Raw genomic sequence first — 121,896 nt, forward strand, 5'->3', positions numbered from 1 at the left:
TGAAAATCAGTTATGTGTTCTAGAAAAGATAATATCGGTTATAGGGACACAAGTGAAAGTTTGCCATCACCCCCAGCCCCCCACGAAGCCTTCCTTCCTTGCCAAGACTGGCTCCAGGAGAGCTGAGACGAGAGCCATAAAATGACTTTAATGCCAGCATCTCCATCTTTATAGAGGCCCACTTGGCTTGCACCCTTTCAGTTAAGAGCCTGGGAAGAAAGAATTGCATCAGTCTTGGCTAATGGCCCAAATTAAGCTATGAAACCCGTTAATCAAACCTTCATTTTGGACATGTTACAATACTGTAAATAAAATATCCAAAGGAAAATAAAACCCTTTCTCTTTGAGACTGGAAGGACCTTTGGTCCCTGGAGTCATATTCCTGAGTCACAGTTTCTCTAAGAATCAGGACGAGCAGGGACAAATCTCCTTCCCTGGAGAGACCAGGGCCTCTGCTTTCTCACCTCAGCACCAAGATGCTGCCTGGAAAGATAGGGGCTGCTTTTCCCAGAAAGACAGGAATCCCAAGGTCTGGGGAGACCTTTCCTTAGTTCTATTTGGAATCAGAGGGAGGCCTGGGAAAAAGTCTTCACGTAGATTCTCTGTCTTCCATACACTTGTCTAACCTGTTTCCTCTAGGATCTCCCCAGGACCAGGAATATTAACAGTTTCTATTTGGTAAATGAATATTTGTGAGATTTCCTGTCTCAGCTTGTCAAAAGTCTGCTCAGTAACCAAAGTTTAAAAGTTTTAAACTGAAAAACAGTAACTGACTGCTCCCAGATCCAAAGATCTCCAACAAATTAATATTGGAAAAAGAACAACAGAAAAATGTGCTGAGAATATGAAAGTGAAAGATAAATGGCTAATAAACAAGAGAAGAGGTACTCAATCTCAGTAACAGCTAGAGAAATGCCTGTTAAAACATCAGTATGATATGATTTTCAAAAATAAAACGATTGATAATATTCAGGGTTGGAAGGAGTATGGGGGAAAGGTCACGCTTGTGTTTTATTGGCAAGAGTATAAAATAGTGGAATATTTTAAGAACGCAATTTAGCAACACCTAACAGCAGGAGGAGTAGGGGACGACAGAGGATGAGATGGCTGGATGGCATCACCGACTCGATGGACATGAGTTTGGGTAAACTCCGGGAGTTGGTGATGGACAGGGAGGCCTGGCGTGCTGCGATTCATGGGGTCGCAAAGAGTCGGACACGACTGAGCGACTGAACTGAACTGAGCAGCAGCAGCAATATTTTAAGAGGCTTCCTGAGTGGCTTTAGTGGTAAAGAACTCACCTGCCAATTCAGGAGACATAAGAGATGCGGGTTCAATCCCTGGGTTGGGAAGATCTCCTGGAGAAGGGGATGGCAACCCGCTCCAGTATTCTTGCCTGGAGAATCCCAAGGACAGAGGAGTCTGGGGGACTATGGTCCAAAGAGGTGGCAAAGAGTCAGACACGACTAAAATGACTTAGCACAGCACAGCGACATTTTAATCAGAAATCTACTCTATGGAAAGACACATATACAATAGACAAGCACGCTAATATGTGAATAGGCTGTTCATTGCAGCATTGTTTGAAATAGCAGAAAGTTGAGAACAATCGATAGAGGAAATGGTTAAATGTATTATGTAACATCAATAATATGGAACACCAACTAATCATAAGGTATAGTTTTGTGTTGTTCAGTCACTCAGTCGTGTCCAACTCTTTGTGACCCCATGGACTATAGGATATCCAAGGAGTCGAGGGGGTAAAAGGCAAAAAAGAGTGTAATCCCATTTAATTAAAACTATATATAAAATTAATGTATTAAACCATGTGCATGCTTGCCGAGGTCCGGCCCCGGCAGGACCAGGAATACCCAAGGGATGAGTGGCGTCGGCGAGGAAGCAGACAGACAGACAGACACACACAGAAGGTTGCGTAGAAGAGGTAGCTCTTTTTATTTTTAGGACAGCTCAGTTTTTATGGAATGAACGTTACCTCCCCCTTAAGTCACCACATATTACATCAGATATTGGTTTCATGCTTCTGTCAATATTTTTCTTTCCCATGTTTTTCCCCTATGCGTTCATCTGGAACTTTTCTGATTACAGAGTTTTTTCTTAAATGTCCCATACATAGTCTTCTTGCCTCAATGGCCTAACATTTTCATTCTAACAAAACAATGTCCTACAAATCTCAGGTATAGTGTAAATTCTTTGGACAATAAAACAATACATGGGAAGGGTCACAGTAACACGTTTGACATTTCTGAGAATAGTACCATGAGAAAACCCTGATATTTTTCTTTACCTGAAACCACAAAATCTCAATTTACAATGATTAACTATTAAACAGCAAAAACACCTCTAAAGCAGCAAAACACCTCTATTAATAGTGAGATAATGGCAGTGAAGCTGGTTAATATAAATCTTCTATTGAAATCCTATGTACCCCATTTTCTAATTCTACAAAAATACCCATAATCTCATGTTGTTTGAAGAAAGGGAAACAATGAACAAATGGGAAATAGCAATAATGAAAACCTCTCAACCAAGGAGCAAGTAAACTGAAGCAGTACATCTATTTCTATATCTAAATGCCTCTACTCTTTTCTATTCTAGAACATTATAATCTTTTAAGCAAGCAGCCAAGCTATACCTGTGGCCTTTTCTTTTCTGACTTGATGTTTATGATCGTGTCCTGAGCCAGAGCAATCATGAGCATTTCCAAAAAGGCTTGGACTTTTCCAGGGAGGCCTTATTACTATATGTTATATTTCCAAAAATTAATAGAAAGCCCAACAACAGTAAGACAGAAGGAAGAAAGGGACATACCGGGCCCCCGGGACAACCTCGAGGGGAAGAGCTGCCTTGCAGATTCTTTTCTCTTCCCGTGACATTGCCCCCAGGACAACCTCGAGGGGAAGAGCTGCCTTGCAGATTCCTTTCTCGTCCTGTGACCTTGTCCCCGGGACAACCTCGAGGGGAAGAGCTGCCTTGCAGATTCCTTTCTTGACCCGGCGGCTCCGGAGGGTACATATTGGGCCCCCGGGGCAGCCCCGTGTGAGGAAGAGCTGCCTTGCAGGTTCCTCTCTTGTCCCGTGACCTTGCCACGGTTTGGGCGCACCCCGGCGGCTCCCGACACACGCTAAGTCACTTCAGTCATGTCCGACTCTTTGCAACCCTATGGACCGTAGCCCGCCAGGCTCCTCTGTCCATGGGATTCTCTGGGCAAGAATACTGGAGTGGGTTGCCATGCCCTGCTCCAGGGCATCTTCTCGACCCAGGGATTGAACCCACATCTCTTACATCTACCTGCATTGGCAGGAGGGTTCTTTACCACTAGCACCATCTGGGAAGCTTGTTAAACCATGCAGTTTTAATTAATTAATTGCTTTAATTAATTTAATTTATACTAATTAGTTTAAATTATATATGTTTAACTTATATCTATGTATATCTATATGTTCATAGAAAAGGGTTTGTAGACATAAAGTGAAAGTGAAAGTCACTCAGTTGCACCGGACTCTGCACCCTGGAATTCTCCAGGACAGAATACTGGAGTGAGCAGCCATTCCCCTCTCCAGGGGATCTTCCCAACCCAGGAATTGAAGTGGGGTCTCCTCGTTGCAGGCAGATTCTTTACCAACTGAGCTATCAGGAAAGCCCGTTGCAGAGATAAATCTTCCTTTATTATATAAGGCATACCAAATGTAACTTAGTAATGGTTTTCTCTGAAGAATTGAAATATAGGGAGCAATTTTAATTTTTTGTTATATATCAATTATGTATTTTTATCTTAATTTTTAAATTAAAAAATTTCTTGTGGCCACGTGGTGATCTTAGTTTCTCAACCAGGGACTGAACCTGCAACCTTGGCAGTGAAAGCTCAGAGTGCTAACTGTTGCGCCACCAGGGAATTCTGCAATTATGTGTTTTTAAAATTTTAATAGAAGGCTTCAAGTAAATGCAGAATTTGAAAATTGAAATAATGAAAGACTACAATAACACCATTTCCTATTAGAAGAACAACATTTTAAAAGGTTAAAATCCAGTATTGATGAGACATGAGGAAAAGGGCACACTTATTTAGGACTGGTGAGAGTACCAGTTGGTGCCTTATTAACAAAATACAGTCTGTCAATACCTATCAAAATTTAAACCATGCATACCATTTTACATAGGAATTCCACTTCTAGGACGAGGTTCAGAGACACACCTGGACAAGTAGGCAAGACATAGGTAATAATGATAATAACAACAGTTATCACTTATTAAATGCTTAATAAGTCCTTGGTGCTGTTTTAAGGGCTTAAAGACAAAAAGGCATGAACCCAAGCCTCATATACAAGCATACCTGTGCCAGGTACTTCTCTAAGTTCTTTACATCCTCTGTTTGTTTGATCCTCACACTAGCACTGTGAAGTGAGTTCTCTTGTGGCCATTTGACAAATACGAGGGTTACACATACAAAAGGGAAATAACTTGGCAAAGTCATATAGGTACGGAGCCGCAGAGGCCAGGATTTGAACCCAGGGAGTTGACTTTAGAGTCTGTGCCTCTAAACCCTTCACCATAATGTGGTAAATCATGTAATCTTCACAACAACTCCTTGGAATAGGTTGCTTCGATATTTTATTGTTTGGGTCTGGCCAACACATACATCCCTTTTAAACTTAACCTAGGCCCTCTGCATTGGAAGCACAGCATCTTAACCACTGGACTGCCAGGAAAGTCCCCTCTTTTTTTAAGTTTGGTGGGAGACAGAACCCACCAACCACTACAGGAACCAAAAGACCAGACCCTCGCTGTCTTAGGTCCCCTTGTAGCCAGGAGCAAGCATGTGAGTTGGCCCTGGGTAGCCAGACTGTGCCACAAAGAAATCATTCCAACGGGGAGTGGGCTTTGGGATGTGCGGCCAGGCAACTTTTCTGGGCGGACAACAAGGCTATAGAAGCCCCCAGGGTCCCATGACGCTGTGGTGCCGGGGCTGTGCCTGAAATCTGAGGGGCAGAAGTAGCGCTCGGAGAACGGAGTCTTGGGCCAGGAGACTCTGTGGCTGCTCCTGGCTGCAGTTCAAGCATGTTGGCTGCTGGGGCCTCATGACTCAGGAGATCCAGTGGTGCTTGATAAACGGGGGTGATCCTTGAGGCTGTGACAAGTGACTCTCAGAGGAAGAGTCCCCAGGGTGGCCCAAAAGGGTGCTGAGGCCCAGCCCACTTCAGCAAGTAACTGTACGTCTCTTGGTAAATAGCTTTTGGATCCCAACAGAACCAAAGCATGGGGTTTTGTGACCCTAGCCCCGTCATGAACTGAGGATTACCTAATCCGTCTAGTTGGCCCAGAGTCTCACAGGCCCCGCTGCTCCTCATCCTCAAATAGAGCTGGGTGGAGCCTTAAATTACCCTGAAGGCAGAAAGAAGCTTCAAAATGCCCTGATGTGTCCTCTAGTTTGCCCTGTCTCACCAAATAGCCTCTCTTCCTGCAGTCCACTCCAGTGGCTTCAGGACAAGTTAGGCATGAAAAATAATGGGAGAAAAATATAAACAACATTTCAGCTTGGATTGCTGCTGGCTGGCTCTCCACCATATACCATCACCAGCTTATTATTAAGAGGCTGACAGTAAGAATTCTAAATAGATAAACAACAAGGCCCCACTATATAGCACAGGGAACTATATTCAATACCTTGTAATAATATATAATGGAAAAAAGAATCTGAAAAAAGAATCAGTTATATATATATAAAACTGAATCACTTTACTGTATACTGTATACATATATACTTTATATGATTTACTGTATACTGTATACTTTACTGTATACTGTATATATAGTGTATATACAGTATACACTATACTGTATACTGAATCACTTTATTGTAACACAACATTGTAAATTAACTGTAGTCCAATTTTAAAAAATGCTTAAACAAACCCATGGTTTAAGAAAAAAGATTAGCAGCAAGAATTCTAGAACCAGATTGCCTGTATTTGAATTCTGGTTCTACCAGTTCCTAGCTATATCAATTTAGGCAAATGTCTTAATCCCTCTGTACTTCTGTTTGCTCATCTCTAAAAGAGAGACAATAAAAATACCTACCCTCAAAAGTTGCTTTGACAATTAAATAACAATATATGTAAAGCTCTTTGAATAGTATTTACATGCCCTAAGTATTCCTGATATTACTGCAGTAATAAAGCCCTCCTGAGAAAAAGTTCTAGAGCTCCGTTGTACAACAATGTGAATATACTTAACACTACTGAACTGTAGATTTAAAGATGATTAAGACGGTACATTTAATCATATAGGTTTTTCCACAATTAAAAAATGTTTTAACACTTAGAAAACAAAAGTTTTGAGATACTGTAATTTTACTCAAGTAATCAAATACATTTTTTTTTGCAACAGATTAAAAAAAAAAAGAAAACATAAGTTTTTAATATGGAATCTTATAATTAAGATATTTACTTTCAACTCTAGAGAATCAATGGTCCTTTTCTTAAATTGTAGATAATTAATAAGTGTCTCTTGAGAAAGAATAATAAAGCCCTTCTGAGAGATGATCCTGAATGTTAATGGAGAAAGAAAATCCTGCAATGGGTAAAATTTCAAGTAGAATGCATCATTGGCTCCATTGGGAGAAGAAGACCCAGGGGATCTCTAGTGATTCATGTGCAAGGCCAGTGCTTTGGCTGGGTGGACAAACTTGGCTGGAGCAAAAACCAAAGGTTTGGGAAGAAGTCTTGTGAATAGAACTCACAGGAGGACCCCAGAACACAAGAATATTTGTGTCCAGTACATCAACTCCCCATCATAAGGCTGACTCCCTTAGAGGCTGCTCCTGTGATTAGATGGGTGAGGTGAACCTGACTTATCGTTGTCATTCTGTCCCTCCCTTCCCCCCAGACATTCCATGAACAAAGTGGCTGTGGTGCCAAGGACACAACTGTATGTGGCCTTCACCGGATGGACCACCCCTTACCAAGTCAGACCTAGTGGGGGCTACTACCTGGCCCACAAATGCTAGAAACCCAGCCCACCCACATGATGAAGTATGTTTATGTTAGCTCTCTTCCAACATGGAAGGGGCAGAAATTTGTTCTCTCTAGAAGGCAGTTACATATCTTTTTTCCCACTGTTGATTTCAGGATTATTTTATCTTTTAAAAACATTTATTTTTAATTGGAGGATAATTGATATACAATGTTGTGTTGGTTTCTGCCATATATCAACATGAATCAGCCATAGGTATGCATATGTCCCCTCCCTCTTGAACCTACCTCCCACCCCCCACCCCATCCTACCCCTCTAGGGTGTCACAGAGCACCAGACTGAGCTCCCTGGGCTATATAGCAACTTCTCATTAGCGATCTATTTTTACCCATGATAATGTACATGTTTCATTGCTACTCTCTCAATTTGTCCCACCATTTCCTAAAAGGCAATAACACATTTTTAGCCTTGGATTTCTTTTCCCCGTTCCCTTACATCTGCCATCCCCACCACTTGTGGACATTCTGGATGCCTCATATACATGGTTCCCCACAAACACGGCTTCTGACCAGGATCTCACTGTTTGGCGAAAGTGTTAACAGTGTCTGGCACGTGAAGCTCTCTGCAAGTATCAGTGTAACCGGAGGTGGGGTCCAGCTGCTCACCCCTCAGAAGCCAATAAAGAAGGAAGTTGGTGGAAGGTTTGCTCTATTTTGGATGCTGACAACTGGGGACAGGCAGAGGAGGGTGACCAGAGCAGACTACTGTCCGAAGGCTGACTCCCCTTGACTGACAATCAGTGGGCAAGAGCTTTTATAGATGGAGGGAGGGGGCTACATGCAGAGACAGCATAGTCCTCTTGAAATTGGTCATGTGGTGGTCTGATCAGCATCATCCTGATTGTTACAAGCACAGTTAGTATTCAGTTCCAGGGTTAGTTTTTATTCCCATTTCCTTGAGGCCAGTTCTCAGAATTGTCGTGTTGTACGTCATGGCTACAGTCTGGTCATCGTGTAAGTTAACTTCTTCCACCTGGTAGGAGGTTTGGTATCTATAAGACAGCTCACAAGATATGGCTCAGAAACTTATCTGTAACCCTTGAGGAGGGACTAAAGGCTTTTGACTTTGCTTCCTGACTGAACTATATTGCTTTGTCCTGTTTGACTGTTTTTTTTTTTGTTTGTTTGTTTCTGTATTTTCTCACTCCTCTGATTAAACTTGTTCTCTGGCTGAAGTTTTCCACAGACAACATGCAGGCAGAGGATGTGGTGGGGAAGGACCATATGGTCCTGCTGTGTTTCATTAGCTCATCTAATCGTCACAGCAACCATATTAAACTACATACTATTATTATTTTAATTTTACAGATAAGGAAACTGAGTTACAGAGGAGGGTGTTTTAATATAACTTGATTTATGTATTTATATTTGGCTGTGTTGGGTCTTTGTTGCTGTGCTGGCTCTCTCTAGTTGCAGGGAGCAGGGGCTATTCGATAGCTGTGGTGTGCGGGCTTCTCATTACGATGGTTTATCTTGTTGTGGAGCAGGGGCTCTAGGGCGCATAGGTCAATAGTTGTGGCGCATGGGCTTAGTTGCTTGTGTTACGTGGGCTCTTCCTGGACCAGTGATCGAATCCGTGTCACCTGCACTGACAGGCGGACTCTCTACCACTGAGTCACCAGGGGAGCCCACAGAGAAGTTTTGTAAATGGCTCAAAGTCACAGTCGGTAAGCAAGTGGGGAGCCCTATATCTGAATCCAGACAGTTTGGTTCCAGAGTCCACACTCTTAACTATTGCAGGAAGACCCATGGGAGTCATGGATCTTATGATGTACCCCATCCCTCAAGCAGTTGGCATTACCCAGACTTAGTTATGGCAAAACCTTCTGAGGATGGAGTGCTGACCACAAAGGGGAGTACGGTGTATGCTCTGAACTGGCAGCCATTCTATGACACCATGTCTCTCTCAGCCAGCACACATGGTGGCCCCAAGAAGACAGAGAGAGAGCAGGGAGCAGGGCCTCTCACTCCTCCACCTAATAGCCCATTCACAACTCTTTGTGATGGGCTCTCATGAGTCACAAGAACCCATGACTCCGGGCTCTTCTGGTTTAGAGGTTAGATATTCCAAGGAGGGGCTTCCCAGGTGGCAAGAGTGATAAAGAACCTTCTGCCAGTGCAGGAGACATAAGAGACGCAGTTTCGATCCCTGGGTCTGAAAGATCCCTGGAGGAGGGCATGGCAACCCACTCCAGTACTCTTGCCTGGAGAATCCCATGGACAGAGGAGCCTAGTGGGCTACCGTCCATAGGGTTGCAAAGAGTCGGGCATGACTGAACAACTGGACTCGGAAGCACACACACATCCCAAAGGGATATGCTCCCACAAAGAGGAGACACCAGTAGTCCCCTTCCACTGGAATCGGAGGCAGACACCTGGCCGTTTGAGGTTTTTTACGCCATTGAGTGAACAGGTAGAAAAGGGGGATAAGATATTAGCTGGGATGACTGATTCTGATGATTTAAAGCAAATAAGGTTACTGTTATACAATGGGATGAGAGGAAGGTATGTGCAACCCAGGGGCACCCAGGGATATATCAGACCACCATGTCCAGTGGTTAAAGTTAACAGAAGACTAAAGCAGCAGAAGCAAGAAAATAGAGTTCAGATCCTCCAGGAGTGAAGGCTTAGGTCACTCCATAAGAAAAGAACCCAACCATCTTAAGTCCTGACTGTATAACAGTGGTTTAGAGACTGAGCTCTGGTACCAGACTACCTGTATTTATATATTTTTATTTTTAAAACATTTTTTAAAATTATCAAAGTATGATAACACATTCACAGGAGACTTGGAAAATACAGAACAAGGTTCCACTATGTATTACAATTTTTTAAAGTAGATAAATTAAGATTTTTAGTTGGAGTCTCAATATCAAGCTCTCAAAAATCTATAGAATGAATATACAGAGAAGTAGAAGGATGTAGTAGATCCAAAAAGCATTGTAAACCAATTAAACATAATTAAGATTTATACAATTGTCACACAACATTAGGTTACAAATTCTATTCAAGTTCCCATATGCTATAAACAGGAGACACTAGAACATATCCTGGGACATAAAACAAGGTGTAAACATTTCATGGCCTAAACAGACTACTTGGATTTAAATCTGAGTGCTAACACATGCTAGTTGTGTACCTGTGTCTACTTCAGCTTCCACGTCTGTAAAATGGGGATAATGACAGTTCATATATCAAAGGATTATTTTGAGAATTGAGTAATACTTATAAAACACTTGGGACAGGGCCTGGCATGTAGTAAACCCTCCATAAATGTTAGCTATGATTAAGGCAAAGGAATGAGAAGCGACAGAGGAAAGTCATAAATACTAGCAACAGCCTCGGGATCAGTTGCGAAAATGAGAGCAGTTTACACTAAAACTTGTACAGGAATGTTTATACCTGTTTTACTTGTAAGAGCCAAAACTAGTCAGAAACAACCCAGATGTTCTGCAGTGTATGATCAAACAAACTGTGGTACATCCACACCATGGTAGATTACAGCAGTCAGAAGAAGCGAACTATTGCACAATGAAAGAAAACATCAACAAAAGGAAAACGGAGGCTACTGAATGGGAGAAAATACACGCAAATCATCTATCTGATAAGAGGCTAATGTCAAAAATTTATAAAGACCTCATACAAGATTTATAAAGAGCTCACACAACTTAACAGCAGAAAAACAATCTAATTAATAAATGGGCCGAGAATCTGAAGAGACATTTTCCCAAAGAGGACATACAGATGGCCAAAAGGCACATGAAAAGGTACTCAGCATCACTGCTCATCAGGGAAATGCAAATCAAAAGCACAATGAGATAACATTTCACACCTGTTAGAATGGTTATTCTCAAAAAACAGCAAATAACAAGCGTTGGTGAGGATATGGAGAAAAGGAAACCCTGATGCACTGTTAATAGGAATAAATAAATAATAAATAAATTGGTGCAGCCACCATGGAAACCAATATGGAGGTTCCTCAAAAAATGAAAAATAGAACTGCCATACAATTCCGCAACTACAATTCTGGGCACTTAGTCAAAAAAGCGAAAATACTAACATGAAAAGATATGAGTACCCCCATAGCATAGCAGCATTATTCACACTAACCAAGATGTAGAAGCAACCTTAGCGCCCCTCTATGGATGAATGGATAAAGAAAATATTACACACACCACACACACACACATACACATGGATATTTTTTAGCCATAAAAAGAAGGAAATCTTGCCATTCGCAAATTTGAAAAATCATGGGTGGACCTTGAGGGCAATACGATAACTGAAATAAGTCAGAAAGAAAAAGACAAATACTGTATAATCTCACTGATATGTGGAATCTTAAAAACAAACCAAACGAAGTCATAGATATAGAGAGCATGCCAGAGGCAAGGATTGGAGAGGCTGGGGGAAGGGGGGAAGGGGATCAAAAGATACAAACTTCTAGTTATAAGATAAATAAGTCATGGGGATGTAATGTATAGTGTGGTGACTATAGCTAATAATACTGATTGTATATTTAAAAGTTACTAAGGGTGTAGATCTTAAAAGTTCTCATCACAAGAAAGAAAAAATTTGTAACTATAGTGATGGATGTTAATTGTGGTGATCATTTACAATGAACACAAATATCAAATTATTATGTTGTGTACCTCAAACAAATATAATGTTGTATGTCAATTACATCTCAGTTTTTAAAAAATGAACTATTGTTATATGCAACAACCTGGTTGAATCTCCAGAAAATCATGCTAAAAAAGCCAATCACAAAAGGTTACAAGCTATATAATTCAATCTCCATAACATTCTTGAGATGATAACAGTATACAAATGGGGAACAGATTAGAGATTATATGGAGTTAAGGTGTGCATGGGACCTTTTGAAGGAGCTGGCCATTATCTTCATTACCTCCACCATAGTTTGGCCTCAGATCAAATAACAGGGAGGGAACACAGCCCCTCCCTTCAACTGAAAATTGGATTAAAGATTTACTGAGCATAGCCCCACCCATCAGAACAAGACCCAGTTTCCCCCTCAGTCAGTCTCTCCCATCAGGAAGCTTCCATAAGCCTCTTATCCTTCTCCATCAGAGGGCAGACAGACTGAAAACCACAGTCACAGAAAACTAACCAATCTGATCACATGGACCACAGCCTTGTCTTAACTCAATGAAACTATAAGCCATGCCATGTAGGGCCACCCAAGACAGACGGGTTTTGGTGGAGAGTTCTGACAAAACGTGGTCCACTGGAGAAGGGAATGGCAAACCACTTTGGTATTCTTGCCTTGAGAACCCCAAGAACTGTATGAAAAGGCAAAAATACAGGACACTGAAAGATGAACTCCCCAGGTCGGTAGGTGCCATATATGCTACTGGAGGTCAGGGGAGAAATAACTCCAGAAGGAATGAAAACACAGAGCCAAAGCAAAAACAGCACCCAGTTGTGGACATGAATGGGGATGGAAGTAAAGTCCAATGCTGTAAAGAGCAATATTGCATAGGAACCTGGAATGTTAGGTCCATGAATCAAGGCAAATTGGAAGTGTTCAAACATGACATGGCAAGAGTGAACATTGACATTTTAGGAATCAGCAAACTAAACTGGACTGGAAAGGGTGAATTTAACTCAGATGACCATTATATCTACTACTGCGGGCAAGAATCCCTTAGAAAAAATGGAGTAACCCTCATAGTCAATGAAAGAGTCCAAAATGCAGTACTTGGATTCAGTCTAAAAAATGACAGAATGATCTTTGTCCGTTTCCAAGGCAAACCATTCAATATCGCAGTAATCCAAGTCTATGCCCCGACTAGTAATGCTGAAGAAGCTGAAGTTGAACGGTTCTATGAAGACCTACAAGACCTTCTATAATTAACACCCAAAAAAGATGTCCTTTTCATTATAGAGGACTGGAATGCAAAAGTAGGAAGTCAAGAAATACCTGGAATAACAGGCAAATTTGGTCTTGGAGTACAAAATGAAGCAGGGCAAAGGTTAATAGAGTTTTGCCAAGAGAACACACTGGTCATAGCAAACACCCTCTTCCAACAACACAAGAGAAGACTCTACACATGGACATCACCAGATGGTCAATACTGAAATCAGATTGATTATATTCTTTGCAGCCAAAGATGGAGAAGCTCTATACAGTCAGCAAAAACAAGACAGGGAGCTGACTGTGGCTCAGATCATGAACTCCTTATTGCCAAATTCAATACTTAAATTGAAGAAAGTAGGGAAAACCACTAGACCATTCAGGTATGACCTAAATCAAATCCCTTACAATTATACAGTGGAAGTGAGAAATAGATTCAAGGGATTAGATCTGATAGAGTGCCTGAAGAACTATGGATGGAAGTTTGTATCACTGTACAGGAGGCAGTGATCAAGACCATCCCCAAGAAAAAGAAATGCAAAAAAGCAAAATCGTTATCTGAGGACGCCTTACAAAAATAGTTGAGGAAAGAAGAGAAGTGAAAGGCAAAGGAGAAAAGGAAAGATGTACCCATTTGAATGAAGAGTTCCAAAGAATAGCTAGGAGAGATAAGAAAGCCTTCTTCAGTGATCAATGCAAAGCAATAGAGGAAAATAATAGAATGGGAAAGACTAGAGATCTCTTCAAGAAAATTAGAGATACCAAGAGAACATTTAACATGCAAAGATGGGCACGATAAAGGACAGGAATGGTATGGACCTAACAGAAGCAGAAGATATTAAGAAGAGGTGGCAGGAATACACAGAAGAATTATACAAAAAAGATCTTCATGACCCAGACAATCACGATGTGATCACTCACCTAGAGCCAGACATCCTGGAATGCAAAGTCAAGTGGGCCTTAAGAAGCATCACTACGAACAAAGCTAGTGGAGGTGATGGAATTCCAGTTGAGCTATTTCAAATCCTGAAAGATGATGCTGTGAAAGTACTGCACTCAATATGCCAGCAAATTTGGAAAACTCAGCAGTGGCCACAGGACTGGAAAGGGTCAGTTTTCATCCCAATCTCAAAGAAAGGCAATCCCAAAGAATGCTCAAACTACTGCACAATTGCACTCATCGCACACGCTAGTAAAGTAATGCTCAAAATTCTTCAAGCAAGGCTTCAACAGTACGTGAACTGCAAACTTCCAGATGTTCAAGCTGGTTTTAGAAAAAGCAGAGGAACCAGAGGTCAAATTGCCAACATCCATTGGATCATCAAAAAAGCAAGAGAGTTCCAGAAAAACATCTACTTCTGCTTTATCGACTATGCCAAAGCCTTTGACTGTGTGCATTACAGTGAACTGTGGAAAGTTCTTCAAGAGATGGGAATTCCAGACCACCTGACATGCCTCCTGAGAAATCTGTATGCAGGTCAAGAAGCAACAGTTAGAACTGGACATGGAACCACAGATTGGTTCCAAATCGGGAATGGAGTATGTTAAGGCTGTATATTGTCACCCTGATTATTTAGCTTATATGCAGACTACATCATGAGAAATGCTGGGATGGATGAAACACGAGCTGAAATCAGGATTGCCAGGAGAAATATCAATAACCTCAGATATGCAGATGACATCACACTTATGGCAGAAAGCAAAAAACTAAAGAGCCTGTTGATGAAAGTGAAAAAGGAGAGTGAAAAAGTTGTCTTAAAACTCAACATTCAGAAAACTAAGATCATGGCATCTGGTCCCATCACTTCATGGCAAATAGATGGGGAAACAGTGGAAACAGTGACAGACTTTATTTTTGGGGGCTCCAGAATCACTGCAGATGGTGACTGCAGCCATGAAATTAAAAGACACTTGCTCCTTGGAAGAAAAGTTATGACCAACCTAGACAACATATTAAAAAGCAGAAACATTACTTTGCCAACAAACGTCCATCTAGTTAAAGCTATGGGTTTTCCAGTAGTCATGTATGGATGTGAGAGTTGGACTATAAAGAAAGCTGAGTGCTGAAGAATTGATGCTTTTGAACTGTGGTGTTGGAGAAGACTCTTGAGAGCCCCTTGGACTGCAAGGAGGTCCAACCAGTCCATCCTAAAGGAAATCAGTCCTGAATATTTATTGGAAGGACTGATGTTGAAGCTGAAACTCCAATACCTTGGCCACCTGATCCGAAAGAGCTGACTCATTTGAAAAGACCCTGATGCTGGGAAAGATTGAAGGTGGGAGGAGAAGGGGATGACAGAGGATGAGATGGTTAGATAGTATCACCGACTTAATGGACATGAGCTTGAGTAAACTCCAGGAGTGGTGATGGACAGGAAAGCCTGGTGTGCTGCAGTCCATGGGTTCTCAAAGAGTTGGACAGGACTGAGTGACTAAACTGTACTGCACTGAAGGTGTGGATGGGGGTGAGAGGAAAGTGGGTGTGGCTATAAATAGGTAACAGAAGGTGATAAAAATGCTTTGTATCTTGATTGTATCAGTGTCAATTTCCTGGTTGTGACAGTGTACTATAGCTTTGCAAGGTGTTACCCTTGCAGAAACTGGGATACACAGTATCTTTTTTTTTTTTCATTATTTTTTTTAATTGGAGGATAATTGCTTTACAATATTGTGTTGGTTTCTGCCATTATTATGTATTATTTCTTATACAGCATGTGAGTCTATAGTTATCTCAAAATAAGTTTAATTAAAAATTGGAACAGCAGTTTTTATTCATATTTCCCTCCTTTGTTTTGTGTATGTGTGTTTTTAATTTGTATAATTTGCCAATTTTGTGGTGTAAATACTACTGATTTCAAGCTACCAAGGTGCCATCACTAAATGTGAAATTGGGAAGAGATGTGCACAATCACTCCCAGGGGTGCTAGTGGTAAAGAACCCGCCTGCCAATTCAGGAGACATAAGAGATACAGGTTAGATCCTTGGGTTGGGAAGATCCCCTGGAGGAGGGCACGGCAACCCACTCCAGTACTCTTGCCTGGAGAATCCCATGGCCAGAGGAGCCTGGCTGGCTGCAGTCCCAAGGGTCGCACAGAGTTGGGCACCCCTGAAGCAACGGAGCGCACACGCATGTGCACAATCAGGTTTCACAAGCCAGGGCAGGCCAGCCAAACCTTTTTACCCTGTTAGTTTGGCAAAAGTTAGAAAGGTTGATAATGCACTGTGTGGAGAGGTGTTGGGTCTTCCCAGGTGGCTCAGGGCTGGAGAATCCACCTGCCCACGCAGGAGACATGGGTTCAGTCTCTGGGTGGGGAGGATCCCCTGGAAGAGGAAGTGTAACCCAGTCTAGTATTCTTGCCTGGATAATCCCAAGGACAAAGGAGTTGGGCGGGCTACAGCTCATGAGGTCGCAGAGTCAGACACAAGGAGTGACTGAGCACACAGGCATGGAGGGGTATTAGAGGAGAATACTGATACATTATTAATGGAAATTTCTATTAATAGAAATACCTGCCCAGGTGCATAAAGATACAAAAATAGCCATCTATTGTAGAACTATTTGTAATAGTAAAAACAGTAGACATTTCATCAAGGAGGATGGTGAAACAATTCATGATTGGAAACTTTCCTGATGGTCCAGTAGTTAAGACTCTGTTCTTCCATGCAGGGGGTGCAGGTTCGACCCCTGGTCTGGAAACTAAGATCCCACATGCAGAGGACAAAAAACCCTAAAAACAATTCATGATTGTACATCTGAAACTAATGTAACATTGAAAATCAACTATACTTCAATAAAAATAAATTTAAAAAAAGAAAAAATAACATTTTATGATAGATCTATGTTGTGGAATACTATGAAGTAATCACAACAAAGTATTATAAGTAAGCCATACATGCTGGCATGGAAGGAGAGTCAAGATATCTGAATGTGAAAACAAGCTGTCATACTGTCTGTACAACATGATTTTTTTTTTAAATAAATAACTTTGCATGTGGACAAAAGTAGTCTGGAAAGACACAACAAAATGCAAGTGAAGGTTATTTCTGGAAAAGAGTGAAATTGAGTATTTTTACTTTATTTGTTTATGTATTTTTATCTTAATTTTTAAGATAACAAATAAGTATTGTTATACTTTCTAAAACTAATTTTTAGCCCAAGCAGGCCTGAACAGGACACATTTCGTAAAGTTCATAGAGGACTGTCTCAAGGGACCCTGAAACAGAAGGTGACTCAGAAAAGAAGGACATTCACTGAAAAAAATTCCAGTAATTAATTTAATCCTATAAATTATCTTAATGAGAATGAAAATAGTAAGGCACTGGAAGCAACTAATGTAGCTGCAGAGACAAGTTCTCTGAAATAGGATTTTTGAAGGGCTTGTTCCAAAAGAGGAGGGCTGAAGTTTTCCCCTTTGCTCTCCAATATCTTTGCTTCCTTTTAGATGACTTTATAACACCAGCTTTATTGAGATATAATTCACATATCATAAAATTTACCTACTTAAGGTATACAGTTCAGTGGTTCTTTCTTTTTTCTTTTTTTTTTTTAATGATCGTTTCAGTGGTTTTTAAGTATACTCACAGGTGATGCAATCATCAACACAATTGAATTTTAGAATATTTTCATAATCTCAAAAAGGAAATAGTATCTGTTAGTAGCTACTTTCCATTCTCCAGACCCAGTTCTAGGCAGCCACTAAACCATAGATCTGTCTTTTCTGGACATTTTGTATAAGTAGAACCATATAATATGTGGCTTTCTTTTTTTTTTTATATGTGGCTTTCTATGTCTGATTTATTTCACTTCGTGATGATTTCACGGTCCACCCACCTATGTTGTAGTAGGTATCAATACTTCATTACATTTCACAGCCAAATAGTATTCCATTGTACGGCTATACATATTTTGTTTATCTATTCATCAGTTGATCGACATATGGGTTCTTTCTACTTTTTGGTGATTATGAATAATGCTACCGTGAACATTTGTGTGCCAGTTTCCTCTGGACATAGATTTTCATTCTCTTGAGTATCTCACTTAGGAGTGGTGAGAGCCTTTTTCTGTCTGATTGAGGAGGGGGATTTCTGTCTCTATCATGTTGGGGGCTTTTCTCAAATATCTAGTTATACCTGGTGATCCTGTTTACATTTAAATCAGATTATTTCAGCATGTCCATCTCAGTCCAGCCTTTCAAGGTAGCCATTGCCTCCAAATTCCAAGATTCTTTGGATATTTTTGCTTTGCCATCTTTTTCTCTTTTTTTACTTTTTATTTGGCTGCACTGGGTCTTAGTTTCCACATGTGGGATCTAGTTCCCTGACCAGGAATGGAACCTGGGCTCCCTGCATTAACAGCAGAATCTTAACCACTGAACCACTAGGGAAATTCCTGCTTTACCATCTTAAAGCCCAAAGTCTCTGGTATACCTTAAAAATTAACTACAGAAGCAATAATTATATACCTTCTTTTTTAAAAAAAAGTATAATAAAGTTAACCCTGTAGACAGGAATGGCTACCCACTCCAGTATTCTTGCCTGGAGAATTCCATGGACAGAGGAGCCTGGTGGGCTACAGTCCACGAGGTCTCAAAGAGTCAGACACGACTGACTAACACACACAGACAGAATAAAGCTAAAGTTCCATTATGACCCCTTCCAACCCTCTTTCCCTTTCCAGAGACCAAGTTACTCCTCTCACTCCAGCAAAGCATGCTTTCTGCTTTAATTCTGTATCGGATTGGCAGATTTTTTTGATCTTTTACCTTGGGTATATTTTTAAGAGATTCCTTGAATTTTTCCCCCGTTGTCATTATAAATAAGATTATATAACAATCTTTTTCAACTGCCATCATGAATCCATTCTGTGGGTGTATACACATAATACATGCCTTAATGTGTTTCATGTGTTTAACACAAAACCTTTAACATCATTCATATCATTCTGTGGTTTGTTTTGCCCTTTTCACTCCTCAATGTGTTATATGTTAGGTTCTCTCTTTTTAGCCACCTTGTAGCATTCATTTGTAACAATACTTTGCATTTAATTTATTCATTTCCTCTTTGATGGGCATTTAGACTATTATCAATTTTTTGCTATTACAAATAATACTCCAATGAACATCCTTGAACCTGTTTCCTTGTGCCTATGTGTGATTGTCTATAGGTCATAGAGTCATTCAGCAGGTATATTTTTCAATTTTATTAGATGCTATCAAGTTGTTTTCATAGGGCCTGCTTCAACATACACTCCCATTAGCAATCCATAAAAGGACCTTTCTCCATACCTTCTCCAACAGTTGATATTGCCAAATAATTCATTTCTTATAATCTAATTGGTGAAAAAGTAGTATTTCTATGTTTTAATTTGCATTTTAAGTGAGGGTCTTTTATATTTTATCATTTGGATTTCCTTTCTATACATTGTTATTTATATTATTTGCTCATTTTCTTAGGATTGATTATGTTTTTCCTACTGATATGTAAGTAAGTGTTCAGAATTCTAGTTCTTTATATGATATATTTATTCCCTGTCACCTATATTTTACTTTGTAATATTATCTTGGATCATAATAATTTTTAAAAATTTGGTATCAAATTTATCAGTCATCTGCTTTACAGTTTGAATCATGTTTTAGGAATTTATTTACTATCATAAAATATTAGTTCTCCCAAATTTCATGTACATATTTAACATAATTTCAGTTAGGATCCCAATATGATTTGGTGTTTTTATAGTTGGATAAAATTATCCTAAGGAAAGAATAAATAAGGAATTGCCTGTCAGCCCAGCGGTTAGAACTTGGTGCTTTCCCTGCCACGGCCCTGGGTTCAGTCCCTGGTCAGGGAACTAATGTCCTGCAAGCTGTGCAGCATGGCCAGAAAAAAGAAAGAATAAATACACTAAGTAGGAAGACAGTGTGTTAATATTCATAATATGTCAAAAGCTCTTAAAAATTAATCCAATATAAGAATGAACAAACAATTTGAATAAACAAAGCAGAGAGGAGAAAATTTTCTGCCAAGAAATAATGAAAAGATGCTTAAATTCACTGTTAGTCCAGAAATTCAATGTAAAATAATATGACCTTCCACCTGTCAGACAGGTAAAAAATGAAAACGAGCTATGGCAGCTAGTGCTGGGAAGAATGTGGAGAAAAAAGTGTGTCCAACTCTTTGGGACCCTATGGACTTTAGCCTGCCAGGCTTCTCAGTCCATGGGATTTTCCAGGGAAGAATACTGGAGTGGGTTGCCATTTCCTTCTCCAGAGGATCTTCCTGACTCAGGGATCAAACTCAAATCTCTTGCATCTCCTGCACTGGAGATGTGGATTCTTTACCACTGCATCACCTGGGAAAGAATACTTTCATCTTTAACTTTTGACAAAAGGTAACAAACTCAGGGCTTCCCTGGTGACTCAGACGGTAAAGAATCTGCAATGTGGGAGACCCAAGTTCTATCCCTGGGCCAGGAAGATCTCCTGGAGAAGGGCACGGCAACCCATTCCAGTATTCTTGCCTGGAGAATTCCATGGACAGAGGAGCCTGGTGGGCCACAATCAATGGGGTCACAAAGAGCTGGATACGACTGAGTGACTAACGTGTTAACAAACTCAGATTTATATACTGAAAAAATCTTTTTGTTTATAAATATTTTCTTACAGGCCTCTCATTACACCATTTTGTCTGGATTTACGTTTTATTTTCTTTCATTTTCTTTAGTTCTCATAGTAAGTCTATTCCTCAATATTGGTTATGCTCTTCTGAATGGAATTCTATATTTCATTACATTTTCATAGCATGCCCATTTAGTCTCTTTGATTTTCTATATAGGCATTCATTTGCCTCTCCACATTTTTTTCTTTCTTAATTCCTATGCCTCATTTCTTTTTCTTTCTGTTTCTTTCCTCCCTCCCTTCCTCCTTTTGTTTTATTTATGAGGCTAGAATTGCTAGTCTATCAGATGCACTGATAAGGTCTTTATCATGTTCTTTACTTTAATGAGACTATGGGACTACCTCTAAAGTTTTGTTGCTCAGACGGTAAAGCGTCTGCCTACAATGCGGGAGACCCGGGTTTCATCCCTGGGTGGGGAAGATCCTCTGGGGAAGGAAATGGCAACCCATTCCAGTACCCTTGCCTGGAAAATCCCATGGGAGGAGCCTGGTAGGCTACAATCCATGGGGTCGCAAAGAGTCGGACACGACTGAGTGACTTTACATTACTTTACTGTTTATTGTTGTTGTTTAGTTGCTAAGTAGACTCTGTAACCCCATGAACTATAGCCCTCCACCCTCCTTGTACAATTTTTTTTTTTTGACATGCAATTTTCATTTTTGGCAGTGCTGGATCTTTGTTGCTGGGAGGGCTTTTTTTCTTTAGTTGTGTTGAGTCGGGGCTATTCTCTCTAGTTGTGGTGCTCCGGTTTCTCATTGTGGTGGCTCCTCTTGTTGCAGAACATGAGCTCTAGGGAGCTCAGGCTTCAGTAGTTGTGGCTCCTGGACTCTAGAGCACAGGCTCAATAGTTACGGCACATAGGCTTAGTTACTCCACAGCATGTGGGATCTTCCTGGACCAGGGATCAAACCCGTGTCTCCTGCATTGGCAGGTGGATTCTTTACCACTGAGCCACCAGGGAAGCCCCTCCTTTGGTGAATATCCTTTATGAGGCCAGAGAAATTTCCCTCTATTCCTATTTTGTTAAAAGATTTGTATATTCTTTTCATGGACGTCTGTTTTAAATGTCATAAAATTCTCTTTCTGCTTCTTTTGATATATTCTTTTTCAATCTGGTGAACTACATTGATAAATTTCCTAGTGGTGAATTAACCCTGAAGTCCTGAGATAAGCTCTGCTCGGTCATGTGTAGTGTGTTAGTTGCTCGGTTGTATCTGACTCTTTGTGACCCCATGAACTGTAGCCCACCAGGCTCCTCTGTCCATGGAATTCTTCAGGCAAGAATATTGGCATGGGTAGCCATTCCCTTTTCCAGGGGATCTTCCCAAACCAGGGATTGAATCTGCGTCTCCTGCATTGCAGGCAGATTCTCTACTGTCTGAGCCACCAGGAAAGCCCATAATGTATTATTTAATATACTGCTGGATTCAATTTGTATTATGTTACTGTTTTTAAAAACACATTTAATAAGCCTAAATTTTTCTTATACTCTGCTATCTCAAACAGTGGCCTTTACCTAAAGGTATACAATTTGACTCTAATCTTCCCCGACCATTCACTCAACAGTGTAGTGACAATGACTCTCAAGCATGATTTTGGCAGGAAGCATGTTAGAACTATCTTCCAATTTCTGTTTGTTTGACTTAGCAGAGATGAGGGGGAAATGTGAATACCCATAAACAGAAGGGCTTACTTCCCTGGGAGGGTTGTATAGGTTGGGCATGAAATTTCCCCTACTTCTGCTAGAACTTGGCACCATGCAGTTCAATAAATACTTAAAAGTGTGATGAGAAGACAACTATTTTGAGTTGCTGCATAGGCATTTTACAGTGTGACAACCCCATCGTACCAGAGTCTGAACATTTATATAAAGACTTGAGCTTACAAGTCTTATGCCAAGTTCCTGTTTTGCTTTTCCAGAGAAATGTTTTATTTTTGGTTTTTTCTTTTAAATTGATTTTTCTTGGAGTATAGTTGATTTACAATGTTGTGTTCCTGCTGTGCAGCAAAGTGAATCAGTTCAGTTCAGTTCAGTTTAGTTGCTCAGTCTCATGTCCGACTCTGCGACCCCACAGACCACAGCACGCCAGGCCTCCCTGTCCATCACCAACTCCCGGAGCTTGCTCATACTCCTGTCCAGTGAGTCAGTGATGCCATCCAACCATCTCATCCCCTGTCATCCCCTTCTCCTCCTGCCTTCAATCTTGTCTAGCATCAGAGTCTTTTCCAATGAGTGGGCTCTTTGCATCAGGTGGCCAAAGTATTGGAGTTTCAGCTTCAGCATCAGTCCTTCCAATGAATATTCAGGACTCATCTCCTTTAGGATGGACAGGTTGGATCTCCTTGCAGTCCAAGGGACTCTCAAGAGTCTTCTCCAACACCACAGTTCAAAAGCATCAATCCTTCAGCACTCAGCTTTCTTTATAGTTCAACTCTCACACCCATGCATGACCACTGGAAAAACCATAGCTTTGACATATACATGTATCCACTCTTTTTAAGATACATATACCCACTTTTTTCAAGATTCTGTTCCCATATAGGTTTTTACAGAATACTGAGGAGAGTTCCCTGCACTATACATGGGCTTCCCAGGTGGCGCTACTGGTAAAGAATCTGCCTGCCAGTGCAGGAGATGAAAGAGATGTGGGTTTGATCTGTGGGGGGATGCTCTGGAGAAGGAAATGGCAACCCATTCCAGTATTCTTGCCTTGAAAATTCCATGGGTAGAAGAGCCTGGCTTATTATTTATCTATTTTACATATAGGAAAAGGGGTACGTCAAGGCTGAATATTGTCACCCTGCTTATTTAACTTATATGCAGAGTACATCATGAGAAACGCTGGGCTAGAAGAAGCACAAGCTGGAATCAAGATTGCCAGGAGAAATATCAATAACCTCAGATATGCAGATGACACTACCCTTATGGCAGAGAGTGAAGAGGAATTAAAGAGCCTCTTGATGAAAGTGAAAGAGGAGAGTGAAAAAGTTGGGTTAAAACTCAACATTCAGAAAACTAAGATCATGGCATCCGGTCCCGTCACTTCATGGCAAATAGATGGGGAAACAGTGGAAACAGTGACAGACTTTATTTTGGGGGGCTTCAAAATCACTGCAGATGGTGATTGCAGCCATGAAATTAAAAGACGCTTACTCCTTGGAGGTAAAGTTATGAACAACCTAGATAGCATATTGAAAAGCAGAGACATTACTTTGCCAACTAAAGTCCGTCTAGTCAAGACTATGGTTTTTCCAGTGGTCATGTATGGATGTGAGAGTTGGACTGTGAAGAAAGCTGAGCACCAAAGAATTGATGCTTTTGAACTGTGGTGTTGGAGAAGACTCTTGAGAGTCCCTTGGACTACAAGGAGATCCAACCAGTCCATCCTTAAGGAGATCAGTCCTGAGTGTTCATTGGAAGGACTGACGCTGAAGCTGAAACTCCAATACTTTGGCCAACTGATGCGAAGAGTTGACTCATTGGAAAAGACCCTGATGCTGGGAGGGATTGGGGGCAGGAGGAGAAGGGGATGACAGAGGATGAGATGGCTTGATGGCATCGCGAACTCGATGGACATGAGTTTGAGTAGACTCTGGGAGTTGGTGATGGACAGGGAGGCCTGGTGTGCTGAGATTCATGGGGTTGCAAAGAGTTGGACACGACTAGCGACTGAACTGAACTGAATGTGTATAAGTCAATCCCAGTCTCTTGATTCACCATCCCCTTAGCCCCTTGGTAACCATGTTTGTTTTCTACATCTGAGACTCTAGTTCTGTTTTGTAAATAGGATCATTTGTATCATTTTTTAAGATTCCATATATAAGTAATATCACATGATATTTGGCTTTCTGTGTCTTGATTTATTTCACTCAGTTGACAATCTTTAAGACCATCCGTGTAGCTGCAAATGGCATTATTTTCTTCTTTTTATGGCTGAGTAATATTCCCTTGTATATATGTACTACATCTTTATCCATTCATCTGTTGATGGACATTTAGTTTGCTTCTATGTCCTGGCTATTGTACACAGTGCTGCAATGAATACTGAGGTACATGTATCTTTTCAAATTATGGTTTCCTCTGGATATATGCCCAGTAGTAGGATTGCTGGATCATGTGGCAGCTCTATTTTTAGTTTTTAAAGGAACCTCCATACTGATCTCCATAGTAGTTATACCAATTTACATTGCCACCAACAACATAGAAGGATTCCCTTTTCTTCACACCCTCTCCAGCATTTATTGTTTGCAGATTTTTTGATGATAGCTATTCTGACAGGTGCGAGGTCATACTTCATTACAGTTTTGATTTACATTTCTCTGATAATTAGTGATGTTGAGCACTTTTCAAAGTGCCTCTTGGCCATTTGTATGTCTTCTTTGGAGAAATGTCTATTTAGAGATTCACCCCATTTTTTGATTGGGTTGCTTTCTGGATATTGAGCTGAAAGCTGTTTGTATATTTTGGAAATTAATCCCCTGTGGGTCACTTCATTTGCAGTTATCTTCTCCCATTCTGGGGGGTTGTCTTTCATTTTGTTTATGGTTTCTTTTACTGTGCAAAAGCTTTTATGTTTAATTAGTTCCCATTTTTTTTTTGTTGTTTTTATTTTCATTACTCTAGGAGGTGGGGATCTTTTAAAATAACCACTGAGTGTTGAGTTCCAGAAAACTTGGTGACCTCTACCCCAAGCTTGCTACGTTGCTATTTCTTGCTCGTTTGTAACATGGGACGGAGAACTGGCCTTCCCCTGGTTCATTGTGCATGCTCCTGTTCCCCCCCACTCACACTCTTGTTTCTGGGATCTGTAAGGAATAAATCTTGTGACTCCCTTTGTATAAATGGACTGCGATTGTGCCTTCAATCAAAACGACCCCAGGGTTTCACTTCCCCAAAGTGTGAGCACGGATGCTGAAGGAGCTATCTGCCAACCAAAGTGGGTGGCTGGTGCCTCCTGATTCAGCAAGTCACTGCACAATCTTAATTTAACACACTAGGTACCGGCCCCCAGACACAAAGAAGAATGGACGAAATAGAACAGGATGTACAAATAGCTGGCTTTTCTACTGCGCATTCCAGGGGATGAGCTTTCATAGCACAAGGGGTCCTCTGAATGAGATGGGAGAGCATCTGTTGTGAACATCTTCTTGCTCTTTTTAACGTTAGGACTCAAATATTGTGAATCTGTGAGTATGAATAAAAAACACTTTAATAAGAGGGATAATATAATCATGTCTATTTCAAACTGGTCATTGCTACTCTCAAAAGTGTATGTACCAGGGACTTCCCTGGCAGTCCAGTGTTAAGGACTTCACCTACCAATGCAGGGTATGCGGGTTTGACCCCTGGTCGAGGAGGTAAGATCCCTCAAGACTAACCAAAAAACTAAAACATAAAGCAGAAGCAATATTGTAACATATGCAATAAAGACTTTGTGGTCCACATCAGAAAAATCTTAAAAAAAGCTTGTGTACCTTTATTTTCTATCAGTCACTTTATTAAATTCTTATAAATTTTTAATTTTTAATTGACTAGGATTTCTAGAAGTATAGTCATATATGAAAAGCTAAATAATTTTATCTCTTCTTTTCAAATATTTATGCCACTCTTTCTACTTTACTGCCTCATTCCTTCAGCTGTAAGCTCTACAAAGGCAAGATATTTTTTCATTGCTCTATAGACTATTGTACCTAAAACAGTTCATAGCAAACACTCAATAAACATGTGCCAAATGAATAAACAAATCAGATAAAATCTTCAAAATAATGTTAAATATTTATGCTAATAGTGGCCCTCCCTGTCTAGTTCTTGGAGAAGGCAATGGCACCCCACTCCAGTACTCTTGCCTGGAGAATCCCCTGGATGGAGGAGCCTGGTGGGCTGCGGTTCATGGGGTCACAAAGAGTCAGACACGACTAAAGTGACTTAGCAGCAGCAGCAGCTGTCTAGTTCTTAATTTGAATACTTTAGCAGTTAATAAGTTTGTTGTTAGTTTTTGGCAAATGGACACTGTTACACTTAGATTTCTATTTCTATACCTATTTTGCATAGAGTTTTATTAGGAATGGTTGTTGATTTTCACACACTGCTTCTTTGGGGGTACCTATTGATACAATCTTATGGGTTTGCTCCCTTAAGTTATTGATATAGTAAATTATGTTGATAAAATTAGTAAAAAGTATTAAAGTCCATGGTCTATATAAGGAAAAAGATAAAATCTTAAAGATCAGGAAATGATTATGGAAAGGTAAACCATATTTCTAGAAGGAAAAATTCAATATAAACATGTCAATCCTCGATGGCTGTGTGGGTCGCCATGGGGACGGGGCTGTTCCCAGGGGAGGCTGTGATGGGTTGACAGGTGCGTGACAGTGGGAGCTGCTCTCGGCACAGGCATGTACGGCAGAGGCAAGAGTAACAGCAGCGCCGTCCTGTCCGACAGTCAGGCCCGGGAGAAGTTAGCACTCTACGTATATGAGTATGTGCTCCAAGTAGGAGCCCAGAAATCAGCCCAAACATTTTTATCAGAGATAAGATGGGAAAAGAACATCACCTTGGGGGAGCCACCAGGATTCTTACATTCTTGGTGGTGTGTGTGTTTTGGGATCTCTACTGTGCAGCTCCAGAAAGATGGGAAACACGTGAACATTCAAGTGAAGCAAAAGCCTTCCATGACTACAGGGCTGCAGCAGCTCCCAGGCCAGCGCTAGGAAACATTCCCCCGGGAGATGGCATGCCCAGTAGGCCCTGTACCACCAGAGTTCTTTCAGCCTTTTATGTCACCTCGGTACCCTGGAGGTCCAAGGCTACCATTGAGGATACCTAACCAGGCACTTGGAGGTGTCCCAGGAAGTCAGCCATTAGTTCCCAGTGGAACGGACCCAACTCGACAACAAGGTCATCCAAATATGGGTAGGCCATGCAGAGAATGACTCCTCCGAAAGGAATGGTGCCCTTAGGACCACAGAACTATGGAGGTGCAATAAGACACCCACTGAATGCTTTAGGTGGCCCCAGAATGCCTGAAATGAACATGGGCCCAGGTGGTGGTAGACCTTGGCCAAACCCAACAAATGCCAATTCAATACCATACTCCTCAGCATCTCCTGGGAATTATGTAGGTCTTCCTGGAGGTGGAGGGCCACCAGAAACACCTATCATGCCTAGTCCAGCAGATTCAACCAACTCTGGAGACAACATGTATACTTTAATGAATGCAGTACCTCCAGGACCTAACAGGCCTAATTTTCCAATGGGCCCTGGGTCAGATGGTCCTATGTGTGGATTAGGAGGAATGGAGTCACATCACATGAATGGCTCTTTAGGCTCAGGAGATATGGACAGTATTTCCAAGAATTCTCCCAATAATATGAGCCTGAGTAATCAGCTGGGCATGCCAAGGGATGATGGTGAAATGGGGGGACATTTCTTAAATCCTTTTCAGAGTGAGAGTTACTCCCCTAGCATGACAATGAGTGTGTGATCCATTACCAAGTCTCCTCATGGAAACCACAGTGAGTCAGCCCTGCACAGAACTACTACAGAAGAAAATTATTCATCACAGTGTACAGTTAAACAAAGGAATCTCAGTCACACCAAACCAACCTTTTTATTTCCTGCTCTCTCCCCTATTTTGTGAAGAAAGCGGGTCCAAACGTGATTCGAATAACTGTACGGAGCGGAACATTAGAAGTGCCCTCAACTGAACTTCAAATGATTATCTGTGTATGTATGATTACCTCAGGGAAAGAGAATGTATTGTATGTGTGTATGCTATATGGACACATGCATATACATACATTGACCCACAGGACATTGTAAAATACTATCACATGACATCTTGAGTAGAAATGAGTAGGAACTTCTATTCCGTCCTTTTTTTTTCATGTTTACATTTTAATTATTAAAAGTTGCTCCTGCCCCTCCCTGAACTATTTTGTGCTGTGTATATCACTGCTTTATATAAGTTATTTTTTAAGGTGAACTCAGATGTTATGGTTTTGTAAATGTCTGCAATGATGGATAGGAATAAAATCACTTATTTGAGAGCTTTCACTTAAAAAAAAAAAAAAAAAGAAATGTCAATCCTCAAATGAGTAAGTATTTTCCATTGAGAAGCTCCATGGGGGGTTGTGGTCAGAATGGCAGAGTAGGAAGACCCTGAGCTTACCTCCTCCCACCAGCATATCAAAATTGCAGTATTTACAGAGTGACTATCCATGAAAATGACCCCAGGAGTAGAAAGAAAAGATCATTTACAGTTAAAAATATAAGGAAGGGACTGTAATGAGACAAGTAGAAGAGGTGGAGATAGGATATAGTAGAGGCCCATGCACACAGGTGGGCAACCCACAAATAGGAGCATAATTATAATTGCAGAGGTTTTCCCCAAGAAACAAGAGATACAGCCCTCACACCAGACTCCCCAAGCCAGAGGGTCCTGCATTAGGAAGATAAGCCCCCAGAACATTTTGAAGTCCAGCAGCACTTGCTTTTGGGAGAGTCAGAGGGCTGTAGGAAAGAGATTTCCCCCCTCTTAACAAAATATTTATTTATTTCTTTGGCTGTGTTGGGTCTTAGCTGCAACACACAGGATGTTCCCTGCATCGTGTGGGATTTTTACGGCAGTGCGAGAACGTTCTAGCTGTGGCACAGGGTTATGGCACAGGGCTCCAGAGTGCATGGGCTCAGTAGTTGGGTGCACAGGCTTAGTTACACTGCAACATGTGGGATCTTAGTTCCCCAACCAGGGATTGAACTTGCGTCTCCTGCATTGCAAGGCAGACTCTTAAACATTGGACTACTAGGGAAGTCCTGAGATTCCACTCTTAAAAGGCACATATAAAATCCCATGTGCTCTGAGATCTAGGGCAGAAGCAGGGATTTGAGAGGGTCAGACTCACTTGCTGATCTCAGAGAGCTTCCCGAAGAGGCAGGAGGCAACTAAAACTCACCCTGGGGGACATAGATGCTGGCAGCAGCTGTTTTGGGGGTGCATCCACCATGAAGACATTGGTGTCGGCAAGAATTCCTTTTGAATCCTCCCTCTAGCTTGTTAGTGCCAGCCCTGCCCACCAGCCAGTTGGCACCAGTCCTGGGATTCCCATGCCAAGCAGCTAGTCAAGTAGGGACAAAGCCCCACCTACCATCAGGCTGGTTTTCCTAAGACTGCCTGAGACCTAGTCCCACATACCAGAGGGCCCAGGACCCAAACCTGCCCACTAGTGCACCAGCACTAGCCTTGGGACCTCAATCCCCCACAGCCAGCCATTAGACCCAGCCCTGCCCACCAGTAGGCTGGCACCAGCCCTAGGACCTGGCCTCACCCACTAATAAGCCATAACCAGCTTCAGGTTACCCCAGACCCTACAGCCAGTCATGTCAGGAGTTGGCCCTTCCCACCAGCAGGCCAACAGCAGCCCCTGGACCTTCCTCGAGGCAACAGTTCTGCCAATCAGCAGGCTGACACTAGCTCTGGGACCTCTGACCCCATAGCCAGTCACTCCAGAACCTGGTTCCATTCACCTGTGGACTGGCACCAGGACTTGGGTTCCCCTGGACATGTAGCCAGTTGCAGCCAGGATCAGGCCCAAACCATCAGTGGTTGGCAACCTCCATACAAGGCAGGGCCTAGAAACCAACCAGACCAGGGACCAGCCATGTCTAATAGCACACCCACAGTCAACCAGACACAACAGAAGGACCCATGCAGCACACAGAGGGCACCCCTAGAGCATACACCTCTGGTGATCAAGGGGAGAGCACTGCAGGGCCCCATTTCCTACATAAGGCTACTTCTCTATGGTTGGAAAACACAAACAACCTACCACAGAGAAATAAAATCAGCAAGTTAGGCAAAATGAGGCAAAATGGAAGATGTTTCAAACAAAGGAACAAGATGAAAAGCCAGAAGAACAAAGTGGAGACAAGCAATCTACCCAACAAAGAGCTTAAGGTAATGTTCATAATAATCCTCAAAGAACTCAGAAGAATGGATAAACAGAGTGAGAAGTTATGTTTTTAACAGAGTTAAAAAATATAAAGAAGCAGAGATGAAGAATACAATAAATGAAACAAAAGATTACACCAAAAGGAATCAACAGTAGATTAAATGATACAGAGGAACGGATCAGCAAAATGGAAGAATAAAGCAGTGGAAATAACTCAAGCTGAACGGAAAAAAAAAGAAAAAAGAATTTTAAAAAATGAGGGCAGGAGACTTCCTTGGTGGCCAAGTAGTTAAGAATCCACATTCCAATGCAAGGGACATGGTTCCATTCCCTGGTTGGGGAACTAAGATCTCACATGCTGCCAGGCAACTAAGCCTGGATGTTGCAACTCCTGAGCCCATGTGCTCTGAAGCTCATGGACACAACTAGGGGGAAACCTCCATGCTTCAGTGAAGAGTCCACATGCTGAAGCTAAGACCTGACATGGCCAAAGTAAATCCTAAAAAATGAGGACAGTTTAAGAGACCTCTGGGAAAACATAAAACATATAAATATTCATATTACAGGGGTCTAAGAAGAAGAGAGAGACAGAGAGAGAAAGGTACAGATAAACATATCTGAAGACCTAACAGCTGAAAACTTCCCTAACTTGGGAAAAGAAACAGACATCCAGGTCCAGGAGGAAAGTTCCAAACAAGATCAACCCAAAGAGAATCACACCAAGATAAAATAGCCAAACTTTAGAGAAGGAATATTAAGAACAGCAAACGAAAAGCAACAAGCTATATACAAAGACTCCCATAAGACTATCAGCTGACTTCTATGCAGGCCAGAAGGGAGGGGCATGATATAATTAAAGTGATGAAAGGGAAAAACCTACACCCAGGAATACAGGAATACACCCAACAAAGCTTTCATTCAGATTTGAAGGACAGATTGAGTTTTACAGATAAGCAAAAGCTAAAAGAGTTCAGCACTATGAAACTAGCTTTACAAAATTGTTAAAGGGTAGTTACAAGATTCAAAATTAATATACAGAAATCTGCTGCATTTCCATACACCAACATGAACTATCAGAAAGTGAAATTAAGAGTACAACCTCATTCACAATCACATCAAAAAGAATAAAATACCTGGGAATAAATCTAACTAAGGAAGTAAAGCTGTATTTTGTCACCGTGCTTATTTAACTTATATGCAGAGTATATCATGCAAAATGCCAGGCTGGAAGACTCACAAGCTGGAATCAAGATTTCCAGGAGAAATATCAACAACCTCAGATATGCAGATGATGCCACTCTAATGGCAGAAAGCGAAGAAGAACTAAAGAGCCTCTTGAAGAAAGTGAAAGAGGAGAGCGAAAACGTTGGCTTGAAACTCTACATTCAAAAACTAAGATCATGGCATCTGGTCCTATCACCTCATGGCAAATAGCTGGGGAAACAATGGAAACAGTGAAAGACTTTATTTTCTTGGGCTCCAAAATCACTGTGAATGGTGACTGCACCCATGAAATTAAAAGATGCTTGCTCCTTGAAGAAAAGCTATGACAAACCTAGACAGTATATTAAAAAGCAGAGACATCCCTGTGTGGACAAAGGTCCATCTAGTCAAAGCTATGGTTTTTCTACTAGTCATGTATGGATGTGAGAATAGGACCATAAAGAAGGCTGAGTGAGGAAGAATTGATGCTTTGAACTGTGGTGTTGGAGAAGGCTCTTGAGAGTCCCCTGGACAGCAAGGAGATCAAACCAGTCAATCCTAAAGGAAATCAACTCTGAATATCCATTGGAAGGACTGAGGCTGAAGCTGAATCTCCAATGCTTTGGCCACCTGAAGTGAAGAACCGATTCACTGGAAAACACAGATGCTGGGAAAGACTGAAGCCAGGAGGAAAAGGGGACAGCAGAGGATGAGATGGCTGGATGGCGTCATTGACTCAATGAACATGAGTTTGAGCAAGCTCTGGGAGATGGTGAAGGACAGGCAAGCCTGCTGCAGTCCATAGGGTCACAGAGTTGGACATGACTGAGTGACTAAACAGCAACAATAATTTTTTGGGAATTCCCTAGTGGTCCAGTGGTTAAGACTCCATGCTTTCAGTGCTGAGGGCCTGGGTTCAACCCCTTGTTGGGGAACTAAGATCCCACAAGCTATGTGATGCAGCCAAAAGAAAAAAAAATATATATATATATCAACACTTTTCATCAGCATAATTGAAACTAAAATAACAAAGACATTTTTATTATCAGATTGGCAAAAAGTGAAACAGTGATAATACCCAATGGTTTTGAGGGTGTGGGGAAATTGGGACAGATTCTAATTACACAATCATACACTATTTATGAGAGTCAAAGTTTGATACAATCTGTCCTAGTTGGCTTGGCTGTTATAACAAAATACCACAGACTGGGTGGCTTAAATGATAGAAATTTATCTGCTTACAGTTTTGGTGGCTGGAAGTACAAGGCCACGGTGCCAGCAAGGTTGATTTTTGGTGACATCTGTGTTCCTGGATTACAGATGGCTGCCTTCTTGCTGTGCCCTTACATGGCCTTTGTGCAAGCGGAGAGAGAGAAACCTCTGGTGTCTCTCTCTCTTCTTATGCAGACACCAGTCCTACAGGATTAGGGCCCTATCCTTATGACCTCGTTTAACCTTAATTATCTCTGTGCCTTGTCTCCAAGATAGGGTTCAGACCTTCAATATGTGAATCAGGGTGGCTGTGAGGAGAAGCAAAATTCAGGTCATAACACAGTAACACAGTCTTTTTTGGGGGGACTGCTCCACCAAGCATGCATGTGGAATCTTAGTTCCCCAACCGGGGATCGAACCCATGCCCCCTGAGGTAGAAGCCTGGAGTCTTAACCACTGGACCACCAGGGATGTTCTAGAGAATCGCAGATATATATATATGTGTGTGTGTGTGTATACATATTTTTTAATAATTTTATTTATTTCTGGCTGTGCTGAGTCTTCACTGCTGCTCAGGCTTTTCTCCAGTTGCGGCGAGCGGAAGCTACTCTCTAGCTGCGGTCCTTGGGCTTCTCACTGTGGTGGCTTCTCTTATCACAGAGTACGGGCTGTAGGGCGTACAGGCTTCAGCAGCTGCAGCTCCTGGGCTCTAGAGCACAAGTTCAAGAGTTGTGGTGCACAGATTTAGTTGTTTCACAGCACGTGGGATCTTCTCAGACCAGGGATTGAACCCGTGTCTCCTACAGTGGCAGGTGGGTTCTTTACCACTGAGTCATCATGGAAGCCCCATTTTAAATAATTTTTAATATGTCTAAGTTTCTAAAGATTTATTTAAAAAAAATTTTGGCCATGCCACACAGCATGCGGGATCTTAGTTTTCCCACTAGGGATCAAACGTGCATCCCCTGCAATGGAAGCATGGAGTCTTAGCCACTGGACCCCCAGAGAAGTTCCCATAACATGGTATTTTTGAAAAGCATCTGTCAACATCTATTAAAATTAAAAATATGCTTATTCATCATAGCCAACAGGTAGAAATAACCCAAATGCCATCAGTAGATGAATGAGTAAGTAAAATGTGGTATATAGCTTCTGTAAGATGTTAGTTGGTGATGGACAGGGAGGCCTGACGTGCTGCAGTTCATGGGGTTGCAAAGAGTCGGACACGACTGAGCGACTGAACTGAACTGAACTGAAGATCTTACACAAAAACCCAAATGAACGTTTTGGCCAACCCAATACATACAACAGGATATTATTTTTCCTTGAAAAAGAATGAAATTCTGACAAAAAGAATAAACCCTGAAGATACTATACTAAACAAAATAAGTCAGACAGAAAATTACAAATATTGTGTGGTGCCACTTACTATGAAGTATCTAGAGTAGGTAAACTCATAGAGATTCAAAGTGGAACAGGGCTTACCAGGGACTGGGGTAAGAGGGAAGGGGTAGATATTATTTAATGGGTATACAGTTTCTGTTTGGGATGAAGAAAAAATTCTAGAAATGAACAATGATGCTAGGTGTACAATATTGTGAAGATACTTAATGCCATTGAACTGTACACTTAAAATGGCTTGAATAATAAATTTGATGTTATGTGTACAATAAAAAACTCAAAACAATTTTAAACATATGCACCAATTTATACAATGGAACACCACACAGTAAAACAAACAAACAAAAACAATCATACCATTATATACAACAACACGGATGAATCTCAAAGACAAAGTGTTGAGTGGAAGAAGCCAAACATAAAAGAGTGCATACTGCATTATTCTGTTTATCTGAAGTTCAAGAGCAGACAGAATTTCTATGTTAATAGAAGTCAGAATAATGGTTTTCTTTGCTGAGGAGGATTATTGATGAGGAAGGAGGAAGGAACATAATAAGAGTTTTCTGGGGGAAAGATTTATATCTAGATCTGAATGGCAGTCACATGGATATATACACACACAAATGTTATTTGAGCTGTGCATCTAGAATTTCTACACTATAGATAAACCCATAAAGATGTAAAAAAAACCCACGTCTCTTTGATTTAGAAACCAAAATTTTGGAAATCTAGCCTACCGAAACAAAAGCATCACTATGTAATAATAAAAGTTTGTACATCATAAAAACAAATCACAAGATTCTGGGACAATGATGATTACACAGTTTTTGAATCTCACTGAATTCTCTCATAAAAATAGAACAACTAGGCAGCAAAGCCAAAATCCCATTAACAATGACAAACTGACGGGACCGCAGCCCGACGACATCCAAAAACAAGTGGGTGGGGACAAACCACTAAAAGTTAAAAAGACCAGTGTGGTGTCAGCACTTGTGTGGGAGAGACACTGGGGCCTCTGATACACCTGAGAATACCAGACCCCCAAAGAGCCAGCAGACATTCACGGGAAAGCAGAACAGGGTAATTTGAAAACAGCAGTTCAAGCAGAGCAGGGCTTTGCCCAGTGATGAAGGTGAAGAATGCAAGGAGTCCGTGGTAAGGTCTGAGGGGGGCTGGAGTAGCCTCAGTCCCAGGAGCTCTCTGACTGAGCAGGAAGGCTCCTTCTGGGACAGGGCTCCACACTGAGAAGAAAATGATGCAAGCAGAATAAAAATCAATTAAAACAGGACGACAGAGCTGGATGAAGAGAAGGAAGGTCTAAGCAAAAGTGAAGAGAAAGCTAGGAAATCTCAGAGAACAGGTCATGTTTTTTGAAACATTACCCAAAAACAACAGCAGAGGGAGCTCTGTGATGTTAGAAAAGCTATCCTGAACCATGCCTCTTAAAGTTCAGGAAAAGGAATATTTCCAAAAGAAAAGAGAAACAAGAAAGGATAGAGGGCAATTTCCACACAAAGTTATTATAAAAATAAAGAGAATAAGAAGCAGAATAACATCCTTACTGTCAATGAAAGTACATCAGGCAGACATGTCCACAAGCAGAACAAACTATAATACGCTATTTCAAAATGAGCTGAAAGATATTGTGAAAATAATGTAGGAAATGAAAGAACAATAGAAATCAGAATTTGAAAAATGCAGCTATTAGGTGACTAAACATAGGAATGAACTGAAAATAAAAGAAAAAATCTTTTCAGAAATGAAGACTAAATTAGAAGGAATATAAGACTAAGTATATTAAAAAAAGACTAAATGTATATAATAAGTAGTATCTTAAGAGAAATAGAAGGTAAAAATTTTTAATTAAAATAAATGAAGAGATACAGGGAATACATACTAAAAGCCAAAAATTGAGAAAAAGACAACTACATATTGAACTAACATACCACATATATAAGATTATTGATTCAGAATAACCACTGTTGTCATGTTCTGGTAAAATTACTGAGATTTAAGGAAAAAAGTATTTCATTATCCAAGCTATCTACATAAGGGGGGAAATTATATTGTCATTAGACTGTTTGACAGGAACAATTTATGTCAGAAGAATTCCCTGGTGGCCCAGTAGTAAAGAATATGACTGCCAATGCAGGAGATTCAGGTCAATCCCTGGGTTAGGAAAGTCCCTTAGAGAAGGAAATGGCTACCTACTCCAGTATTCTTGCCTGGAAAGTCCATGGACAGAGGAGTCCATGGGGTTGCAAAAAGACTTATCAACTAAACAATGACAACTGAGATGCACTCAAGGGGGAAAAATGTGGGCTAAGGGTTTTATATCCAGCAAAACTGACTTGGAAGTTTGAAGGGCACACACAATTGTTACCAGTGATAACTAAGACAATGTATATTCCATCAGCCCTCCCTGAAGGATCTAGAAAAAAGTTTTACAAACAAAATGATTACAGCAACGTCAACAGAAGGACTGGTGGTAAGACATATATATGTGTGTATATATATGACTTATAGAACCAGGAATCAATATATGTTTATTTTCTTTTCCCAAAACCCTTCCTTTCGTGAACAATTCAGTCCAAAGCCATTAGGCGGGACCAAGCAGTGTAGGCAACCGTGTGAAGCAGAGAATGGTGCGGGGCCACAGTGGCGCAGCGTGAGATGTGAGGAAGACATCTCGGCAGGGAGGTGGCAGTGATGGGGAACTGACACAGGCTGTTGGAGCCACAGGATAGAGGCTGTGCACTTGGAGAGATGGCCCAGTATGGTACCCTGAATGGGGCCCAGAGAAAATCTTCATGAATGGTCCAGTAGGCTGCTGGAGCCAGAGCAGAATGAGGAGGGCAATGGTGAAGGGATGCAGATGTTGACAGTGATGGAAGATTGGTTATGCATAAAATTTACATACAGATAGAGGATAATTGGAGCTAGAGTTCTCATTTTCAGAAAAGGAAATTACAAATATGGAAAGGGAGGAGGTTAGAATATGCTGAGCAGTGCTGGATTGAAATTGGAGATACTGGTATAAACCTGTATAGATAGCTTTCAGTGCAGTTCAGTTCAGTTCAGTTGCTCAGTTGTGTCCGACTCTTTGTGACTCCATGGACTGCAGTAGGCCACGCTTCCCTGTCCATCACCAACTCTCGGAGCCTATTCAAACTCATGTCCATCAAGTTGGTAATGCCATCCAATCATCTCATCCTCTGTCGTCCCCTTCTTCTCCCACCTTCAATCTTTCCCAGCATCAGGGTCTTTTCAAATGAGTCAGTTCTTCGCATCAAGTGGCCAAAGTATTGGAGTTTCAGCTTCAGCATCAGTCCTTCCAATAAACATTCAGAACTGATTTTCTTTAGGATGGACTTGTTGGATCTCCTTGCAGTCCAAGGGACTCTCAAGAGTCTTCTCCAACACCACAGTTCAAAAGCATCAATTCTTCAGCGCTCAGCTTTCTTTATAGTCCAACTCTCTTTCATACATGACTATTGGAAAAAACCATAGCTTTGACTAGATGGACCTTTGTTGGCAAAGTAATGTCTCTGCTTTTTAATATGCTGTCTAGGTTAGTCATAATTTTCTTCCAAGGAGCAAGTATCTTTTAATTTCATGGCTGCAGACACCATCTGTAGTGATTCTGGAACCCCGCAAAATAAAGTCTGTCACTGTTTCCACTGTTTCCCCATCTATTTGCCATGAAGTGATGGGACCAGATGCCATGATCTTAGTTTTCTGAATGTTGAGCTTTAAGCCAACTTTTCCACTCTCCTCTTTCACTTTCTTCAAGAGGCTCTTTAGTTCTTCTTCACTTTCTGCCATAAATGTGGTGTCATCTGCATATCTGAGGTTATCAATATTTCTCCTGGCAATCCTGATTCCAGCTTGTGCTTCATCCAGCCCGGCATTTTGCATGATGTACTCTGCATGTAAGTTAAATAATCAGGGTGACAATATACAGCCCTGATGTACTCCTTTCCTGATTTGGAACCAGTCTGTTGTTCCATGTCCTGTTCTAACTGTTGCTTCTTGACCTGCATACAGATTTCTCAGGAGGCAAGTCAGGTGGTCTGGTATTCCCATCTATTGAAGAATTTTCTACACTTTGCTGTGATCCACATAGTCAAAGGCTGTGCATACTCAATAAAGCAGTAGAGGTTTTTCTGGAACTCTCTTGCTTTTTTGATGATCCAACGGATATTGGCAATTTGATCTCTGGTTTCTCTGCCTTTTCTAAATCCAGCTTGAACATCTGGATGTTCACGGTTCACGTACTGTTAAAGCCTGGTTTGGAGAATTTTGAGCATTACTTTGCTATCGTGTGAGATGAGCGCAATTGTGCAGTAGTCTGAACATTCTTTGGCATTGCCTTTCTTTGGGATTGGAATGAAAACTGACCCTTTTCCAGTCCTGTGGCCACTGCTGAGTTTTCCAAATTTGCTGGCATAGTGAGTGCAGCACTTTCACAGCATCATCTTTCAGGATTTGAAATAGCTCAACGGGAATTCCATCACATCCACTAGCTTTGTTCATAGTGATGCTTCCTAAGGCCCACTTGACTTTGCATTCCTGTATGTCTGGTTCTAGGTGAGTGATTACACTATCGTGGTTAACTGGGTCATGAAGATCTTTTTTGTATAGTTCTTCTGTGTATTGTTGCCACTTCTTCTTAATATCTTCTGCTTCTGTTAGGTCCAAACCATTTCTGTTTTTTATTGTGTCCATCTTTGCGTGAAATGTTCCCTTGGTATCTCTAATTTTCTTGAAGTTTATATATAGTTTTCAGTATATATATTGGTAGATAGATAGGTAAAAAATAAATATGATGTAAATGTATGTGCACAGCTCTGTCCATTAAGTAGTCTTGGGGACAGCAAAATCTCAGTAATGAACTCACTACAAACCAAATTTGGTCTCTAAATACCAAGGTCAAGAATTTCAGTGGTGGTTCAGTGGTTAGAACTCTGTGCTCTCACTGCTGAGGGCCCAGGTTCTATTCCTCGTAGGGGAACTAAGATCCCACAAACTGTGTAGCCAACAAACAAACAAACCTGTCCCAAAACAAACAAACAAACAAAAGAGAAATAAATATCAGTCTCCACTAAAAGGAATCAAGGTCCTTTGGAAAAATGACTGAACCAGGGCTGGTGCAGAGAAAGTATGAGCCTGGAATATCTTGTTTTGCCAAAAAGTAAGGATGTGATCAAATAATGATGTGTGTGTTGGTTGCTCAGTCATGTCCGACTCTTTGTGACCCCATGGACAGTAGCCTGCCAGGCTCCTCTGTCCATGGAAATCTCCAGACAAAAATATTGGAGTGGATAGCCCTTTCTTTCTCCAAGGCATCTTCCCGACTAAGGGATCGAACCCAGTCTCCCACATTGAGGCAGATTGTTTACCATCTGAGCCTCCAGGGAAGTCCAAATAATGATAGGATATGTTAAAGGATCCAGAAGCCAGTATTTTTAAATTAAAAGGCTCTTGTTGGCCAAATCTGGAATAATTTGAGCACCAGAATGAATGTTTAAATCTATGAGTTCATAAAAATATATTAAAAAAGCTAACTGGTCACATTTAGATAATGATAGGGGCAAATCATTTTAAAAGTCATTAAAGAGAAAGAATAAAGCATTCATCTGACCTTTCTTAGATAAGTTTAACACTGACTAACCAAAAAGTAGATGAGAAATGTCTCTTTATAGAAACATTCAAGCTAATGAATGAAAACAAAGTTATAGAATTAGAATATCATTATTGTGCAACACCAAATGAATTAACTGAAAAGGAGCAATTGATAATATCACAATAAAGAGAGACAACTAGACACAATGGGCTTCCTGATTAAAAAACACACCACCACTTACAGTCTTGCCAAAGGCATCAAATATGAATGTAAAGAGACATCTGGATTGAGCTGTCCATGTGCAAGAACTGAAGAGGACTGAAGAACATGTCAAAATACTCTATTAGCATGCAATCAGTGAAAACCAGGCTGTGGGCAGAAAGTAGGGTACACAGCTCAAACATTCTGTGGTCTTCAGCAGATACACTGTCATGAAAAGAAAGGGCTAGAGGAGGAAGTATGTAGATTAAGAAACTCAAAACACATCTAAGTCAAATAAACAGGAAATCCAAAGTATAGTGTCCAGGGAAGCACACTTGGATGATAAAAGTATAAAGAAATCCAAGGGGATAATTATCACAAAATTCAAGAGAATGGCTATTTTCAGGAGAGGGAGACAACTGCGATCAGAACCGGGCCAGCTGGAGAAGTTCCATTTCTTGATTTAGATGGTAGTTTTAAGGGTGCTGGCCTTAAAATAATTCATTAAGTCATATACTTATTTATGTGTGTTTTATTTTTCAGTTTTACAAAGGTAGAAAAAACAACACATCATGGCCTTCTGATTACAGATGTGGTAGGCTGATAACGGGTTTCCCAAGATATATCCACAGCCTAATCTCTGGAACCTGTGAATATTTCCTTTTCTGCAAAATAAGGAAAAAGAGCTTTTATGTGGAAAAAGGGATTTTCCCTGCAGATGTGTTTAAACTAAGGATCTTTAAATGAAGAAACTATAATGGATTATCTGGGTGGGTCCTACATGTAATCACAAGTGTCCTTATAAGAGAAGAGCAGAGGGGGGTCTGATAGAGGAGGTTCCTGAGCAGCAGAAGTAAGAGGAAGATGGAGAGAGATTAGAGTGACAGGACAAGGAACACCAAGTAAGCAATGCCAGCAGCCACCAGAGGCAAGGAACGAATGCTCCTCCAGATCCTCCAGAGGGAGGGTTGCTGTGATGTTGCTTGGCTTTCAGACTCTGGCCTCTAGAACTGCGAGAGAAAAAAATCTGTTGTTCTAAGCCACTAAGGCTGGCTAAAGCATCCACAGAAAACCTATACATCAAGTAAGTTGTAGGGCATGGCTGGTCAGTATTCCTCCTACAATAAGAAGCTAGAAAGGTTATAAAAACCATATTTTTTTTTTTTTAAAGGAAACAAGGACATGCCAAAGGAATGAAGACTAAACCAAGTTAAATTGCAATAAGAAGAGAATCTTTCTGAAGTGAGCTGAGCACAGGCTAGAGCTAAGGCCTAACTTAAGTAGAATGTCTCTGCTTGCGGAAGAGAAATCACTGAAGATTTTGATGGTCATGCAACATTGGAGTGACAAGTGAAAACTTAAGGGGCCTCAGATGATGGCTAGTTTTATATATGAAAAACGTGCTGAACAATGTTCATGAGACTGGAGAGTTGGGCTAAAAGCTAAAAGGCACAGTGAATCTCCCATGTGTGTGTGCTTATTCACTTAGTCGTGTCCAACTCTTTGTGACCCTGTGGACTGTAGCCCACCAGGCTCCTCTGTCCATGGCGATTCTCCAGCCAAGAATACTGGAGTGGGTTGCCATGCCCTCCTGCGGATCTTCCAAACCCAGGGATCGAACCCAGGCCTCCCACATTGCAGGTGGATTCTTTACCATCTGAGCCAGCAGCAAAGCCCAAGAATAGGAGTGGATAGTCTATCCCTTCTCCAGGGGACCTTCCCAACCCAGGAATCGAATCAAGGTCTCCTGCATTGTAGGCGGATTCCTTACCAGCTGAACTACAGGGAAGCCCAAATCTCCCATAGTCTGGCATTACTGATTAGGAAATGAAGACTTTCTGAGGCAGGGAAAGAAGAGCCTCAACTGCTCAACTGGCCTCCTCAAGGTACTTGCCAGATTTTGAGACTCCCTGGAACAGGAGCCTGGAGAGCTAGCTCAATCTACTTCAGTATTTCAGAGCTAAGGACACCAATACCTGCCCAGCTTTCAGTTAAAATTGTAAGGAACATGCCTGAAGAATATGGGTGAATTGGGCTGAAACAGCAACCCAACCTTTATATAGCCTAATCCTTGACAGGACGGACTGCTCAATCCCTCATCTTATCTGCCTAATGGGAAAAAGGGAGAATCCTTTCTGGTGGAAGGGAACATGATATGGAGCCTTTGTAGTTATTCACAGTTTCTGGAAAACAGCAAAAAAGCATGGGACTTGTAATGAGAGAAGAAATATGACCAAAATGAAAAGAAAAAAAAGAGATAATAGAAAGAGACTCATAGATGACCCAGATACCAGTTAGTATGCATGCGTGGTGCTCAGCTGCTAAGTCACGTCTGACTCTTAGCAACCCCATGGACTGTAGCCTGCCATGATTTCAAAAAGGGTTCCAAGCCCATTCAGTGAGAAAAAGAGTCTTTCCAACAAACAATATTGAGAAAACTGGTTATCTGCATTTGTAATAATGAAGTTAGACCCTTATCTTACACCATGGACAAAATTTAACTCAAAATGGATAAGATATCAAAACATAAGGGCTCTAAGTATTAAGCTGCTAGAAGAAAACACAGTGGAAATGCTTTTTAACAGTGCATTTGGTAATGATTCCTTGGATATGATATCACAAGTATGGATATGCTATCAAAAGTATGGGCAAGAAAAAAAGATAAACAGGACTACACCAAAATCTGAAACTTCTGTGCATCAATGGACACTGTAGAAAAACAATCTGTTTCTGCTTTTGTGGAACTTTTGGTTTAGCATGGCAGCCAGTCTTTAGATGAGTGTAACACAAGCTGTGAGAAAGATATTGCAGAACTGAATTATAGAGGATATAAAATTGCAAAAATCCCTAGGGCATACCCACAGGGAAGTGCAGCCATGAATAAACTGGACACATTTTCTTTTTCATCTTTCTGTTATAGCCCGCAGGGCCTGGCCCTGAACAGGTCAAGAAATGCTCCTTAACTCTTTTGTAGTTGAAGTTTCAAATTCCACTTCTCCTAAAATATGGAGCATTAGCACTTTCACTGTGGGAGTGTAAAATCTTAATGAGGTGGTGGTGATGGTGATGATTAATTTCAATTTAGTCTAGTGTTATTTCTTTTCTGAGCATTTCAAGACATTCCCTATAACCAGGGATATCCTGACATGTTACAGAACCAGTCTGATGACTACTGTTTTAAAAGCTTGAACACTGGTGAGAGCTAAATACTAATTAAACTTAAAGCCAACCACAGAAAACTGGGCAAACTTAAAAATGACTTTCCAGGTAATACCAGACCTGATTTAAAAAGAGAAGAAACTTCTTAAACTTGCCGTGTTTCAGTTTAACTTACGACTTCTTGTTTTCATCTTAGCACAAAAGACAAGCTAGTCACCTTCTGAATGCTGCATCATCAAACATTAGTGGTTTGCTTTCCCTGTTATCCTACTCTCAGGCTGGATGAATCTAGATTCTTTCACTTTTCTTCTTTTAGACCCTGTAGAATTTTATTACCTGCTTGATCTCTGGAACTGGTACTGGCCCTACCAGAGCCTTAATCTAGGGATCCAAAATGGAGTGAGACCAGAAACCAGCAAGCCACCTCAGGCCACTTACAAACAAGGATATAGTCAGTTAATTGATGGCTAATTGCTTTAAAGTTCATGTGATGAGGGCTCTCCTAGCTATGAAAGTCAAGGATTTTAGCAGTTTTGGAGGAATCCCATTAAGCCTTTTGTTATCACCTGCTATGTGTCCAAGTACGCCTCTGAGAGGCCCAAGAATCACCTGGAATATGGGGGTTGGGAGAAGATGGCTATTAATTAGAAGAAAAAAATAGACTATCTGGTTTTCAAGTCCAAAAATTGACACAAAGAGCATCATTTGGGTGCCTCTAACGCAAGATCTTGACCCTTCCCTTTACAGGGTTTCAAGACCTAATGAAATAACTTCATTTCAATTAGGCTAAAATTTCGTGCATTGCTTTGGTTCAAATTAACTCAGGGAATTTAAAAAACAAAACTGATCTGGTTTCCTGCTGAGTAAAACATTTTGAATCTAGTTGTGTAGGGAGGAGTGGCGAAGGACTAGTTTGCGGGTTATTTGATTCCAGACACTGCTTCCAGGCACTGCGGCAGAATCACAGAGATGGGAACGCCTGGAGTTTAGTTACACTCCCACAGTCGATGGAATTTTTCTTCTGTTTAAGAGGTAGGCAAGAGCATCTGCCAATCAGAAAACGTTCAGAGATTTGTCCAAGGTCCTAGAGAGTGAGTGATCCATCTGAGATAGCACATATCCCAGGGTACTCGCAACTGTTTGATTCCTTTTTAAATTCTGAGTTTGAAAACTCAGACCTACCATTACTTGCTCTGTGATCGGGTTAATCACTACACAAGTCTCGGTTTCTTATCTGTAAAGTGGGTCGAATAAGCCACATGAAGCTGCTTTGAGAAATACAAATTTAAGAGACCCTGAGTTCACTGTTAGTTTCGTATGGGGTTTCCTTTTCCAATCTAAAAGGAGAGGTGCTTCCTCGCGCAGTGTCAGCGTCTTGAAGTGCCCCACCCCCGCTCCATACCCATCTCCCACCCCACCCACCCCTTCCTTGAATTCGTGTGTCTGAACACAGTTCTAGTCCAGACTCTACCGCGTAGTGACACGAGGTCAGGCAATTCCAATTCTCAGGGTCTCTCTCGGTCGCTGCCCGGGACAAGGGTACGGTCGACCCCGACCTTATCAATATGGCTGCTGGAAGTAGCTTGCAGGAAGAAGAAAGGTGCGGCACTGAAGGATCACTTCCGCTTCCGTTGGTGCAAAAGCTTTCACTTCTCGTGCTACCGTGACTAAGATGGAAGCACTGCTGGAGTCGCGGTCCGGACTTTGGGCCGGTGGTCCGGTCCCCGGGCAGTTTTACCGCATTCCGCCCACTCCCGGTTCCTCTGCGGACCCGGCGTCCGCGCACTACGGGGGTCCGATTATGCGCACCCAGTAAGCTCTCGGCGCCTTAGCCTGCGCAGGGGGAGGGACGGTGGGGCCTGGTGCTGCCGGCCGGTTCTGGGAGCCGGGGAGGTCGAGGAGAGGACCCCGGTGCGCGCTACCGCGGGGGAGCTCGGGGAGGAGAGTCTCGGAGAATGAAAGGAGCCGTGGAAAGTCAGAAACGGAATCCACGGCTCGGGAAGCGGGCTCGTGCTTTCCGCCGCGCCGCCCCTCGCCAGACCTCCCTCTCTCTTTAGGAACCCCATGGTGACCGGGACCTCTGTCCTGGGTCTCAAGTTTGAGGGCGGAGTGGTGATCGCAGCAGACATGCTGGGCTCCTACGGCTCCTTGGCTCGTTTCCGCAACATCTCTCGTATTATGCGAGTCAACAACAGCACCATGCTGGGTGCTTCCGGAGACTATGCCGATTTCCAGTATTTGAAGCAAGTTCTCGGGCAAATGGTGTAAGTCATCTAGAGAATAGTAGTTGTCAAGTGGGGAGGGGAACCCACTGTTTTTTAATCCCTTCAGAAATTTCTGCGGGTAGAGGGCAGGGAGACTTGCTGGGGGTGGAAGATGTGAGAACTTCTGCAAATAGTTTATTTCAGTGGGTTTAAATAGGGAAGATTGTGATAACGTCTTTTGCGGGTGGATGGAAATCCTGACTTCTGTTCTCTCCCTGTTCTCATAACCGATTCTTCTAAGGATCGATGAAGAGCTGTTGGGAGATGGACACAGCTATAGTCCTAAAGCTATTCATTCATGGCTGACCAGGGCCATGTATAGTCGACGCTCCAAGATGAACCCCCTGTGGAACACCATGGTCATTGGAGGTTATGCTGATGGAGAGAGGTTAATTTTAAAGCAAATAATTTCCTTGAGCACCCAACCTCTAGTGCCTTTGTAGTGTCTGTCTCTTCCCCCTGAGTGAATTCCACTTCTGCCTCAGCCCCTATAGTCCCATTCTTCAGCTAAGATACAGAAACCTAAGATGACCTATTGTGTCTTTTTAGCTTCCTGGGTTATGTGGACATGCTTGGTGTAGCCTATGAAGCCCCTTCGCTGGCCACTGGTTACGGTGCATACCTGGCTCAGGTAAGTAGTCAGTTGAGGGGTAGAAGACAGAAGGTAAGGGGATTAGTGGCTGTCTGCTTATTTTACCTTTAAATTCTGACATGAGAAACAGACTATGATCCCTGCTGCTGGGTTTATTTTTGGTCCAGAGGCTATAATGACAAGGTGGGGTATGTCCTGGAGTGAGTCAGTATATGTATGCAAAGTGAGGACACCCATGAATTTCCCCTTCAAGTGGGTCTTAACACAAGTTAAGCAGAATTCATTCCGCTGAGGCAGTAGGTGGAATGTCAGCTTTTCACTCATTTATGACTTATTTTACATCTTGGATTTGCAACAGATCATCAGGTATTCAGCCCATGGTATCGCCTATGTTTTTTCCCCCGATCTCCCTAGCCTCTGCTGCGAGAAGTTCTGGAGAAGCAGCCAGTGCTGAGCCAGACGGAGGCCCGAGAACTAGTGGAACGCTGCATGCGAGTGCTGTACTATCGAGATGCCCGTTCTTATAACCGGGTGAGAAGTATGAATAGTAAATGGGGATCTAATTGGCAGGTTATGCGATTCCTGAGTCTCTATACTTTGAAGAACAGGCCGTTTGTGTCTCCTATTTTTCACATTTCAGAAAAACCCTCCACTTGACCTTTGACCAGGCCCGAGACTTCTTTGATGACAGGATTGGTATTTTCATTGAGAGCTCTGCTTTTTTTTTCAGTTTCAAATCGCCACTGTAACTGAAAAAGGTGTTGAAATAGAGGGACCCCTGTCTGCGGAGACCAACTGGGATATTGCCCACATGATCAGGTGACTGAAATTAAAATTACAGTGGAATAATAGTTGGGAGATCCCTGGTTGTAGTAAGGTTGGTTTTTCTGGAGGTCTCAACCAAAAATTCTCTGGGTGGCAAGGGTTTGGGTTGAAGATAGAGCTACTTTTGGGAATTGATTTCTCACTATGACTTCACGATTTTATCATCTTTTTTATAGTGGCTTTGAATGAAATACAGATGCATTATCCAGAACTGAAGTTGTACCCTTCTTCTAACTTTGAACTTGGCTGGTTCAAAGGTACTATTCTTTTGTAAAATAAATAAATCCTTTGAAGTGCTGGCTCAGTGATTGTACTGTTTGACTAAGTCACACTAAGAATGAAACTGCTCAGTACTGCTATATGCCATCTCCCTGCATGGTCAGAGAACTCTGGTTCTTGTAGCACACATAGACTGTTCTGCATAATACAGATCCACTACTGTCTTCATTTGGGTCTGTATTGAAGGCTGCTTTCTGTATAAGTCAGACTTGATCTTTGTGTGATAATACAATTAGCTTTTGTGTTTAACACTTTTCTTCAACATTCTCACCCATGCCCTAGACTAAAATACAGACTTTCTGGTTAATGTTGACTGCATATGCAATTTTAGTTAAAACGTCATTTCAAAGATGGAAATGTAACATCTAGTAGAGCTGTAGATTACTCCCAAACCAGAAGTAATAGCCTTAATCCTGCACCCATCCAACATCCTCACCCTTCATGGGGAAACCTAATTTTGACATATAACCTAAATGTTTATTTCCAAATCTCCTACTGATTTCTAGCACTTTAAGAAGACCTCTTAGAAGTATTGTGTGTTCACTAAGAAGTCCTGTAGTTGTGAGTCAAATCAGTTGGGAGTTATCAGCCAGTTCTTTTGCCAGGATGGTGTTAAAAAAACTCAAATTTTAAAAAACACCCTGGGTAATACTGATGGTGTATCTTTTCTAAACCTCTTTTTGAGAAACTAGTCTAGGCAGGAAACCCCAAAACTATTACAGGCATACCTTGTTTTTTATGCTTTGCAGATACTGCAGTGTGTTTTACAAACTGAAGGTCTCTGGCTACTCTGCTCGTAAGTTTTGGTGTCATTTTTCCAACAGCATTTGCTTACTTTGTGTTATATTTGGTGATTCTTGCAGTATTTCAAACTCTCATTATTTGTTATGGTGATCAGTCATCTATTAATGTTACTACTGCAAGAAAGATACAACCTGCTGAAGACTCACCTGGTGATAAGCATTATTTGGCAGTATTTTTTAAGGTATCTTAATTTTTTCAGACATAGCGCTATTGCATATTTAATATAGTATAAACATATGCACAGGAAAACACAAAAAATTTGTGACTCGCTTTGTTGTGATAGTTGGTTTATTGTGGTGGTCTGGATCCGAGCCTGCAGTATCTCCAAGGTATGCCTGAAATTCAGTGAGGTGAGAGCTGAGGGAGAAATCAAAACCCTTTCACTTGTGTCACCCATGATTACAGTTAGAGAAATTTAAGCAAAAGAAAACCATCAGCTTTCAATCTGAATTTCACACACTCAGTCTCAACACAAAGTAGTCAATAATAAATACTTGTTTATTGATTAAACTGAATTATAAAAAACAAAACAAAAAAAAACTTCCTTCTACTACTAAGCCATGCAGGCAGAATCCACAAAAGTAATAACTTCCTGGCCAAAACCCAGCCGATCCACTGTTGGTATTATGGCCTTAGAAAAATCACCCATCAGGAAAGTCATACAGTGTGCAGAGGCCAGGAACCCAGCTCTGCTAAGTCTGGGGCTGCTGCAGAGACTACCAAAGAGAAAGATTAGTCACTGTACATAAGAGTTGACCATAGTTCTTGAACTTTCTGAAAGGCAAAGTTTTGACTCAAAAGTCCATATTCTGTCAAAATGGCAATCAGGCAAAAAGCTGGGGAAGAGAAGCCCAGGTGGTTCCTCCATTCAGTTTTCATATGCCATGGGTTCACAAAGCTGGCCAAGCTGTTTACGGAAGGGAACACTCCAGTTCACTATATTATAGTGTGCTGGGAGTTAAAAAACACAAAAAGAAAAACATGAGGAGAAACAGGTGGTATACCACCAGGCCCATCACATTTTGAGCACCTCCCAGTCTGTGAAAGCCTGTTCAAATAGGGTCACCTAGGAAAAAAACCACATTGCTTATAAATCCATTTCCCCTCATTTTATTAAATGTTCCACTTATGTACACTTTAAAGATGAACCATTTACAAGCCTACACGGGTTGCCTCCTTGGCTCACAGAAGGGGAACGCTGCAGAAAGCCTCAGGATGGACGGAAGGACAGTACAGCTGTGGGAAAGGCAGACCTGGATTTTTTTGCTCCTTCTGTGTCACAGTACATTTCAGTCTATAGCCATGAGTACATACGATTAAAAAAAATTCCCTCATGCAAATCGTAGAAAAAAATTTCTTTCCTTGAAGCTGGCAGTGAAAAATAAAGATTCATGTCTTTTTCTTTGTGCACACCCTTACGTGTTTCTTCTTCAGGTCAGATTCTTCTCTAAGCATTAAGAGAAATAGGGGAAAGCCACAGGGTAAGCAGGATTTCAACAAGTGGTCTTTTTAAAGTTCAATACAACTTCTTGCAGTTAGCTGCTGGCTGGAGGACATGTGATCCCTTGAACAAATATGCTGTCCACTTAATAGGAAGTTCGACAAAGCAGGGACTGCCCCGTGGATGGCAGGATGAAGACCCGTACACTGGAAATGGCTTCCACCCTAAGGTTCTGTGTGATCACCTCAGTACCTCTTGCTTGCTAATAACCCATGTATGATCCTTTGTCCAGAGGGATGGTGTAAGAATGGGGAAGGGGGCCAAGGATCACGAGTGCAAAGAGTATTGGTTTTGCTGTGTTTTTGTTGGAGGGAGGGTGGTGAGGAAAAAAAAATCTACTCGTCATTCTGGATGATTAAAGGTGGTTTCATGCATTTTTAAAGCCACAATTTTATATCTAGAGTTGCTGTGGAAACCAACATCTCTGGAGAGGGAAGGAAAGAAAGGAGAAGGAAGAGAGAGTTCAGTGGGATTCTTTTTCCATTTTCATTTTTATATAAAAGTGTTAAGACCACAATGAAAAAACTTTTTTATCCATATATATATATAATAAACCAGTTTGTGAGCTACAATGTTTGTCTTTCCCATCTTCAGAAATGTTCTCACATTGACAATGGTTGGATAGCATCATGCCCAAAGACATTGGCCACACAGTAAAACAAACAAAACCCAGATGTACTATGATACAGTTGAGGTAAAAGGGGAAACAAAAAATTTAACATTCGCCCACAAAGGATTTTTTTTTCTTTTTCTTGATTTTTGTCAGAAAAATACCAAACACAGTGATTTAAATTTAAAAAAAAGTCACAAAAACCTGTTTTTAGCAGAAGTGAATGACCAACAGGCCAGCTCATCGGCTCAGACGTGATCGCTATAGGTTTTCCTAATAATCCACAAATCCACAGGGATGTATATAAGTCAACATCAGGGGGGGAGTGGTGGCATAAAATTAAAAAATATAAACCAAATACCCCCACTTGGTATACCCCTTTATCCTCTACCCTCCCTCACGCTTTCCCACCCCTACTCCACACCCCTTTATGACCCCAACACTCAAATCTCCATCAGATCTAGGTCAGCTTCTTCAAAGCCATAGAAAGACTCGGTCTCGCTTTCACCCTCAAAGAGCTGGTGAAGGCTTTCAGGCTCAATTGTCTCTTCAGGAGATGACCTGGGTCGAGGAGTGGAAGCTGAGGGTTCCTCGGACTGTTCCCCGCTCAGCTTTAGCTGCTCCTCTAGGGAGGCAATTAGCTCCTCCTGCATGTCAGCGTTTCGTGTGGGTGAGTTCATGTTGCCATCAGGGCCAGGTAGAACGCTAGCCACCAGGAAGGACCGCTGAACTAGCTCTGGACAGTCCCCAATAACACCAAGCACCTCAGCCAGCCAGTCCAGAACTAGCTGAAGCAGGACATCAGAATCACACGCAGTATCTGCCATTTCCCGAGCCTGCTCCTTCCACTTTTTGTGCAGGAAGTTCTTGACAGTCCGCTTGATGCAAACATCTAATGGCTGGATTTTGGAGCTGCAGCCTGCGGGGACAACCGCAGGCAAAGTGCTAGAGGCGCTAAGCATGGCCAGCACCTCTTCTGATAAGTGAGTGCGGTGACAGTCCATCACCAGCATGCCTTTGCTGCGCTGGCAAGCCGTGTGTTTCTGCCACACGCGGGTTGACCACAGCTCCATGATCTCATCGTCACTGTAGCCACTCTCCTTCGCCTCTAGCAAGATAGAGTCTGGTACGTTAGCAGGCTGATCCATCTGTCCTCGGTAGAAAACCAGGGTGGGGAGGACAGTGCCATCTGCCAGAATGGCCAGTACCACGTCACACCAAGGCTCCCCTGTGCCCACTGTCTGCAGGGCATTTTCCTTTCGGTCTTCACTGCTCAGTACCTCCGTATCAAGGAACAAGGAGATCTCATCAATAGCCACAATCATAGACAAGGACAAGTCCTGGTTGTGAATTTGCCGCTGTACAAATTCAATGAAGAGTCCTGCATTCTCCGCCACGTCCTTAGGTAGAGTGTGGGCCACAGCTCGCCGTGCGTGGGGAGTCAGGTGGTGACGCAGCATGAAACGCACAGCCCACTCGTATGAGATCTTAAATCCCCCCTCCAAGGAGCGTCCTATTTTGGTGGCTTTCTGGAACAAGGTCTCCTCATTTACAGGTAGCTGTTGCTCCCGCTGGGTCAGCACCCACTCGGCCAGCTTCTCTTCCGCCTCGAAGCTCAGATACTTGCCCTCCAGACTCTCCGCCTGAGAGGCCTGGAATCGCCGGAGCCAACGCCGTATGCGTCGCTGGGGGTTTCGGAAGTGTTCAGCTGCCTGCTCCGTGTCGCAGCATAGGGCAAACAGGACCACTCGAAGCTTCTTCACAGAAAGCTGCTCCTTCTTGCCAACCCCACTGCTACTACCACCCCCTGATGCTGGCTCAGGCTCCTGGGTGGCTGGGCTCCCTTCATCCTGGTCATCAACATTCAGACATTCGGCCTCCTCCGCAGCCAAGGGTGGAAGGGCTAAAGTCTGGAGATGCGTGGGGGTTGGTGGTGGCGTTGCAGTTGAGGCCGGTGACGGGAGTGCCTGGGCCATGGGGGCTGGCAGCTCCTCAGGCTCAGCTGGGGTGACTCCAGCAGACTTCACAGTGGCAGCTTTGTTAGAGGAGAAGGAAGGAGGGTACAAGTTTTTCAAATTCCGGTCGTGAGCTCGGTCACGAGTCTGGCCATGCCTAAACGGTTAGCAAAGAGGAAGAAAAAGCTCAGTTAAATGAGGAAAACAAAATAATAATATTAGTAGTAGTAATAAAGAACAAACATACTATAAAACAGAAATTAAACCATCAAATGAGTTTCTGTTACCTTGAGTGAGATATCCAAGTGAGTCCTATGGGAAATAACACAATAAAAAAATGTCAGCTTGGTGAAGAAACAAACCCTCCTGAGACAGTTCTTGAGATTTTAACCAAAAAATGTACTACTTTCCCAGTCTTATATAAATCTCAGGTTAGAGTGCTTCCAACTTGGTGAAGTATGTCTCAACAGTGAATGAGTTAGGCCAGGAGGAGATGCACCTGACTCACTATGACCTGTATCCTTAGTCCCACCTCCAACTCCCATCTCTCTTACTCACCCCGTGGCAGGATGCTACTGGATCTATGAGAAGGGTTGAATACCAAATGCTTAGCCATGGCATCTCCCACAGAGGTAACAAAGGTACATGAAGTGCAGGCCAGCTTGCTTCCACTGAGAAAGAGAGTCAAGAGTATGTCAGACAAATGCAGCAATAACTCTACTCAGAGTTAAGCTTCAAGGCTTAATAAAGAAAAAGAGTGTTCCTCCTTTCTCCTCTCAAATTAATGCATATGTCTATCCCCCAAAGTAATATAAGGGATTTAATGTATTAAATTAACAGACCATCAGTAAGTTTGTCATTACCTCACAGAATTTTTAAACAAAGCCAAATACTTGGGGCTCTTCCGTGGAACATGATTGCTGAGAAAGACAAAGAGAAAGTTGTATGAGTTACATGGTTCTGCTCGCTTAACTAGAAATCACCAGCCATTGACAAGGCCTGAACAAAAGAAATGCCTCTTCAATCAATCCTAACCTCAACCCAAGCCTATCACATTAATATTTCCTATTAATATGCAAATAGATCCTGGAGGTGGGAGGAATCTATTAAAAGGCATATTCTGCTTGGGGGTGGAGGGGTGGTGACCAGGGTCAGAGACCATATTTCTAAGAAGCGCCCTGGCCGTTGGACCACATTTTGAGTAGCAAGGTTGTACAAAACCAGATTACAGACCAATGAAAGCCAAATAAAGCCGGGTCTGGCCTCTGACTCTGCTAGCAAAGGTGCACAAACAGCTCTAAAAGCTGAAGGGGGAATCACCAGAGGCAGGGGAGGGGATGAAATGAGTTCTGAAGACCTGAAATCCCAGAGAGAAACCTGGCCTAACCCTGACTCACTTGATCATGTGGTTGGCGTAGGCGCGGGAGCAGCAGGTGCTGTAGCGACACAGCGAGCAGTGAACGTAGGTGGGGAAGTGGTTGGGGAAGTCGGGGATCTCAAAGCTGCACTCCAGACACGTCTGCCGGCCCATGACACTCCTGTAGAGGAACAAACAAAATCTTATTACTGCCTCAGGGGCCCACAGACTGTACAGATTCAGGCAACAGACTCTGCTTAAAGGCTACCAGATGACACTGGCTCTCGGGAACAGCTGTGCCCACCCGCCCCCAGCCTCCAGCAGAAGGCACTGACATTTTCCTAACAGCTCTCTTCTGGACGTTGCGCTGGACAGGGGGGTAAAGGAAGACGGGCAGAGGGTCCGCTGAGGAGGCCAGTGGCGCTGCTTCCTGCAAGCTGCCAGGAGGTCCATCACTGGAGGGTACAGGAGCAGTTCGCGGCTGCCCCCGGGAAGCCCGGATTGTCACCTGGGAGTCAAGGGAAGGAATAATTAGACACTACCTGGGAAAGAACCTCAGAACACTGAAAAGCTCTATTCCTCCCCTTCTTGGATCCGTGAAGGGAATGTTGACAAACCCTTTACCTTGGTGCCTGGTTTCAAGCCTTCCAGCTGCTTGGGTTTACGGAAGGTTTTATGGTGCTGCAGCTTGTGTTCAATTTTGTCCTTGGCAAAGAGAAACTGCAGCCGGCATTTGTTGCAGTGATAAACATTCCTCTTCTGAAGGGGAAAAAAAGAGACAGAATCCTTTAAAGGTTCCCAATGAATTTTCTTCCTGAGGAGAAGGTAGATCAGTGCCAATCACAGCATTCTTTCCATCTTTCTGGGGATAATTTAACAGAGTTAAAAAGAAATAGACAAGGTAACACTAAACCTAATTTTTCAATCTTTATCTATAACTTTATATATTTTGCAATACAGTTACAAGCCTTATAAGGTGGTGAGAATCATCACGGCCCACGCTCCCAGAGAAAGATGGGCTGAAAGCCAGGTTAACTAGGTCCTTGGAGCATCACCCACTGACCTGCTTTAACAGCTTGGCTGAGTGGCTTAAGCTTTACTTGCCCACTACTTTTTTTTTAGTTTAGTTATCGTTTTTATTTGAATTACTGTCAATGTTCATTTCATCCTTGATAAACTATAAGTTTGAGATTGTCTTATTACTTTATCTTTACAGTGTGGATGGACATTGCTACTACTGGATATTCTTATTTTTTTAAAAATACAATAAAATGTACATGGTTTAAAAAAAAAATCATACTTTTCTTTTGTACTCCTTCATGTGGTAAGTTTACCTTCAACTCCACTCCTCAGTCCCCTTCCACAGAAACAACTTGTTACCAGCTTCCTGGGTATTCTTTCACAGACAGTCTGTGCATATAACCATATAGCAAACTCAAATGTCTCCATTCACCACCCCTGTTTTCCTTTCTCTTTTTTAACAAAAAACAATAGCACTTTCCTACACAGTGCTGTTTTTCCCCTCTTAACACATCAACACATACAGATATGCCTCCCTGAAAGGCCATTTTGAGGATTCAGTCTGCCCAGTATTGAAACAAGACACATGTCTATGATTCCTTCCTAGGATAGCAAAGGCTCTGTAACCTCAGCTACAGGCGACAGTTCCTACACTAGTACATGGAAATACATCAGTGGTGGATTACAGCAGTCTGTGTGTGAACCTAAGAAGTTGCTTACAAGCGAGAAGCCAGGGCACGTGTGCACACACGTGGATACTACCCACCGGCGCACCCATCTTGTTCTCTATTTTGTTCCCTCTCTATGTACTCTCCCCTCTAGTGGCTGCTTTCCTGCAGCATTTTAAAACAAACGCTTACATGTTCCATCTTCAAAACAAAACACAGCAGCAGCAACAACAAATTCTCCCTTGCTACCTCCTTCCCTCCATCTGCCACCCCTCGTCCTACCCTTCCTAAATTTCTTTAAGTAAGCTGTCTCCATTTCCTTACCTCTCATTCATTTGTCCCACTGAAATTTGGCTTCTACCCTGCTGACCAACAAAATGGCTAAATTAAAGGCCAGCCTCTCACGTTTCCATCTTGCTGATACCTTCTTGCAACACTTGACCATACACTTTCTTTCAAAATGCTTTTGTCCCCGCCTCTTCCTCGACATCGCGACTCTTTGGATTTTCATTCCAGGACTATGGCCCTGGCTTTGTGGAGAGAAAACTCAATGGTCCTTCACCTTATTCTTAATTTGGGGGTTTGGGAGTGGGGGTGAAGCTTACCACTTACAAGTATAAATCTACTGGATTTATATAATGATGATTTCTAAGCATCTTTCACAATTCAGGCCTCAGACCTGTATATCCAACTATCTATTTAGTACTCAATTACACTTGATGTCCATAGATATTGCCGACTCAGAACATCCATCCAAACTTAGAATCCTCCCCTCAAAAGTTACTTTCTCCAGTGTTCTTATCTCAATATAGTCTCCCCATTCATCCAATTACCCAAGACAGAATCCTGGGCACTATTCTTAACTACTCCCTCACTACCTTCACCTAATCCATCTCTAAATTACAGATAGCACTTATCTTCGCAGTATCTTGCAACTCTAATCCTCTTTGTCTTCATTTCAAAAGCCAATAGCCACTATCATCTCTCAGGTAAACTACTGAAAAAGCCTTTGGCTTGTCTCCCTAACTCTTGGAGCAGTCAGTGTAACCATAACTAAAAGCCAATGTGAACACATCACTCCAGGATTTAAAAATCTCTTCAATGGCATCCCAACATCAATTTCTTTTTTAATTAACAGAAGTCTGTATTTTATGTTGATTTGCTTAGTATTTACATACACTCTTTTCTTGATTCTAGGTTCCCATCCAGGATACCACTTGATATTTTACTGGTCACGTCTCTAAGTTCCTCTTGGCAGTTTTCCTCAGACTTCTCCCAACAACTTCTTATAATAAAAGTTGAAGCTCCTTTTTTTAAACTATTTTATTTTTTGGTCAGTTAAAGCCACAGGTTTGTTTATTGGTTGTGCCATGAGGCATGGGGGATCTTAGTTTTCTGACCAAGAATGGAACCCAGGCCCCCTGCATTTGGGAGTGCCGTCTTAAACACTGAAGCACCAGGGAAGTTCTGCAGACTCCTTTTTATGGCTCTAGATTCTCCAAGATCTGTTCTCTAACCTCCAACCTCCCCCATACTCTACACACTCCAACCACACTGAACTTTTTTTTTTTTTTCCAGTGGGTTTTGTCATACATTGATATGAATCAGCCATGGATTTACATGTATTCCCAATCCCGATCCCCCCTCCCACACTGAACTTTTAATTCCTTGAGCCTCCCTGTACCTCTGAGCATGCTGTCCTTCTAGTCCACTTCACCTGGCTCATCCTTACTCATCCTTCGGGTCTTGAACATCCCTTTTCTTGGAAGACTTGCAAGGTTCCCAGAGTAGATTATGTTCATTTTTATATTCTGTATTTCCCCTAACACAACATTGTTCCTGCTTTATTGTACTGTTTAACTGTCCTGTTTAACCACTACATCTCTAGCATCTAGCCCAGTGCCTGGTACATATTACTGAAATTCAATACATTTTTCAAACTCATACATATAATCTTCTCTACCAAAATTATTTGCCTCGCTCAGTCCTGGCCCCAGCAACCATAATTAAACAGGGCAATTGCCTGGTGTCTGGTACCTGGTGCCTCATGTAATGCTGTTGGAACGCACTGCCATTCTTGAAGACCTTCAAGCAATAAGGGCAGAGCAGGTGCCGAGTATCCTCATGGATCATCCGAAAGTGGACATCTACCTCAGAGTAGAGTGAGGAGCGGTACTGACACACCTGAATCACATAAGGAAAATAAGCTAAAAGTGAAGTGAACAACTGAGGCCTTAGAAAAGGGGAAGCAACAAAAATGTTAACATAGAAAAAAATATTTTCATAAATGTACAGAAATCAAGTTATTTTTCTGATTTTATAATGCAGGGTTATGTCTGTGATCATTAATTCAGCCGTGAAATATAGTAAAAATGGGAAGGACAGGAAAGTCTTTAAAGTTCAAATTCTGGCTGAAGGAGTAGTTTTTTCCCTATCTCCACAGGGAACATTCAGGAGACAGACACTTCCTCACTTTAAGTATTTAATTTATTTATTTGGCTGCACTGGGTCTAGAACTGCATGTGGGATCTAGCTCCCTGACCAGGAATCAAACCCAGGCCCCCTGCACTAGGAGTGCAGAATCCTAGCCACTGGGCCAACAGGGAAGTCCCAGACACTCCCTTACTACAGGTATTGTGTTCCAAGACTGGGTTCCTCAGCTGGGTACATGCAAATATCCTTTATGTTTTTCTCCTGCATGAAGAACCCTGAAAACAGAACCTGGGTTCAGTATTTCTTTTGTATTTCCTCAGTGTTCCTTAAACTGAGTATGTGCAATAGGTAATGGGCAATGTTCATTAGTGGATTCTTCACATTCAGCCTGAGAGCAAAAGACTAAATAAAGCTTCCTAAGGAAAAGGCAATACCTGGCAAACATAAGGCATCTCTCCAGGCTTATGAGTATCCTTCATATGCTGGAGAAACAGTGGCTCACTCTCAAATGCCCACTCACAGATCTTGCACTTGGCTGTAAGAAGAAAAATAATCGATAAATACACCTGAAAATAAGACCAAAATCCTGCTGATTCATAATCTTTATTTTCTGACTCCTATATCTTCATTTTCAATAGTATCAGTAACTTATGAGGTCTCTTTCTTTTCTTTAAAATGGTTCTCAACAGTTGTGTTGGTGATAAAAAGTATCCTTCTGTCTCTAGCTCAGACGTCTTCACCAAAGCTCCACTGTAGATTTTGAACTCTCTACAAGACATTTAAACATGAATAGTCCACATCTACTATAACTTAATTCAGCTTCCTCCTGCTTCTCATCATTTTTCTTCTCAATTCCCCACCTCCTCCTGGGCTCAAAACTTAGGCATTATCCGACTCCAAACTTCTGTGTTCTATCACCATTATTTCAAAATGCATCGAGGAACTGTCACTTCTGCATTCTCACAGGTACAAACCTGGGAGAAGCCCAGCTGCTAATCAGCTGGCTTCCAATACCTCCTATCTCCCCAATAAACAGTATCTATTTTTTATATACCATCGTCAAGTAAATGCTCTTAAAATACTGTGTTACTTCATTCCTCTGCTCAAGGAGAGACAACGATTATCTCCTATGAATAATTCAACAGTTACTGAACATGTACTAAATGAGGACAAATAACAGATATGTCCTTAAAAGACATACAACATGAACAGAATTTCTCGCCTTCTTATGAGTTATTGCTAACAAACTGAGATAATTAAACTGTAAAATTAGCCATTTTACCAAACTTCTATATAAGGCTGCAATTCTAAATTTTTGGCAAATATTTTAATTGCTACATATTGTGAATTATACAGGCAAAATACAGTTATTTGTATTTTTCTTAACATTACTGAAATTCTTTTCAAGTTTTTACAAACACATAAATTGTAAATTTGAAGCTTTAAGTGCTTATTTACTGTCTAACCCCTGCCCCCCACTCCCAAATGAGTGAAGCTGAAATAAAACAAATGAACAAAAACCAGAGGTTTTAAATCTGGGGTCCAAAAAAAAAAAAAAAAAAATTTGGGGTCCAAGGAAGAGATCTCAGGGAACCCAGGTATCCCCTGAAACTATCTGCAATGAGTGAAATGTTTATTTTTCTGGGAAGTTTTGTGTTGATTCTCAAAGGTATCTGAAACCCATTTAGAACCACTTCCCAGAGGTACATTAGGTATGAGAACAAAATAAATAAAAAATTCTGCCTCGAATGAGGAAAAGTTGATAACATAAGCTGAACCTTGAAAGAATAGTGATTTGCCAGACAGAGAAGACAAGAGAAGAACTTGAGCAAAGGCATGGAACTGCATGACATGTTTGGGAAACTGTAACTACTGGAATGACAATCTTTTCTCCTGTTTTCTTGCCCTTTACCTCTCAATTCAATTCTCTCAGCTTCTTTTTTTCTTTTCTAGAACACTTTAAAGCATCGGTATTTCCCAGCCTTCTGTCCAAGCCTTTTCCTAGTCTGTGTTTTCCCTGGGCAACCTCACTCACCCTTAAAGGCTTTTCCTATATCAGCTCTATTGTTACAGCTGTCTCATAATACCGATAGTAACATTTATTAAACAATTTCTAATGCATAAGCAACATCCTAAGATTTATATGTATTATCTCATACAAAGCAAATCAGTGAGAAAGGAACCAAAGCCATCAGTGGATTTAAGGAATCTCTAATAACCCTTCATACCTGTTCTAAGGGGGAAGGAGTTGATTTGAGAAAGATTCAAGAGGAAGAATGACTGATTTCCCAAAGTGGCCATCCTAACACTGTCCCTCCCAGCACTATCACGCTCACCTCCTGAACACCTACCACAGTCTCTTGCTTTGAGAAAATAGGTGTGAAATACTGTAGATTCTGCTTCCTGCTTTCCAAACTTGGAAGGACAGATCCTTTTTGCCTTTCTAAGGTTCATCCAATCTCATCATTCCATGTGTGTGTGTGTGTATATATATATATATATACCATGACTTTACGAAACAAGGGGTTCTCCCTTTCCCAAGTCTTTCTTCACAAAGGATCCTCCTGACTCGTGAACACAAGTAAGCATCCATCCCTCAACCTTGCCTCTTCCTTAGTTTACTGCCCTTAAACAAGTTTAAACACAATAACCCATTGATGTTTTGGAGATAATTCAGGAAACTTGAAAATGAAGATAGATGATATTAAAGATTTATGATTAATTCTGTTATATCTTGATAAAGATACTATGGCTATGTATTTTATTTTATTTCTTTCAGGCTGGAAATGAAGTTTACTAAAGTGTTAACTGTATCACCTGGACTGATCAAGTTTATACTTGTTTAAACCTGTAGTTATCACAAAGTGTGATTTCCATTAGAACCCGTAGCTTGAACACAGATCTGGTTGCTCAGGGCATGGAACCCCAGAAGACCACTCAACTCTGTCGCACTTGGCCTCGGTTTGTGGCAGAAGTCCCATTCTCCCTGGGTGTCTCCCATGCACCTGCTCCGTGGCTTGTGCACGAGTGATTTTACATATGCAGAGCCGTCTAAGTGTTTCAGAGTACAGTAGTTATGCATTTGCTCATGTGAATAACCAAGTGTGTCTCTTCCCATCACCCTTCAGAACCCACATTCTTCAGGGACCCATCCTAAGTGTTCCCTGAGATTCCTGATTGCGGTCCATGTAGAGTCACGCGATCTGCAGTGGGTGTTAACTCTTCAGTAAACGTCAGCTCTCTGACCTCCTGGCCCCATGTTAAGAGGTGCAGATGGAAAAAGGCCATCTTTTCTGATGAGGACAGGAATGCCTATGTATTTTAAATGTCCTTACTTTTCAGAGATATATAATGAAGTATTTAGGAGTGAAACATCATTATATCTATAATTTAGTTTAAAAACACTTCAGGAAAAAAAAAAAACTTCAGGAAATAAAAGAAAAAAAATTTTCAAAACTAAAAAGAAAACAATGGATCTCAAGATATTAACACGAAAAAATAAGCTACTTTCATGAAGGATCTGCCACAGATGCAAAAAAAAGGTAGTTATAAAAGAATCCAAGAGTAAAATTGATACATACGAAAGCACAGAAAAGGCATTTATGCCTTTACCTGTTTGGATTAACAATGTCTCAGGTTTTTCATCGTAAGATACTCAAAAAATTAAAAGTAAAGGATAAAACAGTGGTAAACGAAGAAGAGACTGATGAGGTTCTGCGTCGTCCACTTTGTTTTTTCCCATTAGGGAGAACTTATCTTATTAAGTATAGTACAGTATGTAAGTGGAATAACACACTCCACCAGATTCTGTATAAAAGCAGATGTTTTCACTGGGAGATTCAGATGAGTAATTTGGACTTCCTATCACTGACAGTGAAGAACGTGGGACCTAACTTAGACCAAGCTGCTACTCTGCTACATGTGGTGTTATGATGGTTGATCCCAATATCAACTCCACCCACAAATTGTTACTCCAAAGTTCCACTGCCTACTATGGTAACCACCAGTATACACATGGCTAGAGAACACATGAAATGGGATGAGCTCAAATTGAGACTATTTGCTCTGGTATACACACTAGATTAAAAAAAAAAAGAATTTAAAATTTTTCATTAATTTAAAAACTTTGATTATATGCTGAGATTATCTTGGCTATTTTGAATTAAAATAACTATTAATTTCACCTTAAAATATTTTTATTTCAAATGACTACTAAAAAAATTAAAATTACATACATAGCTCATTACATTTTCTGTTGATCAGCACTCATCTATCTGAGCCACTCATGACAATCCTACTTCCCTTGACAATATGACCACAGCCAAAGAGATATAAAGGGAAAACAATTCTGCTTTACAAGGTACAGACTTAGGAAAGACACAGGAAGACATGGCCTCTTTTTTATCTGCACAATCTTACATCTGAACGATTCCTAAGATTAACACAGCCTTCCTGCTAGAAAGCCAGAGACAAGAAAACTGTTGAAAAGTAAAGACTTAAGTTCTGGGCTTGAAGCTTACTCCACCTTGAGTTTTCTCAGTTAAAGGATCTAATAATGATAGATGTCCTTAATGTTTAATCCATTTTTAGTCAAGATTTTTAATCTGCAGCAAAGGCATCTATATTATGCATATTTTTCTGTCTCAACATGTTTGCTCATGCTGTTCCCCATCACATAAAATCTTTTCTTACTATTTTCCATCCACCTAAATCCTTCTTGTATTTAAGACCAACTTTATCCATTACCTATTCTCTGAAATCCAGCCACAAGGATTTTTTCCCTACTTTGAACTACCTATCATTCATATCATCCAATGTCTATATTTATAGTAAATACATAGTCTTGTTCTCAGATTTTCCTAGTTAAGCAATTTTTGTCTCTTCAACAAAACTAGAAATCCCTTATATGATAAAGGAAATATTTCTAGAAGACTGGATTCAAATCCTCACGTCACCTTATTAGAAGTGTACGCTCTTCAGTAAATGACTAAATATTTCTGGGGTTGTATTCAGCCTGTTTCTCATCTTTAAGATGTAGCTAACACTCCAAACTCATCTTATATTTCATGAAAGCACTGTCTTAATGGTAAAGTACTTTATAATATTATCTTTTATCCTACATAAAAACTACAACATTACTAACTAAAGTGGAGACCCAAATATAGATGCTTGCTCCTTCTATAAGACAATCTAGGTAACAAATCCTTAAAATATACCTCTCTACAGTGGTCCAAGGCCCCTAATAATTTGGAATCAAGCACTGAACTCAACTTAAGCTTGAACAGAATAGAAGCCGGGCTTGTAAGAAAACAGAGTAAGTGAAGTACTCATTATAAACATTTAAAAAAACCTGACACTGTTACCCACATATGAATAAAGGGCTCCCCACTAGTGCCATTCACTGACTGAAGAACAAAGTCCACCTCTAGAGTCCATGAACTCCCAGACTTACTGGTTGACTCATAGGGACTGTGAACGTTTTCCAGGTGGCACTGGAGCTGGAAGGGGGTGGAAAACTGACGGTAACAGTGTTGGCAGATAGTGTGACCGTCCACCTCACCGTTCTGCTGATCGAGTTCTACGTGATGTTTCATATGGTTCATAAATCTGTAGCAAGCACAAAGAAAAAGTACAGACAACATAAAAAATCAGAAGCCTTGGAGAAATATAACAGCGGAATCACACAACAGACTTTACATGTGTCCCCCCACCCCCCACCTTCCCACCCAACTTCCTCTTTTTTGGGAGAGTCCTTTTCTCAGCCCAGAAACTAAGAGAGTTCCCGAAACTTTTCTGAGAAAGGAGATGCACTGGTCTCACTCTACCCAAAGTTATCTTTTATTTATTACCACAGTATTTCCTGGAATATTAGTTATTGATTTGATAATCCTGAGCAAGAGAGGATATAATTAGGGCCATTCTCCAAACAGAAAAACTTAAAACATGTAAGAAGCTTTCAGCCTTCACTTGTCCAAGGTAAGTTCCAAGGCTCTTCAACACTCACCGAATGTTGTTTTTTAGCCTTTTGGTACAATGTGGGCATCGGAAAGATGTGGCGACCTTAGGGAAGTTTGTGAGCTGGGCTACTGTGCCACCATCCCGTCCATAGTAGAAGTCATCTACTAGCATAATGAGCTTGGTCTGGACGGTATCACCCACATTCTCATTTGGCTCTGGTACTTTGGTAGGTGGTGACAGAGCAGGAATAGGTGTAGAAGAGGGAGTGGAAGCAACAGGAGCTGTTTTCTCAGGGGATGGGGGCTTTGCTGCTGATGGGACACTGGGTTCTGAATCCAGAGACTTTCCTTTCTTCTGGTATTCAACCATTTCTGGGCAACAGTACTATAAAGAAAGAAGACATCTGATCATCCCGGTTCTCTTGGGGGGCTGGGATGCATGTACTCCTCAGGTCCACTAACATTCCTTGGTAACAGTTTGGTTCTAGGTATTCTCACCTAGTTTCTATCCTGCAGTTTTCTACAATGTCCAGGTTTCACTCTCTTTCATGTGTCTGTGTGTGTGTACTTATAGATATATGCCACTCCAAACACCATACTTTGTACTTCTTCCTGTTTTAGATCCTTGAACCACTTGCTAGTATAAGCTAGTTCTGGGGTCCCTGGTAGGAAGAAGTCCCAACCTTTGCATCTGGACAAATACCAAAAAATGAAAGGCCTGAGTAGGAAATTGCTTAATAGCTCCTGATTCATCCAATGACACAATAAAAAGAAAATGAACTGAGGCCAAAAAGTTCTGATTATCTAACAAATCTGTCCTGTGCAGTTCAAAATCTACCAACTAAGGAATTAAGGTCACATATGTTCTGATCTATTTGAGGGACTTTAAATGTTTCCCATTACATTTTTGAGTTCATTCTAAAACAGGCCAAGAGCATAACCCTTTAAAAAGCTTCCAAGTCGTTTCCGAGTCCTTGCCTTACACTCCCCCAAGACTACAGGAAGTAGACAGGGAGTGGTGGCCATTTACACTGGATCCCTACCACAGGTGATATCACTTACACACATGTGACCTCTCAAAGCTTCAGTAACACGGAAGTGAGCATTACACTGTGGACATATCTTCCGTCCACCATCCTGGAGGTCAAACACTGGGATGGGCGAGGTCACTGGAAGAAGTGAGAACATGGTAAGATTAGTAAGATAATGCTAGAAAAAGACTACCGGCCTCTTGGAAAAAAAGGTTATTAAACACTTCATGAAGGGTATAACTAAGGTTGGTAAGCAAGCATGAGAAATCACTATGAGGCACATTCGTTTTACCATTCTTCTAACTTTAGGCCAGGGGTTAGCAAATCACAACTCGTAGACCAAATCCAGCCAGCTGCCAGTTTCTGTTTGGCTAATGAATGGCTTTTATTGGGTCGGCCAAAGAGTTCGTACAAGTTTTTCCGTAAGTTGTTGGGGAAAACCGAACGAACTTCTAGGCCAACCCAATGTATTTTCTGCAGTTGTTCTGATTATAAATCATGGTAAAATATACTTCACATAAAATTTCCTCTTTACCATTTTAAAATGTTTGGTTCAGTGGTTAAGAACATTCACATTTTCATGCAATGTCCAACACCCTTTTCACCCCTCAAAACTAAAACTCTATACCCATTATAATTCCCCATTGTCCATTCCTCCTACAACTCTAGCAACCACCACTCTACTTTCTGTCTCTGTGAGTCTGACTACTCCACATACCTCAGGTAACTGGACTCACACAGTATTTGTCCTCTTGTGACTGGCTTATTTTACTTAGCATAATGTCCTGAAGGTTCATCCATATTACAGCATATATCAGAATTTCTTTCCTTTTTAAGGCTGAACAATATACCACTTAAGTATTGATGCTTTTGAACTGTGGTGTTGGAGAAGACTCTTCAGAGTCCCTTGGACTGCAAGGAGATCCAACCAGTCCATCCTAAAGGAAATCAGTCCCGAATATTCATTGGAAGGACTGATGCTGAAGCTAAAGCTCTAATACTTTGGCCACCTGATGCAAAGAACTGACTCATTGGAAAAGACCCTGATGCTGGGAAAGACTGCAGGAGGGAGAAAGGGACAAGAGAGGATGAGATGGTTGGATGGCATCACCGACTCGCTGGACAGGAGTTTGAGCAAACTTCAGGAGTCAGTGATGGACAGGGAAGCCTGGTGTGCTGCAGTTCATGGGGTCACAAAGAGTTGGACATGAATGAGCGACTGAACTGAATACACCACTGTATATATATATACCCTATTTTATCTATTCATCAGTTGATGAACATCTGAGATGCTTTCATCTACAGGCTTTTGTGAACAACGTTGCTGTGAACATGGGGGTACAAGTATCTGTTTAGGTCCCTGCTTTCAATTCTTCTGGGTATATATACCCGAAAATGTAATTACTAAAACATGTGGTAATTTCATTTCTCATTTTTTGAGGGACCATCATCCCATTTTACATCCCCACCAGCAATGCACAGGGGTTCCACTTTCTCTACATCCTTCACCAACACTTCTTTTCTTTTTCTTTTTTTGGATAAGAGCTATATTAATCGGTGTGAAGTAGTATTTTCTGTAATTTTGATCTGCATTTTCATCATTAGTGATGTTTAGCATCTTTTTGGTGCTTAATGGCCATTTGTATATCTTCCTTGAGAATTCTCTATTCAGCTCCTTTGCTCATTTTTTAATTGGGTTGTTCTTTTATTGTTGGTTGAGCTGTAGAAATAGTTTATATATTCTGGATATTAAGTCCTTATAAGATATATGATTTACAAGTATCTTCTCCCATGAAAAGTGAGTTGCTTTCCCACTCTCCCTAACCCTAACCCTTTGATGCTCTGAAGTTTTAAATTTTGAAGTAGTCTCATTTATCTCAGAGAAGGCAATGGCAGCCCACTCCAGTATTCTTGCCTGGAAAATCCCATGGACAGAAGAGCCTGGTGGGCTGCTGTCTATGGGGTCGCACAGGGTTGGACACGACTGAGCGACTTCACTTTCACTTTTCACTTTCATGCATTGGAGAAGGAAATGGCAACCCACTCCAGTGTCCTTGCCTGGAGAATCCCAGGGTCGGCAGAGCCTGGTGGGCTGCCGTCTATGGGGTCGCACAGAGTCGGACATGACTGAAGCGACTTAGCAACTGCAGCATTTATCTACTTTTTCTTTTGCTGCCTATGCTTTTGGTGTCATATGCAAGAAAATACTGCCAAATCCAATGTCATAAAGTTCTCCCCCTATGCTTTCTTCTAAGAGTTTTATGGTTTTAGGTCTTTTATTTTGGGATATAATTCATTGAGTTAGTTTTTGTACATGGTGTATGGTAATGGCCCAACGCCCTTTTTTTGCATGTGAATATCCAGTTTCCTCAATACCATTTGTTAAAGGTTTTCGTATTTTTAAAGGGTTCAAATAAAAGCAGAGTAAGATTTTCTGACACATGAAAATAAAACGAAATTGAACATTCAGAGCCCATAAATAGTTTTAGTGGCATATAGTCATAAGCCTATGGCTACTTTTGCACCAAAATGGCACAAAGTAGTTGTGACAAAATGATACTGTACATGAAGCCTAAAATATTGACTTTACAGAAAAGGTTTGCCAAGTCCTATTCTAGGACTGAAATTGAAAATGGTTATGCTCATACCCTTCTACACCTGAAAACCTCTCTACCAAATCTCAACTTTAAAATCTAGTTGAGAAATCCATCTCCTCCTCCCTGAACTATCTTTTGATTATCCCATTCATCTCTATCACTCAATCCATTTCACTAGTCTCAAAAGCACAGTTAACAAGAAAATTCCTTTGGGCTGACTTAGTTACACTTTTCGCAAGTGGCAATCCCCTTTACTACACTAAAGTTTCTGTGATAACAGACTATAGCAACTATACCCTATTTTCTCTATTTCACAGTATAGACTTCTGATACAATAAATACTTTATGCTAATGTTTTTGAATGATTGGCTGCCCAGAGTCTTTCTGATCATCGTACCTTTCACTGAAGACTCAGGCCCGCTGGTTCTTTGAGACCCATGTGCGGAGCTGTTGTTGGATACCACCACTGGCCCAGGACTCTGGCCCAGGGAAGGGATGGTGTTAAGGGTATTCACCAGTTTGGCCACTTCATTGCTATTTTCACCTGTGACACCAGGCCGCTTCACAGTGACAAAGCTGGCAATGCTCACTGCAGGTGGAGAGGGGAAGGAGGGAGCTTTGTTGGCCAAGTGATAACCATCTGTTCTCCAGCCACCACCCATCCCAGCTCTCCATCTCCTCTTCCCAAGCCTCACCTAGTTTGGGATTCTGAGTCTGGCTGGATTGGCCTGGAGGCTGAACAGCAAGGTGCCCCAGGGAGGTCGGCTGTGTGGCAGTGGGAGTGGTGGAAGTGCTGGGAGTGGACTTGGTCGACTGGGACTGGGACTGTGGGACGGTGCTTCGGATGGTGAGAGTGGCTGGGATGACGGTGGTGAAGGTATTGGTGGTGGGCCGCACAGGCATCGTGGAGCCTGGCCTCACAGGGGTCATCTGAGAGAACACTTGTGGGACTCCAACTGTCGGCTTAACAAACTGGGTACCTGGGGCTTCAAAAGAGAGACAAAGAAAAGCACCAAATCTTGGTTAGTGAGCTCTCCTATAACACATTCCCTCTGTGTTTACTGGAAATACTGGAATAGGAAAAGATTATTTCCCCAAACTGATGGAAGTAGTTAGCCTCAGTAATCAGTCCTAAAAACATTATAGTGAAAGCAGATTTCCATCAACTCCTCCCCAAACATCTTAGCACGCTACCTTTTCTGTTCCAAGAGTAAATCATGAATAGCCTGACCTTGGTACTGGAAGAGAATAATGGGTATAGAGTGGGAAGCAGTATGGGTATACATAGGCCAAGAGGCAGAGCTGGTTCCGAAAAAAGTAATCCTTCTTTCTCAGAATACTAAAAAGAGTCTTTCATTCTCTTATACAAACTCACATAGAAGACAGACTATGTATGCCATTCTACTAGGATGTCCCAAAGGTGAGTCTCCTGGATCAACTATAGACAATTCACTTACAAATATTTAAGAAATATTAGAACTACATAGGATAAGCTCAGACCTGAAGGCCAAATTCCCAATGAGCTCTAAGAACAATGACAGAAACTTAGGAAGACAAGCTACCTTTACCACAACTAAAATAATATAGTATTTTTTGGCCCAAAATGTAGTAAACACTGAAGATAGAACCATGGGCAAAATTACAAGATTTTAAAGAATTATCTTTCAATTTAATTTCTTAAAAAAAAAAACCAAAAAACAAAAAACCCCCTAATCATTGGCAATATTCATCCTCAAAAAATATGCCACTTGTTTAATTTATATTCCAAATCTATGCTGTAAAATGCAAGCAAAATAAGTTTATAAGTCCACCATGTAAGTAAGTAGACTTATTAGGAATACAGAATTTGGGAGTTTGCATTAATAATAGTCCTTCAGGATAACAAACAATAGCTGCATAAAACAGCAGAAACAGAAAAATAACTATAAAAACCCTGTTTTACTACCTCATGAAAGGTGGTAAAAAGTTAAAAAGAAAAATAAAATTACCACCCTGGCCAAAGGTTAGGAAGTTTTTTAAAAACGGGGCTTAAATCAGTATGATTTTTGTAGTTTCAGAAAGTATACTTTTCAAACGACCTTCAATACTCTCCACAACAAAAACAAGTCTTGGATGCTGGTTTATTCCAAACGGGTAGACATTTTTCCTTACCTGGGACTAGTGTAATTGGTCTAACCGTTTGGCCTTGCTGTACGTTCAACACAATCCCAACCTGATTCATTGCATTTTGTACAGGCCGGACATTTCTTACAGGAAATCCCTGCATTAAAAAGCAAAATGATCTTTAACATGGAGATCAGCTAACACTAGCAGAGACTGTATTCAGACCCATGTCCAAAAAATTCCCACACTCTTACCTAATGATTCTCTCTCTCAAACTAGAGCTTTTAAATGACTGAGATGGAGAAAATTCTGAACTTCTGGCAAACTTTTGAATGACAAATACTAAAACTGGAGAATGAGGTTTGGTGCATATGAACAAAAATGAAAACCTAGTTCTTGTCTTAAAAGAACCTCAGTTTAAAAAAACTCATCCAGAAACTGACCCCAAAGAATGGGAAAAAAACCTGACATTAATGGGAGAGATTCAACATAAAAACTGTAGGAAACCGTTCCCAAAGTCTACTTCAAAAGGCCATACACCTCGGGAAATTTGTAAGACAAGGCAGGAAAAAGCATCTGCCTTTTTATCCCACACCAGCACTGGGTTTTCAACTCCAATCCACATTTATATCAAATAAGCCATCTTCCTTCTCTTTCAAAGATCTCCCTGCACTTCACCAGTTTTGCACATATACTTCCGTAAGCCAACTAACTCACCCCATTTTAAGAAAAATAACCCAAGCAAAGGGTGAGAACTTTTGAGGACCAAATGTTAAGGCTTCCTAATGCAAGCTTCCCACTCTCTCCTGTCTAGACCTCAATCAAATTACTTAATAGCCCCCCTGGAGGTATAAAGAGGAAATTACCCAGCTGTATGCTATGTTGGGCTTTCTACTAAAGTCAGCATCAAATTAAAAAACTAGTAAATGAGAAAGCCAGATCAAAGGACAGAACCTAGAACTATTTCTAATTATGCTGGAGACTCAAGTCAGAGCCTTGAAAGGTTCCCACAGTCCCAGAATTCTACCAGGTCCCAGAATTCAGAGCCCTACTTACCTGTGTAGTGATAAATATTGGCTGTGAGGCTACCGGGGAACTAGTCACATGGTTGGCATTCTGCATGACCTGCACAGGCCTCAATACTGGTTGAGTAACCATTGTACCCAGACCTGGGGTTGGATTCTGGGTTAGGATGAGTGGCTGTCCACCTTGTTGGACCAAAGAATTGCCAGCTAAAGGATAAAAGGAAGAAGAAGAAGAAAAAAAAAACACCGTAAGCCACAATTTATAAGCAACATAATGGTCTTAGGTAAGAAATGCTATCCCCAAGTATCAAGATATTCAAGACTGTCACTCACCCAGGTTTAATGTCATCAAACTTACCAAATATTTAAGCTTTACCGAAATCTACAATTAACAGAAAAATATATAGATACAGAAAGTTCACTAAAATCTCTCTCATATATCTTAACTTGCTGTTATTTAATTGCTAAAATGTGTCCAACTCTTTTGCAATCCCATGGACTGTAGCCCACGGCTCCTCTGTCCAAGCAATTTCCCAGGCAAGAATGTTGGAATGGGTTGCCATTTCCTTCTCCAGGACATCTTCCTGACACAGGGATCGAACCTGCATCTCCTGCACTGGCAGGCAGGTTCTTTACCACTGAGCCATCAGGGAAACCCATGTATCATAACAAGGCGTGTCTTAACACACATGGTCAGACTTGTACATGGCTATCACTTTGATGATTCAAGTGACCACATATAACTTCCCCATACCAAGTCAGCAAAACCAAGTAACATATAAATTCTTTCTCCATATTTTTACTACGTAAAAGGAATCTGATTTGTTGTTAGTTACTCTACCTTAAACTTTTTAAAAGAGAAATATTTATCAACAAACATTAATTCAGCAAGTACACAAAAGAATGGGATCGCTTCCTAGTGAACCAAATCTCAGAAATACAACAGATTCTCTAAATACCCATTGTCTTGTATAGGTATGTGTAGGTATGGAAACAGAGACTTCATGTCATCAAAACTTATAAAGAAAACACCTGCCAAAACGAATAAATATGACTTCAGAAGATTCATTCATGAATAAATAATAACAATATCATAAATATTTTAAAGCTAAAGTATTTTAAGTTCTTTTTCCTGTGTGATAAAAGTAACTTTGGAAATGTTTTAAGTCCTCTATTTGCTGTATGTTCTCAGTTGCTCAGTCATGTCCAACTCTTTGTGGCTCCTTGGACTGTAGCCCACCAGGCTCCTCTATCCATAGGACTTCCCAGGCAAGAATCCTGGAGCGGGTTGCCATTTCTTATTCTAAGGGCTCTTCCCAACCCAGGGATCGAACCCTTGTCTCTTGAGTCTCCCGCATTGGTAGGTGGATTCTTTACTGCTAGCTCCACCTGGGAAGCCTCCATTTGCTAAGTTTGGCTAAAAAATCATTAACACTAAGTTTCCTGATTTACAGAGACTACTCTAAATTCTATTTCAGAGAGCCAATATGCCTAAATCAAAGATTCAAGCAAAATACTGCAGCTCTTTTCACTAGAATGGGACGGACTCCTCTGAAGTTTTAAACTACATGTGACAAATGGCGTTACTAGTTAGCTACAAAGCTAGACCACCAAAGTGGGTATATAAGTGGCTGGCTATTAATGGGCCAATAGTGACTTGTCCCATGTTCTCCCAGAAACCGAGAGACCACCAGTGGACTAGACTCTCACAGTTACTGGGCCAGCAGACAAGTGATTATAGAAGCTGACAGACAAAAATTCCAAGTTCTGTCTATGCTAATCATATGGGTCTTTCTCTCTATATATTTCAACTTAAATATTTTAGTATGAAAATGTTCAAATATATATAAAAATAAAATACTATAATAAACCTCCATGTACCTATACCAGCTTCAGTAATTATCAACTTAAGGCCAACCTTCTTTCATCTGTACCTTATACCCTCTTACCAGCTCCCATATTATGCTGAAACAAGTATCAGATCATATCATCTATAAATACTTCAATACATTATCTCTAAAAAATAAAGATCCTAAAAAAGAGAAAATATAACATCATTATCACTCCTAAAAAATATTATAATTCTGTGACTATAGTGGATAACACTGTACAATATAATTAAAAGTTTGCCGAGAGAACTTAAACATTCTCACTATTCCTATCCCAGCCCCCCAAAATGATAAGTATGTGAGGTAATGGATATGTTAATTAACTAGACAGTGAGAATCCTTTCACAACACATACATATATCAAATCCCCACAATGTACACATTAAGTATCTTACAATTTTGTCAATTATAACTCCATAAAGTTAAATATATAATTCTCGGGGGCTTTCCTGGTGGTCCAGTGGTTAGGACTCTACACTTCCACAGAAGGGTGCACAGGTTGGATCCCTGGTCTGGGAACAAGATCCCACATGCTGTGCAGTGCAGCCATAAATAAACAAAACAATTCTTTGATATTAAATATCCAGTTAAAATTCAAATTGACGATTATATTTTTTTGAGTTAGGTTACAAAAGGGTTCATAAAGTACAACTGATGGACATCTTAAATCTCTTTTAATCTATAGCTTCCCCATCCATCTCTTTTTATTCCTTCACAATTTATGGTTGAAAAATATTGACTAAATAAAAATATATATTTTTCTATTCATTATTTTTTTTTTCTATTCATTATTTTAACTGCTAGGGTAAAAGAAAATAAATTATCTGTTATTTATCTGAAACTAAAAATTCTTAAGATAAAATCAATGACTCAACATCTCATCTAAATATAGGAAGAGAAGGATGGAAAATTTTTTGCATTTATGTGCAATCAACTAGCATTAGAAAGTCTCAAAAGACAGGCCTTGTTTCCATGAAATCTATACATAGTCTACTACTATAAAGAATGTTAACACAAGCATTTTCTGCAAATATTCTCTGATGTCAGGGTCATGTTTGAATTTTGATGAATTGTTAGGACCTTTCCAAAAATAAAATGCAAACAAAGGTTTCTAAGCCTAGACTAGGTTTACAATTCAACTCAAAGCAAAACCAGCATATGGCAAGTCACCCAGAGTAAATATTTATTTAATGAATTCTATAAATTATTCTAATAATTCCAATTCAAACAAATGAATTGTTTTTAATGATTCCTGCATTCTTCTTTCCTAAAAGAAATGCTGACAATTCAAAAGTCTTCCAAAGTTCTATTTCCAGAAAATGAAGAAGGCAGTCAGAATCTTGAGGCTTAAAAAAGCCTTTAAAAGAATCATCCAACCAGTTCTCTACCTGGAGGTCTGCTCTCAATTAAGCACCACAGCCTTAAGCAGATTAAATAATAGAACATCCCATGGCTTCTCTCAAAACACATTCTGTTTACTTTACAAATCTGAAGGTCTTGATTTTTTTCATTAAGTTTATTTACATAGCCTTAAACCCCAGAGATAAGAGGGTACATAGCCTTAAACCCCAGAGATAAGAGGGTTAAATGGAGTTGAAATGGACCAAACAGGAATTGAAAATCATAATTACAGTAAAAAAATCTGTAACATTAAATTCACATCATTCACAGCTCAGAATCAGGCAGTAGGTCATTTCATTTCGTAATATTCCTTTCCAATGCATACATACGGTCAGCCAGAACTATAGGAATAATTTCTAAATGCTGAGTGATGGATTCTGAAGAATGACAAAAACAATAGTAAAACATCTTCTGTAATCTTATTCCTAACATTTTCTTAGGAAAAAGCCTTACTGAGATGTAATTCACATACCATACATACTGTATTCACCCATTTGAAGTGTACATTTTGAAGGCTCTTTAATATATTCACAGATTTTGTGCAATCATCACCACTATTTAATTCCAGATTTCATCATCCCCAAAAGAAACTTTAAACCCATTAGCAGTTATTCCCCATTCTACTTCCCCCAGCCCTGGCAACCAACAATCTCACTTTCTGTTTCTATAGATTCGTCTATTAAGGGCATTTCATAACAATGGAGTCATACAGTATGTGGTGGCCTTTTTGTATTTGACTTCTTTCACTCAGCATGTTTTCCAAGGTTCATTCATGCTGTAGTATATATCACTATTCCACTTCTTTCTCTGGCCCAGTAATATTCCATTGTATGAATATACCACATTTTGCTTATTCATTCAACATCTTAGGTAGTTTTCACTTCTGGGCTATAATGAATAATGCTGGCATTTCAAGAGTATTTCATAAAAGTCACAGTTGTATATTTCATACAAAAAAAGAAAGCTAGACAAACTCAATCTATTAATGTGTGCTCATCTATGCACGAAAGAAATTTTAAGCCTTTATTTTTTTTTTTGGCTGTGAGACTTCTGCGATCTTAGTTTCCCAACCAGGGATTGGACTCAAGCCCTCGGCAGTAAAAGCTCAGAGTCCTAACTACTGTACCACCAGAGAACTTCCAGAACTAAAGAATTTCTGGAAGAACACACAAGACATATGTAACTGTAGTAACCAGTCTATATCTTTTTTTTAAACCATGAACATGGGTCAACATTTTAATTTGAATACTAGAGCTTTTCAAAGTAAATAAAATCAATTTTTATATTTCAAAAAAATTTTTGCACATAGGCCACAGGAATCAAAGGTCCATTCAAAGAAATTAAGTCACGTGATGCTCATCTTGGGCCTCGGAACACTGTGATCAAAGGAAAATTTAGCAAAACTGGTTGCTCATAGCACTTTGACAAGATTATTTTAAGAGAAACATAGGAAAGTAGCATAATGCAGTGGGAAGGCCACAAGTTTCGAAGTCTAAATAATTCAAATCCAGTTTAGTCACTTACTATTTGACCTTAAGTATATTATTCAGATTCTCCACACCTTGGTTTCCACATCTGTAAAAATGAAAAAATCTCTAGCGGTTCCTCATCTTTATATATATATATGAGGGTCACTAATTATATGTTGAAAAAGAATTCTAGGAATTTTTCATGTAATAAAAATTTTTTGATATCCAGAGATTGACTGGTGAGGCTGTCTGTAGACCAATCTCTTATGGCAACTTGATACTATCAAAATTTAAATGCCTGACCCAGCAATCTCATTTTATATGACAGATATGCTTACATAGTAGGCACAGATATGATGCCTGAGAATGTTCATCGTAACAATTTATTATCACAAAAAATGGGATTTAATAAATGTCTAAGAATATGGAAGGTAAATGGTTATATCCAAAAGTAAGAATACCAGGTTCACTTCTACTGGAAATATAAGATACAACATGTCTAGATGGCCATTTCAGGAAAAATACTGATCAAAATCCTTAAAAACTGTGATAACCTCTGATACAACAATTTGACATTTAGAAATGTATTCTCAGAACTAAGGATATGAGAAAAGACAGATGTTTACAAAAACTCTTTTAAAGTCATAGTATACCCCTTTACAACCTATTGCTGAGGACTGTTAACCAAACAACAGCAAATCATCATCAAAAGCGTTCATAAAGATTTATTAAAATGAGAAGACAGTCACTACATATTAAGGGAAAAAAGCAATTAGAATCTGTATGGGCCCATTTTTATAAGGAGTGAATCACTTCACATAGCATATAGATGCACATAAAGCACACATATGGGGACTTCCCTAGTTGTCCAGTGGTAAAGTGCCAATGCAGGAGACACAAATTCAATCCCTGGTCTGGGAAGATGCCACATGGCAACTAGACCTGTCTGCCACAACTATTGAGCCCGTGCCCCAACCACTAAGCCCTAGGGCCCATGGTCAGAAACAAGACACACTGCTGCAATGAGAAGCCTGTGCACTGCAACTAGAGAGTAACTAGAGAAAGCCCACACAAAGCAACAAAGACCACGTGCAGCCAAAAATAAGATAAAGAAATGAATTAATTAAAAAGATTCATATAAGTACAGAATAAGTTACAAATAGTTATCTCCAGGTAGTAGGATTATAGTTAAAAATTGTTTTCTTCCTCCTTTTACTGTCCCCTTTTTCTACAATGCACATATTAGTCATGTAAAATAATTAAAAATAAGTCCTTTATAGCAGTGCAATAATTCTATGAAGATGTTTACTCTAGACATGAATCTTGAGACAGAACTTGCCAATAACGCATTTTCAGAATGTAGAAATAGTCATCAGAAATGAAGTAGGAGGTACGAGAGGAAGGAGACATAATAAAAAATGTTACAAGGAAGCTCATGATTGGCCTTTGAATAGTAGGAGTTTTAAGTATGCTGTTAAAAACCTGAAAGGGGCCATTATGAAAATTATCAGACTGTAAGAGAAATGTGTGAGCTCACTAAACAAGGATTTCAGTGTAGATTTTGTCTTTATCAAATGAAATTAAAGCAAGAAGCTTTAACTATAGTTAAAGTTTGAATGGAAGAGCCTGCCATTGTTGTTCCACATCTGGTAGTTGCTGTTTACATTCCTATAAAGGAAGCCTTCGTAAGCTTTTTGGCAGGTACATGGTGAACACTTCAGTTGCATGGTTAAGAAGGGATCCGAGGTCATGGATACTACAGCTGATTTGTCTGTTTTCTTCTGCCTCATCCTGATTTACAAGCAAAATCTAGAAAACCTGCAAAAGTAAGTGTCTGGTGGCTTATCTAGGAATACTGCGAAAACAATGCTGTAATTTTTGGTGAAGAAAATCAATTTTATATAGTTTATTTCAGTGTAAATAAAATGTGAATTTTGTGTAAAGTTTAGGTTTTTTTTTTTTTGGTGGGGATGAAACAAATTCTTGTGGCAATTCTCTTTTCAAAAATATTTATCATCTTCACAATTGAAGACAAGTTCTTTGTTTTTATCTTTCCTTTTTTTGGTATTTGGTTTACTACTTTGGGGAATAAAAAAGCCATTTTAATTGTGAAATTATTAAGATTTATCTAACTTTCAAAATATTACATGCTATATGACCCCGATATAAATTGTTAATGCTGTATAATTGCTTCTGGCTAATGTAAATGAATGAATATTGCAAAGAAAAGAAAATAGAAAATGAAACAGAAGCCAATACTATATAACTTCACTAGTCAATAAACTCAGTTAAAAAAAAAAACACTACTCTTTCACCATTTCCTTCAGGTAGACAACAATCCTATCCTATTTTCCACACCCAGGAACCAATGACCAAATGAAGCTGCCAAAGAAAATATGGAACAAAACTGCCCTGAGAGAATTCTTACCAGACTAGTGGGGCTCTTCTAATTAAAAACAAACAAACAATCCCGCCCCCTTCATATCTCCTAACAGTTAGGAATTTGGGGTTTACATTTTCTTTCCTAGAAATTATCAGTAATAAGAAATCAGCTGCCCCCGACCTGAAACACCAGCATCGACTCGGCACTAACTCAGGACCACCACCGCTGACTTCCGTATCAGAGTCAGGACCAAACTCACTCCGACAGCAGCAGCCACGTCACTTCCTAAACCTCAACAGGCCCAGCTAATCTTAAGACCGCTGTTAGTCTCTGAACCCTCTGGCCCAGGAAGTCTCCCAGTGATCCCACTTACCATTGTTGTTGGCAATGAGTGTGACAAGAGTCTTCTTTGTACTGTCGCTGTTCTGTGCCCCGCTGCTACTAACGGTGGTGGATGTAGAGAGGTGCCCAGCAACAGAAGCATGGGCAGCGGCGGGCACTGGAGCCGAGACAGGCTGCTGGCTCACAGAAACTGCGGGGAAGGGGAGGCACAGTCACTCGGAGACAGGGACAGAGGACACTGAAGGACACTTTTCTCATCTTTCATCTTATTGCAGGTCTCTATAGCCAAAAAGTTTCCTGCTTTATTCGTACATCTGACTGGTTATCTGATTTCTCCTCCTATGTGTCCCTCAAGCCACAAATGAGGCACAATGCCTTCTTTTTTGTCTCCGATTTCCTGGTGAAATACATTAGATTACAGGCTCCCTGAACCAGATTTCACTATTTTGCTTATAGAGCACAAGCAAACCTCTAGAACTCAAAAGGCTTATTATCACCACTACTGGTATTCATAACCATGCATTAGTAAGCTGTCCACAAGACCACCAACTATCCTGTTTCAAACCAATGCCATCTTCAGTTCTCAAGGCAGGAAAAATTAAAAAAAAAAAGAGCAACAGATACAATTCAGGGGAAAAAGAACTACCACCCACTTTATGAATTTAGGGCAACCTAGAATTTGACCCTGCAACCGCACCTTTTTGAAAGAGAAGCTACAAGCCTAAGTTTGTAAACTGTCCCTGAAGACAGACACAAAGCAAATTCTGCTCAGCTCACAAAGGAAACTAAGTTCAAATAAAACAAACAAAAAAACCCCTCAAGACTATGGGAACCTGTTTTTGACTGGGTATATAAATGAACACTAACACACACCACTTGTTCACACATCATTTGGTAAGAGAATTGCTTATGTGTTTGATAAATATTGGTTAACTCAACTCTCAATGTTTTTAATTTAGTAAATACAGTGTTTCTAGCTTTGTGTATAAGGAAAACCAAAGTACTTACAGACCAGAGAATAGGGGGAAAAGGTAGTACCAGTGCCACAGAGAAGCAACCCTGAATTCTTAAGTCTTCCACCTCATACTTTCTTAACAAAAATGCCATTCAGTTCAGTCAATGTAACAACAATCTAAGATCAAAGAGTTTTTGTTACCTGTAGCAGTTTTGTCCACTGAATTATAATCCTCAACTACAGAATCCTCGATGACATCACTGATTTTCTGCCACGGCTCCAACTCCTCCTCCTCACATTCCATAAACAGGTCGGTGTCCGCCATGCTACAAGAAAAAGAGATTAAATAAGACACTGACCTCACAGTGGGAGAGGTAGTTTTATACAAAATATGGAATCAGACTCTGAAGCTATTGGTAACCTACACCATTGTGCTTCCTCTACCATTTCCCCTAACCTCGCCCATTTTCAAGGTTCCAGAATTATAACTTTTATTCTTAAAAAAAAATTAGTGTGGAAGACTCCACAGCAAATTATTTAATAATTATGGTTAAAAAAATTTAAGCTATAATACTCAGGACTGGGATTAGGGTGAGGTGAACTTCCTAAGTGGAGGGTCAGGCCTTTTTTCTTTAAAACTGATACTTTGCTCATTATGAATTTTTTTGCACAAATATTGAATTTTTAAAAATGATACATTCGCCATTTGAGGAAACATCCTATGAACTTGTTTGGAAAACCAGGAACTTTTGAAGAAAGCACTAACCATTCTGTCTCTAGACTGCGATTCTATTGATGCTGGACTAGAGGTACAACATTTCCAGCCTCCAGCCAACTCTGCTTGCTTCAGACTGGCCTCCACAATCCTAACTGGCAACAGCCATGTTCTTAGTATCATCCTGTTGCTACTGTTCTGAATTCAGTGGTATTTGCGTGCTGACAGACTCCTTGGTTTGTCTTATGTCTGAAGTCAAGGGGAGATTCTGTCAGCAACCAAGGACCTCTCTGTTCACTCCTGAATGGAATTTCCTCCAAGTACATGGCTTATCCCTGAATTTGTGCTACCAAATCCATGTGGTGGTTGTTTCATCCCTAAGCTGTGTCCAACTTTTGCAACCCCATGGACTGTAGCCCGTCAGGCTCCTCTGTCCATGGGATTTCCAAGGCAAGAATATTGGAGTGGGTTCCAATTCCTTCTCCAGGGGATCTTCCTGACCCAGAGATCGAATCCCAGTCTCTTGTATTTAGCAGGCAGATTCTTTACCACTGAGCCATCAGGGAAGTCTACATCTATCTTTAAGCTTTTATATCTATAAATATATTTAAAGGTATTTATAAAAATATACCAAATCTATAAAAGCATATAATTATACCATTCCCTAGATTTCCTCTAATTGTTTAACATATTGTACAATTTTAAACACACTGCATCCTTAAAGTTGTCTGACCATTTACCTTTATTTCAAAAATCTGAACAACGGCCCAGGATATACTTAAGCTCTGTGGTGAAATTTAAATGTAGATAAAATAAAAATAATAGCATAAAAATGATATATAAAATACTATTTATCTTGATTACTGAGCCTTTTTGTACTCAAGATAAGAGCCACACTCTAATTTCAACCTCTGTGCATGTGTGCATGCTCAGTACTTGACTCTCTGTGACCCCATGAACTGGGCACCACCTGGGAATTCCAACCTTAAACTCCACGATGATTTTGGGAGTCAGCCTTTAAATTGAAAACACTGCTTAAACTACATTCTTCTTTTTAAAAATAAAGCCTACCTCTTTGCAATGCAAACGAACAGCTATTACTATTATGCTGCCCTCCAATATTAGTTGAGTAAAGGTCAATTTCTTTGCCTTGGAATGGGAGTAGCACTGCTGCCCAATGTTCAAACAAAGCTTATACTGCAAGAGCTCTCAGTGCCTCAGTATCTCAGAATTTTTTCCACCACACCCCTAAGGCAAAACAAACAAAACAGCCAATTTAACCATCGCGTTAGGGCCACACAATTTGATAGTTTGCAAGATGCCCAACAGATGGCGTTGTCTACCTGAAAATTTAAAATATTCCATAGCTAGTCAAGGGCCCGTTTTAACGGGTAAAGTGCTTTGCCTGATTCTAAGCAGAATCTAATATCCTAATTATTTCTGTTTTCTCAAATCAAAACCATAAAGGAGAGATGCTATGAGTAAGGTAAGAAAGAGCTCTAAGGTATCAACTTAAATTTCCTTGTTTAGTTGCTAAGTTGCGTCTTGACTCTTTTGAGATTCCACGGACTGCAGCCCACCAGGCTCCTCTATTTGTGGGATTTTCCAGGCAAGAATGCTGGAAGGGGTTGCCATTTCCTTCTCCAGTAAATTTTCTTAGTTTTGCATTTAATTTACATATACAAAAGACAATGCTAGCCAGAAACTGAATTAAAAAGCCAAATCTATATCACAAGCTTTCTTTGAGTCAAGCCTACACAACACACTTTTGTATTTTCCAGTCTAGTTCCACTGAAAGAGCTAACATTCTAAACAACTTTTTTCTAACTACTTAATTTTATACTAATGTTCTTTATTGTATAACTGTCTTAGAGTCCAAAGCCAACAGATAATTCATGTATACTATAAAACATCCATCAGAATGAATATAAACTGTGGATAAATATTTTTTAAGGACTTTCTTTCAGCTCTGACCAGCTGCAAGCAGAGTCCTCATACATATACTGAGGAATCGGTAGAAAACTTTCTATGGGAATAAGTAGAGCTATCCAAATGCAAATTGTGGTTTTCAGTGTCATGAATATGGATATTTTAATAGCACATCCAAAGGCTAGTCTTTTACCTCAACTATTTATAGCATCTTAAAAGACTGAGTTCATGTTTTGTCAAACAATGAAGATTAATAACAAAAGTTTCCTCCACCTCACAGTCAAATTATGTTATTTCCACCATGAAGAAGGTATTCTAAGAAACAAAGAGTGGAAAAGGCCGCTGTGAAAAGATGGCAAGAAGGACATTTATGTCCTAATTACTTTTTACCAAGTGAGAAAAAAATAACTTCCTAGGGTATATGCTCTGCCAAGACAACCAATGTAAATTAAAGGGTTCAAGATAGAAAATTCAACTCAGAATATATTTTTCAAGATTTTTACTATGTGAAAGATGGAGTTAACCAACAAGGCGTATCAACTCAGAAAAGTAATAAATCTGCTGACTGAACATATTTTATGACTTACGCCCAACATTTCAGAAAAGACGCTGAAACCAAATTTTTCAAACAGTTCTCAATTCTGATCTAGACTCTGTATCTGAGAATGGGATCATTCCTTTCATTTCACCATCTATAGCTCAGGGCTAAAAAATTAACTCTGCTGAAAAGATGGGCCATGCCAAAATAGATATCAACCTGAAGTAAATTCCTTGTAAACTTTAAAAGTGAAAAATGCAAATTTAGTACCCTTTTGTAGTTTTCCAGCTATCAAAAAGGAATTTTCATTAATACAATGAAGTGCTATATTTAATATCTCCACCAAGATGCTCAAGAAACACGATCATTCTCTGATCCGTGAGAATACAGTCAAGTGATCTATGGCATATAGTTACCTTTCAACTATTTTTGAACAAAGACAAGAATTACTATATATGTAGTACTAAAATGTATAAATCTTTCCAAACAATCAGTCTACTTGTGTTTAACTTCTCTCCACACTAAACCTTCAGCTTTATTTCTCACAAGGAAAAAAAAAAAATCTGTAAAATTTCCCTCTCTATTATTTTGCTATAAAGGATAACTGTACTCATAGGCTTGGCATATGTTTCACACTAAAAAACAAAAGTTATGTTCAAGCTGAAACATTTTCATTTCTCCTGAAAAAGTGCCAGGTAAAAATGTGAATTTTGGAAATTCAAGGCCAGCACGTAGGGAACACCATGCTCATCAAGAGGAAAACCTGGACAGGCAGTAAATTTGAGAATCACACTGTAGCAAAGTAAAGGGGCAAACCCCCATCAGATTACAACTATGAATCTTGGAATCAATACTCTAGGGATTCCTTTCCTGCTATTCTTAAAAGAAGATATAAACTTTAATTATATACAAGAGTACGGAACTCCCTGGCAGTCCACCTGTGAGGACTCTGCTTCAACTAAAGGGGGCCCAGGTTCGATCTTTGACTGGGACACACACCCCCCCTACCCCCACCCCCCATAACCCAGCTTTAAAAATGATCAACTAGGCTTTCCTGGTGGTCCAGTGGTTAAGAATCCACCTTGCTATGCTGGGGTCATTGGTTCAATTCCTGACCCAGGAAGATCCTGCACGCCCCGAAGCAACTAGGCCCATGAGCCGTAACTAACTGCTCCCACGCTCCACAATGAGAAGTCTGCACACCGCGACTAGGGAGCAGCCCCTGCTTGCTGCAACCAGAGAAAGCCTGTGCACAGCAAAGAATGCCCAGCACAGTCAAAAAATAATTTTTTAAAAGTATCAACCAACCTTATTTCATTTACGCCCTCTTTCCTTCATATTATTTTGCAATTAATTCCTAATATCACATTCCTAAATATTTTGTGTGTTGTATGCGCTCAATCATGTCCAACTCTTTGTGACTGTAGCCATCCTCTGTCCATGGAATTTTCCAAGCAAGAATACTGGAATGGGTTGCCATTTCCTACTCAAGGGGTTCTTCCTGACCCAAGAATTGAGCCTGCGTCTCCAGCACTGGCATATGGATTCTTTACCACTGCGCCACCTGAAACATATTATGTATCTCTAAAAGATAAGGTCTTGAAAAGAATCATGTATCCAAAAATAAAATTTAAAAAAATCACAGAGAATTCCTTGGGAGTCCAGTGATTAGGACCTGGCACTTTCACTGCCAGGGCAGGATTTGATCCTTGGCTGGGGAACTAAGATCCTGCAAGACACACAGCCAAGTTAAAAATTAATTAAATAAACAAGTCATAGTACCATTAACATGCCTAAAAGATTTATAGTCTCAATATCAAATATACAGGCAACACTGAAACCTCAAATTCTCTCAAATACTGTAATTTTTTTTAAAGCTTTATTTATTTTTGGCTGCACTGGGTCTTCACTGCTGCATGTGGGCTTTCTCTAGAGGCAAACAGGGACTCCTCTTGGTTGCAGTGTTCGTGCTTCTCATTGCGGTAGCTTCTCTTGTCCTAGAGCACAGACCCAAGGTGAGTGGGCTCAGTAGTTGTGTTACATGGGTTTAGTTGCTCTTTTGCATGTGGGATCATCCTGGATCAGGGATCGAACATCCCTGAACTGGCAGGCAGATTCTTAACCACTGGACCACTGGGGAAGCTGCTCAAATACAGTTATTGGAGTATGATTTACAATGTTGTATTAGTTTCAGGTGTACAACAAAAGGATTCAGTTATACATGTTCATATATCCATTTTTTTTCAGATTCTTTTCCCGTGTTAGTTATTACGGAATACTGAGGACAGTTTGCTGTGCTACACAGCAGGTCCTTGTTGATTATCTATTTTATACACATTTTATACACAGTAATGTGTATATGTTAATCCCAAACTCCTAATTTATCCCTCCCCCCACCTTTCCCCTTTGGTAACCATACATTTGCTTTTTTCTTTAAATTATTCATTTGGTTGCTCTGCGTCCTCATTGCAGCGTGCTCACTTTTGCTAGTTGTGGACAGTGGGGCTACTCTCGGTTTAGGCATGCCGGCTTCTCATTGTGGTGGCTTCCCGTGTTACGGAAGACAGGCTCATGGAACCCTACGGCTCAGTAACTGTGGGGCACAGGTTTAGTTTTTCTGTGACGTGGAATCTTCTCGAACCAGGGATCAAACCGGTGTCCCCTGCATTGTCAGGTGGATTCTTACCCACTGTTATCACCAAGGAAGTTCATAAGTTTGTTTTTGAAGTCTGTGAGCCTGTTTCTGTTTTGTAAATAAGTTCATCTGTATCATTTTTTAAGATTCCAGGTATAAGTGATATTCTCTATTTGTCTTTCTCTGTCTGACTTCACTCAGTATTATAATCTTTAGGTCTATGCATGTTGCAGCAAATGGCATTATTTCATTCCTTTTTGTGGCTGAGTAGTATTCCATTGTACACATGTACCACATCTTATTTATTCCTCTGTTGATAAGACATTTAGGTTGGTTCCATGTCTTCATTAAACACTATATTTCTTAAAGTTTGCTTTGATTTGGAGTTAAATAAGGTCTACATATTATGATTATTTGATAGATTTCTTAGGTCTCTTAATTTCTAGATCTTCATAAGCTGCATCTACAGGCATGATTAGATACAGGTTTAACACTGCCCTCTCCCCCCACAAGACTACTCATAAGGGCAGGATTTTCTTCCATCAGGAACCCTCCCATCCAGGCTCAATGCCTAGATATAGTCATTCTAAATCTATCACTTCCTTTTCATTTGTTAACTGAAACACTCTGATTTTAAAAAACAAAAACATATCTACTATCTGGTTACCCAGTGGTGCAGTTCAAATAGAAGTCTTGATTCTTTCCATCTTGCTTCTCTTTATTTACCGGTTTTCAAAATAATAATGTTTCACTAGTATTTCTTCAAAGTGACCAATAAGCTTGTTCTTAAACTATCATTGTATCACATTACAGATTTAATCATATTTGATGTGCTTTGATCCACAGCAGTTAACCTTATTGATATTCAGAGTGTCCTATTTTGCTCACTGGGAACTTCTCAGTTGGCTCCTTGAGTTCTTGTGACACAATGCTTAGTAGTGTTTGATAAAATTCTGGCTATGGGATAAAAAAAAAAGTTCCAGGCTCATCTCATACATTCCTGCCCCATAACAACAATCATCCATTTTCCCAAGGAACCCTGATTCCTTCTGTTACAGAATGATATTCCAAGATCACAGTCTAGATGCTAGGGGCTTTTCTGCTCATTTTAAACATAAAATTATTTCCACATTAATCCCCAACTCTTAGTCAACTACCTTCAATTTGCTTCTGTGTCATCTGGCAAAAAAAAAAAGAAAAAAATTCCACATCTACAAATAACCCTTGTCTTAGAACCTTAAATTCTATTTTCTCCTGAGATTCTTGAGATGTTTCAATCTTTTAAATTTACATTTATTAATTCTCAGTACTTTCACTCTTTTCCAAACCTTTCCCTTCCCCTTCACAAGATGCCTACATCATTTTCCTTACTGGTAGAATTCACATCTAGTTAAAAAATTTTTTTAAGAAGAATCAAAGACGACACAACATATAGATTTTAATCAAGTCCTTTAGCAAGTAACTTTTTTTTTGAGTCTGCCTTCATTACCTTAACACAATCATCTAGGTTTTGCTGAATTTTTAAGTAGTTTATTTTTTATCACTGAGTAGTGCTTCATTTTGGAGAAGGCAACGGCACCCCACTCCAGTACTCTTGCCTGGAAAATCCCATGGACGGAGGAGCCTGGTAGGCTGCGGTCCATGGGGTCGCTAAGAGTTGGACACGACTGAGCGACTTCACTTTCACTTTTCACTTTCATGCACTGGAGAAGGAAATGGCAACCCACTCCAGCATTCTTGCCTAGAGAATCCCAGGGATGGGGGAGCCTGGTGGGCTGCCGTCTATGGGGTCGCACAGTCGGACACGACTGAAGCGACTTAGCAGCAGCACTTCATTCATGGACAAGCCATCATTTGTTTATCCATCCACATGTTGGCAGATAGTTGTTTTCAATTTTTCAGGTTATTATGAATAAATCTGCTATGAACATTTGGGCCCAAGTCTCTGTATGTGCATATGTTTTCATTCTTTTGGATAAGTAACCTGAGAGGAATTTCTGGGTCATATGGTAAGCCTATGTTTGGCCACTTTTCCAAACACTAGCATAAGTAGCTTCTGACTTTCCCAATTTACAAGTCCTGCAGAGATGGCCCTGTTATTTATTAATTTATAGTCATGCTATAGGGTATATGGGATCTTAGCTCCTGGACTAGAGATTGAACCCTGCCCTCTGAATTAGGAGCACAGAATCCTCATTAATGGACCACCAGGGAAGTCCCTGCAACTTACTTTATAATGTGGAGTTGCTTAGCTCCTATGACCCTTGAACTCCGGGGCTCTTAGCTGATACGCTGGAACAACAGGAACATTCATATTTAACTAACATATAAGATAATTCAATTTAACATTCTTCCCTTAACTACCAGAAATATCTGAGTGGGCAGGGACCATGTCTTTCTCATTTATTAAACTGAAAAGAACTGATTTACGATGTGTCAGTTCCAGGTGTGCAGCAAAGTGATTCCGTTATGCCTATACATGTTCTTTTTCAGATTCTTTTCCCTTACAGGTTATTATGAAATACTGAATAATGGTTCTCAGTAACTTTTTAAAAAGACTGTCTTTTCGTGAATCCCAAGATTTTTTCGAGAATTTCAAACAAAACTTTTAAGTACTCCTAACACAAACTTTATCCAGAACACATAGCTAATCAGGTTCTTTTTCAAGCAAATTGGGCAGTGGGAGGGGGATGAAATAAAGCAAAGACCTACACCTGACTTACAAATGAAGAGCTGCTTTCTACCTTCAATAAAATTTCCAACAGAGCTAAAAAAAAAAGGTCATCATATTCCAGTGTTCTTCAGCATACAGTAAAGACAGTCCAAACTGTGCAGCGTATCTACAGAAGGTAACTATGTTCAACAGCTGCACACAGGTTATATAAAAGGAAATCTAGATCATTAAGGAATCTACATATGCCAGTGGCTTTTATCCAACTCAGTAACATTCAAACAGGGATAACCTGCCCCCAGAAGACATGTGGCAATGTCTGGAGACACTTTTGGTACTCATACTAGGGGTGGGGCTGGGGAAGGGTGCTACTGGCATCTATCTAGAGACGAGTGGCCAGGGGTGCTATTAAACATCCTGCAATGCACGAGATAGCCAGGTTTATTTACCAGGCCCAAAATATTAACAGTGCCAAGACTGAGAAGCCCAGATCAAATTGAATCCACATTCTGAAGCAGAAATTTAAAAAAAAAAAAAAACCATCTCACATTCTATGCATAAAGAATTCTCATTTTTCTTTTAAACTGAAGTATAGTTGTATTCAGTTCAGTCACTTAGTCGTGTCCAGCTCTTTGCGACTCCATGGACTTCAGCATACCGGGCTTCCCTGTCCATCACCAACTCCTGGAGCTCACTCGAACTCATGTCCATGGAGCCGGTGATGCCGTCCATCCATCTCATGCTCTGTCGTCCCCTTCTCCTCCCACCTTCAATCTTTCCCAGCAATTCTTCTTCAAAGAATCCCAGGGGATTCTTTACTAGCTGAGCCACAAGGGAAGCCCAAGGTGATTTACTTTATGTTAATTTTCTCATTTCTTTTTAAAATAACTTATCCTCTCTGCAACAGAAAAGATGAGCACAGATTCCCATGAATTGTTCAAATGGTTACATCTTACACAATAAAGACATTTTTTTAAATAGAAACATTTTTATAAAGCTCATAAACACTTAGTTTTGTTTCACCCTATAATGATCTACCCGTGAAAGAGCTTGTTCCTGCCCAAGTACATAATTTCTCCTTAGAAAACTTTAGCACAGCACTATGGTGTTAGTTCTCTAAATTCATGGTTACTATCAGTAATCCCCATTATCAGTATTAACTGTGGTAAATAATCCCTGTGAAAATAATTTTCCAAAGTCCCCAAATCTCCATTTTGAAAATTTCTGGTTTTGACCTCTTTACTATTCTATTCCTCTATGGGTTGCTTTTGCTAAACATATCAATTCTTCTTGCCTCTTCAACTTTCAGATCATTTTCTCAGAGGGTGGCGAACCAAAATGACAAAATGCAAACTTATTACTATGGTCTTTCTCCAAGTCTTATTGTGCTTGAACTTAAAATTACAGAAGTAGCTCTATATCTCAAAGCCAAAGGTTATGACAATAACAAGTTTAAATAGAAAAATGTGAGCCGATAATCCAAACTCTACTTGTCATCAGCTGTTCTTTTGTTAGAACAACAACAACAAAAAAAGCCACTGACAATAACATTAACCTGAATCAAATCTAGCACTTAAATTTAACTTCCAGTTTTTAGGAAGTACAGCAATAGAAGAATAAGTAGTACCACAGAGAAATAATGAGATAAATCCAGAAAATGGGACATTTTAAAACAAAATAATCAGACAAATGCAGAATACTTTATAAAACTAACACACTAAAAATGTCAAGCACACACCCACAGTTACACACATGCACACACCCAGAGAAGATATAACAAAATGCAACATGTGAAACTTCACTGGATTCTGGTTCATAAAAAAGGTACAAATGACATATTGGGGACAACTAGAACATTTAAAAATAGACTAGATATAAGATTATATTTGGAAATTTTACTTTTCTTAGAAAGGGTAGCAGTATTAGTTATGTAGGAGAATGTATTTACTCTTAGCAAATGGTTCAGTGGAAGTATCATGACTTTCAGGTGGTTCAGCAAATACATGTTTTGGTGTTTTCTTATAGACATCAAATATGCCAGCATGTTAAAAATCATTGAGTCTAGGTGGTGGGTTCATTGCAGATTCTCCTTGTATTCTTTCACCTTTTTTTTACATGCATGAAATTTTCTTGAATAAGGTCTGAGAATCTAATGCAAAATATGGTGGCTACAGTTGATAACACTGTATAACTGAGATTCACTAAAAGAGTAGAACTTAAATGTTCACACATACACAACCTAAATATGTGAGGTGATGGGTGTGTTAACTGAATGGGGGAATAGTTTCACAATATTTATGTATGAAATTACCATGATGTACACTTTAATATCCTACAATTTTATGTCAGTTACACCTCAATAAAGCTGAAATTTAAAGAAAAAGAAAAAAACAGGGGTAAAACTACCGAATCATCTTTTGGTTGTGATATTTTATACCTCTAGCATTATGCCATTTCCTTTTTGCTATTAAATCAAACCGGTAGCCTTGTGGGTTGAATTTTCTGTTAACTTGCTTTCATTTCTAAGAGTAATTTTCACATAGATTATATATACACAATTCTTAATATATTGCACAATAATTAAATAATACTAGAAAAAATAAAACTAAGTTGGGGTGCACAGATTACCAAGGAGGTACTGCAAGATGAGATGAACACTGCCATCTTCCACTAATCAAGACATCTTGATCATCTGACATCTTGGTAACTATTTGGTTTCTCTGTTCTGCGGTAGTAACCTCACTGGTAACATGACTTCCGTGTACTCAGTAAATTTTAGTCAACACTGCAACTTACACAGGACTACTAGTGATTTTAAGTCTTTGGCATTTATCTTTCCACCATAATATGGGTGTACCAGATACATACCTTTCTAGGGAGGACTGAACTGTTACCTTAAATGCCAGCAAATATGGTCCTATAAAATCAGCTAATGAGTAAAAACCTATGCAACTGAAAAGCAAGATACAAAAAGACTACGCAATCTTATTTAAAAGCAGCAAAAAGAATTCCTCAGTCTGACAACTGTCAGTCTACTTCTGAGGTATTTAATGGGCAGAAAGGTTTACCTATCTTCATCTCAAATAAGATTAAGAAAACATCTGTTTTCTACCAAAATTCTCCCGATTTGGCTTGTGAAGTTCTGGATTCCTTTGTCTAATTCTTTTATAGTGCTAAAGTAATTTCATGAATGAAGAATTCAGTACCTAACATTTTCAACTCACTGCTAGTGCATGCTGCTGCTGCTGCTAAGTCGCTTCAGTCGTGTCCAACACTGTGCTACCCCATAGACGGCAGCCCACCAGGCTCCCCCGTCCCTGGGATCCTCCAGGCAAGAACACTGGAGTGGGTTGCCATTTTCTTCTCCAGTGCATGAAAGTGAAAAGTGAAAGTGAAGTTGCTCAGTCGTGTCTGACTCTGAGTGACCCCATGGACCACAGCCCACCAGGCTCCTCCGTCCATGGGATTTTCCAGGCAAGAGAACTGGAGTGGGGTGCCACTGCCTTCTCCACTGCTAGTGCATACCCACCCATAAATCAAGATAAAAAGAACATGTGGAACAGAAAAAATGTTTTAAAAACAAACAAAAAATTTAGAATACTACTCTCTCTTGCTCCTGGGTGAGAAATAAACAATAATAATCCTCAAAACAATTTGCATTTGTATTCAAGTTGAAGGCATAAGGAGAAGGGAGGGGGCAGCAGAGGATGAGATGGTTAGATAGCATCACTGATTTAATGGACACGATTTTGAGCAAACTCCACAAGACAGTGAAGGACAGGGGAGTCTGGCGTGCTGCAGTCTATAGGGTTGCAAAGAATCTGGACACAACTTAGGGGCTGAAAACAACAAAGGTCTAGTTACCTCAATTTTTTCCTTTAAAAGGGATTAATTACAGAAAATCTATAGGGCTGAATACTTAGTATGGCTATGAAACAAATTATTGTTGAACTTGTAGTAAGAAGCTTTTATTTACCCATTCTATCCTTCACAGGAACTATTGTAGAACCTCACATATAACTTTCACAATGGGTTCTTACTCTTAATAATGTCTAATATTCCTAAACATAAAATAGTTCCCACTTATCTGGCAGCAAACTTCCTATCCAGAAGAATCCGTATATATTCACTATGAGCTCTTTACTGAACAACTGTAGTGAGCAGTTGAGTTTCCTATTTTTAAAGCGTTCAATATTCAGTTTCTCTCCCAAGAGAAGTTCTTCATTGACATGTTTGTCTAAATTCCATTTCTACTCAATTTCATTTAACTCTGCCAAAGCTAGCAAAATGTTATTTCTTTCTCCTCTCCTCCCGAGCTACATGTAAAAATGTTTTTGTGGATATGGTTTATTATCACAAACCACACTGCCAAAAGTCTTATCATACTGATACTATGACAAAGACACCACCAGCTCTAGGATTTGCAATTTAAATCAGAAATCTCCACTTACAACAAAAAGACATATATGGAGAAAAAAGACGAAACTTCATTTGGAATATATTTTATTTTGTTGTCATACAATACCAGGCATTATTATGCGCTTTACATTCATTACCACAATGAATTTTCCTAACTATGTCCTAAGTAATACACTTTATAGATCAGGTCAAATGAGGTTTAGAGAGTTTAAGCAACTTGCCCAAGGTTACAGCTGGTCTGGGATATTTACTAAGCTTTTTTTGCTGTGCAATTCTCTCCCAATTCACTGCCTCTTCCACTATTAACTCCAACTAACATCTCTGAATTCTCCAGAAGTTTCTAAATGGGAGACAGATTTGGATGACCTCAGGAGCAGAAGGATAGGACAGACCCAGTTTCTGGTCTCAGAACCCCTTTACATTCTTAAAATTATTAAAGATCTCAAAGAGCTTTTATTACTGTGGAAAAGATCTTTTGATATTTACTTTAGAAATTAAAATGTAAAAAGTTTAAATATCAGTACACTAAAAAACAACAAACCCATTACATGATAACATAATTAAAATATTTAACAAATTTTCAACTAAAAATGACTATTTTCCCCCAAAACAGTGAAATGATGTTGTTTTACATTTTCGGAAATCTTTCATGTCTAGGTTAATAGAAGGCAGTTTGATTCTCAAACCTGCTTCTGCATTCAGTCTGCTCTTCTATGTTGTTTTGGTTATGTATATAATGAAGATCTGCTGTCACACAGACAGAAAAAGGGAAACGCGTTCTAAAAACCTTTTCAGATAGATGTGTGTATCGAAACAGTACTAAAACTAGACAAAAGTTTCTTAAACAATAGTTGCATATTGGAATCTGAAACCCTACTGATGAAAGTTACATTAAACTCCATCAATGTATTGTGAATTTTGAAGATTACTCACAGTGACTTGAGTTATGCAAAAGTCATTTGAAACTACAGATTTACTGAATTATGCCTATCTTTCAAATGCTGAGACATTTCACCATAAAATATATTTTAAAAAATCAGACATTAACACTGACTTGCAAGGAAAGTCTTTTAAGTACCAGAAGTTGTTAAACTTGAGATATCAAATTTCTAAAAATTCTAACTTTCGCTCTCAAATTTTTATCACTGAGAACAAATACTGTCAATTGTTTTCCTTGAAGTGACAAGCTCACTTCATTTGCTTTCAAGAAACCATTGGCAAACGCTCAAGTGTGAAAAACTAGTTTGTCAGTCGTTCTTTCCAAGTAAAAATGATGGTCCAGGATACAAGCAACTCGCAGCTAGATCTCACAAGTACCTTTCCTTATGATAAAGATTTACCTCAGTAGGCAGTATCAGTGGTTTTTGCACACTTCCCATTTGGTCACGGATTCTTACAAATTAAAAATACGTGTACTGAAGGGTTGAAACTTAATGATTATTCTTACTGCTTCATCAAAGACATTCTCAAGTAAGCATGGTAGTTGTTTCCCACAGTAGTTTTATTAAGTGTTGCCTTTGGACCATCAGTGCAAATGCCAGTGAAAAAGCTAACCAGGGTCTCAGTATTATTTTGAAAACAGTTACCACCTCGTAGCTCTCCTGAGAGGGCCTGAGGGGAACCCAGGAATTAGTAGGCCACATTTTGGGAACTGCTTTTCCAGATTTACCACTGGTACAAGGTGGGGTGGACACAAAATCATGTTCATCCCAAGAGATTCTATTCTGTTAGTTCCTTTAGCTTGAGATACTTCAGCATAGCTGGTACGTTATAACCGTAATATAGAAAGGGGAGGAAATCAAGGGCACAGATTGCCCCTTAATTGTTCGAAGATGATAGTTTGGGCACCTTTATACTAGAACCATAACTGTTAATACCGTGGTTACCTTAATCAGTTTCAGCTGAAGGACTGAAGATTAAAAAAGTACAGACGATACGCCCCCCTCAGCATCCCATCCAAATATGCTTGTAGCTGAGGTATCCCGCAAACAGCACTTTTAGCGACCTGCAAGGTACTTTTTATGCATCCTGAAGTTAAGACCGATTGTGCTAAGTAGTTCAAACTCAGAATCCAAATTCCAGAGCCAAAAGCAACGGGTCTCAAAATTCAACGTCGTTTGCCAAGCAGCAGCCCTCCGCCCCCGCCGTTTCCCTTCATCTAGATGGAAAAATTCCTTTGAAAGTAAAATTGCACGTCTCTGGGGTTTTGCGCGGAGGTGGGAGGTGTCTAAAGGAGTGTAGAGGGCTGGGCCACAGTCTGCAATAGAATGACGGCTATTCCGAGATGGGACACCTGTATCTCAGTTTCCATCTCGAAAAATAAGTTTGGACTAAATGTCTTAGAAGATTCTTTCCAGCTCTACCTTTTTCTGAGCCGAAAATATCCTAGACAAGCAGAGAAACGTCCTGTATTATTAACAGTTTGAAGGAATCCCGCGTCTGACGAGAGAGAAAGCAGGACAACTTGCGAAAGCAGAAGAAGCAGGTGGATCAACGATATCCCTCCTTTTCAGAAGGTGCTAAGAATCTAGAGAAAATAGTCCCTGGGATAAACATGGCGCCCACCGCGGCAGGATATAACCATACGAAAATAAGCTTTTTCCGCCCCATCCCATTTTATAAATCACGGCGCCATCCCGAAGAAATTTTAGAGCCAGGGGAGGAGACTTTGTAAACTAACTGCAGCGCACTAAGGCTTCGGATGTACTATAGGCGGGATTACATAACACAAGGGAGCGGCTAGGCAATCACTCATTTTCCTCCCCGCGCTCAAAAAGAGCGCCCCACTAGTTCCCCGGCGGGGGTGGCGGGGGAGGGCCGAGCACCACCCCCACCCCCGGGGGACGTCGGCCTGCCGGCCTCCCCGGCGCGGCCTCGCCCCCTCGCCCGCCCCTCCCGCCGCGCCTCGCCGTCTCGCCACCGCCCGCGCCTCCGCCCCTTCCCCAGCGGGCCGCCGCCCGCACCCGCGCCCGCCCACTCCTCCGAGACGCCTCGCGCCGGGTGTGCGTGTGGACGTCGGGTGTGTGCGGGACCGTGGGGCGCGAGTGCGCGCGCGCGCCGCGGCGGGCGCCGGGGGGCGGGGGCGACCGGCAGGCAGACAGGGGCCTCCCCGGCCCGGCCCGCCGCGCGGCTCCCGCGGCTCCCGGGGCGCACGCACTCATACACGCGCCCGCGCGCCGCACCCCACGCCGGCTGCCGCCGCGGACCGCGCCGCCACTCGAGGGGGGCGGGGGCGCGCGCCACCGGGCCCCCGCCCCCACTCCTCGCGTTCCCGCCCCATCCCCCTCTCATTGTCTCGCCTCGGAACGTCTCGCCGAGCAAAAAGATAACGGAACCCCCGGGAGAAGGGGGTGGGGAGAGGGAAGGCTCGCTCGCTCACTCACCTCCCTTGGTCGTCGCCGCCGGTAGTCTGACCCGAGGAAGGCGCCGTCGCCTTAAAGGGACCTTGCACCCGGCGCCGGGAGAAGGGGGTGGGAGCAGGGGAGGGGACGGGGGCTTGGGGGGGAGACGGAGAAGAGGGAACCGTTGAAATCTCGTCTCCGCGAGGGTGAAAGGAAACCTCCCTCGGGTTCGAGTGATTTGGGGTGGATTTTTTTCCCGAGGGGGGCGGGGGGGGCCCCGAGGGAGGGGGGCGGGGGGGCCAAGGAATGCGGCTCCGTGTACGGGAGCTGGCGCGGGGGAGAGAGACGCCGACTCCCCCCACCGACCCTCTCGCTCCGCGGAGGGATACGGCTCGTCACTTCCGCCCTCCCCCTTTCGTGGTTTTTCAATTGGTTGGAGTGCGTGGCACGTCATGGACTCATACTAACTCATGCCCGGGCTTCTTTTCTAGTCAAGTTTGTCTGGGCCTGCAAATAAATAAATAATTTAAAAAATGAAATGGAAAATAATTAGCTTTAGAAGCAATCTCTAGATTTTGGTGAGAACGATGGGGTTTCCAAAGAAAATACTTCCCTGCACTTCCTGGGAAAATTTTGAGAATCTCCACACTTTCCACCCAAGGCTTCTACCTAATCAAGAGGACAACATCATGCTATAGGCCAGATGGTGAGGCCCAATGGCACCAACGACTGTCATTGGAACAAAGGCATCAAAATGACACTCACTGTACCTCAAGAGACATTTCAGTCAAGTAGCATTAAGTGAAGAGCTTTTAAAAGCTGTTTTTACCATAAACCTTTCTAGATTCTGGAAGCCACACGTGATTGCTTATCAAGGTGATTCATGTATGGAAACTGCTTTGAGATGAATAGACTCGTCGTAGATCTTCAAAGAAACTGTAGACTCCCCAATAGCTTTTTGCTCCAATCAAGGCTGAGATGGATTGGCCCAAAGAAATTGTTTGGTCCAGTCAAGATTATCCTCCTGTTATTCTTCCTCAAACAAAAAGTAACCTCTTTCCCAAGTAACTTAAGAAATTTTTTCCTTTATTACCTCCTGAGGTGATAAAATTTTAGTATTTTCTTTGGATATTTGAGGATATTATTGCTTTTTAAGCAATACACAACTATTTGTTCTAAACCAAATGCTAAATCAAAGTACTTGGTGCAAGACTAGGTGGATGCAGAACCATATTTATTCCTTCTCTTGTACACACTCCAAACCACCAGACTATGAAAATAGGCAGTGGAAGGAAGCATCCCAGATTGAGCACCTGTGCATATGCATGCACCACCACCCATTTTCATCTTCCCATTTCAAACCAGAAACATGAGTGATTTCAACTAGTCATTCATGGGAAGAATTTTATTCTTTGAATTGTAAGAATCACTGAGCCTTCTGAAAATACTTCTGAAGCTTTTCCAGACCTGATCTGGAAAGGCCCATGGTGGGGTTATGGAATGAATCGTCAAAAGACATTCTGCATGAAGCTCTAATCCTATTTTATGTTTTCTCCCCAAAATTACTATAATTCATTATAATGTCATTTGCCTCTGAAATATTCTTGCTGAAAAATATTTTGCCATGCTCTTAAGGGCCAACTTATGATCTATGCCAATGAGGTCTATGCCAGTGAGGTCTAACCCAGCAGATTGTACCATCTCCCACTGATCAATAACCATTAGAGTACCTTACTGAAAATGCATCTATGCATCCATTCATTTATTCAGCAAATATTTCTTGAGTACTTGCTATATGCCAGGCACTGTTCTAGGTGCTGGGAATGCAATAACAAAGAAAACAAAATCCTTGAATTCATGAAACTTTAGTGAGGAGAGACATACAATATACATGTAAATTGTTCCAATATCTATTATAGAATAACAAATGGTTGCAAAACTTAGTGGCTTAGCACAACAGTTGTACTCTTATCCCTCACAGTTCTGGGAGGTCATTAGACTAAGCTTAAAAGTTCTCACTTGGAGTCTCATGCAGTGGCTGAGGCTGAAGTCATCTCAAAAGCTTCCTCAGAAGTTTAGAAGTTGATGATGACTGTTGGCTTGGACTGCATCTAGGGCTGTTGGTCAGAACAGTCAACAGTTGGCCTCTCCATGTGGCCTAGGCCTCCTCATATCATAATGGCTGAGTTCCAAGATTGAGGGTCCCAAAAAGACCAGGCAGAAGTTGTATGGGTTTTTGTGACCTAGCCTCAGAGGTCACTGAGGCTAGCATCAGTTCCACCACAGTTACAGACCCACCTTGGTTCAAGAGGGATGGGAAACATCTCTCAAAGGAAGTAGCAGAAACATCACATTGTAAGAAAAGTGTGTGGAATGCGAAATCTTGTTGTGGTCATCTTGAAGAATACAATTTACCACAAAAATAAATGAATATATAAGAGTGATACGGTGGTGTAAGTGCTAGGGGTGAGGAAAAGGGAAGGACAAGGAAGTGGGGGTGTGGTACAGCAGTAGGGGTGGTTGGAGAAGGCTTCGTCATTAAGGTGACATTTGAGCACAGACCTAAAGAAGGTGAAGTCAAGTTCAGGTTTTATTCTTAGTGAAAGTAAAGTCATGGGAGGATTTTGAGCCAAGGAGTGACATGGCCTGACTAATGTTTTTAAAGGACCACTCTGGCCACTTGGAGAGAATAACTGGTAGGGGCAAGGTTAGTGAGCTATTGCAATTTGCAGGTGAGAGATGATGGTGGCCTGGACCAGGGTGGGAACTGTGGAGCTGCGCTTCAGTTGAGTGAGTTCTGGAGTATGTTGTTTACTTCTTTGTGACCTATTTTTCTGTAATTTAGTTTGTGCCCTGGGAGACAGTTTTGACCCATAATGGCTAACAAAATGTGTGTGAGTGATGATGCCTGCCACAAAGAAATAAAGGAAAAATATTCTGCTGAATGTTAAAATGGGAGTTTTGCAGGGGCTGGGGACACCTTTGAGGAAAGAATTCAGGAAACAAGGATAAAGATCAACAGATCATCAAGGGATGGAGTAAGTAAGTCCTTTGACAATGGAAAAGATATTCTAGCTCTGCCACAGCCTAGGGGGATTGATCAACAGTTGAATGACTGGTAGCTAGAAGAAATCAGGGGTAGAGACATCTATAACCTCAGAGCATTTGAAGAACACTTGCAACACCAGAGCAGCATCTTGAAAAAAACTATATAGTTAGCACTTCCATTTCCAGAAATGTATTCCCCTAGCTAAAGAGGGAAAACCCATATTAATTTTGACAGTCTTGGAACATTGTGTCATCAGCTAACACACAAATTTCTAGAGTGAAATATTAATAATATAATTGATACTTGTCATTCTCCTATATTTGAACCATCTTGATGATTACGGGAAAAACCAAAGCAGCAGAACAAATAGCCTGGATCAAATCCTTAGGAATGAATTCACGTAGGCCTCTATAACATATTGGGGATGGGTCTGAAAGCCAACTCAGTTTTTGTATTGAAGAAATTGGGACCCTAATACTGCTGCTAAAAAGCTATCCCAGTCTTCAGTAACCAACTTAGAAAAATTGAATCCTCTCCATATGGGTTTCTAAGAAAGAAGGTCAAAAGTTAATGGAAGTCCCAAGTTGGGCATTTCACAGTTAGGTAGCAGGAGGGTGTTTCTTTTCAACAGTTTTTGGAAACACTTATTTGCTTCCTTGGCTTATGGTTTCTGCCACGAGTTGAAAATTGGAAACACCTGTAGCTTGGAGACTGTCAAGGCAGAGATCACAAATGATTTCAACATGTCTTCAGAAGTAGTGAGCCTTGGGTGCCCCTCTGCTGTCGTTCTGTCAATGTACAGACCCAATCACGGACCGCTCAGGTTCAGTGTGAGGGTGACTGGTACGTGTCAGGGTGGGGATTGGAGAGGACAGTGAGGTCAGTCCAGGCAGAAAGCAGCTTCGTGGGGACCAATGCCAGGTTTCCTTAAAAATGAGCATCCCACTCTTATAGAACACACTCGGGGTCGTCAAAACCAAGAGCTCAAAGGGAGCGACTCATTTTGGAAGAGCTAGGAAAACAGTGGCAGCAGTTTTCACCATCTGAGCATCTCCCAACTCAAAAAAATTGACAACTGATTGCACTGAGCCTAGAAGTCTAAAGAAGCCAACATGTAGGAGGAGGAGACACGAAATGTCTAGCTTGACAGGGAAATCATCGTGAAATAAAGGGCAAGTGAAGAGCTGTATCTGACCAGTTTCAAATAAAAAATGGGATCTTGGAGGCTGCTGTAAATTGTACTTATGAATATTGTTTGGTAATTCCTTGTGTTTACAGGCTCTGAGTTCTTTCCTAGGGGCTCAGAAAATTCTCAGGAGGTGAGAAATAGCTGGAGGAAGTTTTCATTTTGGGTTTCTCAAAGCAGAATTCCTCATTCTCTTCCAACAAGAAGTAATGGAACGTCTCTGTCTTCAAAACATTTTTCAAGAAATGCATGAGCAGTAACTGCATCAGTCATGAAGACTTCTTTGTGAGCTGCTATATGATTTCATGGGAGATAATAACTTAGTTAAATTTAGAATTAAATTAATATTAGTTAAGAGATACCAAGAAGCAAATCTATACTTGTTCCATCTAGGTTGTTGCCATGGAGGTGAGCAGGTATGAGAATCGAGTAATTAAACTGATTCCATAAAACTTCATGGAAAAATGAATTGGATTACTTTTGGACACACTTTTTTTCTTTTATTTTTTAGATTTACCAGTTTATTGCTACCAACCCGTCTCCCTCCACCCTCAAGCATGCATGCTCAGTCATGTAACCCCATGGACTGTAGCCCACCAGGCTCCTCTGTCTATGGACTTTTCTCGGCAAGAATACTGGAGTGGGTTGCCATTTCCTTCTCCACTTCATGGACACACTTGTTATGTGGCTTGTTCATTATAAGAGATTGCAAAGCAAAATTTAATTTAAAAATGTTTTTGGTCTAAGATACATTCTTTTTCTAATTTAGCAGTGTTTGTTTTTTATTATAGTTGTAATAATTTCCAGACACAACTGTGGACATTAAAAAAACTTAAGTCATCCTTTTGAAGGACATGAGGATTAATATCATTGTTTTACAGTTGAGGAGACTGAGGTATCCTCCAGAAATAAGTTTAAAATTTTTCTGGTGTAGATAAGTGGTCAGATTTTTTTGGATTATCTTCTAATTGTTGGCTATATACAGTAAGAGTTAGAGATAGCAAGGAGACCATCTCCTGTGATAGCCAAAAAGGCATTTTTAATGCCTTTCCCATTGCCTGAGACATAAAGGTAATAAAATTTGAAAATGTGAAAGTGCCAAGATTCACCAATTTAAAATCATTTTAAAGAAGGAAAATTATTTAACCTTCATTCAGCCAGGAAATAATTCTCACTTCTAGGTTTGCATGTAAATGCATTGGTGTGTTAGTACTATGAGTCAGGTGGGAATATGAATTTCCTCTTTCCTATGCACCTGCTTCCTGACAGCCTCTGATCTCTGCTTCTCCTATTCAGAAATCCTATTCCTAGTTTAGAAAAGTAAATGTTAACGTTTTATGCATTATGAAGCTATTGAAAATCTTTATGAAAGCTATGGATAATCTCTACCAGAAAAATGCACATTTGTGCATATACACAAAATTTTGCAAACACTTTGAGGTTTAAAGCCCATTCCCATGTCTGTTCATGGTCCCCAGGGAAAGCACCTCAGGCCCAGGGTTCGTTGAACAAGATGCTTCACATCCTGTCTTCCCAGAGAAATGATAGCCTCTCAATAATCATATGAACACATGTGCCCAAAGAACTATTATAGAGTTCCTTCTTATTCTAAGTGGCTTACTATTATTATTGTTGTTACTGTTATTTTATGTCTTCCTTTACCTTTGCCCCAAATGTTCTTCAATATCTGTGAAAGTCCAAGCACCTCTAAAACCTGAAAGATGGTCAGATAATCTAGCTACCTCAGCCCGCTGAACTTGATACCACTGGAACTGAGGAGGTTATCTCTGATTCTCCAATCCTACAAATAAAGTGACCCTCTTGGGATACCTGGCTCCACTCCACCTGATTCATTGGCTGTGGCTTATTGAATATTCATGTTCTCTCTGCATTTCTCAGCCTCCCTTGCAAGTGTTAGGTAGGGCCTCAACATTGAGTCCTGGCAAATGGGAATATGGGTGTTAAGTGATGGGTGACTCCCAGCCTGCTTAAAGGCTGGTGTGGCTCTTCTTTTCCTACTTAGAGGAATGGTAGAAACATAAGATAGAAACAGCCAAGATTCCTAAGTCACCCCAGGGAGAAGGCCTGAACTACTGAGCTTTTCAAAATACACTGGGTTTCACCAGAACCACCACAAACATTTACTGTGCTAAGCCTCTGAGATTTGATTAATTTGCTAATTCAGCATGGCCTAACTATACTGATAAATACATTGGTATAAAGACTGGATTAAAAAAAGAAGAAAGAAATTACCACAGGACATTTTTATGGCTAAGAATGGAAATAAGTATGGTTAACTTGATAGAGCTTGATATTCCCTACATTGTAGGGTTATTGTATTATAGAGATGATAGTATATAAAATGCCTAGGATGGCACCTGAGTTATGTTAGTTCCTCCATAAATGGTGGCTTTTATTGTTAGTTCTTAAGATACCCTATCCCATAAGTATTTAATGGGACATGATAAAACTTAACTACACTCATGGATGATAGGCTCCATATTCTGATTCTTTCTCAGATTTCTTCCCTTTAAGGTGTCTCTCCTAACTAGTTTGGGTGTGGGGCTCAAACATCTTTTATAAAATTACTGCAAATCATAACTTCCAAGAAATAAACTATATACTGTCTTTAATCCAATAAAAATTGAGTCAAATCCTGTTATTTCTTCCACGTGTTAACTAACAAAACAGCATAACAGGCAAAATAATATCGCTAGGTGCTAATTCTTGCAGTCCAGACAATGAAAGAATATGACATATAAAATAATGCTACATGAGGGACTTCCTTAGTGGTCCAGTGGCTAAGGCTCCATACTCCCAATGCAGGGGGCCCTGGGTTTGATCCCTGGTCAGGGGATTAGATCCTGCATGCTGCAACTAAAGATTCCACATGCTGCAACTAAGACCCAGCACAGCCTAAATAAATATTTTTTTTTAAATAAAGTAATGCTGCCAGAGATAGACAGTACATTCTGGGTTGGTGGGGGGGGATAGCTCTATGCAGGTTCAAGTCTTCAGTGAAAACGTGAAAGAATTAGCGCTCAGATCTTGTCTTAAAGCACAGGTAGGATGTAAATAAGTGAAGGAAAGGAAGAAAAACATTCCAAGCGGGCAACAGAATGATCAAGGTACTGATCAAACTCATAAAGGTTAAATATCAAGCTCATATAAAATTATTGGGGTTTTTTGGTAGGTAAAAAACAGTCAAATATTGACAATTTCATATTGTTCAACCTAATAAAAGTGACATTTGTGGAGTGGTATACTGGAAGTTTCAACTGTATTGGTAATGTTTCTGTCTTTTGTACTGAGTGGTAGTAGATACAGAAGTTCTTTACATGACTTCTTATTTCTTAAATATTTCACAATTATTAAAATAATTAAAAGAAAAGCAAAAAAAGAAAGTTAAGCCTCATCAGTAATTTAAATAACTCCTTTAGGTAACACTTATTCTCTGGATGAAAATAACATTTCTCAGCAATCTCACATTTTTCTCAGCATTCTCACACCTTCACCCTCTTTACCAGCATCTCTCCAAGTGTATCAGCAGGGCTTATCAACCATATGACAAAGGAGAGAACCCAGAGACCCCTCAGGTGTAGTGTCCTTTGACTGCTCTGGCCTTTGGGGCCATGTCCCCTCTCCACCCGGCCACTCCTTGCCCTGTTGGTGTCTGCAGCTGAAATCTGTGGCTGGAGACCATACGGCTACGATCTGTGAGGTGGCCTCCCTCAGGGTGCTCAGGCCCTGCGGCCCTCCCTCCACCTCTTCTTAGCCTGTGACTGTGGGTCTACGAGGCCCATGGCGCCCTGGCCCAGGGAAGCAGAAGGCGGTGGTTCCTTCTGCAATGTTCACTCCAGGGTCACCTTCTCCCGTAAGTTCACCCCTCCAGCCACCAGCCAGCCAGTCAATCACTGTGGCTCTCACTGTGGCTTTCCCAGGAAAGCTAGATCTCCAGGCCTCCTGCCTGACCACACTTCTGCATGGTGTCACAGAGGGGAACAGAGCATCCTGGGCCTCCTTACGAGGGCCCAAGTAGGACCAGTCTCTGCCATTCCCTCCAATTCTATGATGCACCCCTGTCATCTCTACACAGAAGCCTGGAGGGGAGAAATTGGGACACACATCTGACAGTTTCCCCCTTGCGCCTATTTCTTGTTCCCCTACTTCCCATCATTCCCCCAGGACCAAAAACATAGGCCTGCCTGCCTGCCTTGGCTTCACGTCCTGCGGCCACTGAACAGCAGGCATCGGGCCTGGCTGCCATACCGTCTGGGAGAACTTACTGAATTGAGTTCCCCAAGCGGGGCTCTTCAGGGAGGCACAGGAATTCTCTTTTTTAAAGGGAATTTAGGAAATCCTCTTTCAAGCCACTAACCTGGCTTAGAAAGTTCGTGTCTTGCTATAAAATCCCATGTTGAATGTCAGAAGCCAAATATCTCAGTTATTTACCCCTCATTCCTTCTGTAACAAATCCTTATCTCCCCTAGGCAGATGAATGTCAAGGGCCAACTGAGGATCAAGTCATTTTCTCAGAAAGGGAAAAAGGAAAGCATGTTATTCTTCAAAAGATTACTTTTCTAATTGCACAAAAATTCTCCCCATCCCCTGTTGCTCTCCCTCAAAGAGCTCCAAGAACTCCCATGACCCCTACAGGTCAAACACCAAGATTTACTGGCAGGATTGGTACTCAAAATGTTGAACAACTAGCTGAATAGCAACCCTGACCCATGACAAACATGTACAGGAAATAAAACCAGTTAAGTAAGTTCACAGTATTTGCTTTTCTTCTCTCCCAAAACACATCTGTGTACAGCTTTGTAAACAATTTACCCAGGGGCTCCCCTTCCTCCATCCACATTTGCAATGACCCCCTCTTGCCTGGTAAATAAAATCTGTGGTGTACTTCAGATGCCAGTTAACAAGGCATGACTTCAAGGAACATAATCTATCTGATTGGTGTCACAACTGCCTTTTAGGGAAGAGGTCTTTGGAGGAAAACACTCAGATTCAGTATTCAGTCAGTGAAAAAAAAATGAAAGGAGAGACCAGGTAAAGAGTCCTGCCACTCACAAACCAGCACATTACTTACCCGCATCTAAGCTCAGTTTCTTCAATTATGAGATAGGGTTATTAGGAGAATTCACAGACCCAATGCACGTAATTTGCTTAGCACAGGAAAGGGTTGAGAAATATGTGTTAATAATAATCATTATTTTTTTTTAAATAATAATCATTATTATTATTTTACTGTTATCACTGGGCCAGTGGCCCACTGTTGATGATGAAAGTGTTCCCCTGCCATCAGCACCCTTACCCACATGTACATGTGAGCCTTTTGATCCAAATGTTGAACGAATGAAAATGGCAGGAATGAAGCGAGTGTGTGTAATGGGGGTAAAAACAGAAATTTCAGCCAGAGACCATAGCCCTGATTAGCACAAAAGCAAGCTTCCCCCACTGAGAAGGGACAAAGTCAAATTCAAGTGCTTCAGGCTCTCATATGACTTACATAGGACAATAAAAATATTTTAATAAACAATTAGGGAAAGGAGAAAAATGTTTACTTTCAAGTAAACATATATTAAAAAATAGATCCACAGGAATATTTGACCACATGATATTCTAGTAACCCAGGCTTTCAGGTCTGCACTTCCGACAGTGCTTCCAGACGTGGAATGTGTCCATGGCCCCAGGGTCACAGGGTAATGGAAGAGCCATAGAGAAAAGAGGAACTTGGCAGAATTCCCTTCATATTTTAAGCTAAAGCTTTCTTTACTGAAATAATAGCTTTCAAGACACAAATTATTCACAAGCCATTAATAGTATATATTGAGATGGGAAGAATGAAGCAAGAAGAATAACTAAGTCTGGCCTATTCTTTAAATGGGGGCTTCCCTGGTGGCTCAGACCGTAAGGAATCTGACTGCAATGCAGGAGACCCAGGTTCCATCCCTGGAAGAGTCCCTGGAGAGGGGAACGGCAACCCACTCCAATATTCTTGCCTGGAGAATTCCATGGACAGAAGAGCCTGGCAGGCTACCTTCCATGGGGTCTCAAAGAGTTGGATAGGCGTAAGCGACTAACACACACTCCTTAAACGAAACACTGCCTAAGTATAGAGGAATGAAGTAGATGACTTTTCAACCCTTTCTAGGTCTCTTAAAATAATTCCATTGTCTATCACAGTAGTTTTTCAGACATTGTTTTGACCACAACACACAGTAAAAAATATATTCTACTTCTTGACCCTGTACATGCACACATGAGACTGGTTTCATGAAAGAATACTGGCTCGTAGTATGTCATATTTTTCTATTCTTTTATTCCGGCTCCTTCCTTTCTTTCCCTTTCTTTCTCCCTCCCTTCCTAAAACTCCTTACCAAACTGATTTTTGCCACTTAAAATCTGAAAAAAATACAGGCCTAGTGGGTTTTCACTATATATTTCTGCAGGTGAGTTTACCCATCCAGAATATGGATAGAATTCAGCCAGCTTCCCAGGACAGCAGTTTCTAGGTTTGACTTTTGTCTCTAGGATTTAAGAAGTCATTCCCAGGGGATCTTGTTTTTCTCTATAGCTGAAGTTAAGGATTTAGGAGCCTGGGGGAAGAAGGGTTCAGAGGAGAATCAACAGAAAGAACTGCAAGGTCTGAAGACAAGAACCATTTATCTGGTGCAATATATTTTATGTTAATTTAAGAAAAATTCTATCTTAAATATTCAGCATCATCAAGCACCTTTTTCAGCTAACCAAGCAAACAAAGCTCTGGCTTGGAGGCCCAACCATTTATTTTCCCGGAAAAGAGACCTCTTTTTAAAAACCCAGGTCCCATCCCCCGCCCCCAGAACCCCGACCCCTCCCAGGCCTCGGGTAACTTTTCCCTCCAGTTTGGTGGAAGGTTACATTAGAAGAAAATAGTCCCTACCGTCTAGAAACTTTTCAGGGGAAAAGAGGGCGTTTGACGTGTGGGTGGGTGTGCGGACAGCGCCGGCAGGAGCAGCAGGAGCGGCGAACGCCCGGGGCTGGGCTGCAGACGGGTGCGGAGGCGCCAGCGGCGGGGGCGGGACGGGGCGGGGGTACGCGAGGCGGGGCGCAGGGGAGAAGATAGCCCTGAAGTCTCCCAAAGGGCAGTGGCTGCCGGCCCTCCTCGGTTGAGCAGCCGCTGCCCGCGAGGGGGCGCTGGCGGCCGGGGAGTTGAGGACGGGGCCTTGGTCTCCCGAACCCGGTGAATGGCTGGGGTTGTCAAGACTCGGCTTTTTTTGGATCATTTCTTTTTGTCATGATGCTCTTTTGGCCTCCGACTCCGTGAAGGGAGCCATATTAAGAGTGCAGAAGAGGTGACCTGGAGGAAAAATTAAAAGGCGAGTTTTAAACATAGAGTCTTTCTTTTCTCTCTCTCAAATTAATTTAGATGTAAATTACATTTGGAAAGATCAGGCTCCAAGGCTCTCATTTGCCCTCACCAGATACTTAGAATAAGATTTCGGTGTGACAGTAATTTTGCCAATGGAGGTCGACTCCCCAAAACATCACCCTGGTAAGTAATGAACATTTCCGTGGGTTATGACTTTGAGGTTTTGTTTTACTTCATTCTAATAAATGGCCCTTCTAAAAAAGTGGTAAGATCACAACTCAGCCCAGGTTTAATTAAGATTATTTTTGAAAAATCTCGATGGGTAGGTAATTTACCTAGTTTCTCATTCAGATTTAGGAAATTTTGCTTTATTGCTGCATGCATTTCTAATTATCTTTTGCCACGCAGTTCTTAATGTGGATGGAACACAGCCTCTCTCTTTCCTGGTTGGTATGTCAACAAACATTTGAATGTTTAGTTCAGAATACTGTTGGGTATTATGGATTAAATAATCTGACATACTTCTAAATTTCATCAGAAACAGCATTTATGTATACATATAGTCTATATCGGGCTTCCCAGGTGGCAGAGTGGTAAAGAATCCGCCTACCAGTCCAGGAGATGCAAGAGATGCAGGTTTGATACCTGGGTTGGGAAGATCCGCTGGAGTAGGAAATGGCAACCCACTCCAGTATTCTTGCCTGGAAAATTACATGCACAAAGGAGCCTGAAAGACTACAGTCCATGAGGTCAAGAAGAGTCAGGTGCAACTGAGTACACACACACACACACACACACTCACACACACTCACATATCTATACCACCCTATACACCAGAACACGCACACACACACGTCTATACCACGCTATACACCAGAAATCTTTGTGAAATGTAAACTCCTCAAATTAGAGACCCTGTTTTATTTTGCAGTGAAATGGAGTTAATCTCTTTGCAGTGTTGTGTATTTTAAGATACCTAGGCTATAATAGGGACTCATTAAATGATAACTATTTATTATTTATCTAGATATTCTCCAAAGTGCTTTGCTCATGGCAAACAGTAAATACTGGTTGAATGAATGAACATGGCATGTTCCTTACTCTATGCGTAAGGAAAATATCAGGATGGGGATCCTGTAACGCGAAGCTGTCATCAATGAAGCTTAGCGTGGAGGTGTCTGCCCTAAAGCCCTTTCACCAGATGCAGGCTCTCTTGACCTTGGAATGTGGATTACTTAAAATGTTAGGGGGGAGAAATGTGTATATATATACTGACAAGGCTCTTGTCAGTATAGAGCTTGAGAAGTTTACTTAAATGTGGAAAAGCTAAGCTCACTTGACACAAATCAGGGGGGGAGAAGGTTTCTACACGTTATTCAAGTTATTCATGTCAAAAGCGATTAGTGGGCCCCAGCTTCCATTACATCATTCATTGGGAGAGTGTAGGCTGGGAGCTCTGCAAGTCACATGATTCCATGGAGGAATTAAGGCTGAATTTTCTTTTGTGTTTCTGCCCTTAGCTATATTCAGTAGTAAGCATGTTTGGAAAAGGTTAAAACAGAACATGGAGCTCTAGTTTATTTTAATGCTGTCAGACTGCTAAGCAGTGGAAACTTGCTGAAGAGATTTACCAAGCTGTTTCCTTAAAGACTTTAGTGAATTAATTAAAAGGGTTCTGAGAGATACAACATGCCAGACCCCTACTGGCTCGTAAAATTGTTCTTTCTGATTGATGTGACTTGACAGCGAAGCACAGCGCATGTAAAGCTGCAGGGGAATAAAACAAGAGCAGTGCTGATGTGCTCAGAAGACATCTAAGTGTTCCACTTGAATTGGCTGTGACCAGAGTCGGCTGGACACTGTGCTCATTTCCTTTGGCTCAAGTCCCTGAGCTCCACAGAAGCACAGATTTGGCGAGGTGCTGAACTCCTGAGTGAAAATGAAGTCACAACTCCAGAAGAGATTCACAGATTGCGATGTGTAGGTATTCTGTTTCACGTTTTAGTCATTGCTTTTAGAATGCCTGCTTTAAGATGGTCCTCAATTAGGGGACCATGCCTGTGCCACATGGTTTCCAGAGAGACTGAGCCAAAAGTGAACTGTGTTCTTTAGTAGACGAATATCTAAGACAAGTAGATGGATTGCAGAAGTATTCTAAAATTTTTAGCCAAATTCTGGGCAATGTTGGGTCTAACTGGTTTAGAAAACTCATTCTTTTTCAGCCAACAGTGAAGCCAACATTGTTAACAATATGAACCAACACTGAAAGCCTTCATCATTAATACATACCTGCAGTCAGAATTTGAATGTGACCTGGCCAAATATATTTACTCATTCAATGCTTATTTAAATAAGTGGTAGGCCTTGGAGAAACCTCAGTTCTTATAGTCTCTCATAGTGCTGTTCAGTAGGAACAGAATGTGAGCCACACATGTAATTTAAAATTTTCTGGTAGCCACATAAAGATATTTAAAAGAAACCAATAACATTAATTTTAATAATGTATTTTATGCCCACCAAATATATATATGTATCATTTTAATATGTAGCAATATAGAAATTATTAATATTTGCAGTCTTTATTTTGAATTGTTGTTCTAATTCAGTGTGTATTTTACACTTCGAGCACATCTCACATTGCCCTGCTCAGATTCTACACATGACTAGTGATGTTGGGCAGCCCAGGTCTAAAGGGAAACACAGATGAGTAAAGAGGTAATTTCAGTAAGATGTAATAAAGGCAACGATGAGATAAGTGTAAGGTACAATGGAAACATATAGAAAGGGCTTAGTTCCTTTAGTCTTCCACCTAAAATTTCCATACTTCTCTCTGCTCCTCTGTATTCTTCCTGCCGCCACTCTAATCCAAGCTAGCATCATCTCTCTCCTTGATTTCCACAACAGCCTCCAAAATTGTCTGCCTGCCTTCACCCATGGCCCTCTTTGCAGCTACAGTGGTCTTTAAAAAATGACCGTTTGGGACTTCCCTGGTGGTCCAGTGGCTAAGAATCTGACTGCCAATGCAGGAGACATGGGTTCGATCCCTGGTCCGGGAAGATACCACATGCTGCAGAGCAACTAAGCCGTGCACTGCAACTGTTGAAGCCTGCTCACCTTGAGCCAGTGAAGAGTAACTCCTGCTCACAACTAGAGAAAGCCTATGCGCAGCGGGAAAGACCCAGCATAGCCAAAAATAAATAAGTCAATACTTTTAAAAAATGTCCATCTGATAATATCATTCCCCTGCTTCAAACCTTAACTGTATGATGAATGCACATTGAAAAAATGTGAAATAATGGACATAAAACACCTGGCACAAGGCTTCTGCTCACTGTTTAGTTCTCCCCACATCTCCCTTTCGCTGTCTTATTTCTGTCTTTTCCCTCTCTGGCTCTGGAAGAACCATCTGCCTCTCACTTCCTTCTTCCTCTTATCACTTCTTAGTCTCTTATCATCTCAATTTTCTTTTTTCTTTCTTGTTTACCTCTTTCCTTTTCTCTCTCTCTCGCTCATGCTTTAGTTTATTACAATATAGAATTTAAACAGGCTTAAATTTTAGTGCTATAGTGAGTTCCCTGGTGACCTAGTGGTTAGGATTCTGGTCACGATTCTTGACTTTCACTACCGTGGCCTGGGATCATCCCTGGTCAGAGAACTGAGATCCCATTCCACAAGCCTCACAGCACAGCTGACAAAAACAAACAAAAAAATGTGTGCTGTAGTTATGTACTTCAAGTTCTTCATTTTATTTGTTTATTTGCCACTCGGCACGTGAGATCTTGGGCTTCCCAGGTGGCACTATCGGTAAAGAGCCCGCCTGCCAGTGCAGGAGACCTAAGAGACACAGGTTCAATCCCTGGGTCGGGAAGATCCCTTGGAGGAGGGCATGGCAACCCACTCCTATATTCTTGCCTGGAGAATCCCATGGACAGAGGAGCCTGGCAGGGTACAGTCCATAGTGTTGCAAAAAGCTGGACACGACTGAAGTGACTTAGCACAAACGCAGTCATGTGAGCTCTTAGTTCCCTGACCAGGGAATGAACCTATGCCCCTGCACTGGAAGCAAAGTTTTAACCACAAGACTGTCAAGGAAGTCCCAAGTTCTTCATTTTAAAAATTAGAAGAGATTGACTTTGTATCAGGATAAAATCAATATGCTTTTTATTTCAGCATGGCCTCCAGTTAACTCTTCTTATAGAGAACTTCTGTAGAAGCAAACGTATTCTCTCCTGGGAGGAAAGCAATCCCCTTTCATGTTTTGTAGAGGAAAATAATGATGCAGCTACATACACAGCATCCTCCTCTGGTGATCTGAAACAAGTCAGAGGGAGAACCCAGGTACCTGCCCGTAGCTGTGCCTTTCTTAGGTGGATTGCTGCTGCCTTCTGGCAGTAGGGCAGTGAGGCCAGTTAATTATTCAGCGTCAGTGAAGGTAAATAAATAAATGAATTACCTAATTAAATAAACCTTCGGGGTGCTAAAAGCTGGCAGTTTCCTTAACCACACACTTTTTTTTGAGGACCAGTTCTCTTGTCTGAAGGAACAGCCAACCCAGGCATATGGGTTTACCTCTAGGAAAGGGGATTTATGACTGTCTGCGTACTCATCTCTCTGTTTATGTCTCTGACATAGACCACGCTGCCAGTTGCCAGCGCTCTTTCTACCTCCACTGAGAACATGGAGAGATTCTGCAACTACAGAAGGAGGAAAGAAAGTTATAATTCAAGAAGGACTTCCTGGGCTTCCCTGGTGGTCCAGTGGTTAAGAATTCGCCTAGCAGTGCAGGGGACAAGGGCTCGATCGCTGGTCTGGGAGGACCTCACATGCCACAACCACTGAGCCCACACGCCCTAGAGCCTGCACTCCACAACAAGAGAAGCCACAGCAATGAGAAGTTCACGCCCCACAACTGGAGAGTAGCCCTCGCTTGCCACAACTAGTGAAGCCCACGTGGAGCAACAAAAACTCAGAGCAGGCATAAATAAATAAATAGGTATTAAAATTAAAAAAAAAAAAAGAAAGGACTTCCTGCTGTCAAGGCATAACAAACACCAGCACAAGACAAGTGAGGGAGAATCTTAGCTGAGAAAAGATGTTTCTGTTATAGAAGATGCCCCACCTCACCGCCCCCCATCCCAAGCCTAGCTTGAGGGAGGCCCTCCTCCAGGAAAGGCTTGGGTGTTCAGAGTCAGAATCAGCAGGCTTTTGTTGAACAGACAGATGCTGCATACAAGGCAGCTCCATGTACTTCTTTCTACTACACCCTTTTAATATTTGAACTTAAGAGAAACCTCCAACTTTTTCCCAAATGGAATTTTATTTTGAAATGAGATCCTGCAGCGTGAGGACCAACTACAGAAATACTTTAGTGTTAAGAGACCTGCACAGCCTGAAACATTTTTCCTAACTTGGACCACTGTTCCATGTGCATCCAGAGGCTGTACCGCAGCCTACACTAACAGCTTGTTCTTAACCTCCCACTCCAAAGATTTACTGAGAATTTCTTTCTGAGCAGAACTACTCTCGTAAAAGAAATAGTAGCAGCATGTTGTGTTAGTTAGGATAATTGCTATAATAGAAAGATCCAAGTAAAGAACATAGCTCACATACGGTAGTTTATTTCTTGCTTCTAGGGTTGTATAACTTTTGAACTGTGGTGTTGGAGAGAACTCTTCAGTCCCTTGGACTGCAAGGAGATCAAATCAGTCAATCCTTAAGGAAATCAGTCCTGAATATTCATTAGAAGGACTGATGCTGAAGCTGAAACTCCAATACTTGGGCCACCTGATGCGAAGAACTGGCTCATTGGAAAAGACCCTGATGCTGGGAGAGATTGAAGGCAGGAGAAGGGGATAACAGAGGATGAGATGGTTGGATGGCATCACTGACTTGATGGACATGAGTTTGAGCAAGCTCTGGGAGTTGGTGATGGACAGGGAAGCCTGGCGTGCTGCAGTCCGTGGGGTCTCAGTCAGACACAACTGGGCGACTGAACTGAGGGTTGCAGAGCAGCACTTCTCCCTGTAGCCATTTAGGAACCCAGGTTAATGAAAGCCTGCAAAAGGCATGGAGGAAACATCTAGGAGGTTTTTATGAATCTAGAAGTAGGGCTGTTGTCATTTTTTTGCTAAGTCATGTCCGACCTGGCGACCCCATGGACTGTAGCCCACCAGGCTCTTCTTGTCCACAGGATTTCCCAGGCAAGAATACTGGAGTGGGTTGCCAAAGAAAATTTTCATAGAGGATTGAGTCCCCAGGATGAGGGTGAGCGATGTGGAGCGTATCCATCCTACTTTCATCAACCTAGAGACCACTGATGGCCATTGGCATTAGTTACCATCCAGAGGATTTGATGCTGAAGCTGAAACTCTAATACTTTGGCCACTTCATGTGAAGAGTTGACTCATTGGAAAAGACCCTGATGCTGGGAGGGACTGGGGGCGGGAGGAGAAGGGGATGACAGAGGATGAGATGGTTGGATGGCATCACCGACCTGATGGACATGAGTTTGGGTAAACTCCGGGAGTTGGTGATGGACAGGGAGGCCTGGCATGCTGCGATTCATGGGGTCGCAGAGTCAGACACGACTGAGCAACTGAACTGAACTGAACTGAGAAGGATTTGACTGCTAAGGCCTGAAGGAACAATGTTGTGTTTATTGACTGTGTTCATCTCTCACACTCAAACTTTTCTTTCCATTCTCCCAACTATGTCTTAATTCATCACTTCCTTTAAAAAATATATATGTATTTGGGGGCACTTGGTCCCAGCCCCCAGTCACAGGATCTCTGATCTTTGTTGCAGAATTTGGGATCTTCAGCTGCAGCGCACTCAATCTTTTAGTTGTGGCATGCAAACTCTTAGTTGCGACATGTGGAATCTAGTTCCTTGACCAGGAATCGAACCCAGGCTCCCTGCATTAAGAACTTGGAGTCTTAGCCACTGGACCACCAGAGAAGTCCCCAGTTCATCATTTCTTAAACTATGTAAATAGCCCCCTAACAGAGGCCCCTACCTCTGTCCTCACCCACCCCCCAACCCCATCTAACATGTGACTCTCGCCGTTATACTTCAATAGTTCCTTGTCACTCACAGGCTTGAGTCAACTTTGCTGATAAAAATCCCATCAGGACATTCACATTCCAGTCCCTTCCTACCTCTTAGACCTCATCTCCTGGCATTGCGCCCTGGGCATTCCGTGTCCAGCTTTGTCTTCCCGGCACACTCTGTGTACTGACGTGCCTCCTTGCCTGGGATGTGCCATCCTTCCTGGGACTTGCATCCTTCCTGGGCCCACTCCCACCTGTCCATCAGTTCTCTCTTTAATGTCACTCCATCAGTGAAACCTTTCTTGATTCTCCTCAGCTTGGTGATGCACCCCTTCTTCAGGAGAATCATAATTGATTGGTAAGGAGTAGTTATCTCTCTAAAAAATATATTTTTCTCCCCTAGACTATAAGCTAAATGAGGCCCTAGAACATGTGTTTTCATTGCATATCTCAAGTGCTTCATGTGGTTTCTGACGAAGGGTTGGTATTCAGTGACGATTTGTCAAGTGAATGAATGAATGGTTTTTAACCTTTGGATCATTTAAGGATGAAGATGCTCTTTCTTGTCTGTCACCCACCTAAGAATAAAGGGTTTGGAACTTCCCTGATGAGTCAGTAGCTAAGACTTCATGCTCTCAATGCAGGGGACTCTGGTTCGATCCCTGGTCGGGGACATCCCATATGCCACAAGTGAAAATCACGCATGCTGCCACAAAGACCTGGCACAGCCAAAAAAAGAAAGAAGGGGAAAAAAAAGAGAAGGGTTTGAGGAAGATAGGACAGGAAGCTGACACAAGAACAGAAGAAATGAAAGTTGGATCTCAGAAGACTGTCGAATGAGAGGACTCTGACATGTCCGTGTGTAGGGTTGGATGGGCCATGTCAGTGCTGTGAGAGAGGAGACTGCTAGTCAGTACCCAGTCTTTCATGCCTCCTTACTGGCAGAGAGCCCTTATTCAAAGTGTCCATAAGCCTAGCTTATCAGAGGTGGTTTCTTGGAACAACCTTTAAAGACGGCTGACTTCGCTGGGAGGTCTCCCCTTTGCCTCAGCCTCATTTCTGCTGCTTAGAATGGATGTGGTATCTGCAGCTGCAAATCTTGTTACCAGGAGGCAACCCTGAGGATGGAAGCCATGGGCTAAGGAGAGCAGAGAAGAGATGTAGAAGGAGCCTGAGTCCCTACTAGGAAGGAGTCACCCTCCTGGGCCTGCCATGCCTATTCTGAACTTCTTCCCCATAAGAGAGAACTAAAATTTCAGTTTGTTTAAATCACTCTTACTAAGATTTTCTGTTTTATGTGAAAGTGTTACTTGCCCAGTTGTGTCTGACTCTTTGTGACCCCATGGACTGTAGCCCACCAGGCTCCTCTGTCCACAGATTTTCCAGGCAAGAACACTGGACTGGGTTGCCATTCCCTTCTCCAGGGGATCTTCCCGACCCAGAGATCAAACCTGAGTCTCCTGCATTGCAGGTAGATTCTTTACCATCTGAGCCACCAGGGAAGCCCAAACTAATCCCAGCTGATACAGAGGAGATATTTACAGAGTCCTCATACATCAGATATTTCATGCATGTTACCTCTTCATAGCTTCATGATAGTGCTATAAAGGTTGTCCAGCTTGCTCCTTGTCCAACTGTGCATCATTGGGAAAGTTATTTCACCTCTCTGTGCCTTAGTTTCCTCATCTGTAAGATGAAGAAAACACAATAATAGCACCTCCTCTTAGAGTTATGAAGATTGGACAGTTCCCATATGTAAAATACTTAGAACTGTGCTTGGCGTGTAGTCAGTGCCTACTCTTGCATGCATGCTCAATCACATCTGACTCTGTGACCCTATGGACTGTAGCCCACCAGGCTTCTCTGTCCATGGGATTTTCCAGGTAAGAATACTGAAGTGGGTTGCCATTTCCTCCTCCAGGGGATCTTCCTGACCCAGGGATAGAACCCGCATCTCCTGTGTTGGCAGGCGGATTCTTTACCACTGAGCCACCAGAGAAGCTGGTGCCTACTCTTAGCAATTGCCTTATTAACAATAACGTAATCACATTCAGATGCCTGACTGTAGCTCAGAAAACTTCAGTAACTTGTCAAAGGTGACACAGTAAGTGGCAGAGCCAAGCTGCAAACACAGGCCTACATGAATCTTAAAGCTATGCATTTCTCCATGCACTTTCAGTTCCGTTCAGTTCAGTCACTCAGTCGTGTCCAGCTCTGTGCGGCCCCATGAACCACAGCATGCCAGGCCTCTCTGTCCATCACCAACTCCCGGAGTCCACCCAAACTCATGTCCATTGAGTCGGTGATACCGTCCAACCATCTTATCCTCTGTTGTCCCCTTCTCCTCCTGCCCTCAATCTTTCCCAGCATCAGGATCTTTTCAAATGAGTCAGCGCTTCGCATCAGGTGGCCAAAGTATTGGAGTTTCAGATTCAACATCAGTCCTTCCAATGAACACCCAGGACTGATCTCCTTTAGGATGGACTGGTTGGATCTCCTTGCAGGCCAAGGGACTCTCAAGAGTCTTCTCCAACACCACAGTTCAAAAGCATCAATGCTTTGGTGCTCAGCTTTCTTTATAGTCCAACTCTCACATCCATACATGACCACTGGAAAAACCATAGCCTTGACTAGATGGACCTTTGTTGACAAAATTATGTCTCTGCTTTTTAGTATGCTGTCTAGGTTGGTCATAACTTTCCTTCCAAGGAGTAAGCGTCTTTTAATTTCATGGCTGCAGTCACCATCTGCAGTGATTTTGGAGCCCAGAAATATAAAGTCAGCCACTGTTTCCACTGTTTCCCCATCTATTTGCCATGAAGTGATGGGACTGGATGCCATGATCTTAGTTTTCTGAATGTTGAGCTTTAAGTCAACTTTTTCACTGTCCTCTTCCACTTTCATCAAGAGGCTCTTTAGTTCTTCTTCACTTTCTGCCACAAGGGTGGTGTCATCTGCATATCTGAGGTTATTGATATTTTCCTGGCAATCTTGATTCCAGCTTGCTTGAAGATTCTTGCTTCCTCTAGCCCAACGTTTCTCATAATGTACTCTGCATATAAGTTAAATAAGCAGGGTGACGATATACAGCCTTGACGTACTCCGTTCCCTATTTGGAACCAGTCTGTTGTTCCATGTCCAGTTCTAACTGTTGCTTCCTAACCTGCATACAGGTTTCTCAAGAGGCAGGTCAGGTGGTCTGGTATTCCCATGTCTTTCAGAATTTTCCACAGTTCATTGTGATCCACACAGTCAAAGGCTTTGGCATAGTCAATAAAGCAGAAATAGATGTTTTTTGGAACTCTCTTGCTTTTTTGATGATCCAATGGATGTTGGCAATTTAATCTCTGGTTCCTCTGCCTTTTCTAAAACCAGCTTGAACATCTGGAAGTTCACGGTTCACGTATTGCTGAAGCCTGTGGGTAGGCTGCAGGGTGGAGGGCAGGAGACTGGATGGATGAATGAAATCCTGCCTTTTGCTCTTGTGTGACCTTGAGTCTTCCCCATGGAGCCAACATCCATCTCACCATCTTGTGGCCACAGGATTCACTGTGAGGTCTTGATAAGAAGTGATGAGGAGTCCAATGGGGAGAGCTAAAGCCAGCCAAGGGCTTAGCTCAGCCCACCATGGGAGGAAGATGGGGAATTTAAGGAGAAGGAAGGCAGCAAGCAAGTTCAAGGGAAGCATGCTTAGCTCGACTTCTCAGTTCCAAGTCCCCATCCTTAGATCTAAGAGTGTCAGCCTCCCATAAAAGTGAGGCTCAGGAAACTCTAAGCAGTTGATAAGACCTTCTTAAGCATGATATGGGGCTCTCAAGAGAAGAAATGGAAGATATAATCCCTTCCCTCAAGGAACTTGTCATACAGTTATCCATTTGAGCAGTCAGCAGACAGAACTGTATATGGTTAAGGGCATGACTCTTTAACAGAAAACAGAATTGTATATAGTTAAGAGTTAGTCTGAAAGTGGAAGTCACTCAGTTATGTCTGACTGTTTGTGACCCCATGGACTATATGGAATTCTCCAGGCCAGAATACTGGAGTAAGTCACTGTTCTCTTCTCCGTGGGATCTTCCCAACCCAGGGATTGAACCCAGGTCACCTGCATTGCAAGTGGATTCTTTACCAGCTAAGCCACCAGGGAAGTCTGACTGTCTGGGTGTGAATTCTGTCTCTACAATTTGCCGTGTGACCTTGAGCAACTTATTTAACTTCTCCGTGCTCTGGTTTCCACGTTTAAAAGAAGGGTGATAATACCACCTGCTCATTGAGTTCTCATGGCAAGAATACTGGAGTGGTCATGATCATGGCATCCAGTCCCATCACTTCATGGCAAATAGATGGGGAAAAAGTGGAAGAAATGACAGATTTTATTTTCTTGGGCTCCAAAAGCACTGCAAACAGTGACTGCAACCATGAAATTAAAAGATGCTTGCTCCTTGGAACGAAAACCATGACACACATAGACAGCGTATTAAAAAGCAAAGATATCACTTTGCGACAAAAATCCATATAGTCATGGCTTTTCCAATAGTCATGTATGGATGTAAAAGTTGGACTATAAAGAATGGCTGAGCACTGAACTGATGCCTTCGAATTGTGGTGCTGGAGAAGACTCTTGAGAGCCCCTTGGACAGCAAGGAGATCAAACCAGTCAATCCTAAAGGAAATCAACCCTGAATATTCAGTGGAAGGGCTATGCTGAAGCTGAAGCTCCAATACTTTGGCCGCATAAGGCAAAGAACCCACTCATTGGAAAAGACTCTGATGCTGGGAAAGATCGAAGGCAAAAGGCGAAGAGGGCGGCAGAGGATGAGATGGCTAGCACCACCACCTCAATGGACATAAATCTAGGCAAACTCCAGGAGATAGTAAAGGACAGGGAAGCTTGGTGTGCTGCAGTCCATAGTGTTGCAGAGTCAAACACAACTTAGCAACTGAATAATAATACCACCTGGGCTTCCTAGGTGGCACTAGTGGTAAAGAATCCTCTTGCAATGCAGTTGGCCAGGTTGGATCCCTAGGTCGGGAAGATCCCCTGGAGGAGGAAATGCAACCCACTCCAGTATTCTTGCCTGAAAAATTCTACAAACAGAGGAGCCTGGCGGGCTACAGTCCAGGTGGCCACAAGGAACACACACGCATAATAACACCTACTTTATAAGATTGTCATGAAGATTAAATGAGGTAATATATGTAAAAAAATAGTGTCTGACATATAGTATAAATGCATAGTGTGAAAGTCACTCAGTTGTGTCCAACTCTTTAGGACCCCATGGACTACACAGTCCATGGAATTCTCCAGGCCAGAATACTGAAGTGGGAAGCTGTTCCCTTCTCCAGGATATCTTCCCAACCCAGGGATCAAACCCAGGTCTGTCACATTGTGGGAGGCTTCTTTACCAGCTGAGCCACCAGGAAAGTCCATAAACACATGTGTTGTTTAAATAAATATATACAATTCGACAGTTACAGATAACATATAAATGAAACACTCCTTTTGTAGTTTAGCACTATAAAAATTCAAAAACAGGAAAAATCATAGGAGAAAAGAAATTTCACTATTTTAGTGGAACCAAATAATGGACAGAGATGTGGCTTGGATCCAGGCCAAACTATGGAGGCAGAAACTGGCATGGTCAGTGCTACAGATGAGGTGGGGGTGAGAAGGGATGGTCAGACAGTAGAACTGGGGAACAGGGAGAGATAAGGTTGAGGTCTGATTACATAAGACTCTGAAAGCTAGATTTGCTTTAATGGGCGATGACGAATGGTTGGAACATTTCATGATGAATGTGGTGTATTTGGAAGATTCATCTGGCAGATGAAGATTGGAGAAGAGAAAATTAGAAGGAAGGACAATTAGGAGGCCGTTACAAAAATTCTGGCTTGAGGTGGTGAGAAGAGAACCTAATTTAATATTGCTTTAGACATGGAGGAGATGAGGGGAAATTTTGAAATATAAGGTTTTATTTATTCTTTTAATTTTTATTTTATATTGAAGCATAGTTGATTAACAATGTTTTATTAGTTTCAGGTGTCTCTCAAAGTGATTCAGTTATACATATACATGTATCTATTCCTTTTCAATTTTTTTTCCCATTTAGGTTATCATAGAATATTCAGTGGAGTTCCTGTGCTATACAGTCAGTCTTTGTTGGTTGAGATATATGGTTTTTAATTTATTTAAAAAAAAATAAAGGTAAGATATACTTAAAGTTGAGCTTCCCTGGTAGCTCAGCTGGTAAAGAATCTGCCTGCAATGCAGGAGACCCAGTTCAATTCCTGGGTAGGCAAGTTCCCTTGGAGAAGGGATAGGCTACCCACTCCAGTATTCTTGGGCTTCCCTGGTGCTCAGCTGGTAAAGAATCTGCCTGCAACGCAGGAGACCTGGGTTTGATCCCTGGGTTGGGAAGGTTTCTTGGAGGAGGGCGTGGCAACCCACTCCAGTATTCTTGCCTGGAGAATCCCTGTGGGGAGAGGAGCCTGGTGGGCTACAGTCCATGGGGTCACAAAGATTCACACATGACTGAGCGACTAAGCACAGCATAGGATGGCATACTTAGAGTTAAAAAAATCGAATAGTACATAAAGGCATAAAATGAAAAACAAAATCTCCCTTGTCTTCCTCAACTCCAGTCTAGCTTCACAAAGGCAACCACTTTTAACAGTTTCTTGTGTATCTCAGATGAGTTTTAAGCACATAGCTATCAATAAACAGTTGACTCTCTTTTTTCAAGGAGGTTACGTGCTATAATGTTGCCTCCAACATTGAATTAGCAAATACCATTGCTCCTGGGGGGAAATACAGGGAGGGTTCTTGCAAGCCTCTGATCAGAACATTTTCAACTAATAAAGTCATAACCTTGTTTTGTGTGTGATTCTGTCGAAAGACACCTTATTTAATGACTATTGTTTCATTAACATTGAACGTGTGACTAACAGCCTTCTAAATCCTGCCTGAAGGAAGCTTGTTTAACACCTGCTTTCTCTGTAGGGCACAGCTCAGCCTTCTTGCACCTGGAAGCACTTAAGCAGTACCGTTGGGGGCCACTGAAAACAGTGAAGTCACAAAGACAAACCTGGAAAACACGGCATTGAACAGACCGTGGATAGGACGCTTGGCAGGATGAGAGCTGAAAAAGAGGCAGAGTGTTGCCCTGTTGGACCTCAACTGGGAACGTAACTGTCCCAAGACTCAGATTTGTTGTTGCTCTGGACTTGTCTGGGAATGACCATGAAAGCCTTATGAGTACTGATTGAGGAATTACAGCTAAATTTTAGTAAGGAGGCAAATTGACAAATACAGAACTGGCAAATCATAAGGATGAACCAAATGTAGAGAGAGGATCAGTTTCTCAGCCCTGTGACTTGTCCAGCCACCCAGATTGCATTCGGAAGGGCCTTGAGCTTGCTTTAATGCTCTGCTGTTGTTACTCTCCTGAAATTCCTAACTTAAAAAAAAAAATTATAGTTGATTTACAATATTGTGTTAGTTTCAAAGGTACAGCAAACTGATTTGGTTATATATATACTATACATACTTTTATATAAAATAAAATTAATAAAATATTTATTTTATATAAAATACAGATTATTTTCCATTATAGGTTATTAAAATATATAAAATATAGTTCCCTGTAATATACAGTAAACCCTTGTTGCTTGTTTTTATCTATTTTATATATAGTAATGTGTATCTGTTAATCTCATACTCCTAATTTATCCCTTCCCCCCACCTTAAATTCTTAACTTTTGAACAAGAGGCCTCATGTCATTTTCACTTTGCACTAGGTTACAAATTATGTAGCTAGTCTTGTCTTTATGTTTGTGTATGCATATTTAATTGCATAAAAGAGGTCATATTATAAATACCCTTCTTTTTTTCCTTCTTATATTTTCCTTTTTCAAAAACTCAATCTTTGGTGGTATTTTTATATAGACATATAGAAATCTACTTTCATCTTTTTAACATCTGTGGTATAGATGTATCATGACTTATTTTTCAAGTCTCCAGTTACTTTGGACAATACTTTGTTCATGAATTTTTGCTTTTAGGAATTATGCCGAAAGAACCACCCCTGTTAAACATACACACATGCTTTGGCATATCATCCAGTTATATTCATACACTAAACTAGCAGTAGAATTGCTGCTACATTGAAGTTTATTTGTATTTCAAATAATGATCAT

At 41.1% G+C, this 121,896-nt stretch overlaps 3 protein-coding genes, 1 long non-coding RNA gene and 1 pseudogene across 10 annotated transcripts; 3 read left to right on the top strand and 2 right to left on the bottom strand.

Annotated features, from left to right (window-relative positions):
• Positions 1-26,931: 26,931 nt before the first annotated feature.
• On the top strand, positions 26,932-28,262 carry LOC122434634 (annotated as a pseudogene).
• A 16,724-nt stretch (positions 28,263-44,986) lies between these two features.
• PSMB4 (proteasome 20S subunit beta 4) lies at positions 44,987-47,334 on the top strand. Its single transcript, XM_043458239.1, has 7 exons — positions 44,987-45,166; positions 45,412-45,618; positions 45,860-46,006; positions 46,168-46,249; positions 46,625-46,741; positions 46,941-47,029; positions 47,212-47,334. Exons 1-7 carry the CDS (start codon positions 45,027-45,029, stop codon positions 47,222-47,224), a joined length of 795 nt encoding a protein of 264 aa, XP_043314174.1. The 5' UTR covers positions 44,987-45,026; the 3' UTR covers positions 47,225-47,334.
• A 1,261-nt stretch (positions 47,335-48,595) lies between these two features.
• POGZ (pogo transposable element derived with ZNF domain) lies at positions 48,596-106,324 on the bottom strand. 7 transcript variants are annotated; one of them, XM_043458278.1, is made up of 19 exons: positions 106,226-106,324; positions 79,016-79,140; positions 77,891-78,049; positions 70,407-70,582; positions 69,399-69,507; positions 67,943-68,233; positions 67,645-67,863; positions 64,682-64,788; positions 63,667-64,004; positions 63,115-63,269; positions 58,097-58,197; positions 57,267-57,413; positions 54,166-54,300; positions 53,877-54,049; positions 53,582-53,722; positions 53,048-53,104; positions 52,743-52,855; positions 52,472-52,496; positions 48,596-52,341 (listed from the first exon to the last, which is right to left on the bottom strand). In XM_043458278.1, the coding sequence occupies exons 2-19, from the start codon at positions 79,137-79,139 to the stop codon at positions 50,673-50,675; spliced, it is 4,239 nt and encodes a 1,412-aa protein (XP_043314213.1). In that variant the 5' UTR covers position 79,140; positions 106,226-106,324; the 3' UTR covers positions 48,596-50,672. The 7 variants fall into 7 exon arrangements, with proteins under 7 accessions (XP_043314213.1, XP_043314222.1, XP_043314185.1 ...); XM_043458287.1 differs by lacking the exon at positions 106,226-106,324 and adding an exon at positions 95,105-95,452 and having other exon boundaries at positions 67,645-67,836; XM_043458250.1 differs by lacking the exon at positions 106,226-106,324 and adding an exon at positions 95,105-95,452.
• LOC122434677 (methyl-CpG-binding domain protein 2-like) lies at positions 88,005-95,096 on the bottom strand. The gene is made up of 2 exons (XM_043458306.1): positions 93,608-95,096; positions 88,005-88,200 (listed from the first exon to the last, which is right to left on the bottom strand). The coding sequence occupies exon 1, from the start codon at positions 95,010-95,012 to the stop codon at positions 94,491-94,493; it is 522 nt and encodes a 173-aa protein (XP_043314241.1). The 5' UTR covers positions 95,013-95,096; the 3' UTR covers positions 88,005-88,200; positions 93,608-94,490.
• On the top strand, positions 106,228-113,105 carry LOC122434682. The gene is made up of 4 exons (XR_006267442.1): positions 106,228-106,337; positions 106,712-106,837; positions 108,401-108,634; positions 111,287-113,105. It is a non-coding gene; the product is annotated as an uncharacterized LOC122434682 (long non-coding RNA).
• Positions 113,106-121,896: the final 8,791 nt, after the last annotated feature.

The sequence above is a fragment of the Cervus canadensis genome, chromosome 2 (assembly GCF_019320065.1).
Source record: "Cervus canadensis isolate Bull #8, Minnesota chromosome 2, ASM1932006v1, whole genome shotgun sequence".
Classification (NCBI taxonomy): domain Eukaryota; kingdom Metazoa; phylum Chordata; class Mammalia; order Artiodactyla; family Cervidae; genus Cervus; species Cervus canadensis.

Excerpts from the sequence above, each read along its gene's own strand:
- PSMB4 (XM_043458239.1), top strand. The coding sequence starts at position 45,027 with ATGGAAGCACTGCTGGAGTCGCGGTCCGGACTTTGGGCCGGTGGTCCG. Across the intron at positions 46,007-46,167 it reads GGTTATGCTGATGGAGAGAG|CTTCCTGGGTTATGTGGACA; the intron begins GTTAATTTTAAA and ends GTGTCTTTTTAG. Across the intron at positions 46,742-46,940 it reads ATGCCCGTTCTTATAACCGG|TTTCAAATCGCCACTGTAAC; the intron begins GTGAGAAGTATG and ends TTTTTTTTTCAG.
- POGZ (XM_043458278.1), bottom strand. The coding sequence starts at position 79,139 with ATGGCGGACACCGACCTGTTTATGGAATGTGAGGAGGAGGAGTTGGAG. Across the intron at positions 68,234-69,398 it reads ACCAATTACACTAGTCCCAG|CCCCAGGTACCCAGTTTGTT; the intron begins GTAAGGAAAAAT and ends TCTCTTTTGAAG. Across the intron at positions 53,105-53,581 it reads TACGCCAACCACATGATCAA|CAATCATGTTCCACGGAAGA; the intron begins GTGAGTCAGGGT and ends TGTCTTTCTCAG.
- LOC122434677 (XM_043458306.1), bottom strand. The coding sequence starts at position 95,012 with ATGAGAGGGGGATGGGGCGGGAACGCGAGGAGTGGGGGCGGGGGCCCG.